This window comes from Stegostoma tigrinum, chromosome 24, assembly GCF_030684315.1.
Source record: "Stegostoma tigrinum isolate sSteTig4 chromosome 24, sSteTig4.hap1, whole genome shotgun sequence".
Classification (NCBI taxonomy): Eukaryota; Metazoa; Chordata; class Chondrichthyes; order Orectolobiformes; family Stegostomatidae; genus Stegostoma; species Stegostoma tigrinum.
The window spans coordinates 16698298-16812572 of record NC_081377.1 but is presented as its reverse complement, the minus strand read 5'-3'; the positions used below and the strand labels follow the sequence as shown (position 1 = coordinate 16812572).

Genomic DNA, 114275 nt, shown 5'->3' with positions numbered 1-114275 from the left:
AAGATGTGGAAACAATAAGATTCTCAACAGCAGTATCTCCAACATCACTTTGGAAAGAGTAAGCTGTATTTGGAAGATCTGCTGACTTTCATCTTTGTCAGAGGGCCCACCCCATTCCCAGAGTGCCAGTGATGTCTCCCTACATAGAGACAGCAAAATTGAATGCTTACCAGTTGTGCTGGTTTACTGCTGCCTCCAAGCCTAAATGTTATTTGCTGCCTGTAGTCCCAAAACATTCATAAAGCACAGATAGAAAAGCTCAACTTTAATGATTTTATGCCTCACATATCATAGCCAAACATTTACAGATAGGAAAGCATAGCAAATGTTCTTCTACAAGGGTCTAATTTTCATCACACAAGCACAAGGTCATACTTTACTCCATCATAACAAACCGATCAAAGTGTTGCAGAGAAGACACATCAGGAGGCAGATAATAGAGGGATATGGACTAAATGCAGGCAGATGGGATTAGGTTTAAAATAGCAACATAGTTGGCAGAGACATGGTGAGCTAAAGGGCCCATTCCTGTGCTGTACTGTTCTATGTTATATGGTCTATAGGTTGGAATCTTCTGTTTTATGTGCCAGCAGGAGCGCCACAACAAAACTGTGCTTCACCTTCTAAAGAAAATCCACTGGATTTCCAATCAATCCAATAGCTCAGAGAGTACCACTGGGCTTTCTGCTGGAATTAGGGGAGGGAACACATTCTGCCCACCAGCAATTGCCAAATAATTAGAGACACCAGCTCCTGTTCTTAGCAGCACCACATACAATTGTTGTAGGAAGACCAACCCCAGAGGCTAAACATCAAGGAGTGGGGTAAGCAATTTGTTGTAGAAGATGGAAGTGGCATTCCCAGGGGTGCAGGTCAAAGGCAGAGGAAAGGGGACAGTTGGGAGTAAAGGCAGCAAGGTGGTTCTCAGTGACGAACAACCTGCCTGATGTTTATGCCCTCAGTCATACACTGAATGTCTATGATTGAGGCCCCCTATTTTTGCCTTCTCACTTCCTATTTCCCCACCTCCAGTATCACAAAATCCCACCTTCAGAAACCAGTGTCACACCTGCACAGATCTGAGAAAGACAAAACATACAGCATTCTCCTATCATGTTTTATTTATCACCCAACATGCTCCCACCTGGTTAGATGTTTGCAAATGTTTTCTTTTCAGTTAAGGTAGAGTAATCAGTAAGATATAATCTGAAACCAGATGCACTGGGTATCGCTCGCCTTAATTGAACACATATAAAGGAGGACAAGAGGATGGCTGATGAACTGAGTCCATGTTACTTTCAACAGAAGGTTGAAGCGGAGGGTTTTCAGACATAGTTTGCTGTTAGGTTGTTTGGAGTGCATCAAGATGAGAAAGAAAGAGAACAGTATGTCATCATAAAATGACAGCTGACATTCATCCTCCTAGCTCTGCACATGAGTGCCATCATTAGTCTTCCAGGATCTGAAGAGGCTCCACTTCATAGATGGTGAGAAAATGTAGTTTCGGACATCGCATCATAAGAATGCAGCATTGAAGTGGCTATCAAGTCTATCAAGCATTTTCAATTCTTTAAAAGAGAAATCCAGTCCCACGTTCAGTTCCATGTTCTTTCCCCATATACCCTAGAGTCTGCTCATAGCGGTAATTGCCTGCATTCCAACAATCCTTCCTTTCAAAAAGTATTTAATTGGCTCTACAATACTTTGAGACATCCAGTAGTCATGAAAAGCATTATATAAATGCAGGCCTTTCTTTCTTTTTAATATCTTATACACACTTCTCCGAGGTAGACAAAGTTATCTTGCCTTGAAAAAAGAATAAAAATGGAGAGTTATTATTAAATAGAACATCCAATTCAAAAAAGGCCATTCAACCCAACCAGTCCATGCTGACATTAACGTTTCAACATGAGTCTCTTCCCATCTTGCTCCGTAAATGCATTTATCCTGTTCACCTCAACCATTCCCTGTGGTAACATGTACAAGATTCTCACCAATCAGATAATAACAGTATCATCTGAATTCCCTGTTTGATTTTGTGGTGGCTCTCTTAGATTAATGGCCTCAAGCTTTGCCTTTCCCCATGAGTAGAAATGGTCAGTGTGTCTACACCATTAAAATCTTTCATAATTATTAAGTGCTTTAATAGGTCACCGAAAGTGTTTTCGAGATATTCTTGAATACCGTGATAAGCAATAAAGTGAAAATATCTGTATGAGCTCATGGTGGATGGAAATGACAGATCACAGGGTGAAACCTGACCTGTTAGATCCTACCATTGTAGTTCTTTTAACAATGGTGGTCAGTAACTGAACACATTAACAAAAGGCTGCCATTGTAAATTTAACATGAAGAATAAAACATGTAGTAAACAGAATGAAATAATAGACTAGACAAAAGAAAAATCCTGAAAAATTTCAATACAGACTGCAGAAAGAGGAATCAAATTCACACTATTCCTTTTAAGCTCCCAATATCCCTTAGCATTCAAACATCCTAGAAGATTCACCACTGTGCCCACACTGAAGCTTCTTGCTCAGGCTGGTATGGCTGTAATCAGTGTCCTCCTAGCAAATTTCTGTGTAATGACAGATGTTTTTATCCGCTGGAATTTCTCAAGACACCTAAAACATTACAAACTAAATGTACCATGCCTTTACATTTAAAACAAATATGAGTTCCTTAAGCTCTGTTTCCAACAGGTTCTTTGCCAGAATGTTCAGCTGTTTTACGCTTCAGCTTCCATTCTCTTGCACCCACAAACTCAGTCTGACTCACTTTTTGGATTCTTCTGTCTCTCTGTCCCTGGACCCTGTCATTTTGCTGTAACAGTGTCTTTTTTTAACCGCTACCTTTTTTTTCATAAAACATTGAACTATTCACCAGAAAGGCTTAAAATATTATCAAAATGCATGTAAGGAAAACAGGCCTCCGGATTCCCAGCCGTAACAAACTCCACGATCTCACATGTTAATTTCCGAAAATGACTAAGCGTGATGTCTGCCTTTTAAGACATGAAATAAAAACTATAAATTAAACTTAAAATTATACATTTCCTTAACATTTGTTTTTCTTTATATCATAATATATTTATTCAGTGTATAATGAGATATGCCATTGAATATGGGCCACTGTTTCTCTATTCATCTAGCTCCTAGCCTGGTATCCCCAGTTCACTTCAGTTAGTTCAGCTTTCATGCCGATTCTTAAGTTTGGTCTCCTAGATTTTCATATTCCCCACATCCAACCTCCTTGCAAGAGCTACACATGTTACATGAATCGATGGAAACTCTGACCCTTGGATTCTCTCTTCCCTAATGTAGCTTCTTCTCCAGCCCAGAGGTGATACCGTGGGCAGTGGGTAGACAACACAGGTATCTGGACTCACCCTCTTTACTTGACAGGAAAATGTCAATCACTCTGTCTCTACAATGCCCTATTCCCACTACATTCCTTTTTTAGCTGCCGCCTCGGATGGCTTCCTGTAAAATAATGCCATGGTCAGCTAGCTAATCCACCCTGCAGACTTCACTCTCATTCAAGCAAGTTGATAAAAACACTGTTGCTCCTGCACTACTGTCTTTTCGCTCTCTTACCTGCTTCACTCCCTCCTGTACATGAGCACTGATCAAATCAGAAGACTCTATTCTAAAGGTAACTTGCCTCCTCCTATCTGTGTCTGCAGCTTTACCTCCTGTTCAATAACTCTGAGCCAAGGTTCTGATGTTTACAAACACTTGCCATAGATAAAAATAAAAGGGTCACAGGACTGGTAATGTCAACTTTGCATTCTCTTCACAGATGCTGCCAGAAGTGCTGAGCTTCCCCAGCAATTTCTGGCTTTGCTTCTTATCACAGACATTTTTGCCATGGATCATGCCTGGGAGCTTTGACATTCTGCAGTCACAGCACATTAACCTGCCTTGCCATCTCTATTATATGTTAATTAATTGATGATTTGAAATTAATTAATTTACAGTTGATAAGCTGTACACCTCCCAATAGGTTTTGGCAATGCCAGTAAACTTGACAATAACAAAGGCTTGCAATTTTTCTACCAAGTGTAGCTAGTTAAAGGTTTAGGAAAAGGATTTTTACAATATCATTCACCTCTTTGACCCTTTTTCCCAGAGTCATTTAAATCAGTAAGTAAATCAGCACTCACCAGCCAGTTCCTCACAGTTTTCATTGCAATGTCACTTTTTATTTATGGCTGAATATGTTTCGGCTGGAGATGTTGTTGACACAGCTAAAGTCTCCCCGGCTCTCTGTCCCCTCTCTTGCAGATTTTCAGCTCCTGTTCTCCTAGAAGAAGGGAAGAAAGAGTACCCATTTCCCTTCTTCAGCTAACTCACTTAGCTAGCAAACTCATGTACAGATCTGCACTCTGTCCCACTGCACAAAGAGGTGACAGTCTCTGTGTTGGGGAATGCTGCAGATCAACACCGTGCCTGTGCATCCTCAGAGGCGCTGGAGGTGGGGAAGCTATTGGGCTTCTCTGTTTTACTGGCTGTTGCAGAATCATGGCTGAGGAAGGGAAGAGAGAAAATTAGTTGATGAAGGAGCATAAAATCTTATGTGGGGGAATGTGAGGGCAGCTGTACTTCAGAGAAGAGCTGACAACAATGTTTCTCATTGGCTTCTGCCATTCCAATCTATGGATTGGCTAAGGACTGGCCTTGGTCCTCACCTACTAGCTGGATCTCATTGGCCTCAAATCTGGTCAGAATGTGGAGATCAGAAAGCATTCCATCAGTCTGGCCCTCTCTTTCCTGAGCAATCTCTCCTGCATTCAGAAAACATGAAAAGTCAAACACAGTAGGATTGTAGGCCTGATCACTTGTTGGGCCGACCTGCAAGGTGGTCCAGGGAGTGCAGTGTCCAGATAGATTGACAGCACGAGATGACTCGAAGCATTTCAATGCACATTACACATGTGATGGTGAGGAGGACATTGCCATGTAACATGACTGTATATTGGCACAGTAAGACTGAATGATGGTCCAAAAGTGTGAGAATGCAGTTAAAATGTGATGGTGCTACTCTTGTAGAGCGTTAGAGAGCAATTGTCAGTTTCCTGTACTGGGTCAAACTGTGTCTATGCCTGCTTGAGATTTTGTACAACCCGGCCACTTTGATCTAGTGGGAGGTCTCCCGCTGCCATCAAAGGGGAAAGGAACTCGCGGGGACGGAGTGTGCAGCGAGGAATCTGTGAAACAGGAAGACATCTCCATGTTGCGAAGAAGGGAAAGTATTGACCATTGCCTGTGATGGACCTCCTGCGTTACAATACATGATTGGAGTATCTCAGTAAGTACTGCACCAAACCCTGGTCAGTGTCATATGCAGCAAGGACATTTACCTGCCAATGCTCTTATGTCACTAGTCACATTACCATAGAACTTGTATACAAATAAGCTGGAGTGGAAGCTTCCACAAAAAAAATCACCCAGGCTGATGGTGGACGTGAGGCTATTGAAAACATCCGGTATAATGTTTCAATTTCAAAATGGAAAATCCCAGCCTATGAGAGAGGGCTGAGTCTAACTTCAGGCTGGGAGTTTATAGCATTAGTTCTTGAGCAATTCAGGCACTTCAGCACAATGTGAAGGGAGGTTGGAGGAGCAAAGATGCAGATGTGCTTTGCATGATGAATTCTTGGAAGATGCAATTGGCTCCTGATATCCTCTCTGTCTGTGTTTGACCATTCATCTCTTGTCGGGCTTCTTCTATGTAAAGCGCACCTTGTAATTCAAGCAATCCTCTCTATTGTTCAAATACGTCTCTCTTTGGAGCTGTGAAAGGACAGCCCTTTCCTGCTAATCTCCTCTCACAGCTACTGAATGATCAGGAACTCCCTATCCTCCTCCTGGATTATGTTTTGTGAAAACTTTTGTTTTTTGTTGAACACCTGCTCCTTTACGTTGCTTCAGGTCTTTAGATGCTCCAACAGTGCATTAGATCTATTGCTTTCAAACCTTAATTTCATTTGTCTGGAACTTATTAAAATGTTTTAAAACTTACGAAGTACATGAGTCAGGAGCAGGATTAGATCATTCATCTCCTTAGACCTGCTCTGCCACTCAATAAAATCACGATTGACCTGATTGTAACCTCAATTCCACATTCCCACCTCCCTCCTATAACCTTTCAACACTTTATTTAACAAGAGTGACCCCAGAAAATAGAGTAATGTCTGCCCCGTCACATTAAATGGGCAAGGAAGGTACCTCTGTTTACGATCTCACGCAATCTAGCTTTACCATAAAATAAAACAAGTTCTACCCAAACTGAATTGCTTCCAAATCTTGCTGCATGTTTACATGACTGTGTCATTCAGATCAAAAACTTATGAAAAGATGTAGATGCTGTGTTTCAATTTACTCTACCAGATATTTTTATGGTCTAACCATGAATCAAAAAAGACTATCTTGAGAAGTATTCACATACATCTACAAATTCAAGCCACAATGTCAATATTTGATATAATTCATTGTTATGAGAAAATATCAGGAACCGAGTAATTCTATTTATGGTCATTATGATACTTACAATTTTGTTTTCCCAACTGCAATGTCTATTTAATCACAAATAATGTAATTTTTCCTCTTCACTTGGAATGTATTATGATCCATGGATATATCTCCATAGAATTATAGAACCCCTGCAATGTGCAAGCAAGCCATTTGGCCCATTGAATTCAATCCCTGTAACTCAACATTTCCCAATGGCTTACCCACACAACCTGCATACCCCTGGATACTGTGGGCAATTTAGCATGGCCAATCCATCTAACTTGCACATCTTTGGACTGTGGAATGAAACCGGAGCAGACACAAGCAGGATATACAAACTCCACATCTGAGGGTGGAATCAAACCTGGGTCCCTGCGCACTCTGAGACAGAAGTGCCAACCACTGAGACACCATGGTATCAATAGGTCGGGTGAACATTCTGAGGCGGCAGTCCGAGGTTAATGTGCTGTTTCTCTAAGTAACAATGTCCCCACATGTCTCCCCTATTCATGGAACCTGTCCCTGAATATCATAACCTTTAATTATTTATCTGGATATATCTGATGTATTTGTGAGATTAACACTTTGGAAAGATGAGTCTGCTATATTAATAAATAATAATAAATATAACACCAGCATCCATGATATTTCCATTATTGTTAATTAAAGCTATTACGACCTAGCACAGAAGGTGCAGTATTGTTGCGGTTGCCATAACTATAATCTGACTGAATGCTGTATGACAAAAAAAACACACAAGATCAATCCTGATAAGAGAGACATATTTATGAAGCTTTTCACCTTGCATTCCTCTGGACAAATGCAAGAAATTTCACAGATCACATTGCAAAAGAAAAAGGTTGCTGATTCATTGGTAAGTCAACTCTGATTGGCTGAGATAGCAAGAACTGCAGATGCAGGAGTCAGAGACAACACAGTGTGGAGCTAGAAGATCACAGCAGGCCAGGCAGCATCAGAGGAGTAGGAATGCTGACGTTTTGGGTCAGGAACCTTCTTCAGAAATGGGGGAGGGGGAGGGAGCTCAGAAGTAAATAGAAAGGAGAGGTGGGGCAGGGAAAGTTAGGTGGGGCAATGATAGGTGAGTGCAGGTAGGAAGTTGTGGCGATTAGTCAGCAGAATGGCGGGGATGATAGGTTTGAGAAAAGATGGGCAGTTTGTGACAGGTCAAGGAGGCGATGATGAGAGGGAGTGTTGGTCATGGAATGAGGCCTAGGTGGGAAGATTTTAAAACTGGTGAATTTGATGTTTTAGCTATCGGGTTGTAGGGTCCTGAGGCAGAATATGAGGTGCTGCTCTTCTAGTTGGCGGATGGTGTCATTGTAACACTGGAGGAGGCCCAGGATGGACATGTCGCTCAGGGAGTGGGAGGGGTAGTTAAAATGTTTTGCAACCGGAAGGTGTTATTGTTTGTTGCATACAGAGCGCAGGTGCTCTACAAAACAGTCTCCAAGTCTCTGCTCGGTCTCACCAATGTAGGGAAGACCACATTGGAGCAGCCAATGCAGTATACCAAGTTGACAGATGTGCAAGTGAACCCATGCCTGATGTCGAGGTTTGATGTTTTTGCCTTGAATGAAGGTGAGGGGGAAGGTGTAAGGGCAGATGTAGCACTTCCTGCGGTTGCAGGGAAAGGTGCCAGGGTGGTGGGGATAGTGGGGAGTGTGGAGCAGACGAGGGAATCGCAGAGAGAGATCCTTATGAAAACTCCCCCTCCCTCTCCCATTCCCTGGGTGGCATGTCCATGCTGACTTCAAGAAGCAAGGAGGAGTACATGCTCCTTTCTACACCAATGGAGCTGAGGTGGAGATGGTCAAGGCATCAAGTTCGTAGGAGCAGCAATCACCAACAATGTGTTCTGGTCCATCCACATTGACATGACGGTCAGGAAAGCACATCAATGCCTCAACTTCCTCAGGAGGCTAAGGAAATTCAGGATGTCTGTAAAAACTTGCCAATTTTTATAGAAGTATTCTATCCAGATGCATCACTGCTTAGTATGGAAACTGCTCTGCCCAGAGCCAGAGGAAACTAGAGTACAGCCCAACTTTCTATCCATTGACTCCATTTATACTTCCTACTGCCTCGGAAAGGCAGCCAAAATAATGAAAGACCTCTCCCACCCAAGTTATAATCCCTTCCAACCTCTTCCATCAGGCAGGCAAAATCTTAAATACATATATCAACAGATTCAAGAACAACTTCCTCCCCACTGTTACTAGACTTTTGAATGGACCTCTCAAATTTCAAATCTAATGTTGATCTCACTTTTTGTGCATCTTCTCTGCAGCCATAGCATTGTATTCCTCGCTCTGTTCTATTCCCTAATGCACTTTGTAGGGTATAATCTGCCAGTACGGCACGCAAAACTTTTCACTGTACCTAGGTACATGTGACAATAATTAATCAAATCAAATTTTAAAAAAGGATGTGCACTTAAAATGCCATCACCTGCAAAAACAAACCAGCTAGAGGCAATAAGGGAAATACCCTCTTCAGTGCTACAGATTTTGATTACTTTATGATTCCACCAAAACGTAAGTTAAGTGAATATAAGGAAAGAATATACTTGCAGTATGTGATTAACAGCTCTGGGATTTTTTGTTATTCCCAGTGCCGTAAACAGAATTGTGTGCCACACTGTCTCTTTATGGTGCTCCCCATGTGATTACAATGAAAATTCTGTGCAGAACCAGCAATGCATGTGGAATATACGTAATTCAGCAGCAGGAGGAGCTTTTCATTCGTGAAAGCCACCAGCAATTAACAATGCAGCAGGTAGAATAAAAGCCTTTTAGTCAAATAAGAAGCTCTTCAATACAGTCACAACTCCCCAGTCTAAACAATGATGTTAAATTAAGACTTGAAAGCAGAAGGTAGCTCAGATGTTTTCCAAAATAAAATTTCACTTATCACAATTTCACATTATGTTGGTTTCACTTTGTTTGTGTGCACAGCATTTTAATTTATTGATATCACCTACGTCAGAGCTAAATGTCCTGGTACAGGGAGTTCAGGACATTTCCTTTACGTATGGATGTTACTAAGGATTGAAACTTGCTTTTGCTTTAGCTAAGTACAGGCTGTGTCAAGTTTTTGAAGGGATTTTTTGCAGCGAGGGCTGGAGAGTTTTCGCACCATATCTTGCTAAATATTCTTCATTGGCTATCTACTCCACCCCAATGCATGCATCTGATTCTAACTCAATCTTAGTGTTGTCTTTCCTGGAACAACTTGCCAGTCAGCAAATATCTGCCAAATGGAAGTATCCTCTTGCTGGATATCTCATCGAATTCTGTCACAAATCCTGCCACAACAAACTTCTCTCAGACCCCTATGTGTGTAGTGCTACCAGAAATGGACGCACACTTTTACAGTACTGACATTCACCCTTGAGGCACCTCATTTTCTCACCTTGACTAATTGTCCCAATCACTACTATGCCTCCCCACCACTTTCGGAACTCCAGGCCTTTGCTACTTTATTTCCCCATCCCTGCAACATCATGCTCTGTCCTTCTCAATCCTTCTTCCACTCCTGCATACCCACTCCACAATTCCCCTCGCCATTGATTGCCACTTGACAATCCCAAATCTCCATGCAATCTGTCATTCTCCTGCTCCCCTCTTTCTGTCAACTAGGGGAAAACGAGGGTCACTGCTGACCTTACACATTACTGCCAATGATCATTCCACTTTTAAGCCACTGTGAATTGGATGCCATTAGATTCGCGTACACTGCTGACTTTGCCTTGAAGGTAAGAAATGTTTTACAGGGATGAGTATTTATGGCACGCAAATGCACAGCCCATACAAACCTACCACAGGCCAGTGGAATTTTTGACATGTTACAAATATGTCCTTGTTTTTACCTGTGCAGCTCAACCCACTTCTTCCTGTCGAATTACGCCACACCATGCACCACATTTGCTGCAGGCTTCAGAAAATCCCCTGGCCCCTCTCTGCTCTCTCAACGTGTCAGAAGGTCACAAAAGGGAATTAGCAGATGGATACATTTGAGGGCACTTGGGGAATGAGTAGTAAAGTGCAATTCGACCTGGTGGTGGATGTGGTGGAAATTACTAGCATTGATTTGACAGGCCAAATGACTCTCTGATTTTGTGATTCTTTCTTCCATAAATAATAAGGTTTATTTTACACTTGGTGCACCAACATTCATTTATATACATTGCCCACATAATCATTAAGACAATACAATTCTCATTAAAAACAGATTCTGGAGTTAATTGCCTCCAGGACTTTTAACTAGGCAAAGTCAAGATCAGAATTACAATGTAAAAAAAATTATGAATACTTTACAAAGTACAAAATTGATACCACAATAAAAGAAAAGTGAAATTCATCACTACAAAAAGAAAATCTATGTCACAAACAAATTTCAAAAGTAAAATAACCAAGATTGATTGCAATGTGAGAAAAGACCAGCGCTATGTATCTGATTCAATTTTCCCGTTGAATATTCTGGGGAATGGAAGAAACGTTCACAACCATTGTCACTAAAAAGAATTCTGACATGGGCTGTAAGTGGCTTTAAGTACAAAGGAAAGGATTCACCTCCCCTTATACTTCCCAATGTATGACTCAGTGATGTACGAATTTATCAACATGCGTCTTTTGCCTTCTTTCCATTTGACTTCACTAAATAAAAATGATAAGACTTTTCCAGCAAATCTCCCTTCATCAACATGTTTCTCATGTATCTGTTTTTAGGGGCAATGCTCCTTTAAAGTCATTAACTTAGAAATTCAAAGTCAATTTTAGACCTTGCTGCTCTAAAACAAGCTTTCTGATGCCAGCAGTAGATGGAGTTTAAGCTGCACACTCTTTAAGGATGAAAATTCACTCTGTGGGAATTTAAAAATTGTAGCAGTCACAAGCTTCTTTTCAGTTGTACCAAGGTTCATTTGGTGCAGGCAGTTGCTGAGAAAAGCCATGGATGCTTTACAGCAGTAAAACTTGTGGGTGATGTCTCCCAAGGATGACATGGCATTCCATTTCTAACTCAGCTGCAAGTATGTAATGGACTGCAGAGTGCTGAGTGCTGATCTGAAGATCAGGCCCCATTTCTTCTCAGCCCCAAGGCTACGAGGTAGTGAGTGATGTCGATCTGATATGGATTTCTGAGGCCTCAAATGTGTGGACCTGAAAGGGCAGGCAGCGCATCAGTTTTCTGAATGTTCTCATCAACTCTCTCTGAAATCTCTTCACGGAGAAGCAGTAAATAATTGGATCAATGCAGCTATTCATGCTCAGCAAAGCCACATTCAGTTGGTGGATAATGTCTATGGCCTTGGGAGGGCCACAGTGAGGCATCTCTTTGGAGTTGGCTCGGCTTAACTCCCAGGGGATTAGGAAAACATGGTAGGGCAAAGCACAGACCAAAAACGCGACAAGCATCCCCAGCACCATCGACTTAGCCAGCCTTCGATGGATGCCTTGAGATGTTTTCCCTTGGGCTGAAAGAGCTTTCATTATTGAAATGTAGCTCAGTAGAACAATCAATAAGGATATGAGGAAGAACGTGAAAGATGCATACACATAAAACTTTCTGCCAGAGTATTCTTCAAAACATTTTACAATGGTCGTCCCGCTCTTGAATGACTGCTGCTGTATCAATGTAGGAATGGCACATGCAATCCAAACTATCCAAATCGCAGCACACGTGCAAAGAGATCCAACCGGCTTATTGAAGGGAAGGTTAAGTTTTCTCATTCGAACTGTGCAGTATCTGTTGATGCTAATGAAGATCATAAAGGTGATGGCGCTGTACGTTGCGATGTAGTAGAATGTTCCAGCTAACCGACACATGACCTCTGAGAAGATCCAGTCTCCGCCCTTGAAATAATAGACCACCCAAAACGGTAAAGTGAGGTTAAACAGGATGTCAGCTAGTGTCAGGTTAATCAGGTACACCCTGATTGCTTTTTTAACCTTCCTGGCGTTCTGCAGAAATGTCAGCAACGCAATGCAGTTCCCGAAGAGTCCAACAAACAGGACCACCAAGTAGACAAGTGGGAGAATAATGTTTTGCGTGGGGTCCCAGTTGGCACAGGATTCAGCTGCTTGGCCTATTGAGCTGGAGTTCTCACTGGAGTTCTCACTGGAGTTCATCACTAACCCTCTGTAACACAGTAAAAAAACACACAAAGGATAAGGTCCAAATAAAATTCTGTCAGTGCACGTTGCTACGACAAAGTGAGGTGGGATAAATTGCACTCCCCTCACCCTACCTTCAAACTCCATGGTTGGTTGCAACCAACATTTAAATTATTTTTGGCACACACAAGGTCACGTTTCACCTAAAATGTAATACTTATCAAAATTACAAAGTCAATTACAGGGTTTCCTTGATTGAAGGGAAGAATTTTATTACTTAAAAACCCTGAGAAAAAATAAGAAAGCGTGATTCAAACTTAGAGTTTAGAAAGGGGAGAGTCTGGTAGAGAAGAAGGTCAGAACTGTTTCTCTAATTTGCTTTCACACTGGGCACTCTGCAGAAGTCTGAGGGAGAGAGTGTTCCAGTTATGCATTACTGATCAATTTACCTTCTTTTCTGTGCCCAAAAGTTCATTTCTTTAAATTCACTTGTGCATCCCCAAATCTCACATCATTGTTTTTCCCAGATAACAAAATGTGAAGCCGGATGAACACAGCAGGCCAAGCAGCATCTCAGGAGCACAAAAGCTAACGTTTCCTCCTGAGATGCTGCTTGGCCTGCTGTGTTCATCCGGCTTCACATTTTGTTATCTTGGATTCTCCAGCATCTGCAGTCCCCATTATCTCTGATCATTGTTTTTCCCATGCTGGATATCCTGCAGGAAACTTTCATCTCGGTATACAGAGCCCATGTTCTTTGTGAGGGATGGGACGCTCCTATGTACTTTCCTATGTACTGTGAATGGCCACACTTGGCTTCTTGAGGCAGACCAGGTGAGACAATGGGGGAAAAAATATAGATGAGGTCAGGGGCTGACCTCACAATCATACAGTTCCACGGGTAGCAAGCCAGTGGATAACGAGTGCATGTGAAATTTCTGGAAATTTGTAAATAGAAAATAGTAGACGAAGGTTCTTTTCATACCTGACTAAGTTTCAATACTTTGTAATTAAAAATATTCATTTTTCCTCAGATTTGTTTATCTCACACTGTCTTCATAAACTTACTTCAACCTATTGAGGCGAGTACTAAAGTCAATTTACAATAATTTGTCCATTTTTTTCAAAAAAAAATTTTAATCCATAAATGTTCGCTGGGACTGAAGTCAGGTATGAAAACTGAAAATTGATAGTCCATTTTTATCACTGTGTTGACAATGTTAGCAATTTTAGAGCATTGCAAAAATTGTCTTCCGCTGATATTTTGAAAATGTAGTAATATGTATTAAAGGCAAAGCTGACAAGTTCTAAAACTAATCTACTCTCATCAGCTTAAAGAACCTTACATCATTTTAGTCCAATTTGGCCTCAGTTTAATAGTGGAATAATTTACGGTCTAAATAATTGGCATTAACAGGAAAAGGATTATTAATATGTTAATTTAAATAAATTAAGAACAAGAACACAAGAGTTATTTTTTCCTTTATCCATTGAAGCTGCCTGTTTGTTTCTGGATAGCAGATTGCAGCATAAAATTTCTGTCCAGCTGCTGCCTGATCCCAGTGCCACAAGCTTTCTACTGGGACCACAACAGATGTAGTACTCCTACCGTTCTGTCTGTCATTTAAGCCGCTCTGGAGAATAAAAAACAGCTAGTTTAAAGATGAAGGAGGCCTTTTTTTAATATTATAAAATAACAAATAGTATGGCCTGAAGTTTCTGCATAATTAGGAATCTGCATGTTTGTTTTCTGAAAGGACTTCTTCACACTTCTGCTGACATTTATTCTCTTCCATTGCAGTTCTTACAGGGGTCTATGAGCAAGGCCAACATTTGTGTTCCATCCTTAACTAACCCTAAGAATTTGGTGGTGAGCCACATTGAAACATTGCAGTTCACCTTGCACAGTTACACCCAAAAGCACTGTTAGGAAGGGATTCCAGGTTTTTGACCGATGACAAGTGAAGGGACAGTGGCATATTCCCAAGCCAGGATGATGTATAGCATGGAGGGGTACATACAGATGGCAGTGTAATGGGCATATGCTGCTCTTTGCCTTCCAAGTGATAAAGGCCTCAGTTCTGAAAAGTTTATCAAATGAGACTTTGCAAATTGCTGCAATGAACCTTGCAGTTCGTAGAGGATGGAGGGAATGAATCTTTGGGGAAGTGTTGCCAATCAAGTGGGTTGCATTGTCTTGGATAGTATGGAACCAGTTGGAGCTGCACTGACTCAAGCAAGTGGAGAGTATTCCATCAGACCCATGAGGCTTCCCGTTCACATTGGCAGCCCATCCTTGGGAAATCTGGAAAGAATCGTAAAGTTGATGTGTTAGCCTGCCTATTTCTTCAGATTTCCTGGTCTATTTGACCGTCATCCCACTTTCTGGTAAAATTCCAGCCAACGTCTTTTCTAAACAAATACTCAAAAAATTATTATATAAAAGATAAATTCATCAATAACACTCTCAGAGCTGCAAACTGCTAATTAAGATGAATTTTGTGAACAGTATTTGGGTGTTAATCGATCCAGTAGTTAGGGCACAATGTGGTTCAGTGGTTCCTGTGGTTCAGTGGTACTGTCCTATAGGCCAGCCGGTTTACATCCTACCTCAGGATGAGTTGGTTATGGGGCTGTGTCATAACAAGTGGACAAGTAGATTAAAATAAAATGACATGGCTGGGGCTTGGGGCAGTATGAAATTAACTGTGTGTCTGTGAATAAATCAACAAGTTTTATTAAGGTTCATCTCTATATTGGTTTCTATATCACCTACAAGCTTGATCCAGTTAACAGAAACTTCTCAAAAGGTAAGGTCACCGGTGAATCTGAGTAATAGTGCCTTTTGTGACCAGTCATATTGCAATTTTTTTTTCTATTTTTGAGGAATCCTCAGGCCAGCGTATGTCATAAAACCACATCTTGTCCACATGGTATTAATTATGGTTTTTAAACGGTTAGCTTCCAGGAATGTGGCCTTGTTCAGAATTTGTCCTGGGAGACTTAATGAGATAATTAACAAGAACACACATCAATTTGACAGTAGGGAGAGCCCTTTTGTATGTTTCTGAGATGCTTGCACTGCCAATGTTGAATTGATTTCACTTGGTTAACAAAGTGGAATGCCAGCCGAAATCCACTTCACTGTGGTTTAAAATGGAACTAACGTTTCTGTCACTCAAAACTGTTAATAAAGAGAAGACCATGCAATAGATCTTGATTTCTCATAAAACACCTGAAAGTAGGTCAGTGGCAAATGGCAATAAAACTCAGGGAAGCTGCAAAACAAGCAACCAACTCACCAATTTTATGCTATATACAAAGTCAGTATTTACCAATGTCTCAATGAATTTGCGGGCTATTTTGTTCTGCTTGACCATAAATCTCCTAACATTGATAAGGTTTGTATGAGACGGATACACAGCATTTAAGTGGGAAGCTATTTCATTGAGAATGCAAACTGTGAAGAATTATCGGCACCTAATTTTCTATCCAAATGTACAATAACCTTACTAAACTCACTTGTCAACAATCTGAAAGGTCACTGTAAATACTTTCCTGAGGGAACTACACCTAAAGTGAAAACTGGTGACTGACTTGCTAAGTTTAGATAATTATTGAAGATGGTGTTAGCAGTCTTTCAACAGTATCAGTTTTATGATGGAGGAAGCATGTTAATAACTCTCTGAGACAGACAATTGCATTTTAATGCCAAATGCAGGCATTCAGGATGGCCACAAAGCAACTGTTTATTTCTAAGTATTAGTATGTTTAAAATCCAATTGCAATGTAACAATGTCCCACAGTCCAAAGATGTGCAATTCAGTGATTGGCCATGCTAAATTGCTCCGAGTATCTGGTGATGTACAGACTAGGTGGGTTATCCATGGGAAATTCGGGGTTACAGGGATAGAGTAGGGGACTAAGCCTGGGTAGGATATTGTTCAGAAAGTCAGCATGAACTCAATGGATCAAATGGCTTGCTTCCACACTGTAGGGATTCTATGATTCTGTAATTTATGTAATAAGTTAATCATATTGGAGTTTTCTGTCTCATCAGGTCCATGAGTCACTTGGTAAATGATGTGTACAATGCTGAAACATAGAAATGTAGAAACATAGAAGATAGGAGTAGGATGAGGCTATTTGGCCCCTCGAGCCTGCTCCGCCATTCTTCATGATTGTAGCTGATTGTCCAACTCAATAGCCTAATCCTGCTTTCTCCCCATAACCTTCGATCTCATTCACCCCAAGTGCTATATCTAGTTGCCTCTTGAATACATTCAATGTTTTGGCATCAACCACCTCCTGTGGTAATGAATTCCACAGGCTCACCACTCTTTGGGTGAAGAAATGTCTCTTTATCTCTGTCCTAAATGGCCTAACCCAAATCCTCATACTGCGACCCCTGGTTCTGTATACACCCACCATTGGGAACATCCTCCTGCATCTACACTGTCTAGTCCTGTCAGAATTTTATAAATCTCTATGTGATCTCCCTTCATTCATCTGAACTCCAGCGGAAACAATCCTAACCTAGTCTATCTATCTTCATACATCAGACCTGCCATCCCCAGAATCAGCCTGGTAAATCTTCACTGTACTTCCTCGAGAGTAAGACCATCCTTCCCTAGAAAAGGAGACCAAAACTGCACCAACCTGCAAAACTGCACAGGCGTGGTCTCATCAAGGACCTGTGTAACTGCAACTACGCATCCCTGCTCCTGTACTCCAAACCTGTCACAATGAAGGCCAACATACGATTTGCCTCCTTTACCGCCTGCTGCACCTGCATGTTCACCTTCAGCAACTGATGCACAAGGACTCCCAGGTCCCACTGCACTCTCCCCTATTCCAATTTAAGCCATTCAGGTAGTAATCTGCCTTCTTGTATTTGCTTCCAAAGCGAATACCCTCATATTTATCCAAATTATACTGCATCTGCCATTGATTTGCCCACTCACCCAACCGGTTGAGATTATGCTGAAAGATCTCTACATTCTCATCATAGTTCACCCTCCCACTCAACTTGGCAATTTCTGTAAACTTGGAGATGGTGCATTTTGTTTCCTCATCCAAATCATTAATACATATAATGAATAGCATGGGGTCCCAGCACCAATCCTTGTGGCACCCCACTAGTTACTGCCTGCCAATTTGAAAATGACCCATCAATTCCTATTCTTAACTTTAACAAAAATCAACAAACAAATAAGTTCTTCCTTGATGAGTGAGCCACAAACAATATAATGGGCTGCTGAGGAATCGTTATCTCATGTATTTTCTCCTTTGTCGATGAAGAGGTCACCAGGAATGTCTTACCAGGGATAATCAATCATTTTAAAAAGTGGCTACAGTGAATTGAGACTGGACAATAATACTGAAATGTAAGCTTACACCAAACGTTTGGGCTCTTCAGTCATGTTCCACAATAGCGACTCCATCTTGATTACGGTTTCTTTCAGATGGTTACCCAGATTCTGTTTCAGTACGCTATCAGTTGTATCTTGTGAGAAATAAACATTGTATGTTAATACAGTAGTATGAACCTTTGTCAGATTCAAAAACTGCCCTCTCCTAGTCCATAGAACAAATTACATTTACATCTAGCTTTCTGCATAGCAGGTTCTTGTTGCTATTTTTGTCAGTGCTGTTGCCTGTTTAGAGCTCTCTTGGGCCACAGTCTAAGTCCTGTTAATAGTCAGCTTAGTACAGTTAATGTGTGGCAGTGCTGGAAAAAATAAATAGGGTGCTTTTGAATGCATCCTAAGAAATTAATGAAAACAGCAGGTTTGATGGGTTAAATTGTAAATTTATTCCACATTTTCTAATTGTAATGTTTTATTCTTCAATATTCAAATACAAGGAGGGGAAACAATATTCATATACAGTAAAGTAGTCTGTTTTATTTGGACATTAAATATTAAGAGATTAACGTTCCACTGCAGACAATATTAGAACAGTACCAGTATTATTTATATAAGGATTAATGTTAAAACTTTAGAAAAAATGTTTTATTAATATTCAGCTTTCATCATTTGACTTTAATACTTAAAATGGCTGTTATTACTTGACAAGTCAAGGCAATCTACATAGAATGTACAAAACTAGCTGTGTGTGAAATACATTTAAATCAAAAGGCTCAGAAACTCAGTGAGCCATCAAGAAATTTATATGTGATAACAAGGTGTAGAGCTGGATGAACACAGCAGGCCAAGCAGCATCTTAGGAGCAGGAAAGTTGATGTTTCGGGCCTAGACCCTTCACGAAGGGTCCTAAGCCCGAAACATCAGCTTTCCTGCTCCTAAGATGCTGCTTAGCCTGCTGTGTTCATCCAGCTCTACACCTTGTTATCTCGGATTCTCTAGCATCTGCAGTTCCCATTATATCTGAAGAAATGTATATGTAATTGTTTTACTTGTTTCACACTTGCATTCTAACTTTGTATATTGAGAGATGTCTACAACTATCCAGCTTTGAATGAAACATTGATGTAGATTGCAGAACATGCAGGAGAACCATTTATGAAAACCATAGTTTGAGCAATAAAGGGGTGAGAAAACAATATAGATTTATAACACCAAGGATACTGAAAACTTTTCACTCAATCTCTATCAAGGTCAGGAGCGAGCAAATGAATTTCAAAGTGGAACAGTAACAGCCAATCTCTAAGATTGCTGGGCTATCTGCAGCTTGGTCATTACAGAGAAAACAAGACACCAACTAAACAATTAAACTCAGGTCATTTCATTCTCGCAATGCAAAGGACTCTTAAGATCTGTACCTCCACTTACTTTTATTTCCTTTTATTCCCAAACACCTTTCTCACAACCACTTTTCCTTTAAAACTTTATTATGTGTATGGTTTTGATGTCATGACATTTTTTGTTTTTCTTGAGCTTATCAGGTGATAAGCTCCGTTCTCTTCAATCAACAAAATGTTGAAATTGGTTCTTCTTTATTTTTGATTTAGTTAACTAAGTTTACCGTGAGAATGACTCAACGTGCAAGAAAGGAAATAAAAATATTTGTTGTGACTGACTGAAAGGCTTTGACAAAGAGAAGAGCAAATCACACCCCCACCCCCATCTGGTCAAAAATATACAGATTAAACGTCAAGCGATGTTTTCTTACTGGAACACAGCTAAATTCAATGTTTTTCTAAATGTTTTTAGGATCTCGCAGTTAATCACATAGCTATGACGAAGGCCATTAGAATGTCATTTTATTTCCTCATCACACCTATGCAATTGTGCCAGTCCAAAGAAATAAAGTAATAAACTTTAAATTTCTCTATTTTTATAAATTACGGAAACCATCAACTGATGCTTTACAATGTTTCAGAATTAATAACAGTGTTTTGTGACAAGACATCTGTCAACAGATTCGGGAGGGGTGGTTACTGCAATACAAAGTAGATGTGAAATTCATGGAGCTGAGAGTGATACTAATTATGAATGAGCTGCAGCTTTGTAAAACGCTTATTTTCAGACAGATCTAAAAAGGGAGGTGGGTGTATTGACTGAATTACTGAAGTAAAAAGTAACAAGTGTTCCCCAGCCCAGATTTCAGATGCTTGCTTTGCAGCAGGTACAATTTCTGCACCAACATGGGGAGGATCTAACAACTGTTGTGAACTCAGAGTAGTTTTCAGAATTGCACCTGCTGTTTTCTCCGTTACTGCGTCAACCTGCTAGCACCCCAGAGAGCCCCCTTTCCTTCCTTCAAACTCAGAGGTGTACGCACTTGTCCCCATTTCATTTTGACTGCTAACAGGCCGGGTTTGCTTCACCCAGGATGCCAACAATAGATAAAGCTTTTTAAAAACTGTTCCCATGGAACAAGGAGGAACAAATGTTCTCCCCAAAACAGACAGCATCCCAATCAAATCACTTCCAACTTATTTGCTCTGCACAGAATTCCAATGGCCTGACATACTGACTCATCACTCTCATTGCCCTTGAAACACATACAGATCTGAACAAATGCCCTTTTAATACTGAAAACACTACTTAAGATGGTTCGATAATTTTTGACCTGAACTATACCTTTGCTCTGTCTGTTCTAAATTAATTACATTATATCCTATTATACCACGAGATTTGTAAAACTACAATGTATTTCCATGGTCAAGACACATTCAGAACCACAGTAACATTTATTGGATAAATGATGCATTTATAGGAAAGTAAATGTACTCAGTTCTACAGCCTCAAGCATCCTGTAGAAACTCCCCACATACGTCTTAGGTGAGTTTAACCACATAGAAGATGCTAATCACTTTCCCCATTTGATTCCCACAGTAAAAAACAGAGAAGGTCAAAACACTGGGTGTTTAGAGTTGATTGTTGCAGAAATACATACTAAATGAGATTCAAAATACAAAAATCTGCAGCTAGAAAATAGTTAATAAATATTCTCAATCTACAAAGAGACCAAAAGTGACAGATGTGATGAGTGAGTGAGCCTTGGTTCTGTTTGTTAACCGCTTAACCATACTGCAGTCATCAGATTCTACCTGTGGTGTTTGAAGGCAGGCAGTTTGGTAACAGCGGTGGTTTCATGCCTCTTTGAAAAGAAAAAATAATCCATCAGCTATTTAGTCATGTTCAATCTCCTAAATACTGGACTTTATCACAGTTTACTAGTTTACTTCTAAGGTCATAGTCTCCATTGTCCCACTCTCAGATTAGTGAGAGATGTCTGGTGATGGGGGTTTAACCTAAAGTTCAACAGACCTCAAGCAAGTAAAGAAAGCAGGATCTTCATGGTGACCTCAGCCAGAACAGGAATTGAACCCTGGCTGTCGATATCACTTTGCATTGGAAACCAACTAACTGAACTACCAAACCCTGCTAACTTCATAGAATCATCATAGAATCCCTACAGTGTGGAAACAGGCCCTTCGGCCCAACAAGTCCACACCGACCATCAGAGCATCCCACCCAGACCCAAGCCCCATAACCCACCTAGTCTACACATCCCTGAACACTATGGACAATTCAGCTTGGCCAATCCATCTAGCTTGCACATCTTTGGGCTGTGGGAGGAAACAGGAGCACCCAGGGGGAAATCTACACAGACACAGGAAGAATGTGCAAACTCCACACAGGCAGTTGTCCAAGGGTGAAATCAGACCTGGATTCCTGGCACTGTGAGGCAGCGGTGTTAACCACTGAGCCACCATGTTGCCATTGAACTTCTAGTAACAGAACTAACGCCAGGACAAAGAGTGTGCGTTATAGCCGCAAGTACCATACCAGTGATGCATCGGTTACATTTCTGACGTGATTGTTACTGTTGTAGATGTCAAGATTTGAATGACTGCGACAAGAGTTGTCTTTGCTAGAGAGGTTCAGAACAAGACAGGGCACCTGTACGACCACCCTCCACCATGGGGTTTCAGTGCAAAACATTGTGGAGAGGCATAAACAATGCAGCAAATATTGAAGAGCTACCGCTCTACAGTGATGAACAGATCACCATAAATTCAGCAAATGGGAAGGGTTTTGTTTGTTTCCTGGTTAAATTATGTATTCATCAAATACATAAAACTAATAATGGCATAGTAAAACATGACTCCATAGCTGCATTCCACCCTCCTTCCCTCTCTCATCACATACGTTCCTGCTTGATTTAAACTGCCTAGTGCGGAAGCTTCGACACATGAAATAAAAGCAGAGTACAGCTGAGTCTCCAAGACCAGTGTACCTCATCACCTTACCCAGTGATACCAGCAGAGGTGTGCAGCAGAGGTATGGGATGCCCGACAACTAGTCACATAGGGCTGAGTGGAGCAGCTAAAGGGCTAAAAGGAACAAACAGGAATTTAGCCACAAGAATGATAAAAACAAACTGCGTGGGTCGCATTTGGTTAACAAAGCAGAAAGACTGCATGACTAGTCTGACATGAAAATTCACAAAAAAAACAAACAAAAGGACTGTTTTAGTCTGAATGTTGCCCATCCAGACACCATCTGCTCTACTTCTCACAAATATAAAAAGGCCAGTGTAGAACCAGCATCCAGTATTGAATTGCGGTTGGTGTGGAGAAAGGAAACATACACTCTCTGAATGTCTGTGGCAGGAACAGCTGCAAAGTCTGTACCACTCTTCAGTACTTACACAGTTAAAATGCACAACTTCCTTGTTTGGCCAGCTATATAAGTTAACAAAATATGTAAATACCTATACCATTGACGCACTTCCTTACAATAAGCACATCTACAACAGCTACAATCACTTCAGAAATGTAACTGGTCTATTGCTTGTACGATACTTGTGGCTATGTGGTTAAAACGAAACAGTCCAGATCCATTTCAGACTCTGCATAACAAGATTGAACTGTGTTACCCTCCAATAGGATTTCCCCTGATGTACAAAGCAGTTACATTGTCTGCCTTAGATAGCAGAGATGGGTGGCAAGCAGATTGGTGCCTTTGTGGGAATATGCTGAGTGGAGACTAATCACTTCCAGACAGGAAGGCAGAGGTTGGAAGGGGAGTTATCTCAAGACACTGCTAAGCACCAGATATTGGCAATGGTTGAGATCTTGAAATAGACTATTCCTCTCTGCCGGGATAGCATGTGGTTCAAAGAAACACTACAAAAACAAGAGAATTTATTCATTGGCAAGTGAATAAATTCAAATGAAATTTATTTTCTCCAGCTTTGCCAGTCGCAGCTATCTAATCAGCTTGTTATTTATTGATTTTTGATCGATTAGCAACATTATTTTAAGATTGAAGATTAATGCAGTGTACACACAATAATCAGTGCTCACAATGGATATCAAGGCAGCTGTCCTTAGTCATCATGAACTTAATAAAGTCACTTGTTAAGTGCGCAGAGATGTAGAGTAGCACTGAGCTTCACTGATTACAGAGCTCCCAGAGTAGATTCGCAATCTGTGCAAGCTAATAGATTGAGCCAAAATGGTCAAGAGGGGGCCATTTTTGTTTCAGTACCATCATAGTGGCGAGGAAGCAAACAAGGATATAAGTGACAAAAATAATCAGATAAGATTTATTACTGCACTGCTTGAAATGTGCATTCATTGAGGAGCAGATAGGACTTGGCTGTGTCAGCTGCCATAGTCAAAAGGCTTAACAACACGCAATATTTAGATTGGCATATAAACAATTCAGTATTGTAGCAGAGGGCTGGCAACACCACCTGTGGAACTGAACCTCAAGAAATTCACCTTTCAACAACAATGGAAACGAGACAAGGCAAGATGTATCCCAGGCAGCCTTTGCAGTTTTGCTAATTTTATATTACTGCCATACATTAAGATGAGAAAAAAACAAAGACTTATACTTATAAGACATAAGGACCCAATAACCTGCAATTTGGATGGTTGAAGAATAAATATTGGCTAGGATTCGGGGAACTGCCTTCCCCTTCCCACACTCTGTTTCAAAATAACACCATGGAAGCTTTTAGATGATCCAAAAGACACCAGCTCTACCACCAAGATGGCATTAAAGCAAATTTATGTTGTTGCAGATGTACCAATATTTACTTAGTAATTTTTAGATTCACTTTACTTATGTTTATTATCACTAAACCTAAGTAGATTTAAATTAACTTAGCTCAAAGCTAAAACACAAATAAAACATCGCAGGCATAACCTTTCCAGATCCTAAACAATGTGGACCATGGTGGGAAAATAGGGGAAATCAAATGAGAAACCTGGTGAGGAGCTTCCTGGTGTCAAGTCCGAAAATTTTAGTTTTCCAACCAAATGTTGAAGGGCAAGAGGAGATTCTCACTGGTGAGCAGAGATATCTATTCATTGAATTAGCATGCTTTAGTACCTTCATTATTAGGGTATCTCACCTCTTAACATGCAGTTTCCTATTCTCCTACTTGCTGGAGACAATTTGTGACATGGGTTTCAGAGCAGGTACTGGGAAAATCCAGTTTACCTCATGCTCCTCCATCCCTCCTCCACCATCATCCCAGGACACATTACGTGGGCAGCAACCACACACACCCCCAACCAGCCGGGTCTCCGGTTTCCCATCAGCAAGGCAGGTGCCAATTACCCTCTGTTCAACACGTCTGGAGCAATTGACAGGAACTGTGCAGAGCAGCCGCAGAATGCCAGCACTTTAACCAGATACACAGCAAACTTTGAAAGTTGGCACTGAAAATGCTAAGAAGAACTGGCAGAGCCAATACTTACAGCTATAGTGTGTGAAGCCGTATGATAGGTGTGGTGCCAACTGGGGCTTGGTGCATAATTATCAGCCACTTTTGGGAAAATGCTGTAAGAAAACTTATTCAGGCTCATGGAGAGAAAATTTCCACAAAACCTCGCCATGATTGACACTTAACTAAAAGTCTGCCCCTTGCTGTTAACATATGGAAAACAATGTATGTTTAAGTATACAATACCTTTTTAAACATTTGACAGAGGAGACAATCAATCAAAACAGCCAGAGTGAAATTTAAATCTGAGTGCACATTATGTACACCCTGAGAAATAAAATACAACACTGCATTGTATTCAGAGATAACAAGGTGTAGAGCTGGATGAACAGGCCAAGCAGCATCAGAGGAGCAGGAAAGATGACGTTTCTGAAGAAAAATGAAGAAGGGTCTAGACCCGAAACGTCAGCCTTCCTGCTCTTCTGATGCTGCTCGGCCTGCTATATTCAACCAGCTCGACACCTTGTTATCTCAGATACTACAGCGTCGGCAGTTCCTACTATCCCTGTACTGTATTCACTTGTGATTTATCTAATAATCAAAAATGGTAACTGCCCACAATTCGTAAGGTGTTGGCAGATTTCTCATTCTGTTTCTTTGAATATTCTGTACATCAGCTCTGCAAAAGTTTCCAGGTATTTACAACAATTGAATTGCAGAATTGATGTGCTGCCCCACAAGGTAGAAGTTGTGGCTTTGCAACAACTCACCCACACAACATTTCCCCAATTTCAGCCAGGCTCTGGGGCATCAGTAAACCAGCAGAACTGAGCTGCTGAACACACTGAGAACAGCAGTGTCGGATGATTTGATCCAATTCACCTTCCCTCTCCCTGCAGTTAACTGTGGAGTGAGTTTAGTAGACACCTAGAGGTAAGTTAACATACCCTCCTCTCCTCCGCGCACAGAAGTGGAGCTGAGCAGAGGCTGCTGTAAAAGTTAGGGTCAATGAATAACTAATAATAGTACAGACAATCCTAAATTCTAAAATGTAATTTAAATGTAAGTGTGCATGTATCAGAATAAACCCACTCACAAACTGTGAAAGAAAATAGTCTTGAAGATCATTTTTGGAAGACACCAAGTAGATAAGATACAAATTTCAACACATTTTGGATTATTTTTGTTCAAAGATACAGAAACTAATACTGAGAAACACTCACCACTCACTCTGAGTCACCACGCAAAAGTAACTAGTCGTCTGTGAATTCAGAAATCCCTGCAAAAACAATCTGGAGGCAGTCTATGCGGTGACATATTCCTAGTGCATCTCACACACTAAGAGACATTGGAGCTGTTTGCTCGAGTACCCTGCCATTCATCTCACTGAATTAACTCATACAGAAAATGCCTGGTTCTTTTGACAGTTGCTGCTCTGGACACACCTCTTCTCATTCATTGGTTAGTGGTTTGTTTTGAAACTCCCCACAGATCGTGTCTGACTTGCTTTATCTTTTTTTTATTATACGTTGCTTTAATCAAAGATCTAACTTCTCATAAATTACACAGAGTAAGCACATCTTCCCCGCCTCACTTCTTTAAGTGGTGTGGTAAGTGGATGGGAATTTTTTAAAAATCATCCATTACCTGTAGGGCATTCTGCTTTATTTTCTTATCTATGCTTCAATCTATTTTACAGATAAAGAGGCCATAAATACAGATTTCACACTGATACTAGTTTAACCTATCAATAACGCTAATATGTTAAGCTTTTATATTCACTCGTGGGAGATGGATGGCCCTGGCTCGGCAAGCATTATCCCCAGATGCCCTTGAGAAAGTGATGGTCTACAACAATTGCTGCAATCCATTTGGTGTACACACAACCAAAATACCCTTAGGAAGGGAAGATGTAGTTAACATGAGCAATATCCTTCTTCCACACCAAGGCGGGACTAATCTGATGGAGAACGGTTGCTTAACATGGGAAAGATTGAGATCGACATTGCATCAGAGGAACCCGTTAAAGAATCTGATTGGTTCACACTCAAATGATAACAGCCAGTTTTCCCAAATCAATATCATCAAACAGAGAACTGCAGGTGCCAGAGATCTGAAACAAACAAAAGACAGAAATTGCTGCAGAAACTCAGCAAGTCAAGCAGTATCTGTGAAGAGAAAACTGAAGTTCAGAAGACAGGTCACTGAACTTGAAACATTTTTTTCTGTTTTCTTTTCGTTTCTGTATCACTGCTTACCTTTTCCAGAATTCCATCTTTCAACTGTACCAATTTTGACCACATACGAACATACTGATCAGGAGCAGGCCAAGGCTACTCTGCTCCACAAGACCATTATACCACTCTATAAGATCAGATTCCCTACAGTGTGGAAACAGGCCATTCAGCCCAACAAGTCCACACTGCCCCTTGAAACATCCCACCCAGACCCATCCCCCTATAAGCCACACACCCCTGAACACTACGGGCAATTTAGCGTGGCCAATCCACCTAGCCTGCACATCTTTGGACTGTGGGAGGAAACTGGAGCACCTGGAGGAAACCCACGCAGACACGGAGAGAATGTGCAAACTCCAGACAGACAGTTACCCGAGGCTGGAATCGAACCCGGGTCCCTGGAGCTGTGAGGCTGCAGTGCTAACCACTGAGCCACCGTGCTGCCCCTTGAGCCACCATGCCGCCCCTGAGCCATCATGCCGCCCCTGAGCCACTATGCCACCCCTACATATAAAATCATGCTGATCTGTTTACTCTGCATTCTCACCCACCGCCATAACATTTCACTTGCCCTCCCTCCTTGCTTTTATGATCATATGAATTAGGGCACATTAAGAGATATAACATTAACTATAATGGTTCATGACTCCTGCCCTATGGTTGACATTATTGACCACTGGGATTCCTCCATCACCTCTCCTCCAAAACTCTTCTTCATGACACTAATTTCTCCTGGTTCCACATCTTTCTCAGACATTTTAAAAGGGTCTCCTACAGCATTTCACATGCACATCAGCCATGTGAAGCTCTCTTTGCCATTGCAATTTTCTCCAAAATGCTCTATACAACAGCTTCAGAGGCCTGCTCAACATCAAGGCTTGGAAGAAATAATCCTTTTCTTCCAGTTAATCATCAGTAAAATTGAACTTTCTTTTGAGTTAACATGACTATGGACCCTGTTTTTTCACTCTTGCTGCTCATTGATACTGAAACAATTGCAAACACATCCTCAGCACATCTTCAACTGGCTGTGCGATGCCATATCCTACCAGGAAGTAAAAGTAAATTCACCATAGCCCCAGAGGATTGTAGGCCACTCTCTCATTAGACAGAGAACACTGACAATAGGTAAATCTGAGGGCCACTACACCTCAGGCAAAGGGTGAGGTTGACAAGGAGGGACTTTCGGGATAGCCCCAGCTAGTGTGGGTCAATTAGTTCAGCTGGCGGGATGGCTGGTTAGCAGTACAGAGTGATGCCAATATCGTGGGTTTAATTCCTGCAGCAGTTGTGGTTATAATGAAGGACTCCCCTTCTTAACCTCTCCCCTTGCCTGACATGTGGTGATCCTCTCTAGTAAGAGAGCAGCACTAAAGTCTGATAGGACTATAGAGACAACAAGGTGTGGAGCTTGATGAACACAGCAGGCCAAGCAGCATCTTAGGAACAGAAAAGCTGACGTTTTGGGCCTAAACCCTTCATCAGAAATGGGGGAGGTGAAGAGCATTCTGAAATAAATAGGGAGAGAGGAGGAGGCGATCGAAGATGGATAGAGGAGAAGATAGATGGAGAGGAGACAGACAAGTTAACGAGTTGGGGATGGAGCCAGTAAAGGTGAGTATAGATGGGGAGGTAGGGAGGAGATATATCAGTCCAGGGAGGACAGACAGGTCAAGAGGGCGGGATGAGGTTAGTAGGTAGAAAATGGGGGTGCGGCTTGAGGTGGGAGGAGGAGATAGGTGAGACGAAGAACAGGTTAGGGAGGCGGGGACGAGCTGGGCTGGTTTTGGGATGCGTTGGGGGGAGGGGAGATTTTGAAGCTTGTGAAATCTAGAACTTCCAATTCCCCGGTCCCCAACACCTCATTTTTACTACGGACATCCAGCCCCTATACACCTGCATTCCCCATACAGATGGCCTAAAGGCCCTCCGCTTCTTCCTTACCTGCAGGCCTGACCAGTCCCCTTCCACTGACACCCTCATCTGCCTAGCCGAATTCGTCCTCATCCTCAACAACTTCTCTTTCTATTCCTCCCACTTCCTACAGACAAAGGGGGTGGCCATGGGTACCCACATGGGCCCAAGCTATGCCTGACTTTTGCAGATTACATGGAACAGTCCCTCTTCCATAACTACACTGCCCCTAAACACCACCTCTTCCTCCGTTACATTGATGACTATATCAGCGCCGCCTCGGGCTCCCACAAGAGGCTCGAACAGTTCATCCACTTCACCAGCACCTTCCACCCCAACCTCAAGTTCGCCTGGACTATCTCTAACACATCCCTCACCTTCCTGGGCCTCTCTGTCTCCATCTCAGGCAAACACCTAGAAACCGATATCCATTTCAAGCCCACCGACTCCCATACCTACCTAGAATACACCGCCCCCCCCTTGCTGCAAAAATTCCATCCCCTATTCCCAATTCCTTTGCCTCTGCTGCATCTGCTTCCAGGATGAGGCATTCCACTTCCGTACATCTCAGATGTCCTCATTTCTCAAGGACTGCAACCTCCCCACCGCAGTGGGCACCCTCAACCATGTCTCCCACATTTCCCGCAACTCATCCCTCACACCCCATCCCCACAATAACAACCAAAAGAGAATCCCCCTCGTCCTCACATACCACCCCACCAACCTCCGGATACAACGCAACATCCTCTGACACTTCCGCCATCTGACCCCACCACCAAAGACATTTTTCCCTCCCCACCCTTGTCTGCTTTCCAGAAGGACCATTCTCTCTGCGACTTTCTTGTTCGCTCCACACTCCCCTCCAACCCCACCACAACCAGCACCTTCCCCTGCAACCGCAGGAATTGATACACCTGCTCCTATACCTCCTGCCTCACCCCCATCCCAGGCCCCAGGAAGACTTTCCACATCACGCAAAGGTTCACTTGCACATCTGCTAATGTGGTATACTGCATCCAATGTTCCCATTGTGGCCTCCTCTACATTGGGGAAACCAAGCGGAGGCTTGGGGACTGCTTTGCAGAACACCTATGCTCGGTTTGCAATAAACGACTGCACCTCCCAGTCACAAACCATTTCAACTCCCCCTCCCATTCCTTAGATGACCTGTCCATCCTGGGCCTCCTGCAGTGCCACAGTGATGCCACCCAAAGGTTGCAGGAACAGCAATTCATATTCCGCTTGGGAACCCTGCAGCCCAAAGGTATCAATGTGTCACAAGCTTCAAAATCTCCCCTCCCCCCAACGCATCCCAAAACCAGCCCAGCTCATCCCCGCCTCCCTAACCTGTACTTCCTCTCACCTATCTCCTCCTCCCACCTCAAGCCGCACCCCCATTTTCTACCTCCTAACCTCATCCCACCCTCTTGACCTGTCTGTCCTCCCTGGACTGACATATCTCCTCCCTACCTCCCCACCTACATTCACCTTTAGTGGCTCCATTCCTGTATCTTTAACTTGACTGTCTCCTCTCCAACTATCTTCTCCTCTATCCATATTTGATTGCTTCCTCCTCTCTCTCTATTTATTTCAGAACGCTCTTCCCCTCCCCCATTTCTGATGAAGGGTTTAGGCCCAAAACGTCAGCTTTTCTGTTCCTAAGATGCTGCTTGTCCTGCTGTGTTCATCCAGCTCTACGCCTTGTTATCTTGGATTCTCCACCATCTGTAGTTCCTATTATCTCTCGTAGGACTATAGTGACCTTATTCTATCAGTATACACCTCCAAAATAATATCTCCCTCTGTACGAGAGCATTAATCTGAATCTTCATCAACTTTAAAATGGATTTCTTGAAAGCGATCCTACTAGCCACCCATTTTGATGCTTCACAACTTCTACAGAATCTCAAACTCTCTAACCCCGGTCACCCCTCACAAAAAAGCTAGGATTCCAATCTATGCAAGCTTTAGTGGCTCTCTATTCTTTGACATGCCAATGTTGCTGTCTTTTATTTTAAAATTCCATCTTATCTCAGTGATTTGCACCAACTCCTCCCGGCAGCCTCCACCCTTCCAACTGGAAATTAAGTTTTGTTTCCATTTACTTCTCCCCGACCATCAGAGAGCAATCTTTTATTCACTACGTCCCTGATATTTGAAAACCTTTTTCGCCACACGTTCCTTCCTTCAATAGCATCTTTGTAAAGTGGCCATCAAAAATTGATGGTGTACTTCTCTACGTTTGAGGCATTTCCCAACCATACCCTTCAATATGGTACATGCTCAATATGAGCCAGCCAATGCATGTATAAGTGCTTACAGTTGGAGCAGGCATTAGACTTTTTATCTTTTCAAATAAGGGCCTTTGTCCACATGAGGTCACCAGGCTAGATTCTTCTGGCTGAGGCAAGTAATACTACTTAACTAAAACCAAGAAGATAGCTTTTTTAGAATGTGCTTTGACCTGAACATAGATCAGGAATGCTCCTCCAAATCTCACATTTAAAGAATACAGGCCTTTCTGCACTGACATCTATTGCCTGTTCCTAAACCAGCCAGACCACGCAAACTATTTTCTGCCAGCCTGCTCTACCAGGATTGTATCTTCCTTCCAGGATTGCCTGGATATTTGAATCCTAATTTTCTCTTGCTTACTCTTGGTTCCTTCCCTCATATTTTCCTACCTCTCTCTTTGTCCAATTGGCTCTATATTAAACTTCAACGAAATAGTCTTCAACATAATGCCACCACTGATGATTGTTGCCTGATAATAATTATCAAGCTATTAATCAGACTTATGCTTACCTGAGTCCAAAGCCAGACTGATGCACCGTCATTGATTTTAACTTCCTTCCCAGCACACCTTGCCCAGCAAGGATGACATAGGGGAGAGAAGGAAGTGGCTACAATTCGACCATTGATGTACCAGCCCGATGTCACTCTGTTGTCATCTTGTGTCATTTTATCTTTGCTGACTTTCAAGAGAGCTGATGTTCCGGTTACATGCAGGTGGGGGCGCCATTCCCACCTGCCAACTTAAGCACCAGACCTGAGGGTTTAGATTAGCAGACAGTGATGGAATCATAAGTCAGTCCCAAGTTTCACGCTGAGCTTCCTGTGTTGGTTTCCTTGCCACCCATACCGTCCTAAAAGCACCTCTGTACACCCCACATTCAGTCAGAAATGAGTACAGTTCAAGACCACTGGCTTGCTGTTAAATTTGGTGGTCAAAAATTATTCCCCACTGTGTACGTGTGTTATAAGCACAGGTGTTTAACAAGGCTCAATTAATTGCAACTTGCTTTTTTTCAATCACTGAGACTGTTTTCAGATTGCAGAAGAATACATTTCCATTACACAATCTTAATGAATCTCACATACCATGTGATTCATTAGTTATATTATAGGAAGTGTTTCAAATTAACATCAGCTAAATTTATCAATATATGAAAGAAGAGGGCAGAGTTCTACACCAATAAAAGATTCTGTGGTCCCATGCATTTCTCAGTGTCTGCTACTTATTATTAACACCAGTACTGGCAGAAAACCACATCAGATGTGCCATACAAGACTGTAGTGTGGCTTGATCATAGAAAACTTCTCCACCATCAATATTATGTTGTGTCATGTCTCACAATTAGTATGTCAACACACTTTTTAGAGCCATGGTCCTGATACCATCACTGCATCATTGCATATGACCTGAGTGTTCAATGATCTCAGACTCCATCTTATTTGGAATCCCTTGAAGCATGTTATGCTACTGGAAGCATAGGCTCCTCAATTGCAATCTAATAGTTAAATAGCAGCACAGACACTTACGTGCATGAGGATTGCCATTTTTCTTTACAATATAAAAATCCAAAGGAATGCAGATGCTGGAAATTAGAAAGAAAAACAGAAGTTGCTGGAAAAGCTCAACAGGTTTTGCTGCACCTGTAAAGAGAATTTAGTATTAACGTTTCAGGTCCAGTGACCCTTTCTCAAAACTCCGCTATGACATGACACTTGAAGTTCTGAGGAAGGGTCACTGGACCCGAAACATTAACTCTGATTTCTCTCCACAGACGTAGCCAAACCCACTGACCTTTTCCAGCAGTTTCTGTTTTTGTTTTCTATACAATTGTTAGCTACAATAAACATTTGTTAGATTCTTCAAACTACAAGTCTGGGTATAGTTTCTTATGTAACATGAGGTAATAGAAACATCAGGTAAAGTTTGATGCTGGAGGCAAAAATGCATATCATGGTTAATTGTACGGGTAGTCTATTAAATAAAAAGACCCCAAGATCTCAGCAGTAGACATTTGGAAAATGAATTGAAGAACAACTGAACAACTGTTTTGGGGACAATTCTATTCAGACAATCAGCAGCGTCAGTTGTGAGAGTATAGGAAGTGTAACTATCTCAGTAGCCACTCACTGCTTTACGATGAAGGCTCAATCACTGCAAAACCCTTGTACCTTCTTGTTAGCCTCTTCTGTATTCTTTGACTCTGAACTGACGATTTCGGGTTGTTCGGCACTCTGTATTTCAGTGGGCAAAGCTCTTGACCATCCTTGTGTAAGTTACTGAATGAAGTTCTTATCTGAGTCCTCTGCAGAAAAACTCATATGTACCTCCAGCAAGCCAGGACCACCACTGTGCCAGTGCACGCCACTCATGTCAATGTCTCATGACATACAAATACCACCTTGACGTGTATTTTCTAAGATCTATACAACATCAGTACATGGGGTGATGGTTACAAGTGTGAAATCAAGCTCTTCATCATCAATCCCTTCTTCATCCTCCTCTACTGCCCAACTACTTTGCATCTCTTGGGTATTTGGAAGAAAAAAAGAAACTTGGGCAAGACTGTGGCATGGGAATTGAGGAAAGGTAAGTGGTGCGTGTTATAAGAAAGCAAAAGAATGAGTGACAAGTTGGATGTGTGATGGAAGATATTATTGTCGATGATTTTAACCTTCTGATAACGTCAGCCATGAGTATCCCAGTTGCAGCCATGACTATTGACTCTATGCACTAGGATATTCATGTGCATTGGTGCTCCTTGTCAGCTCCTGAAGTCTCCAACTGTGTGTCCTGACAGAGTCCTGCAGGAGAAGGGAAGATGTGATTGTTGGTTTCACGGTCCGTAAGGCTGAGGTGCTATCACAGCTGAAAACCTGATAGTGTGTGTGTGAAATGTGGGATTGAGGCTTGCAGCATGCTGAGCGCAAGGTGGAACCCAAGGCCGTATAGAGATTGTTGCTAAGTGAGTGGTGTGGATAGTGATTCTGGGCTAGGGGTACAGATATATTGAAGATGTATCACTGACCTTGGCGATTTGGCTGAGACCATTGATTTTTTTCACTCCATCCACGTCTTTGGAGCTTAACTTCGCTTAGATATTGGCATCCACAACCCATCTGCTCCCACCACCTTCTCACATATCCTCGATTTTCCACCTCTTCCACCAAGGCCTCTAGCACAGCATCTGTAGACCTGGTGTCGCTTTTCCATGTTGTTCCATTCACCTGTCTTTCCCAAGCTGATTTAGCCCCACAGGACTGCCAGCACCTGCTCCCACCAAAATGTACCTCCCCTTTATACCATGTCAGCTAAATCTAACTGGTTCTATCAAGTTACCATCTGGTGATCCTGCCAACATGTGCAGCCAATGACTATCATGGTTAATGCTGGCTCCAGGCTACTATTATTCATGTGAATAGATGACATACAGTTTACATTCCATCAGCGTTAGTCTATTAAATGATTCCAGGTGAGATTGGATGGTCAGCTCCTCTCTTTCTAATATCATCTCTGTTGGTCACAACGTACATATTTTTATTTCAGCTTTAGTCTGCAGCCATCCCGCTGGAATTCAAGCTTAGTAAACTTGATTAAATTCAAGGAGCTAATTCCATTTTTTTGAGTGAAAGGAAGACGGATTTTATTACCTACTGACACAAAAAATCTTACACGAAGTGCAGACTATAAGCTGAAAAATGAGGCAGGGGTTGGGAGAAGGATGTCTTATACAAGCAGCGAGGTAAAGGTAGTTAGAGTCCCCAGTGAGTTAGATTTTAGCCTAACAAGCCCTACCTGCTTAACTCAGACATAGTAAGAACTGCTGATGCTAGAGTCAGAAGATAAAGCAGTGTGAAGAAGGGTCCCGATCCAAAACAGGAGATTTCCTGTGCCTCTGATGCTGTCTGGCCTGTTGTGTTCCTCCAGCTCCACACTGTTGTCTCTGCCTGGTTAGCTATTGTATCTTCAGCTGGGGCAACATTTGCAAACATTGAGTTCTCAGTGAACAGTTTTTGTTTTTCCACTGGTCACTGATTTTTGGGGTTGAGCAAGGGACAGGCATAAAGAGAATGTTATCCAATTCTTGCTTATGGATCTATTTCTCTGTACTTTGATTGACATAAGCAGTTATTGATATAAATCAATTTCTATATTCATGGGTCTGCTCATTGATTTCTTCCAAGCTGGCTGACTGGCAGATGAGTTTTGTATCTCCCAAAATGTGAAATTGTTATATTTCTTTGAATTCAACAAGATGTGAATTTCTTGATGCTGACTCAGTTGCCTGGTTTCATGACTTTGGATGAAATGGCAATTTGACTGACAACAGGTTTTGGATATCTCATATTGGTTTCACAAAGTTTGCCTCAGTCTATGTTTAGTCATCACTGAGCCATTTTAGGTCCTTTTTAAATGTCAATTTATTCCATGAAGCAATCAGATTTAATATCACACCGCTAAATTTTTACTACAATCATAAGACCTCACACTCATTTTTGGAAACTTTCCAGTTTAATCCCTTTGTCTTTTAAGGGTTTATGCATTTTCTACTTTTAATAATCTTTACCAGTTAAAATATAAGTTTTAAGACAAAGATTTAGAAAGAAAAAAGCTGCTTCTGATGATTTTAAAGGGGCAACTCTCGCCAGCCCTTCCATCTGTCTGACAGAAATCAACCAGGTAGCTGGTTAAAAAGAGGACAGTGAGTTATTGTCTGCAATCCCACTGTCTGTCATGTCGTAAAGTTGTCCTGCACTGTTGACCTCTCTGAAGCTGGTGAGGACTTGGTGCAGATCCCGATTATGTCATCAAGCTCCAATATTTGTCAGAGGCCTTAGCAGGAGAGCAATGACAGCTTCCTCGTTTAAGTCAGGCCTACCAGGAAGGGAGCTGTGTGCTAGATCAGGCCCAGGTCTCCAAGTAGCTGTGGAAGGCTTCACCACCAGTCACATCCAAAACTCAACATCATCACATCTACCCTCCCTGGGTGCATCTAGATTTCATGCAGACCTCTCTGTCGTGAGTAAAGCTTCGTTCCTTCTACAACCCCCAGCCCTGATCGTGTGCAGAACCCTCCTCTACCATTTTGTTGACAGCTACTTGGGAATGAACTGGTGGGCCTTCTATCACCCAAATTCCTTACTCCCAACCACAAGCCAGTTGATGGATGTGACCAATTCAGCCGCTGAATCGGTGACAATCTATAGCAAGCAGGCCCAGCCATTAAACTTGCTCTGCTTTCCACTTCCCCAGAGTCAAAGGGTTCACTTTCTGCTTCAGGCTTCATTGCCACCACTACCCCTCCACACTCCAATACTGCTTTAAACCTGACAACAACGAGTCAAAACAGTAACAGATTTTCCGTTACTAGAAAGGTAAACACGCCCAGGGAAAATGAGGGAACAGATCAAAAAGTAAAACACTGTGACATTGATAATACACCAATGTGGTTTACTAGAGATACCAACTCAGTGGTGTGAACCGAGGTTCAGTGTAACACCTGAATTTTAGTTACAGTTTATGATTGATTTTGTTTCACTGCCCTACAATCATAGAACGAAACATGATGAAGGAGATTATTCAGCCCACCATGTCTGTGCTACCCCTTTGAGTTATTCAATAATCTCTCTGCACTGTAAGTTCCCCATATCCCAGAAAAATTTCCCCTTCAAGCATTTGCCTAATTCCCTTTTGAAAATTAGAACAGAACCTGATTTTACCATTCTTTCAAGAAATACATTCCCAATCACAACTACTTGTTCCGTACAAATTCTTTCCCCGTTTTTGCCGATTACTTACACCCCTTACTTCTGCCTTTTTGTCACTGCAAACATTTTCTCCTTACTTAGTCGAACAAAGCCTTTCATGAGGTCAAACACCTCCATGGCATATCTTAACATCCTTTACTCTGAAGTCCCTCAGTCCTGGTACTAATCTATTCAATATGTTTTTGCTCTTAGCCTGAAGTGGGATGGCCACAACTTTTTTTATTTATTTGCCCTTGTTTCATGGGCCAGCCTTTTTTTGCCCATCCTTAACTGCCCATTGGGAAGATGGTAGTGATCTGCCACCTTGAACCACTGTAGTCCACGTTGGTCCACAGTGCTATTAGTGAAAGGGTGTTCCAAGACTTTGATGTTCCAAGCTTTATATGGCATCATATATAAAACTGACAGATCCAGATTTTGATGCTCTGGAAAGTTACAAAAAGAATAAGGTTACTTTTACAAAAACAATAATTGCTGGAAAAATTGCTGGGTTTATTTAAGCTTTGAGGAAAGATCACTGGGTGCAAAATGTTCACTCTGATTCCTGTCCACAGACGCTGCCAGTCCTGCTGAGATTTTCCAGAAAATTCTGTTCTTGTTTCTGATTTCCAGCATCTGCAGTTTTTTTTGTTCTTTAATAATTGTTTATTCCCTTACATTTTTGCTATGAACCCACCTCTCTGCCCTGGAATATGTTGGGATTAGTTCCAAATTTTACATTCTTACAAGCATATTGTTTGCTTGTGCTTCTGAATGCATTCACATGTAACCATTTGTGTCATGAATCTGCTGTCATTGATCCTGTGGGAATTGGGGTCGACATATATATTAACTGTTTTGGCAAAATGAGTCTATGTATCCCCAGCCTATAAAAGTGAGAGTAAGATCACTGCTGGGTGAATGCAGAACTAGCCTGACCTTCCTGGCATGCTTCCACTTGTTCTTCTCACCTTCCTTGAGACAGCTGAAATATTGAAGGAGTTCTGCTGTGAAATCTGTTACAACATTGACTGAGCGAAAGTTGAGTTAGCTAAAGTGTACTGTGATATTAGACTTTGAGGCAGATCAGTAGCAAAGCAGTGACTGACATGTAAAGGGATAGTTCAAATTGCTCAGTATAGGTGCATTACAACTATAAATAATAAAATTCCACGGGGAGGACCCACTTCATTATCAAATTTTGGCCCATTCACCTATTCTGTCCAAACCCATTTTTAAATGTTATATTTCTTCAGCGCAACTTAATTTCCCACCTCTTTGACTGTCATCTGCAAATGTGGCTATAGTATTTTCTATTTCCGCATGCAAGTCATTCATAGTTGGGACTCGATAACCGAACACTATGGCACCACACTTGTAATGTCTTGCCAACTGCAAAAAAGACTAATTTATCGTAACTCTCTGCTTTCTGTGCATTAACTAATCCTCTATCCAAAGTAATAAATTACCCCTTACCCTCTGAGATCTTACCTTGTGTGTTGACTTTTTATGTGGTGCCTTATCAAATACCTTCTGGAATTCCAGGAACACTGCATTTACTGGATCCCAATTATCCACATTGCATGTTGCATCTAGCAAATTTGTTGATCAAGTTTTACCCTTCATAAAACCATGCTGACTCTAATAGTGATAATGGGAACTGCAGATGCTGGAGAATTCCAAGATAATAAAATGTGAGGCTGGATGAACACAGCAGGCCCAGCAGCATCTCAGGAGCACAAAAGCTGACGTTTCGGGCCTAGACCCTTCATCAGAGAGGGGGATGGGGTGAGGGTTCTGGAATAAATAGGGAGAGAGGGGGAGGAGGACCGAAGATGGACAGAAAAGAAGATAGATGGAGAGGAGAGTATAGGTGGGGAGGTAGGGAGGGGATAGGTCAGTCCAGGGAAGACGGACAGGTCAAGGAGGTGGGATGAGGTTAGTAGGTAGGAGATGGAGGTGCGGCTTGGGGTGGGAGGAAGGGATGGGTGAGAGGAAGAACAGGTTAGGGAGGCAGAAACAGGTTGGACTGGTTTTTGGATGCAGTGGGTGGAGGGGAAGAGCTGGGCTGGTTGTGTGGTGCAGTGGGGGGAGGGGACAAACTGGGCTGGTTTTGGGATGCGGTGGGAGAAGGGGAGATTTTGAAGCTGGTGAAGTCCACATTGATACCATTGGGCTGCAGGGTTCCCAAGCGGAATATGAGTTGCTGTTACTGCAAGCTTCGGGTGGCATCATTGTGGCACTGCAGGAGGCCCATGATGGACATGTCATCTAAAGAATGGGAGGGGGAGTGGAAATGGTTTGCGACTGGGAGGTGCAGTTGTTTATTGCGAACCGAGTGGAGGTGTTCTGCAAAGCAGTCCCCAAGCCTCCGCTTGGTTTCCCCAATGTAGAGGAAGCCACACCGGGTACAGTGGATGCAGTATACCACATTGGCAGATGTGCAGGTGAACCTCTGCTTAATATGGAAAGTCATCTTGGGGCCTGAGATAGGGGTGAGGGAGGAGGTGTGGGGGCAAGTGTAGCATTTCCTGCGGTTGCAGGGGAAGGTGCCGGTTGTGGTGGGGTTGGAGGGCAGTGTGGAGCGAACAAGGGAGTCACGGAGAGAGTGGTCTCTCCGGAAAGCAGACAAGGGTGGGGATGGAAAAATGTCTTGGGTGGTGGGGTCGGATTGTAGATGGCAGAAGTGTTGGAGGATGATGTGTTGTATCCGGAGGTTGGTGGGGTGGTGTGTGAGAACGAGGGGGATCCTCTTTGGGCGGTTGTGGCGGGGGCGGGGTGTGAGGGATGTGTTGCGGGAAATGCGGGAGACACAGTCAAGGGCGTTCTCGACCACTGTGGGGGGAAAGTTGCGGTCCTTGAAGAACTTGGACATCTGGGACGTGCGGGAGTGGAATGCCTCATCGTGGGAGCAGATGCGGCGGAGGAATTGGGAATAGGGGATGGAATTTTTGCAGGAGGGTGGGTGGGAGGAGGTGTATTCTAGGTAGCTGTGGGAGTCGGTGGGCTTGAAATGGACATCAGTTGCAAGCTGGTTGCCTGAGATGGAGACTGAGAGGTCCAGGAAGGTGAGGGATGTGCTGGAGATGGCCCAGGTGAACTGAAGGTTGGGGTGGAAGGTGTTGGTGACTCTAATAGATTGCATTTTGATTTTCCAAATGTCCTGTTATTACTGCCTTAATAATGGACTATAACAATTTGCTGCCAACACATCTGACTAACTGGTCTGCAATTACCTGCTTTCTGCCTCCATCCCTTTTTGAATAAGGGTGTTATATTCATATTTTGGAAATCTACTGGAACCTTTCCTGCATCCAGGGAACTTTGGAATATTATAAATAATAAATTCACTATCTCTGCTGCCATTTCCTTTAAGATTCTCAGAAGTAGGCCATCATGGGAACTTGTCTGCCTGCAGACCTAAAAGTTTGCTCAGTACATTTTTCATAGTGATGATGATTGCTGTAAGTTCCACCCTTTATATAACCTCAGCATTATCTGTTACCATTGGGGTGGCTGTAGAGTCCCTTCACCATGTAAACTGAGGCAAAACATTGATTTGGTGACTCCGCTATTTCTGTATCCCTTCTATTAACTCCATAGTCTCATAGGCCATGGAATCAACATTCACTTCAGCTACTCCCTCCCCTTTTATATACCTATAGAAGCTTTTGCTGTCCATTTTTATACTTTGTGCTACATTTCTTTCTTACTCTACCTCGGTTCTTTCTATGACTTTTTAGTAACACTTTGTTGTTATTATCTGGTAGAAATAGTTTATTTCTGAAAAATAATTTCAAATTCTGGTCGGCCAGAGGAAGGATATTATTACATTGGAGAGAGTTCAGAAAAGATTTACCATGATGCCGCCAGGAATGGAGGGTTTGAATGAAAAAATAGGCTGGATAGCCTGGGACTGTTTTCACTGGAGCATAGGAGGTCGAGGGGTGACCTTGTAGAGTTTTATAAAATCATGAAGGATATAGATAAGATGGTTAGAAAAGGTCTTTTCCTTAGAATGCGGGAGTTCAAAACATGGGTCATGTTTTTAAGGTGAGGGGAGAAAGTTTTAAAAAGGACATGAGGTACAACATTTTCACACAGAGTGTGGTTTGAGTGTAAACTGATTTGAGGGAAGCGGTGGATATAGGTATAGTTACAATATTTGGATAAATACATGAATAGAAAAGGATATTGAACGGATATGGGCCAAATGCAGGCAAGTGGGACTAGTTTAGTTTGGGAACATGGTTGGCATGGATTAGTCAGACTGAAGGGTCTGTTTCTGTGTTGTGTAACGATAACTGGGATGCAACACTAGGAGGGCAAAGATGAGTTCTCTCACTGTTGCATCCCTGTTTTTGTGACTTCAACAGCTCCTTTCTCTGACTTGAATGTGAGTGTTTAGCTTTACCAACTCTGTCAAAGTAAGTCTGGTCCTAGATTGTGGAGTACCATTGCACTGAATTGTGAATAGTATGTGTAAGATAAGGGCACTGAAGCTTGAGACACAATAGTGGGAATAGGAGCAAATACTTCATTTGAAATTTTCTTTTTAATGCTACAAGTTTATTTGAGAAGACAAATCAGATCGAAATTTATATGTTTTATTTAGAGACCTTTCTGATTAGTCAGAATAAATTATCATTGTGTTGGAACTTAAAATTGATAAGTCTTGGTCAATAAACTGATGAAGGTAATGATCGTATTGCACTTTTTCATTGATTTGTCTTTGATATCACTGCAGAAGGAATGCTGACTGCAGCATTTAATGAGTGGAAAAGCCTTTGTCAGACTGAGACATAAATTTGTCTTGTCCATTTAGCCACAGTCTCTCCAAATCTGCTGATAGAATGTGGCTTTTACCACATCCTGGAGGCTTTCATTATTGTGCCTTTTTTAATTAGTCCCCATTGGTAAAACAAAGGATAATGTATTGCATGAAGTCCTTCTTTTAATCCAGCACCAAAATAGTGTTCATGTCTTCTGCAAGTACCTCTTTGTGACTTTCAAAAATGCATCTTTTGCTTTTGGAAGTATTTGTGCCAATTCAAGTGAACTTTTCATGTGGAGCCTTTCTTGACCTCAGATGCCCCAAAGCACTGTAATCAACAAAGTGCATCTTTGACTGTCTCATAGTTTTAGTATCGTATGATATTGTTGGTACTAGCCTATTCTATTTCTAACACAGAGGTGGATGTCATGAACTGAAAATGCAAATGTTGTGCTGGTGCAATAGAGAATGCTGTTCTGAGGCGAGGAGGCATATTGTTGGGATGGAGTTGACAAATGATGAGGAGATGGGTCAGGGTGATGGGACTTTTAATTTAAAGTGGTCCTCATTGAAAGAAAGACTTGTTAATGTTTGAACGCAAGAGCATTCTGTGGTAATTGTGACATGGAAGTGAAATCTCAGGAACTTAACAAAAGAATATTAAATCTATGAGTGAATGAAGATGTTGTGATAACTTCAACATCAGTTATCTTTTTTCTGCTTATTATTAATCCAATTCCTTTGTCAAAAGAAAAAGAATCACAGTATGCCTGTCTAAAAAATAGAATGTAATAAAGATCTGACATGACATGAAACTATAAAGCAGTCAGGACATGTCGGTGACGTTATAAATTGTGGGAGCAATGCTTGAATGGTTTATGCAAGTCATTTGGGTCCGGAATTGGTGCTGTATGCTCAACACACTGCAAGCCAGCTCTGCTGATATATAGCTTAGATACTTCAGTGGTAATCAACTGCAGCTCGTGACTCAAGAAACTTGCAGTCATGTTGCAGTAGTTGTTAAGGCTTCAGTGCACATATTAGCAAGCGGCACTGATGCTGACAGCTACTGCCAACAGAGAAACAAATTCAATCAAGAACTACATGAAGCAAATCTTCCTCAAGAATTTATAAAGTATCCAATATGTTCCTGTTTATAATGCTCTCATCATGACAACGTGTTTGCTTATTCTCCAACTAGCCATGTTTAAACAGTCACTCACTAATTTGAGTAACTATGTGCAAAAGCGATGGAGGGAGAAATTGAGCATTAAGATCAGAAGATGTAGAAGTAGGCTAATTGGATCAATGAGACTGCTCCACCACTCAAGGAGATCATAGCTGATCTGATAACTCTCTATTTAAGTTTCATACCTGATTTCCCATGGCCCTTGATCCCCTTACTGGTTAAAAATCTGTCTTTCTCAGACTATAATGCACTTAATAACCCAAAATCAACAGTCCTTGGCAGTAAACAGTTCCACAGATTCACTCCTCTGTCCTAAATGATTAGGATGTGATTATAGGAGGCATTGTTAATAAGTTTGCAGATGGCTCCAAAATTGGAGGTGCAGTAGACAGTGAAGAACATTGTCTCAGAGTACAACAGAACCTTAATCAGATGGGCCAATTGGTTGAGGATTGGCAGATTAAGTTTTATTCAGATAAATGTGAGGTTTTGCATCATGGTAAGGCAAACCAGGGTGGGACTTATACAGTTAATGGTAGGGTCCTAGAAATAATTGCCAAACAAAAAAAATCTAAGGGCACAGGTGCATAGTTCCTTGAGAGTGGAGTTGGAGGTAGACAGGGTGGTGAAGAAAACATTTGGCACCCTTGCCTTCATTGATCAGAACATTGAGGATAGTAGTTGGGACACCATGTTGCAGCTGTACAGAACATTGGTGAGGCCACGTTTAGAATGCTGCATACATTTCTGGTCACCTTTCTGTAAAAAGGATGTTGTTAAACTTGACAGGGTGGAGAAAAGACTTAGAAGGATGTTGCCAGGGTTGGGAGTCTTGAACAAAAGGGATAGGCTGAGTAGGCTGCAGGTCTTTTCCCTGGAGCATCAGAAGCTTAGGAGTGACCTTATGAAATTTTGTAAAACCATGAAAGGCATGGATAGGGTGAATAGCCAAGGTCTTTTTCTGAGTGTGGGGGAGTCCAAAACTAGAGGGCATAGGTTTAAGGTGAGAGGGGAGAGATTTAAAAGGGACCAAAGAGGCAACTTTTTCACGTAGAGGGTGGTGCGTGTAAGACACGAGCTGCCAGAGGAAGTGATGGAGGTGGGTATAACTGTAATATTTAACAGGCACCTGGATAGGTATATGAATGGAAAGGGTTTGGAGGAATATGGGCCAAATGCTGACAAATGGGACGAGGTCAGACTGGATAAAAACCAAAAGAACTGCGGATCCTGTAAATCAGGAATAAAAACAGGAGTTACTGGAAAAGCTTGGCAGGTCTGGCAGCATCTGCGAAGAAAAAGTCAGGGTTAATGTTTTGGATCCAGTGATCCTTCCTCAGAAGTCAGATCGGATGTCTGGGTTGGCATGGGCAAGTTGGTCCGAAGGGTCTGTTTCTGTGCTGTCTGACTCTATGGCTCTATAACTCCCTTGGTTTGCGATAATACCTTCTGGCCCCAGGCTCTCCCACAAGGGGAAACAACCTCCCTGCATCTAACCTGCCAAACCCCCTAAGAACTTTACATGTTTCAATAAGGTCTCCTTTTATTCCTCTAAACTGCAGGATGGTTTTAGGGTTGTCTGCTTCTTCCTGAAGCAAAAACCAAAACCATCCCCAACCACCAGCACCATCCTCCGTTTGGCCAAACCCGTCCTCACCCTCAACAACTTCTCTTTTTAACTCCTCTCATTTTCTTCAGGTCAGAGGAGTGGCTATGGGTACATGCCTGGGCCCTGGTTATGCCTGTCTCTTTATGGGGTACATGGAACACTCCTTGTTCTAGTTCTGGCCCCCACCTGCAAGTTTTTCTCCATTGTGTTGATAATATCATTAGTGCTGCTCCCCTCTCTCATCTGGAATTAGAAAAGTTCATCAATTTTGCTTCTAATTTCCACTCTCCCCTCACTTTCACCTGGTCTATCTCTAACTCCTCCCTTCCCTTCCTCGAGATCTCTGTTTCTATTTCTGGAGATAAACTGCCCACTAATATTCACTATAAACCCACTGACTTCCACAGCTTCCTGAGCTATACATCCTCGCACCCTGCTTTCTGTAAAAACTTCATTCCGTTCTCTCAGTTTCTCCATCTCCACATCATAAGTTCAGTTGAGGCCAGCTTCAACGAAGGAGCCTCTGAAATGTCCAACTTCTTCCTCAGCTGAGGATTCCCCAGCTCCATTGTTGAAAGAGCCCGCAACCGGGTCCAATCCATGTCCCTCACCCCTTCTCTTCCCTTCTGCAACAGCAATAGGGTTCACCTCGTCCTTATGTACCATCCCACCAGCATCCGCATCCAGAAGATCATCAAACATTTTTTGTACCATCTCCAGCAAGATGCCATCATCAGACACATATTCCCCTCCCCTCCCTTGTCAACCATTGCAGGAACCATTTCCTATAGGACACCCTGGTCCACTCTTCATTCACCCTCAACATACCTCACAGCCCCATGGTATCTTCCTCTGTAACCGGCAAAGATCCAAAACCTGCCCATTTACCTTCTCCCTCTCCAGTATCCAAGCGCCAAAACATACCTTCTAGGTGAAGCAACATTTCACCTCCACTTCCCAGAATCTACTGCATTCGCTGCTCACAATGTGGTCTCCTCTACACTGGGGAAATGAAGTGTAGTCTGGGTGACCGCTTCACAGAATATCTAAGTTCTGCTCGCAAAAAAAGACCCTGAACTACCTGTTGCCTGCCACTTTAACACACCACCCTATTCCCTGGCCAACATCCCTGTCTCTGGCTTGCTGCAATGTTCCAGCGAAGGCGGAAGAACAACACCTCATTTTCCACTTGGGTATCCTGCAATCATCCAGGCTCAATATCCAGTTCAACAATTTTAGGGCCTAAACTCTCCCATGTCCTGGACCCTACCCCACACACCAGGCCTTGTTATCACCATTACACACTACATATTGTTAGTCACTAACAATCCCCACTAACAACCACACATCTTCCCAGCCTGATGGTTATAAACTTCTTTGTCTATCTAACTGCTCTTCTCTCTCTTTGGGCTCTATCCCATTGTATACTCCCTACCCCTTCCCTTCCCCATGTTCTGCATATAAACTGACATTTTCCCAGCTACCATCTGTACTGAGGAAGGGACACTGGATCCAAAGCATTAACTCTGTTTTTTTTCTTCACTAATGCAGCCAGACCTGTTGAGTTTTTCCAGCAACTTCTGCTTTTGTTCCTGAGATAGAAGCAGGAATTTACAGGAAAGCATCAATGAGTGTCAGGAGGAGCGAGTCCAGATGCAGTCAGGTTGGAGGGGAGCTGCAGCTGCAATTTGAGATGAGCGGGGTGGTGATGCTGTTTCAAGGAATCGTACATAATGTATCTTGACCTTTCAGTAAGCGTATCCTGTCATGATGCTGCTGGTGGGTTCCACATAGTCGAGACTGGCCCTGGATTAATCTTGCCTCCATGCTAATGAAAAGATTCGCCCGTTACTTCTGAATTTAAAATATGCCAGCTACATACACACAGTGGGGCCCCAGGTGCTTGAAAACCCGCAAAGATAAGAAAACCTGGTCACTATAGTAAGTGGAAGAGGTATAGTCATAGTCGCCATCATCCTCACTAAGTGAGGAAAACTAAAATCAAACTAAAAGTCCTGTCATTAAGACTGAGGTACTTGTACTGTCTAGATCATAGGATCCCTCCAGGGCAGATACAGGCCATTTGGCCCCTCCAGTCTGCACCAACTTTCTGAATAGCATCCCATTGTATCTTGTGACCCCACATTTATCATACTTAACCCACCTAACCTATGCATGCCCAAACACTTCAGGGCAATTTCATAGATCATAGAATTATAGACCATATTATCCCTAAATGTGGAAACAGACCCTTCAGCCCAACAAGTCCATACTGGCCCTCAGAGCATCCCACCCCCCTATAACCCACCCAATCTACACATTCCTGAACACTACGGGCAACTTAGCATGGCCAATCCACCTAGCCTGCACAAATTTGGACTGTGGGAGGAAACTGCTGCACCTGGAGGAAACCCACGCAGGCACCGGGAGGATGTACAAACTCCACACAGACAGTCACCCGAGGGTGGAATTGAACCCAGGTCCCTGGCCCTGGCGAGCAGCAGTGCTAACCACTGAGCCACTGTGCCATGGTATGAAGCTAAATACAGTGGGTAGCCAAAGGGACCTAAAGGTTCAGGTACATAGATCTTTCAATGTCACAAACAGGTGCAGAAAATAATCAAGTAAACTAATGGAATGCTGGTCTTTACATCTAGAGGACTGATGTACAAGTTATACTGCAGTTTTACAAAACCCTGAAGTTAGGCCAGAGATCAGTCATGATCCCACGAAATGGCTCAAAGGGCTGAATGGCCTCCTCCTGGTCCTATCCCTATGCACTTCTTTCATTTGTTTTGAATCAATTATATGAAAAGTAAGAAATTATACAATGGATTTATATTATTTATAAAATATCAGTAATTAATTGTTATGCAAATGTATATCTAGAGGGCCATATTTACTGTTGCTGTGCATTTGTATTGCTGAGCAATAATGTCTAAATAAGAGGCATGTGGGAAAACTCAATGAATTTTGTGCCTAGAAGTGTGATTATCACAAAAGTTCTGAGAACTAGAAGACACAAATCATAATTAGTAATTCATGAAGAATCACAATGCCTTGTGGGTATAGTGACTAAGTTCATGAACCTATACTTCTTATGCAACTCATGTATTAAAGGGGAATCTTACGTGTGTAAAGTATAAACTTTCATATCTTTTCGAAACAGTCTGAAATATTCATGTAGTCTCAATTTTTACTGAACTATGGACAACTTAGTCACTCTCAAAATTAGACAAGACGGTTCCAAACATTTTGTTTGAAAATTTCAAACCTATTAGAGGGATCATGTCCCCTCATTTGACTGAAATAAGACTCCAATTGAGGGGGTAATCGAAGATCAGAGTTAGATTTTAAAGTTGGGATTAGCCCATGAGGCAACAGTAATTGATAGTAACATCTACAGTCGATAAGATCAACAAGGACAAGCAGTTGCCATATTAGGCAGAATAAAATGACTGAAGGAGGAAAAGGAAACAGTTGTCATCTGTGACCACACCAACTTATTTCTGTTACAGTACACTAGCAAATCAGTAAAATCAAACTGACAAATGTGTACAACAGCATGAACAACATGATCGAGACTGATATCAATTATTTTATTACATGTGCACAACCTTGAAGGAAAAGATAAATTGTCTCAAAACTGAGAAGCTATTTTTTGTGTGAGCGATATGCTGCAAACCATTTCCTGTGTCGCCTATATGGAGACCTGTGAGGACAAGGGAAAAAGTAGGTGCCTCCGAGATGGATTCTTAGAACAGTTTGTACTGGAGCCTACCAGGGAGGAGGCAATTCTGGATATGTTGTTGTGCAACAAACAGGATTTGATCAGGGACCTCAAAATAAAGGAGCCATTAGGAGTTAGTGACCATAATATGATAAGTTTTAATCTGCAGTTTGAGAGGGAGAAGGGAGAATCGGAAGTGTCAGTATTGCAGTTGAACAAAGGGAACTATGAGGGAGGAGCTGGCCAAAGTTCAGTGGTACAATACCCTCGCAGGGATGGCAGTGGAAAAGCAATGGCAGGTATTTCTGGATATAATGCAGAAAGTGCAGGATCAGTTCATTCCAAAGAGGAAGAAAGATCCTAAGGGGAGGCAGGGGTGGCCGTGGCTGACGAGGGAAGTTAAGGACTGTATAAAAATAAAAGAGAAGTATAACATAGCAAAGATGAATTGAGGAAAAAACTTTTCACCCAGACAGCGGTGGATATATGGAATGCTCTGCGCCAGAAGGCAGTGGAGGCCAACTCTCTGGATACTTTCAAGAAAGAGATAGATAGAGCTCTTAAAGATAGTGGAATCAATGGTTATGGGGGTAAGGCAGGAACAGGATACTGATTGTGGATGATCAGCCATGATCATAATGCATGATGGTGCTGGTTCGAAGGGCCGAATGGCCTACTCCAGCATCTACTGTCTATAGTTTAGCTGATTGACATGAAGTCAGGACCCCGTATCATTGAGAAACAGAATCATAGAACAGTTACCGTGCAGAACAAGGTCATTCAGCCTGTCATTGCCTATGATGGTTTTCTGCAAAAGTAACTCACGTAGTCTCATGCCACTAACTTTTCCCCACCGTCTTTCTTCTTCAGGAAATGATTCAATTTTACTTTTAAAGTCCCAATTGAATGTGTCTCTTCCCCATCCTCAGGCAGTGCATTCCAGAGCCTAACATTTCACAGTATTAAGAAGTCACATTCTTTTATAGCACTCAATCCAATCAATATGGAAATGGTATTTCTAAAATTCACAAATATCACTCCGTGATTTCAACGAACAGCTGCAAGAGTCTGCAAGCAAAACCCAGCAAAAATCGCAATCAAGGGAGACAGAGGAATAGAAAGGGGTTTGGACAAAACTTTTAGTAGTGCATAAATGTGGTAAGAAGGCTAGTTTGATTGTGCATTTTTTTTTAATCCAGCTGTCCAAATAGCTCAGGTTGTAACCAGGTCCATTTGTGAATATAAAAACTGAAAGCGGATGCTGGAAATCAGAACCAAAAACAGAAATTGCTGGAAATGCTCAGCAAGTCTGGTAACATTTGTGGAGAGAAATCAAAGTTAACATTTCAGGTCCATTTGTTAATATACTGACATAGATGAAATGGTTTAATGTTTAACACAGTACAGACCTGAAACACCAAATGAAGAAGCAGGGGATTCCTCGGAAACTATAAAGCACCTTTGGCACTTTTCATCAATGCAATGTGAGAGTTAAGCGATAATTGGATCCATTTAGCTTTGTAGGTGCAATGGATGTCCTAAGAAACAACTCTAAAGCTGCTTGAAGGATCAGATCTACATCAAACTTACAGATACCTGGGGTAGGGTTTTAAAGCCGCAGGCAACTAGTTGGTTAGCTATTTAGTTGGTTAACAGCCTCAAGTCCAAGTGAGGGAGTGAGATTTTGCAGTTGGTCTCTGGATGCTCACAATTGCTGGGGACCAGCTTAGATGCCTCCTAGCACCTGACTGAGTGATAAGTGCTCCATGGACAGGTCTAAAAGGCCCTGTCTGACAATTGGAAGCTGTTGCTGCCAGGCAAGAATCCCCCTGTTTGCAAAAAAACATTATTCATTAAAATTGAGGTCAGAGTCTCCATCACCCTTTGTTATCTAATCCGCTGCTACTTTCAAGCTGTGAGGCATCTGATTAGAGCTCCAGTTTTGCAAGCCCACCACCAACCTTTACTGGACTGTGGCCAATAATGAGCCACCTTGGGAAGAGCACATCAAGTGACCGTTAACCACATCGGGAGAGCTCCTGTCTCACCGTCAGCCTGACAGCAGAGCTCATGAGGCTGCACAGAAAATCCTAAACTGGTACTGCAAAGAAAACAATACTTATCTATTTTGGACAATTATATCAACATACTCAATATGTTCATTTTATCCCTGACAGAGGAGAGCTGGTGCAACAGGAACTTCTGAAATGTCCTAAGAGAGTAATCCCTTTCTGTTACTTCTCCTTCTCATCCATGTGCAATTGCACCCTTCTTCCCTTTTTGAGAACATGGGTTTAAATTCTAAATTTAAATCTGATTTGATGCATTTTTGTTATGATCTGGTGGGATCTTTCCTTTACTTGTTTATATCTGGTGAAGGGATTTGAGGAGCATTTTCTCACCCAAAGTGCTTGTTTCTTGTAAGTAGGTCATTTTATCCCCTGATATTCCAAGAGTCCAAACCTTTCAAGTACTACATAGGAACTCTGAATTCCCCTAAATTTGTCACTTTCAGGTTCAATTTCCTTCATCCAGTCACTTCAATTCTTTAGGTCCTAAACTCTGGAATTTACAGTCCAGAGTGTCTGTACCTCTCTCTTTCCTTTAAGATGCAGCTTAAAACCTATCACTTTGGCAAAGCTCTCATCATCCAGCCTGAAATACAGGTATATCTATATGAGCCTCAATGACATTTCATTCTTATGGTCTTATTTCACGTAAGAATATGGCCTTGCAAAAAAACACCTTTGGTAAGTTTATTGTGCTAAAGGTGATGTGCAATACTCATAGTTACATGTTTAGAATTCAAACAGATCCTAGACCAGATAATTAATTAATTCAGTTACAATTTTAATAATTAAATGCATTTATGGTGATCTTACAATAGAATGCAAATGGGAAGACTGAGAAAATTGTTCATTTCTTCCCCAGATCAACAGCAGTCTCCCTGTTCTCTGCAGTTAAAACTCATTGTAAACCTGAAGAAAACCACTTTACTTTATCGGCAACAGTTGTTGCATGCTACAACCTATAGCTGATTAGTTACAGGCTTTTTATGAGGGAAGGAACCGTCTTGTGTCTCTTACCAGCCATTGGAAGTAACTGGAGAAACAGAACTGAAATAACATAGCAAAGGAGTCATAAAGATTGTCTCAACAACATATCCAGGAACAAAGACTATTGATAATGAAATGTGAGGCTGGATGAACACAGCAGGCCCAGCAGCATCTCAGGAGCACAAAAGCTGACATTTCGGGCCTAGACCCTTCATTAGAGAGGGGGATGGGGTGAGGGTTCTGGAATAAATAGGGAGAGAGGGGGAGGCAGACTGAAGATGGAGAGAAAAGAGCCTGTGCTCTCCTCTCCGCCGCATCTGCTCCCACGATGAGGCATTCCACTCCCGCACATCCCAGATGTCCAAGTTCTTCAAGGACCGCAACTTTACCCCCAGTGGTCGAGAACGCCCTTGACTGTGTCTCCCGCATTTCCCGCAACACATCCCTCACACCCCGCCCGCGCCACAACCGCCCAAAGAGGATCCCCCTCGTTCTCACACACCACCCCACCAACCTCCAGATACAACGCATCATCTTCCGACACTTCCGCCATCCACAATCCGACCCCACTACCCAAGACATTTTTCCATCCCCACCCTTGTCTGCTTTCTGGAGAGACCACTCTCTCTGTGACTCCCTTGTTCGCTCCACACTGCCCTCCAACCCCACCACAACCAGCACTTTCCCCTGCAACCGCAGGAAATGCTACACTTGCCCCCACACCTCCTCCCTCACCCCTATCCCAGGCCCCAAGATGACTTTCCATATTAAGCAGAGGTTCACCTGCACATCTGCCAATGTGGTATACTGCATCCACTGTACCCGGTGTGGCTTCCTCTACATTGGGGAAACCAAGCGGAGGCTTGGGGACTGCTTTGCAGAACACCTCCACTCGATTCGCAATAAACAACTGCACCTCCCAGTCGCAAACCATTTCCACTCCCCCTCCCATTCTCTAGATGACATGTCCATCATGGGCCTCCTGCAGTGCCACAATGATGCCACCCGAAGACTGCAGAAACAGCAAGTCATATTCCGCTTGGGAACCCTGCAGCCCAATGGTATCAATGTGGACTTCACCAGCTTCAAAATCTCCCCTTCCCCCACCGCATCCCAAAACCAACCCAGTTCGTCCCCTCCCCCCACCGCACCATACAACCAGCCCAGCTCTTCCCCTCCACCCACTGCATCCCAAAACCAGTCCAACCGGTCTCTGCCTCCCTAACCTGTTCTTCCTCTCACCCATCCCTTCCTCCCACCCCAAGCCGCACCTCCATCTCCTACCTACTAACCTCATCCCACCTCCTTGACCTGTCCGTCTTCCCTGGACTGACCTATCCCCTCCCTACCTCCCCACCTATACTCTCCTCTCCACCTATCTTCTTTTCTCTCCATCTTCGGTCCGCCTCCCCCTCTCTCCCTATTTATTCCAGAACCCTCTCCCCATCCCCCTCTCTGATGAAGGGTCTAGGCCCGAAACGTCAGCTTTTGTGCTCCTGAGATGCTGCTTGGCCTGCTGTGTTCATCCAGCCTCACATTTCATTATCTTGGATTCTCCAGCATCTGCAGTTCCCATTATCACTGATACAAAGACTATTGAACTGTCTTTGCAGTCTTCTTCATCTGTCTGTTAAGCTATTGAACCCTGTCTGTTTGTACAGCTGTGTGCGTAAGGAGAAGACTATAAGGGATCAACATTTTAAATTAGTACAGTTATATGCTGACAGTTTATAATTGTTTTCCTGTAGCTGAAATCCAATTAATTGTAATAAATAGTAATTCTCGTTAAATACAGAAACCCGGTTCATGTTTTCTGTATATCTTGGTCTAAATGTCAGGTAAATTGGGGGACTTTGCATACTTTATGAAATTTTTAACTTTTGTGATGACTCCGCAGATTTGGGGTTCAATATCCCGCATGCTGCCTGAGTTTGAGGGTTCATTCAGGATTAAGCTGGATTTGAAACAGAAGCAAAGAGGATTTGAGTATAATATTGGCAAATAAGCTAAGGGAAAACATCAGGTTCTGCACTGTGTTTTAGACATGGCATTGGGTACAACAGTTGCTACTGGCACTCTTAAAGAATAGCGTTAGGGTTAGGTTTTGGAGTTGCCAGGTAAACTGAAAGTAATATTGTTCGTCAAAGCAGAATGACAGATAATTTAAGCAGTAGCACGGTACTTGGGCTTAGAGGGGAACACAAAATAGGCTGAGTACTTCAGGTAGGGACAAGTTAGAATTGGGTAATATTCAGTTACAATGGAAGTGTTTGGAGTAAGAAAAGAGAATGAAAATACTGGAGATGGAATTCCTAAGTGAAGAAAAAGTGCAAAGAAAGAGAAGAAAAGGGGAATAGAATTGGAAAGAATGATAATGAAAAAAAAGAATTAGAATTACAAAGAGAAGCAAAAGCAAGATAATCTGAAAATGTTTAAAACGGGGCGGCTGAAACAGGAGATATCAGATACTGATGCAGGCTGTCATGAGTCATAACTTGAAATCCTGTCAGAAAATGTTTTAAGTTTCCACAAACCTGACCAAAATTGAGGAAAGCAGTGTTGAGGCTTCTTTTAAATGTCACTTGAGAAAATGTCTAAGCAAATGAATTGAAAAGAAGAGGGCTGCACATTGTTATGTAGAATGTATTGACAGGTAAAGTACAGGAAATTCATGCTTCAGTGTAGGAGGAGTGCTGAGAGATCCAACAGGAGGCTTTAAACTGCACAAGAAGGGAAAGTAGGGTATAGAGCCAGTCGCTGACATATCACAGAGATAATGGGAACTGCAGATGCTGGAGAATTCCAAGATAATAAAATGTGAGGCTGGATGAACACAGCAGGCCAAGCAGCATCTCAGGAGCACAAAAGCTGACGTTTCGGGCCTAGACCCTTCATCAGAGAGGGGGATGGGGAGAGGGAACTGGAATAAATAGGGACAGAGGGGGAGGCGGACCGAAGATGGAGAGTAAAGAAGATAGGTGGAGAGAGTATAGGTGGGGAGGTAGGGAGGGGATAGGTCAGTCCAGGGAAGACGGACAGGTCAAGGAGGTGGGATGAGGTTAGTAGGTAGATGGGGGTGCGGCTTGGGGTGGGAGGAAGGGATGGGTGAGAGGAAGAACAGGTTAGGGAGGCAGAGACAGGTTGGACTGGTTTTGGGATGCAGTGGGTGGAGGGGAAGAGCTGGGCTGGTTGTGTGGTGCAGTGGGGGGAGGTGACGAACTGGGCTGGTTTAGGGATGCAGTAGGGGAAGGGGAGATTTTGAAACTGGTGAAGTCCACATTGATACCATATGGCTGCAGGGTTCCCAAGCGGAATATGAGTTGCTGTTACTGCAACCTTCGGGTGGCATCATTGTGGCACTGCAGGAGGCCCATGATGGACATGTCATCTAGAGAATGGGAGGGGGAGTGGAAATGGTTTGCGACTGGGAGGTGCAGTTGTTTGTTGCGAACTGAGCGGAGGTGTTCTGCAAAGCGGCCTCCAAGCCTCCGCTTGGTTTCCCCAATGTAGAGGAAGCCGCACCGGGTACAGTGGATGCAGTATACCACATTGGCAGATGTGCAGGTGAACCTCTGCTTAATGTGGAATGTCATCTTGGGGCCTGGGATAGGGGTGAGGGAGGAGGTGTGGGGACAAGTGTAGCATTTCCTGCGGTTGCAGGGGAAGGTGCCGGGTGTGGTGGGGTTGGAGGGCAGTGTGGAGCGAACAAGGGAGTCACAGAGAGAGTGGTCTCTCCGGAAAGCAGACAGGGGTGGGGACATATCACACTCTGATTAGGTTAGGTGCGGGGAAGTTCAAGGATGCCTTCCCATTCCAAATCAATTGCAGTTTATAATTGACCAATTTAGGGCACCATCCTGAAACCAGTGGGAGCTCCAAACCACATGAGCAGACTATCACATAGCTCAGTAGAGACCTCCAGTTCAGACATATTACACCGCACACAAGGGGTCATCTTGAGGGAAGACCATCACATCATCTACATCAACCTCTCCGTTGTCATGCATCACACTGTCTGAGGCTGCCTCACCTACCTGTACTCCAGGTCCTTCATGTGTGTCTGATTCCATCTGATGGGCCAGCAGCTTTGGGTGGCAGAATCGTTGTCCTGAAGGACCTAGGAAGCCCTGCAGCAGGCAGCGAAATGCCTGATTGGAGCTAAATTCCATTGGGGTTCCGAGAAATGATAGCACCAGTTTTGCAAAAGCTTTCTGGCCTCTCAACAAGACACTGTGGCCAATAAATTCAGCTCAATAATTCAGTCTCTCTTCCCACAGATGCTGTCTCTGACTTGCTAAGTATTTCCAGAATTTTCTGCTTTAATTTCAGAACTCCAACATGCTTTTGTGGAAACTTTTATGGCTAGAATTTACAGTGCTCGATGAGGGGACACACAAATTCAGGAGTGACTAACTCCACACTCCAACCAGCAAGAAAACCCACTGGATTAAACACAAATAAAGTGCTTAAGTTCAATCCAGAAAGGTTCCTGTCCAGTGTGGAACCTCATTACTGAAATCCTGTCATGCCACAAAATGTGGCAGTCTAGACTGTGCAACCATGAAAGCTGCACTGACAAGGAGGAAGGAATTTTTTTTTCCCAGGAAATCATAAGGTTGAGGGGAGAGGTGAATCACACTGGTTGGAAGCAAGGGCAGGCAATGGCTGCCCTTATCCATAACTACACCATGTGCCAACCTAGAAGGTAGGTCACCCAAGTTTTCCTGTTAGAAAGCCAAACACTCCTGGAACCTGTCAGTGGCGGTTTGAAGCTCTGTATGGACTTTCTTGGCTTCAGGTTGAGACCATTAGACATAAGAGCAGAAGTAGGCCATTCAGTCCTTTTGAGTCTGCTCTGCTACCCAATGAGATCGTGGCTAATCTGATAATCCTCAACTCCACTTTCCTGCCTTATCCCCATAACCCTTGATTCCCCGTTACTGATTAAAAATCTTATCTACCCCAGCCTTGAATGTACCAAATGACCCAGCCTCAACAGCTCTCTGCAGTAAAAGATTCCACTGATTCACTAGCTTTTGAGAGAACAAATTCCTCCTCATTTCTGTCTGATATGTGTAACACTTTATCCTGAGACAATGGTCACCCATGGACCTTCTTTCTCAGAATTTGCAGTGGCAGAAACAATACAACTATCCCTCTGGTACCAATCCTTCCAGTTATTTGTCCTCCCTACTATCTTTATCACCATCTCCAGGAAGGGGTAACTGCACCCTATGTTCTTGATTATGCAAATACATTATAACAGAAACTTGAACTGTAACCTTTCCGAACACACTGGGGGCAACAATTGCCCGAATACAGCCAAGTAAACATGTTGTCTTTGAATGTTCTATTGGAACGAATCTTACTCAAATCATAATGAAGTGATTGTGCTCAACTTTTTCACGGGTACTAGATTAAAGATGATACTACAGGCAAATTCATCTTTTGCAGACAGCAATAAACTCTACCAAATTAGGGCTAGTTGGCAACTTGGCACAGACCCATTTTACTATGTTACAATAACACTTGTAAACTCTCTGGTTATATCTTCAATCTTGCACATTTAATTTATCTTCAAAATGTTTTCATTTACCCCACAGCTCAGTGTTAACAATTTTGAACATATTCTCTTGAGTCAAATTGTGACGAGCAAGAAAATTGGACAGGAGTTCATTGATATGCCACAGGATTCTGAAACTGTGTGATTTATGGGCCATTGGAGCCTACTTCATCCAAATCAGTCTCATACCATGATGGCTACCCCTTCTGTCCAAGTATTCTGATGAAGGGCACAAACAATAATGTTAAACTGTCCTTCAATGTGCTCTGCTGACTGCGCTACTGTGTGCTTCTAGCATCTTCCTATATTTAATGTTCTTTTTGTAACTGCCATAAAATAAGCAATTAATTCCTCAAATATGTTCATCATTCAGTCCTGCTGTACAATCCAGTCAAATGACAAGCTAACAATTTGTATAAAGTAAAACAGCATAAGCCTATGAGTTTCTTTCACCAACTGCTGATTCAAATCCACATTTTGTAGGTCATAAAATAAGCCTGTGAGTAACTTCGCTTGTGGAGGAAATCCCCTTTGACAATCACTTCCTGTTCTCAGGGTCTATGATAATCATTATGGTAACCTTCCAGTAACAAGATGTTAAAGAGAGGATCATTACAATGCAAAGCGAGTGAACCATGTGAAGTACAGGATGAGCAAACTCATTGCTGGTTAAGTTACAGATTAGGTTAGCATTCACCTTTCAGTCAATGGCTTCCTGAAACACACAAAAAAAAGCAATAAGCTGGGTTCGGGGGGGAAAGAGATTCATTAATTTTGAAATTGGCTTTTACAGTAAAAGATGTGGCCCCCTTGCCAGTAAAGAAAATTCTGAAAAATGTGGATCATATTAAATGTATAGAACTTCATTTAAAGTAGTCTTTGATCCTGAAACAATAGTGTTGAAAGCTCAGAAGACATGTTCCAAAACTCCGGAGCTGGCTGTGTGGCTATAATAGCAGGAGCATAATGATATAATTGGACATTTCAAATCCGAGATCAATGGGTTTTTGTAGACATAGGTTGCTGAAGGCATGGATCCAAAAGCAAACAGGAAGTGGGAAATCACATTATGGGTCAGCCAACATTGTACCAAGCTGAAGGTTTTGTATGGCCTATTTTAGTTTCCGTAAATCAGAGGACGTCATGTTGATATGATTCAGTGCACTGGTTAGAGTGCCATGGTCAGTAAGTTCCACTACACCCAAGTGGAGTCAGGAAAATGATCTGGAACCTGGGCCATTTATATATCAGTGGGCTCTTGGGAGGTTTCCTGTCAGGAAACCCACCTCAGGGAATGAGGAAAATCTCTACAGCCAGGCTCTGCTAGCATCCTAGCCAATAGCCACCTCTGAAGACGTGTTGGCTGATTGTTTAGTTGTAACTTGGCCCGTGTGATGAACTACTGGGCCTGTAAAACTTCAATGTCCACCAGTACACAGCATAGCAACACTGGACTGCACAAGTGCTGATATTTGCATATGCACAAAGCTCCAGAGCACATGATGCTTCCCTGTTTACATTCCCCTTTGTATACATCCACATATATTTGAGAAGATACCTGTTTGCTCCTCCATTGAGACCAAATAATACCAAAATTTGTCTCTTCTTATTCCAAATCATGAAAACAATATGTTGGCAGAGGTTCCATTCTTATACGTGCCAGCGCACAATTCCCTGGCTATTCACTGGAACATTGGATTGATAAGTTCTAAGGTTACCTGACTGACAACACAACAAAAGAATCACAAGATAATAAAATGTGAGGCTGGATGAACACAGCAGGCCAAGCAGCATCTCAGGAGCACAAAAGCTGACGTTTCAGGCCTAGACCCTTCATCAGAGAGGGGGATGGGGAGAGGGAACTGGAATAAATAGGGACAGAGGGGGAGGCAGACCGAAGATGGAGAGAAAAGAAGATAGGTGGAGAGAGTATAGGTGGGGAGGTAGGGAGGGGATAGGTCAGTCCAGGGAAGACAGACAGGTCAAGGAGGTGGGATGAGGTTAGTAGGTAGATGGGGGTGTGGCTTGGGGTGGGAGGAAGGGATGGGTGAGAGGAAGAACAGTTTAGGGAGGCAGAGACAGGTTGGACTGGTTTTGGGATGCAGTGGGTGGGGGGGAAGAGCTGGGCTGGTTGAGTGGTGCAGTGGGGGGAGGGAACGAACTGGGCTGGTTTAGGGATGCAGTAGGGGAAGGGGAGATTTTGAAACTGGTGAAGTCCACATTGATACCATTAGGCTGCAGGGTTCCCAGGCGGAATATGAGTTGCTGTTCCTGCAACCTTCGGGTGGCATCATCGTGGCACTGCAGGAGGCCCATGATGGACGTGACATCTAGAGAATGGGAGGGGGAGTGGAAATGGTTTGCGACTGGGAGGTGCAGTTGTTTGTTGCGAACTGAGCGGTGTTCTGCAAAGCGGTCTCCAAGCCTCCGCTTGGTTTCCCCAATGTAGAGAAAGCCACACCGGGTACAGTGGATGCAGTATACCACATTGGCAGATGTGCAGGTGAACCTCTGCTTAATGTGGAATGTCATCTTGGGGCCTGGGATAGGGGTGAGGGAGGAGGTGTGGGGGCAAGTGTAGCATTTCCTGCGGTTGCAGGGGAAGATGCCGGGTGTGGTGGGGTTGGAGGGCAGTGTGGAGCGAACAAGGGAGTCACGGAGAGAGTGGTCTCTCCGGAAAGCAGACAGGGGTGGGGATGAGAATCACATACATCTTAATCTTGAGCGTAGGAACATACAATCACTAGAAAATTGAGCTAACATGCACTGTTTCCAGTCAACACCAGGAAACGTCTCTAAAATATGGCTATTGCTACAAAGATTGTGGCTGGATTTTACATTAATACACAAAACCGTCTTTCAAAAACTTTCAGGAATGCACCCCTCTCTACAACATTCCTGTATTGAAGACTCTCAGGAACAGTCTTCATCTAAGTAATCGTATAGTCCAGGGGGTGGTAAAAATTGTACTTCACAATCAACATAAATCCATATAATTGATGGCATAGAAAGGGCTACTCAGTCTGTGCTAGATTTTATGTTGTGGACTCAGTAAGTTGAAGAGCTTTCTTCTGCGCTCTGACGGTTTATTCTACATTTTGCACAGAGCTCCTCCCACTCTGTCACTTAACCACTTCACCATATCCTGCTATTCCTTTCTGCTTCTTGTGCCTGTGTAACCTCCCCTGAAATGCACCAATGCTTGTGGCATCAACTATTGTTGTGATACCAAGCCATACATTCTAATCCCTCTCTGGGTGAAGAGGACTCTCCTCGATTCCCTGCTGGATTTATTTGTGACTCTCTTATGTTTATCTTCGTTTTGGCCCAATGGCCAAACATAAGGAACAATGATTCATGAACGGGAGACACAACTTCATACATAGCTGATCAGTTCCAATATCTGGTACAGTCTACACAGTCTGTACATGACCAACGCCTTCATACTGGAATGCAAACATTTGAAGAACTATGTTTTCAGATTTCCACGGGAAAGCACAACTGCAGGAATTCATAATGTGTATGTCATAATGTGGATGCCACATGAAGCAGTGGCATCCACATTATGACATACAATATCCCGACTGCAACTGATAATGAATTGGACTGTGCTCATATTGGAGAACTCACAAGAGAGGAAAAATGAATGTGGATTACCAGCACTGACGATAAAGCAAAGACAAAGAAGTGAGCTTATAATGATGATCTTCCTGTAAATGGAAACATCCATTCTGTTACAAGTGTTCAAGAGGGCCATTTCGAACAGAATCATTCGAACCTTGTTGGGGAATCAATTCCATTCAGAGGTTTCTCATGTACAACCTTTTTAAAACCATCTTATTTTATTTGAATCTCAAAATACAAATAATATTGCATGCACAGCTTCAACAGGGGAAGATTAAACAGAAATGAAGAACATTACAGAGATACACACTCAGATGACACAAGTCAGTGAATCACATTAAAACAGAATGGGAGGTATTGCTTCCTATTTTAGAACAGAATATTTGAATTTTAACAAGACTTTCTATCTCTTAGCTAAATGAAGTGCCAGAAATTCCGTTCAAAGCACCAGGAATATCAGCACAACAATGAAAACTCCATAACACTGAAGTCTTTGATTTGTAATATTTAAAAGATGCTATAATTTTAACACACAAACCATCATTGTTGCTGTATCTGTATTAGAATTAGCACAGTTTACAATCCTACCTGTGCATAAAGTGAAATACATGTTCAACCCCTACCAAAACTCTCATGAACTTTTCATCACAGGTTAACACATTTCAAAAAGAATGTATGATGAACCAACTACAGAATTTACCTCTCCCCTGCACCGCGCCGCCCTGCCCCCCAGTAGTGAAGCAGAGGCATTTAATCAGGCAGGGGGTGTAGAGTGGAGACCCATGGCCTTCCACCTCCATCTAGGGCTGCAAAGCTCATGGGTGGTATCCCACCTACACACAAATTGAGGCCCTTAAAAAAGGCAATTAGTTGTCTCATTTCTCCATTGGTGGCCGTTTAACAGCAGTGGGAGGGGGAGTCACCATGCAGGGATGCTGAAAAGCAAACTCTTCTGTCAGGTTTATTTGTGGGATGCTGGGGAACATATTCACCAGTTCAAAGGCACTCAATACTTGTGGAATCAATCCACAATCAAGGGACCCAGTATTGGGAAGGAGGGTGCCACAGCAACCCATCTATTACTCTTTCCTTAAATCTCACCTCACCCCCATGTCTCGCAATCTCACCACCCTTGCAACCTCTACCCCATCCTCATTCGCCCATGGCTATAGCCCCGTTTTGGTCCTGCGCCTCTAGTGGGTGCATTACAAACAACTGCCACTGTTTCCAATAGGAAGACTGGCAACTCCCAGATGGTGAGATTTCTACCCCTGGAATCCCTAATTCTGCAGAAAGTTTGCTTCTGGCCATTTCAATGCCTGATGAGTACTTAATACAGCAGGCTTTTCCCACCAGAATCACTAGTGCTGTAGCCAACAGACTAGATCTCTGTCACAAACATTAAATCACACATTTATGCTTTCCTGTGTTAACACTTCCAAATGCGAATGCTGTCCCATTTCTCTTCTGCTAGGTAGCACATATGGTTCTGTTTGATTAAGGCAATGACACTTCAACAAAGTAAAATCTTATCAAAAGTAAACCATTATTTAAAACATTGCACCTTTTTAAAAATACTTTTGGCTGCCAGTTTCCAAAGTTTTATAATGATCACTACATACAGGATAATGCAGAAAATTATTTTGCAAATGTTTTGTGTAGTCAACCTACCTCCGAAAATCTGGAAACATAAAACACAGGCCAGACATGTTTACATCTACTGTCTCCATCTCTGTCAGTCAAACTCCAAAAACTGAAAGAACCGTGGATGCTCCAAATCAGAAATAAAAATGGGAATTGCAGGAAATGCTGAGAAGGTCTGGCCGAATCTGTGGAGTTACCATGAAATGTTAACTTTATGCCCCATCTCAGATGCTGCCAGAGCTGCTAAGTTTTTCCAACAATTTCTGTTTTTGTTTCAGTCAATCTATAAACTTTGACATCGAGCTGTTGTATCTCTCTTCCTCTTCCAGACTCCAACCTCTTGGTCATACATGTTACATGAAACCTGTGTAGCTCTTCATGATTATACTCGATATTCAATTGGCACAATTCCCTGCTTATTGCCATTTAACCTAACCTACTAAATATTGATCAAAACACTGTACTAATCCCCCGCAGTTGCCATGTTGCACATTATTTTCCAAATGCTTTTAAAATACTGTAAGATCATGTTAAGATTCAAACTGGTCCACAGAATCCGAAACTAGAAGCATTGTCTATTCTTCCTTTTCTTTCCCTTTATCTCTTCTCCACACATAAAGGAGAAGCAGCAGTAAGCCAAGGCAGACACAAGCCGGTATGCACATATAAAGGGGTTTCTTCAGCACCAGGAGGGAATGAATGGCACCTGCAGTCATAAACAAACACAGTTAGATACTTTAGTGTCTGTTCTTCACAAAGGTCACAGATTCCCCTGAACAGCTCCAGGTTTTTAAAGGTAGAAATCATTTTGATGGATTCAGGGGGGTAGTTGCTTGTTCAACAGCCCCAAAGCAATGTGTATTAGTTTACCTTTTATCTTTCCTTTCCGTTTGAAGGTGTCGTATCACATGGTCCACAGGCGTAACAACTTTCTCATTACCTCTCACTCATCTTTCATGCCCAAGGTCAAACCATAGCCGCCCAAGTGTGAAAGACAACACAGTGACACATTGACTTTGCTTTTAGATTCACTGGATTGCAATCAGAGGATGGAACCACGCACTGAAATTTTCCTCTTCATTTCAGAGACACAAAGTCCAACAGTAGTCTAGCTGAGGCAAACAACAACAGCAAAAAAACAGCACCTTCAATGTAGCTTCACAATCCCAAATGTGTTGAAGAAGAATTTGAGCAGACAACCCAAAGCGCCAGTAGACAAAGTTCCCTGAAATATGTCATATTGCTTTCACTGCTTTTTCCATTGTGAATGTTTTTGCCTTTGGAAGTCAATTTGGTCTAAGAAATGCATTTTGAAAAACTGCATTCCTTGAACTGAATTTGTCTGACTTCATTCCAAGCAGTCCTTAACTGCAAAATGCACCATTTCTAAATAGAAGACATTTACTGTGGAGTACAGAGCAGAAGATGTTTTGTTAAAATGATGAAGTGCTTTGGTGAGACCACAATCTCAGTCCACGTTGAGTTGGACTAATGATGCACAAGGAGATCCACTGTATGGAGGCAAGCTGACCTGACTGGGATTTTCAAATCAGGCTGAATCCAGTTCTGCCCATCCAAGTGGCTAATCTGATCCTGACCCATTACCTGGGTTCAGCGCCTATCCAATAATGTTAGCAGGATCCCACTAGAGTTCCAACATCCACTGAGAAATCCACCTGAGGTAGTGCCTAAATCACTGCAATGTGTCAACCACGATGTATAGAGCTAATTGCTTTCCCTGAAAAAATAATATTTTCTTTTAAATTGTCGACTGTCCCTATTTGTCCTTTACTCTTTAAATGCCACTTTCACACAGAATATGAACATTGGGCCCCAAGAATGCATCCCAAGTATCCAGAGCTGTTACTGAACCTGAAGTGATATATTCCCAATTTACATTTCATTGAACCTCTGAAGGTGCTCTTCATGTTTAGGCAAATCTATTCAGTCACTTCTAGCCCAAAATAATTGGACGTGGCAAGGCGACTGGGTTGATGGTAAGTCTTTGCAAAGAATTTAAAATTATAGAGGTCTAGAAAAAAAATCGCCTTTGGCCTACCAAGACTATGCCAGTCTAATACAAGCAGCTCATCCTCATCCTCATCCCATTCCCAGGATTTGTACCATAGCCTTGTATGTCTTGGCCTTGCAAGTACACATCCAAATACTTCTTCAATGCTATTAGAACTATTTAAATGTTATGGCAACTTTTCACTTCTGTCTCCTTGAGATACACTTAGCACCGCAAACGTTCTGGCTCATCTGGAGAAACTTAATAATAAAGAAATGCTCAAGAAACTTATCCTCTTTAGCCTTAAGCAAAACAATGGAGTTTTAAAATATTTCAACTTAGTTTAGGAGAAGTCAATCCAAAGAGGAGTTTAAAGTAAACCTTGAAAGTAGGGCAGCGGGCCAGGTAGAAAATTGCAAAAGGCTAAGGTGAAGAAGTCTTCACAGGGAGACAGCAAATTCATGCAATGAACTTGAGATTGGAGAGTAATAGCAAAAAGCAGAAGTAATTAGAGTTGGAGGTGTGAAATGTTAAGTCAGGATGAAGAGCAGTTCTTTGTATTTCTTGGCACCTCGTTTGGAGGAATCTTGTTATGACTCATAGTCCTTAAACCTCAGATGGGAATTCTGCCCCTTGCTGTCTCATGGAACACTGCTTTGTTTTGCAAAATGCACATGCAGCCAAAAAATTGCCCTATATCTAGATATTTCATGAAGGGTGCATGTTTTGAGGGTCGGAACACATAAATTAGTGATGGAGTGCTCTTAAGCCTAGGTAACACATCATTTTAGACTTTAAGTCATTTGTACATTATCACACGAAAAATAGCGCAGACTTGTAGATGTGATTTCCTGATGTAACAACTGTCCATCTAATACATAACTATAAAAGCAGCACCCAATTTCAAATCATTCCCTTGTAATAATGGCAAATCTCAGCTTGGAGGAAACCTTATAACTGACCACAGTATTCCCAGGATGTGGCTTTTAGGAGATCAGGACTTTGAAACTATATAAATCTCTGGCACATTAACTGTCCATCAATGTATCCTCAAAAATGTCAGGAGCCTCATGGCATTCATTTAGTTCCCTTGTCTAGGCTGGGAGACTAATCAGAAGGGAGATGATCAAACTCTTAAAAAGTAAAATGAAATCCACAGGGTGAAGTCTGTACAACCTATCCCTGCCAAAATGATGTTTACAACAGTGGTGTTAAATAGTACAGTGCTGATGGTTTCTGTAGCAGTTTATGGAGCTATCTCTTCCAAAGAACAAAAGCCTGAAAACCAAAATGAGCTGAGATCACTTCTGTCACCACTTTTCTGTAACAAAATAAAAGTTGTGGGTGTCACAAAATTTTAAAAGCCTAATCGTACTTTGCTTATTATTTGCATGTTTTCAGGACCTCATATAGTTTAACTTCAAAAGGAACACCAGAAATGCAGACTAGACTCCAAACCTAAATCACATTTTCCAGTCGGAATCTACAACTAATCAGATCTGTTTACAAATCCATCTCCAAGTTTCAAGGAAATTGGTAGAAATTCTACACTGGCCAGGTCCACCGTATTCAGGTGAAAAGATAGGAGATTGTTTATTGGCAAGCATTTGAGATGAAAATTTTATTTTACAAGCCCACCTCCTGAAACAGGAAAGAGTAAATAACTTCAAAAGATAGCTCTCCAATAGTATGATGGAGAAGACACCCAGTTCCCAATCGCCTGCAGAGTGCAGGCACAGCACTTCCAGGTTACCTGCACCATTACTGACATTGCTGTCAACAGTCTGCAAACATGACATCACTGAATCCGCACATTACTGAGGGATTCCTCCTCAACATAAAAACTAAAACACAACCCCCCCTCTGAGGCACTCTTCTGTTGCCTCACTACCAAGAAAAACTTACTCCACATAAATGTCTTCTAAAACTCAAGGTCACAAGTAGGACTCATCAAAAGGAGTTAATTGCAGAGATTTACAGTGTGTCACTTCTTTTAATACAATAGTTTTATTTGCTTTTCAAGATGCAAAATGACACAGTAAGTACAGCATGCAGCAGTAAGAGGCTTTTACGGAATACGGTCAAACAAAGGTGATTAAACTTAACTCAATCTGCAGCATGGTAAAGCACATTCAGGTGAAAAGTGGGGTGGGGGGGGGTGCGGCTGCTTCTCTGAGCAGACTTACACTATATAATGTCTTAGTGCAAAGAGAATCAGTGCTGGAAACATGGCTGGAAATGCCAGCAAAATCCATAAGAAAATTAAGACACAATAGTCAACTTGAAAAAAAATGGTTTTAACACATGAACCATCATCATTAATTCTACAACTGCATTTAAGTTAACATCATTTGCAAACCCACCCTGCATAAAATGTGATGCTTGGAGTGAAGTATCTGTTCAATTCCCCTGGACACCTCCCAAGGATTTCTCAACACAGGTTCACATTTCAGGTGCTAAAGAGCACACAGTGAAATATAGATTACCTACGTTAATGCTTCAGTAACATGAACTGTTTTTTCCACTCACAGGCTGCCCCAATAATCAGCTGTTTGATAAATGAAAAGATATTTCAACACAATAAAACTTGGTTTCATTTAGCACCCTTTTTTGATCACAGGACTTCCGAAAGTATCTTATGCCCAATGTGATACTTTTCAAAGTGTATTCACTACCAAAATGTAGAGATCAATTGATCCACAGAAAGCTCCTGCAAACAGCATTGTTAGTAACCAGAGACCTTTTATAGTGATGTTGGTTGAGTGGTTAATATTGGCCAGGGCAGCAGACAGAACTCCTCAACCTTTCTTCAAACAGTTCCCTCTGATCTATTAGATCTACTTGTGAGAGCAGATGGAATCTGGCATCTTACATGAAAGATAATGTCTCTAATTGCATGGGGCACCCTGAGTGCTGCTGCAAAAGCATGTCTAGAACTTGGGCTCAGTTCTTCAGTATGGGAAATAAAAGGACAAACATCTGAATCAGTGGCATTACTGTTACCAATTGAGCCATGGCTGACATCAGTAAAATAACAAAGTAAAAACAGATCATACCCCAGAACATGATAACATCTACAAATGCTTTTATCTGTCTCCAGTTTACAAATTCTTACCAAGTTCTTTCAAAGTTAAATAATTCACAGAAAGTTATTTGGAAACATTTCACACAACAACAATAGTGTATACCTACTGAAAGCTGGATATATCATAGACCAAAGGTTTGGTTACTTCAAATCTATCCGTCAAACGATTAATAAAGACACTCAGAACCTGAATGTCCCTCCCTCTTCCAGACTCCTAGCCCATTTATTTCTTCATTTCTATTAACTTATTCTGAACTCACTTTATTAATCCCCTTCAGTAGGCATTACGTACAGATACTCCTTTTACTTTGACAGTCAGCATGACTAAGAGACTAAGCATGGTCCACACTGGTCCCTCATGCCTACAACTAGTTGAATGTTGGTTACTTTTTCTTCTGCTTCTCTTTGTCTCTTTCCCAGATGTAGAGGAGCGTCAGCAATAAAAAAAGGCAGCAGGCAGCTGGAAGGCAAACCTGGAATTCTTCCTTTAGGATCAGGATGGAATACAGCTCACCTGCAGTCATAAACAAAGAAAGTTAACTAGACTACTGGTATGGACCAGACCAGACCGCCTTGAAATATTTTAAGAAGGTAGCCTTTTTCTTGTTTTAAAGGAAAATGTAACATGCTGTGCTCCAGATGCAATTCAACTGGTCAAACCACTCAATGTTAAGTAAAACACCATTTATTCAACGCTATAGATAAAACACACCAGAAGAAAGAAGAGTTTAGAATAACAGCTCCAATGAAAAACTTAACAGAATAATAAGTACAGTAACTATTACTAATTAAATCTTCCAATACGGTAACATTCCATAAACACAGCCCTTGGGCAAAAAGGCAAATTCAAAATTCAGGTTATCTCACAAAAGCTTAAAAAAAGCTCAGAAATCCTGGTCCGTGAGAGTTGGCCACACCCATCCAGGCTGCTTCCATTGTTCCAACTTTAAAAACGAACTAAGGTCTCATAAACCGTTTGTGTTACCACAGCCTGCTCATCACCTCCTGTTCAATTTCTCTTTTAAAAGAAACCAGGACAAAATACACCTCTTAAACCGACAGCATCATCACAACTACTTTATCTGAATAGAACTCTAGGCTTTCAGCATCTACTTTAATGGCCTACTTCAAAAGTATGGCCACTACTTCAAAGAAAACCCCAACATCTAAAACCACACTTAACCAATTTTAGATATTTTCCTTTATTATGGACATGAAAATCAGTTGTGACAACTTTCTTATTACTTTACTTATTCTTTATGCTGAAGACTAGATTGTAAGCATCAGTTCACTATAGGAACATGAAAAACAATGCACTAAAGCCCAAATGCCTCTAGATTGACTGGATGGTGATCAGGGGTGGCAACATCAGCTGGTATGTACAGCCCTGGTTGACATAAAATGTTACAGTGAAACAACTTCACAGTCGGGCATCAAATCCAGATACAAGTAAGAAGGAATGAGTTAGGGCTAACGCAAAGCTTTATTGTAAAGGTAAGTTATAGCATGAACTGAAAATGTAACTTCCCTGGTACCCATGGTTCAGAATTAAACTAAGTAGTAACATCAAATTGTAAGATGTAATTCATTTGTCACAGTCACGTTAATGACAGAAGCAACTTTCTTTTTAAAGAATTGATGTTTGTGTTGAAGAAAAGGCAAGATTTCACAAAATAATATTTTAATGGAAGTTGAAGCAGCAAATTATTCTATGACAATGTCCAACCTGCACGCTAGTGAATCCTTGAAAAGAGCATCATTCTGGTATACAGCATGGAGATTAAAATTACAATCTGGTCACAAACAAAGCACCTAGCCTTCTCTGTAGTGTCATCAGTAATTCAGTCATTCTGACAGTCACTTTTCCTGTGCAGATAAAATTATGAAGAAATTAAGAATCAATGCCTGCAAGATACTGGACCACAACTTGTGGCATAGAGTGTGGAGATCCCCTCCAAAAATTAGTTGGCACCCTGCACACAAAAGAAAATTCACAACTCTTACGTTCTTTCATTGTGACTCTGTAGAAGCAATCAGATTTAGAGAATAGTGAAATATGGTTTTTACTGAGAAAACAACCAACGAGACCACTGTGACTAGTGACAAATCAATTATTAGCTGAAATCAGACAGCAGTTGAGAAATGGAACAGCAGCAAAAAAGCCCTGTAAGATCTCCTGACAATGGGATACCCATATAGGATGATGAAGTGGTATTTTTGTATGATTGCGATAAAACTGTCCTCAGAAGACTTGATTGTGCAGCTTTAGAATTTGAAGTAACTTTCGAGCCAAACTGTGATATATTTTGGATTCTGAAATCATGCCCAAAGCTGCCTTTCATAATTTGAAACGCTAATCCCAATTTACGAAATCATAATGAACAACTTTTTCTGTTTCTTCTCTGCCAGGTATTAAGAGTGACTTTATAAGTAGACGTCTTAGAGATCGATCTTCAGATTTATTCCATAAAGTAGCAAATAACCCACATAATAGCTAATTATTTACAGCTTGATAATAAAATAACTGATGTACAAATTCTTAAAAAGACGCAATTTTACAGAACATAATTCTGTTACTCAAAATGGAAACCATAAAAAAAAAATCAGCCAATCTTGTTATGGCTGTAATAGTGACCCAACAAAATTTTACAAGCAGTTACCCAGCTACTCAAGCTTAACCAACACTAGCAAGCAGATTAAACCTCATTCATCTCATGCTATTTGCAAGACACTGCCTGACTCAGGTTCGCCTGTCTTTGTCTACTAAATTTTAAACTTTTCATCAGCATGATCAATTTTAATTACTGCCAAAAACCTTGACAGCACTAAAATTTAATGGCCCTGATCTTCTGATAGAAAGGTATTTGTCACTGTTGTGTGGACAAGAATTGTACAATGGAACCATGTGGAAGTCTTCATGCAAATAAGTTCACTGAAACTGCTTGGTATGTCCAAACTTCCAATGGGCCATTAGCCAGAGCCTAAAAAAGTCCTTAATTCTGAATTGAAGAATTCAGATGGTTCAGACTCACTTTAATAGTTAGTCAGGGAAGTTAAAATAGATTAAAATCTGCACCAATTTTGGACAACTTAGAAATTGATATGGCCCCCACTTCCCAACTAATGATGCCACAAACCCAACTTCCCATTTGACATTTCCTTTGACTCCCCCAATCCTAGCTCCCATCCCTCCACGAACAACACCTCCCACTTTGATTACCATTTCCAACCCACCCTGACCCAACTCTTGCCCTGCTCCCCAATGGACTCACCCTGACTGCTCCAACTGACCGTAAGACCCAAGCACACGTAATTTATCCTATGCCTTTACCCATTTTCTTGGCACTTTAAAACCCACACATAACCCACCCTGAGCACCTCCCCCTCCAGGCATCTCCAACCATCTTAATTACCATCTCCAACCCACCCTGACCCAACCCTTCCTACCTCCTCAATAAGCTTACACATTCCGCTTATCTCAGTAGCTGTAATAGTCGACGTGCATTTCAAACCTCTAAGCATGAGGTATGGCACCTTCTGCGGCACGTGAGGTGTAGTCTCAGCAGTGATCCACCCCGCTGCAGTCTGTGTTTGAATTCCTAGACTTGGCTGCACTATTTTAACTGTCAATGTTCCTGGTCTGCAGTCTGCCAACAAAACCCCTCCAAAGGTAAGTGGGCAACTTTTTGTCAGATCTGGGATAGAAATAGGGATTCCAATCCAGATCTGTAGATTCAGATCAATGTTTTAAAAATTCCTTTATGTTATTTCACTTTCTATCTTGTATTCTACACAGAAGTCAGGACTGAATCAACAATTCTAAATATCTCAAGAGAAGGTAAAAGGGAGTTGTGCTGAAATTCTCCATCATACCTCCCAGTTTTTGACTTCCTGGCTGACGTTTGTAAAGTCATGACAGTGGGTGCCTGTTTTGAAAGGGACAGGAAGGCATGTGTAGCATGTTGGGCTCAATTCCAAACCCTGCATTCCTGACACTCACGGGAACCGCGAGGGTGTTAACAACTGTCTAGGCCCTTAACCCATGATCCCATCAACATCCCTACTCTGGGAAACAACTTCTTCTTAATTCTTCACATTTCCAGGTTTCCTACATGGCCTCGACCACCCGGAAGACCCCAATGCCTTGTGAAGGTTGGCATGCGTCATACACTCAATATGCCACAGCTAGTACAGCACCAGGTTCTCTTCCAAAATAAGTTATGATGAAAAAGCTGTTGAATTTTAGCCCAATATATCCATAAAACCACCTCAGATTGAAGATGTGGAATTCAATGCCCATGTTAAAGATAAACAAAATGGAATTACCCAATAGTTGGGTTACCCAATATAGGTTGCTAGTTCGTACACCATGACTGGCAGTCATTATATCTGAACAAATTAATGGTAGTAACAGAGAAGCCATCCTTCCCACATCTGACTGCACTACTGTTACTGACTGGGGCAATCAGGGTCAGCGACACAAACACAAAATACTGCAGATGCCAGAGATCTGAAATCAGAACGGAAAGTGCTAGAGAAACCCAGCAGCTCTGGCAGCATCTACAAAGAGAAAAGCAGAATTAAGCTTTCAGGTCATTGATCTTCCATCAGTCTGATGGTAGGTCAACAACCTAAAACAGTGACCCTGTTGCCTTCTCCTGCTGAGTTTCTCCAGCACTTTCTGTTTTGATTTCAGGTCAGAATCTGCTTCCTTTACTAAAATACTGACCACAGTTAGCGAGTTTTGAGAAGATTTGTAGCTCAGGTTGAGTTTCTGGATGAGAGTTTGCTCACTGAGGTGGAAGGTTAGTTTTCAGACATTTCGTCACCATTCTAGGTAACATCATCAGTGAGCCTCCGATGAAACGCTGGTGTTATGTCCCACTTTCTATTTATCTGTTTAGGTTAGGAAACCTAAGGAACCCTAACCAGATAAATAGAAAGCTGGACATAACACCAGCGCTTCGTCGGAGGCTCACTGATGATGTTACCTAGAATGGTGACGAAACATCTGAAAACTAACCTTCCAGCTCAGCGAGAAAACTCACATCCATCCACTGACCACAGTGTAGGCAAAGTACAAAAGGGGACGTCAGTTTGATGGATTAGCTCCTCGACCTTCAAGTGTTCATATTCCTGTCACATAACTTGTGTTCATTTTGCAGCGTAGACTTTTTCAGAATGATATGATCACCTCTGCGAATTTGGTTAGGCAAGTCACATATGTGTCAAAAGTTACAATGTCACGTACTTTCCACTTAAAATGGGCTTTTTTACGTTCGTGGTAAAGACTGGTTAGAAGTTGGCAGCACTTTTCAATAATGAAAACCACGTTAGCATATTTCAAATATTCTTAAAAAAACTCCTTTTCACCCAGCCTCTCAAACTAGCTTGTTACGAGAATGCTTGGAATCTGCGAGGTAAACAGCAATTTCCTTTATACAATAAATGAAACCACAAGCATAAATTTTGTGTACAGTAATAACCATCATGTTGAAATGGGCAATCACACATCAGCTTTCCGCTGCAACTTGACAAACATCAAATCATTTCCCACATAAAATGTATAGTGGACAAAACATTACTTGACGTACATAATGTGATTATATGACTGGTCTCATTTCTTACCTGCTCTTGTTTACAAAATATTTACAGAAGTTACTAAAATCAATGGCTACAGGACATCCTACTTTAATTAACAAGCTTCAATATTGTATTGATAAGCTTTTAAATTTAGTACCTCCAATTTCTCTCACAATAGCAGAAGTGCAAACTCACTAAATTCCTTGTTTGTGATTACAGAACATCTGTAGAAGGATAGAACTAGAATATTAAGCTTCTAAATAAACTTAGCAAAGTTTGTGAAAACTTCATGCATCTTTCAGTACTATTAATTTTCACAAAAAACTATTGAACCAATCTAATAAAATGTGAGGCTGGATGAACACAGCAGGCCAAGCAGCATCTCAGGAGCACAAAAGCTGACGTTTCGGGCCTAGACCCTTCATCAGAGAGGGGGATGGGGGGAGGGAACTGGAATAAATAGGGAGAGAGGGGGAGGCGGACCGAAGATGGAGAGCAAAGAAGATAGGTGGAGAGGGTGTAGGTGGGGAGGTAGGGAGGGGATAGGTCAGTCCAGGGAAGACGGACAGGTCAAGGAGGTGGGATGAGGTTAGTAGGTAGCTGGGGGTGCGGCTGGGGGTGGGAGGAAGGGATGGGTGAGAGGAAGAACCGGTTAGGGAGGCAGAGACAGGTTGGACTGGTTTTGGGATGCAGTGGGTGGGGGGGAAGAGCTGGGCTGGTTGTGTGGTGCAGTGGGGGGAGGGGATGAACTGGGCTGGTTTAGGGATGCAGTGGGGGAAGGGGAGATTTTGAAACTGGTGAAGTCCACATTGATACCATATGGCTGCAGGGTTCCCAGGCGGAATATGAGTTGCTGTTCCTGCAACCTGTTCCTGTATCGGCGCCGCCTCTTGCTCCCCAGAGGAGCTCGAACAGTTCATCCACTTCACCAACACCTTCCACCCCAACCTTCAGTTCACCTGGGCCATCTCCAGCACATCCCTCACCTTCCTGGACCTCTCAGTCTCCATCTCAGGCAACCAGCTTGTAACTGATGTCCATTTCAAGCCCACCGACTCCCACAGCTACCTAGAATACACCTCCTCCCACCCACCCTCCTGCAAAAACTCCATCCCCTATTCCCAATTCCTCCGCCTCCGCCGCATCTGCTCCCACGATAAGACATTCCACTCCCGCACATCCCAGATGTCCAAGTTCTTTAAGGACCGCAACTTCCCCCCCACGGTGATTGAGAACGCCCTTGACCGCGTCTCCCGCATTTCCCGCGACACATCCCTCACACCCCGCCCCCGCCACAACCGCCCCAAGAGGATCCCCCTCGTTCTCACACACCACCCTACCAACCTCCGGATACAACGAATTATCCTCCGACACTTCCGCCATTTACAATCCGACCCCACCACCCAAGACATTTTTCCATCCCCACCCCTGTCTGCTTTCCGGAGAGACCACTCTCTCCGTGACTCCCTTGTTCGCTCCACACTGCCCTCCAACCCCACCACACCCGGCACCTTCCCCTGCAACCGCAGGAAATGCTACACTTGTCCCCACACCTCCTCCCTCACCCCCATCCCAGGCCCCAAGATGACATTCCACATTAAGCAGAGGTTCACCTGCACATCTGCCAATGTGGTATACTGCATCCACTGTACCCGGTGCGGCTTTCTCTACATTGGGGAAACCAAGCGGAGGCTTGGGGACCGCTTTGCAGAACACCTCCGCTCAGTTCGCAAAAAACAACTGCACCTCCCAGTCGCAAACCATTTCCACTCCCCCTCCCATTCTCTTGATGACATGTCCATCATGGGCCTCCTGCACTGCCACAATGATGCCACCCGAAGGTTGCAGGAACAGCAACTCATATTCCGCCTGGGAACCCTGCAGCCATATGGTATCAATGTGGACTTCACCAGTTTCAAAATCTCCCCTTCCCCCACTGCATCCCTAAACCAGCCCAGTTCATCCCCTCCCCCCACTGCACCACACAACCAGCCCAGCTCTTCCCCCCCACCCACTGCATCCCAAAACCAGCCCAACCTGTCTCTGCCTCCCTAACCGGTTCTTCCTCTCACCCATCCCTTCCTCCCACCCCCAGCCGCACCCCCAGCTACCTACTAACCTCATCCCACCTCCTTGACCTGTCCGTCTTCCCTGGACTGACCTATCCCCTCCCTACCTCCCCACCTACACCCTCTCCACCTATCTTCTTTGCTCTCCATCTTCGGTCCACCTCCCCCTCTCTCCCTATTTATTCCAGTTCCCTCCCCCCATCCCCCTCTCTGATGAAGGGTCTAGGCCCGAAACGTCAGCTTTTGTGCTCCTGAGATGCTGCTTGGCCTGCTGTGTTCATCCAGCCTCACATTTTATTATCTTGGAATCTCCAGCATCTGCAGTTCCCATTATCTATTGAACCAATCTGGCAGGATTGGTCGATGACAATCCTGTGATATTCAGTGGGGGCAGGTACAATGGGAAATGATTTAGTTGACTGGATTTACAACTACAACATTTAAGAAGCATCTGGATGGGTGTTGGAATATGAAGGGTTTAGAGGGATTTGGGCTGAAGGCTGGCAAATGGGACTAGGTCAGATTGGGGTGTCTAGTCGGCACGTACGAGTTGGACTGATGGGTCTGTTTCCTTGCTGTATACTTCTATCAATCTATGATTTCTGGGGCAGAACAAGACGAAGTGGAGCAACTCCAATACAGCAATCAGACACTCAAATTTCCTACAGCAACATGTGCAAAACACTGTGGATGCTGGGAATCCGAAATTAAGAACTGAAAATGTTGAAATGCTCCATGGGTCTGACAGCAGCTGTGGAGAGTGATAAAAGATTACTATTTTATTTCTTTCAATTCTAATGCAATGCCATTGAACTGAAAACCACATAACATGATATTTGGACACATGCATGGTCCAAACATCACGAAACAGGGATTCTTTATTCCACTGGCATCAGGTCACTTTATGCATGAAGGGAAGTAAAGGGTAACCTACTATTCACTTGGAATTAAACCTGTGGTTTACATCTGGCTGAGGAATTTGTCTGGATGATCATTTCCCTCATGAGGCCTGCTTCCCTTTCCTCCGGAGAGGGTTGATTCGAACACTCCAGCGACCCTGCTCCGCACCATCCTGCACCATTGCCACTTGCTGCCGGAGGCCCAGGCACAACTGTTTGAGCTACCCTACTTGGTGCTTTCCCTCACTATCATCGGCTGCTGCTGTTTCTGACCCACTCAATTTCTCCAGCCAAAGCTTACACGGCCAAGCAAAGTGTATCTCTTAATCTGGTTGAAGACATGAAACTGCTTGACTACCTTAAGTGTAAAGAACATGGCAACAATCTGACAATCCCAGTCAGTGAACATAAGCTTTACTAGGCTTCTCACACATTACAGAACACGCACTTTGACTCTGATCCAACAAAATCTGATCTGCAGCAAGTTGTGCTGGGTTTTTGTTCAACCTCACCCACCAAACATTTATTTGTTGAAGGTGATTTGAACATCATTTGTGAATAGGGTAAATAGTCAGGGGCAATTGCTGTCGTATTACTCAATGTTTAGATAGGGAACAATCTCAAAGGTAAGCACAACACAGTTGAGAGACAGCGACAGGATGTTTAAGGAACTTGTATGTCAGCTAACGACCGAAGAGGTAAATCTGAGAAAGCCTTCGGGCTGCATTGTGATCAATCCACGAGGCAACAGAGGAAACAGTCACATCCCATGGAGGATTTTGGAACTGCCAAGGGTCTGAGTCACAAGGTAGTCTTCGCCACATAACATCAAGCAACAATAATCAAATATGGGAGTTAGTGCTCAATACAAGACTAAACTTATCAAAAACCTCCATGCACAAACCCAAAATAATACAACAAAAATTCGGGGCCTCCTTCGCACATCTCTGGTCAGTGTTTTAAACATGGGACTGCACACAAACATACAGGCCAGCCTTTCGGCCAAAGGCACAAATCTCAACAAATGCTGTCGCTACACTTAATGCACACAGCAGTTTGAGAAACATGGCCCTGGGCCATGACCCTCAAGGCACACCACCTCCCTCAACAAACACAGTCACCTTCCCACCCATAAACACAGCCGTGATTCCATTCAGTATTTCATTCTGTGGGCCTCTCCCTTGACAAACATGGTCGTGACATCCCCTTGATAAAGAGCCAGCAACCCCACCCTCTATAAATAAGGCATTACGCCTCTCAATAAGCAAGTCTGTGCCTTTACCTAATAAATAATTCTGCACCTCAATGAGCACAATTGTAGCCACTCTCCCCTTGACAAACACAGCCAGGAATCTCAGTCAGCTCCTTTAAAATAGAGAAACAGATGAATTACCATTGAAATAACATCAAGTTGGAAACGTGATTCAACGTTGCAATGGATTTGATCCTAAGCATAGCTGAAATATTTCTGTAGCAAATCAAAAATGTGAGAGGTAACCTTGTTCTTGATTTATTTTATTTCATTTGATTAATGCACACTGAAAATTTACAGATGTTTTGGATATATAAAATGAAAGGGGTTTACATTCTGACAGTTGATAGTTGAAATGGGTCACCTGCAGTTGTAAGGGCAGGGATGGAAGGTTTTGTCACAAAAAGAGACACAGGACAGATTTGACAATTAAATTATGACATTCAAGGGTCAAAGCAGCTGGCCTGTTTGAGAATTTACCTTTGTGCACCATCTGTTAACATGTAATTGAAGCTTTGTGAAGGTTCCCCTGATGGCTCAGTTGTTGAATGCAATACCTTAGCGTGAGAGTAGAAATCTTTCAGGTTTAATCTCTGACTGGGTTGAGTTTCCTGATTTCAGACTGAGCCCTATAAATTGCCATATCTTCTGTTCCTGATTGATTATCAATATTGTAAGGCAGTATTAATATTGATACTGATTATGTCCCCTTGGGAAAAGTCTCACAGGGTTACATGGAAACGTGCATCAGTGCAAGTGTGCATCCTCCTGTGAGTTAGTTTGGGAATACATTGAAGATTTAATACCAAGGAGATCATTACGCTAATGTTGTCAATCACTACAATTTTCACCGGGGCTCATCGAAAGAAAAACGGACTTTTTTTCAGGAGATGTTAAGTGGAAGGATAAATATTAGCCAGTACAGTGTGGAAAACTGCTCTTCTCTTCTTCATATTAAAGCCATGTTATCTTTCATGTCCTCTCAAGAGGGCAGTTGAGCCCTCAGTTTTAACACCTAATTTGAAAGGCAGCACTTCCAACAGTGCAACACTCCCACAGCACTGCATTGAAATGTCAAACTGGATGTCATTTTCCAGCCTCTTGGGCCAGGAAATGTGTGTCAGGGGTGAGAATGTTTTGGCACTGTGGCATGCTGACACTGCAGAAACAGGGTTGTAACAGTGGAGCAAATTACAGCCACTGTGGTTTTGCTATCGATCTCCTCTCCAACAGACAGGCTGTTTTCATAGTAGATGGCACCAAGCAGGCTTGGTTAAGTGAGGTGGGATCTCTAATTTCAAGATGTATACGATATATTTCAGGACTATTGTTGTTACAGGTCAACTATAGGGCAGTGCAGGTTTACTGCAATATAGTGAGTGTGGGTAGATGCCTGTGTGCTCTTTCAGTCCTGAACTGTGCACAGTGTGCAAATGCAGCATCAGTAGCTTCTCAGCGTACAGCTTTTTCACAGGAAGCACAGCACACAGCGAATTGGGCTAACTGTTATCCTGTGGTCCAACCGAAAACCGTCACACAAATTGTTGTCAAACATTTGCACGCACAGTCTGCAGTCCCGGTTCAACATCCATCACAGCTTTCTCTTCAAGAGCGAGAAATAATTATTTTGCACTCATCTACGTATAACATTTGTGTATTACAGTTTACTCAGGGAGCCTGAGTCATCGTGACACTTTTTGAATGCATGTTGCAGTCTGGAGCCATGGATGGTGAGGGCAGAGACTCTAACATTCCTGCTACTAAGCTGTCGAATGGGAATTTGTCCCACACTAACTGCCTGCAATCAACAAGTTCATAAGGGTTGTCAGATTCATACTCAACCGTTCTGACCATGTTATTTTATGAAACAGTCCTGGGGTGATTCTCAAATCTGAGTCTCTGGGCTGAGGAACACCACAAATCTCTTCCTCTACAAATGGGAAGCTGGTATAGGAAAAAGGACCATTTTCCCACTTTTTTCAGATGATGTTCCACTTTTTGGGGATCCTCTTAGTATCGGTTATTTGATTCCAGTATCCTTGTACACTCACACAGACAACGCAACCACAGCCCCTGAACTTTCTATAACCCAGGTTGTGCCTTTATCCTGCTGAAGATCTCAGTAATACACTGGCACATGTGAAAATCCTTCACTGTATGGCAGCTTCCCAGTGTTTGGCTACAGAAGGTAACAGAATCAACAGTGCAAGCAGGCTGTGAGATAGGCGAAGAGTTGCTTAATTGATTCACTAGTCAGTAAATGGATTAATGAACAGAAACAATAACACACTGGGCCACATTTTCCAGGAACAGGCAATCTCATGCAATCTCCAGCTCTTCTTTACAAAAACAGGGAGCATCTAATTTCAGAGAAGAGGTTCCACTCAGAGTTCCCTCAGAGGTACGGAAACGTCCTTCCATTCTAACAGTTCTTTTGTAGCACGTAACTGTCAGGGGGAAGGGAAACCATGGTCACCCTCCACTTTCACAATAGTCAGCTGTTATATTCAGACATTTCAGGTCCTGATGGTCACTTTCACAACTACTGTCCCTTTCTTTGGGCCAGAAGGATAAGGTTCAAATCCCACCTGCCCCATATGTGTGTTTTAACATGTGTGAACAGGTTGATATAAAATATCCAGGAAATTAATGACTTCTTAGGGCTTTTGTGGTGCATTAATAGTGTCCCTACCTATGGGCCAGAAGGGTTCAGTTCCAGTCCCATCTGCTTCGGAAGTATGACATTACAGATCTGAACAGGTTGATTAATAAAAAAAATCTACAAACTCAATATGATGTTTGGTGCTGGGAGAGTAGGGGCAAGGATGCCAGGTTAGGGATCTAGCTGGGAGGGGTAGGATACCACATGACAAGACAGAGAGAAGCAGGTAAGAGATGCAGCGTTTAGACCCCCAGGAATTGGGTTTTCCCGGGGTTGGAAAGTGCTGTCGATTCTGGCAGGGTGAGAGTCTAGATGTTAGATCTAGCAGGGGGAATGAAGGGGGTTCAGACTGGGTCAGGTCTGGGGAGTTAACTTCTCTGGAGGTGGCCATCTTAGGTGTGCGTGAGGTAAGCATGAGATCGGTTCACTAGTTACTGAGAAGTTAGACTCTGTATTATGTCTAGCATTTACTGAGAAATTATTTAATCTCATTGCAACAATGCAAACTTGCCGAATTAAATTGAGATTTTAGGGGGATATCAACATAGCTGAAATTCCCAGTGGATTACTCAAATTCCTGTGCAATTGCTTTGGAGTCTGCTAAGAATGGGATTCCATGGGGGCCCAATTCACAACTCCCACCTCCACTACCTGGCCATCAGAAAATCTGTCGCATTATATTTACAGTACTTGCACTTTTTACCTTCTGATCTCTGGCTATGGATAATTTGTAAAATACACCAGATACAAAGGTCCCAATTTAAACCTTTGTGCCCAATGATGACAGAATGTCAATGATACTGGGATTAAAGATTAGGATTCCTCAATTCAGACCCCATATGAAGCTTATGCTATAAACAGGCAGAGCTTACTTAATATTGAAAAGTGGCAACTCAATAATACCCTGGGTGCAATGACTTACTTTCAACTCCATCACAGGGCAATCCACTGTGAAGCAGCATCATCATCTTGGCAGGAGAAGTCAACCGGCCAGAATAGGCCTAAAATAGTACATGTTTTTCCAAGTCCTGGTTGGCCAGGATATGCAGGGGTGTTAAGCTGATCTCAAATGCCCACATCCTTCCTGACAATTGTGCCAACCTCTCATTTCTCCAGATCCCATCTCATCCCTCTCCCTGACTGCTGGCAGTGTTCCTGCTGACACTAGCTGTAACCTCACATCACTAATCTGTACTCCTGCTCTCTAGCTAGACTCTCAATCTGGCCAGCTGTACAAGGGAGTCTGCACTGATTCACCTAAATGAGGACTTGCCATTGAGGTCAGCCTTGTTTCCATGTCCTCGGCACTGCCGGATGTGGAGTTCTCCCCAAATCTCCCACTCCACATATTGCCACCAGGGAGGCGATGGCCTGGTGGTATTATCACTGGGAGATTTTCTAAGGACCTTGGTTCGAATCCTGCCACAGCAGCTGGTGGAGTTTGAGTTCAATTTAAAAAACGTGGAATTAAGTTCCAATGATGACCGTGAATTCATTGCCGACTATCGGGGAAAACCCATCTGGTTCACTATGTCCTTTAGGGAGGGGAACTGCCATCCTTACCTGGTCAGGCCTACATGTGACTCCAGGCCCACTGCAAAGTGGTTGACCCTTAACTGAATTAGGGATGGGCAATAAACGCTGGTCCAGCAGGAACGCGCTCATTCCGTTAATGAATAAAGGAAAAGAAATTGCCCATTAGTACATGCCATCCGAGTTATTAAAGCAAAAATCAACATGTTGCTTGAAGCTGAATTGAAACGCTAGTTCCTTCTCTCTGACACACAGGCTAATATCAAACAAAGCCAAGATAGCAGTAAAAGCGACTGATTTCTGATTCACCAATCAATCAACCACATGTAACATTAAATGTCAGTAACCTGAAGTAAACTGGCCAAGTAGGATGTCTGACAACTACCCCTCACATTTCATCATTTGCTAACACTATAACCAGTGGGGAATGAGTAATCCTTATTAAGCACACGAGGTTAGGTACACGCATTCTCAGAGTGATAGGTTTTAGGACACTGGCTCAGACCTATGCTTTTTAATGTCACACACTACAGGAGATTGTGCTCATCCTCTGCTGAGTTGAAAGAGACTAGAGGGACAGGATTTTTTTTGCAACAGAGTACAAGCTTTTACAAACACATCAATTACATTTCACTAAGGTGTCCACACCAGCAACATCACAGGTTTGAAACATGATGTCAGCTCAGTTAGCCTATCTAAATATCTTCAAAGAAGGTGGTTTTGCAAAGACCAAGATAGTAATAGGCACTGTTAGGACAAAGCTGCAGTTCTCACTGTGGCATCTCATTTTTTTTTAACTAGTTCATTGCCAATTCGACACAAACCCAGTGTCCTATGAGCTTTTATGTCTTTCAACTTGTCAACAATTCATTGTCAGTGCGCAATGCTTGCCCATCAATCAATCAAGTAACATTAAATGGAGAGTTTCATCCTGGCAGAATACTATAGCCTACAACATGTGTGACATTATTTCCCTATTTAAACATCAAACACAAACAATGTCAGGAAAGTACAATACAATAGATATCTGTGTAATATAAACTCGTATTATGCTATGTCCCAGGACTGGATCTGACTTATTTCGTATTTTCACCTTTATGGATGATTCCTGGCCAGATATCAAGGGCCACAGGGCGGGACCTGGTCCCCTTGGAACTGAACTATCAGTTCTGAGAGGTGATTTTTTTTGTCCAGTTTGGAGATGGCATTCTGTGTGTGCACTGGTCTCAGCATTATACATATGGCAATATACTACAATAGGTCATATAACAAATGGAGAGGCAATAACACAGTAGCATTATCACTGGACTGCTAATCCAGAGACCCAGGTAAGGCCCTCGGCATCCAGGTTCGAACCCTGCCATGACAGATGGTAGAGCTTGGATTCATTAAGAGTCTAATGATGATCATCAATCCATTATTGATTGTCGGAAAAACCTACCTGGTTCACTAATGTCCTTTAGGGTAGGAACAGCCATCCGGAACCAATCTGGCTTACTTGTGATTCCAGAGCTGAGTCCATGAAAAAAATCAGTCATGCTCTTACTGAATGGTGCAGCAGGTTCGAGGGGCCAAATGGCCCACTCCCACTCCTATTTCTTACGTACAATTACTGAGCCTGAGCCTGTTCACTTTAGGGACCTTGCCACTAGCTTGTGGATTTGGCGGATGAAGGGACACTCCTGAAGAGGGAGAAAAGGCAGTCACGCTGAAGTCACTGAAGTGACTAAAGCCCTCTGTTATCTGGGCAAGCCAACGGGGACCAGCCCTTGCCATCAAGAAGGAAGCAATGACAGAGTTACACCATCTGCTGGTGTCTGAACATCAAAGACAAGGACAGTCTGCCCATGGACCCAGATTCAACAGCTCCCTGCAGTGAAGAATTCTACAGATTTACCACCCTCTGAGATAAGAAATTCCTCCTCCTCTCTGTCTTAAAAATGGATGACTCCTCACTCTGAGATTACGTCCTCTGGTCTTAGATTGTCCAACAGGGGAATGAACCTTTTCGTAGCCAGCATGTCAAGCTCCCTAAAAAGCTTGTAATGGTCCTGGAACTCTTCTGTCTCTTTAACCCCATTCAAGCTTTCCACGATTATGGGTGAAACTATAACCTTTACTCCAGCTAAATCATTCCCCAGGAATAAGTCAATTCCAACCATGGGTAATTTCTAAATAAGTCCTGTTTCCAGTGATCCAATTAACAAGTCATGCTCTTATAATTTATTTTATTCAACAGAACTGGGATACGCTCTCCACTTATCCCATTAATTAGCATTTTGGCATTCATTTCACCCTCTTGTGGGAATATAATTCCTTCTGTTGCAAAGCAGTGTTGAGTAACTCCAGTCCTTCCTGAATATCGTTAGGATTTTAATGGCATCATATGAAGAAAACTGAGCTATCTTCTCTTTTGACATAAACTCGTTCCACCTTTAATCTACCCTATTCACCTCTCCTGCACTTAACAATGTTTACCTCTGTTTTCCTGATTGTAGTTCAAACTGCAAATTATCTGCGGTGTTTACGTTTTGAGTTGCTTTTTCTATAGACTCACTCTTACAAACCCCAGTAGGTCCCATCGGCTTTCATTGCCATGTCCAGTATTCTGAACAAGGGTTTTCCACTTCTTTACAATGGAAATATCTAAACATTTGATTTTTACCTCTACTATCAGCACCTCCTGTGTCTCCATATTTGCTTCTTGATGCTTGATCTAGTGACAGTGCAGGATATTTATCTTTTGCTTTTTGCATGAGCGTTTTCAGTGGAAGGAGCAAGTGCAACGTGCCACATTTCTGCTGGATATGAAAGGTTATAGGTGTCAGCAGCTCAGTGTCTGCCCTGGTCAGCTACTGCCGTTCCCTACCTGACACAAGTGAGACCTACTGACAAGGTCCTGGCTAATTGAGGGCCCTTTGAAACTCACTGTACTGTACAGCCCCTTGCTCCTCCACATCAAAACTCAAAGCTGCTTCAGGGACTTTAAGCCATTCAATTACCAACAGAAAATGAACGACTCATACTTTGCTTCCCCCTCTTGGTTACTCTTCATTTCTTTTAGTCTTCACATTGTAATTTGTTTCAAGCACTGAGCTGGGGACACTTCATTTTGGTCATGATCTGCTTTTGCTTTTGCAGCCACCTAGTGGTCTTTCCTCAAACATCAAGACCCAGCTTCATGTGTCTATTCTCAGTGGAAGTTCATTAATCAAGTTGCGATGAGTCTATGCAACCTTGAGAGAAGAAGTATGCACCTGCTATGGATTTAATCATTTTTCAAATGATGTAAAGCCACAATCTAACCCCAGGTTTGACAGGGCTAAGGGAATAACTTTAAATGTTAACCAGCATGCTTCCACAGAGCAGATCATGGAATCCCTACTGTGTGGAAGCTGGCCATTCAGTCTGTGGTGTCCACACCAACCCATCAAAACACATCTCACTCAGATCCCCACACTCCCTAACCTATCCCTGTAACCCTGCATTTCCCATGGCTAAACCACCTAGGCCTGCATATCCCTGGACACTATGGGCAATTTAGCATGGCCAATCCACCTAACCTGCACATCTTTGGACTATGGGAGGAAACTGCAGCACCTGGAGGAAGCCCACGCAGACACAGGGAGATTGTGCAAATTGCACGGAGAGAGTTGCCTGAGGGTGTAACTGAACCCAGGTCCCTGGTGCTGTGAGGTAGCAGTACTAACCACTGAGCCACTGTGCTGCCGCTAGATCCTAGTGAAATATGGCCATTTGGAATCAAGCAGACATGGACTGATGCTTGGGATCGGCATCTCCAAAGCAGTATTTGGCGAGCAGAGTAATCTGCACTGTCGGTCTTTCTGTTGCCATATGTCAGATTTGTCAGATTTTCACTGCTTCCTGCTAGGTTATATCACTACAGCCACTTATACGTCGTCTGCAGCCAGATTCTGTTTCTGTATCATTCTCATATTGATTATCATCATCACCATTTTGGTCATTTGCTCACACCCCTCCTCTACCCAACACAGATAAGAAGCCTTATGCAAACAGAACAAAAATGGCACTTCCTTACTCTTATAGTCTAACCGCTGAGATGGTGTAGTGTGTATGTATGCACTACCTTATTCAAAACTGAATCAAGGAGGCCAGAAAGGTCCCTATTCTCATCCTTCTCTGTGCTAAGTTAACGGGTCTGAACCAGAGTGGCAGTAAGACCTCTACACTGAACCCATTGCCCAGATAGGGGAGGGATGCCATATCACCATTGACGATACAGTAATAGATTGTTCACTATGCTCATTTAACTTTTGCTTAAATATCTACCCTGAACAAAAAGAGCATCCCAAGGTGGGTTACAAAAATAAACTAAGAAAACTGACATTGTTCCAGGATGTGGGAGATGCAGAATATTACATAAAAGTCAGAGCTGAAGAGGTAATGGGAATTGAAGATGCTGGAGAATCCAAGATAACAAAGTGTGGGGCTGGATGAACACAGCAGGCCAAGCAGCATCTCAGGAGCACAAAAGCTGACACTTCAAGCCTAGGCCCTTCATCAGAAAAGGGGAATGGGGAGAGGATTCTGAAATAAATAGGGAGAGAGGGGGAGGCGGATTGAAGATGGATAGAGAAGATAGGTGGAGACGAGAGTTTGGGTGGGGAGGTAGGGAGGGGATAGATCAGTCCGGGGAGGATGGACAGGTCAAGGGGGCGGGATGAGGATGGTAGGTGGGAAATGGAGGTGCGGCTTGAGGTGGGAGAAGGGGATAGGTGAGAGGAAGAACAGGTTAGGGAGGCGGGGACGAGCTGGGCTGGTTTTGGGATGCAGTGTGGGGAGGGGAGATTTTGAAGCTGGTGAAGTCCACATTGATACCATTGGGCTGCAGGGTTCCCAAGCGGAATGTGAGTAGCTGTTCCTGAAACCTTCGGGTGGCATCATTATGGCACTGCAGGAGGCCCAGGCTAGACATGTTGTCTAAGGAATGGGAGGGGGAGTTGAAATGGTTCGCGGCTGGGAGGTGCAGTTGTTTACTGCGAACCGAGCGTAGGTGTTCTGCAAAGCAGTCCCCAAGTCTCCGCCTGGTTTCCCCAGTGGAGATGTAGCCACACCGGGTACAGCGGATGCAGTTGCTCTTTTTTAATATATTCACAGAACATGGGCTTTGCTTGCCAGGTTATCATTTGATGGGCAGCTAAGAGCCAACCTAATTGCTGTGGGTTCGGCGTCATATGTAGGCCAGAACATGTAATAACAAGAGATTTCCTCCCTTCAAGCAGATCAATGAAATTAAGGGATTTGTTTTACCAACAGTTTTAATTCCAGATTTTTCACTGAATACAGATTTCACCATCTGTCATGGTAGGTTCTGAAATCATGGTCCAAGACCATTAGCGTGGGGTTCTGGTTTAGGAGTCCTGTGATATTACAACTACATTACTGCCTCCTCCATGGGGTATCTCTTCAATTAAACTGCAAATGAAATAGAGCATGTAATGCAATTAACCAACTGGCTGATTACATGTAAAGACAATGAGTGAATGGCATTATTATCCTACAGTTTTGGGCTTTCCTACACTGGCCGTCAGCATTTTCTCCAGGCATGTTTATGTGTTGTCACATTGTGTCATATTCTGACCTTTATAAGCAACTGTGATTTAGCCTATAATCAGTGAAACTTTTACGTACTGATGCATTTTTTAGCAAGCAACACGAGATAATGGTCAGAAGGTGGAATGCTGCTTGATTCCGTCCCTAGACTCTCCTCTAGACAGTAATGCAATGGGATACTGAAGTCTGGAAGCAGATATAGAGCGAAGCCAGGAGGCTTATTGTCATCTGGATGTTCCTGCAACAACTTGTTTGTTTTCAAAACCACTGGTCCTGACGTTCAGTTTCCTGTTCTGTCCAATAGTACAGAATATTCTGTGTTCAGGTCAGTTGTGAACTTGTTATAAGGCAGAGCAGGCTTGAAAGGCCAAATGGTCTATCTCAGTTCCTATTTCATACATTCGTAGGTTAGTTAACATTTCAGGTCGATTATTTGCAGCAGGGTTGTGTGTGCATCAAGCCTGTATAGATCAAGTAATGAACACATTATTCTTCCACATCCTCACGATTGTCAACAATGGCCTAATGCCCCATCTCACTCATGTCCTCTCCTGTTGAAACCTTCATTTCTAAGCTCCTGTGATCATTACTCTACACATCAAATACTCCACACCTTTCCTCTCAATATCCTCCAAACCCAACTGACCTGAAGTATCAACTCTATTCATCCTTCACAGAAGTTGCTCATAGTGCTGATTTCTGTTTCAATTTCAGATTTACAGCTATACTTCGTTTTTGTTGTAGAGAACGTCCTGCCCTGTCTGCGAGACTGATTAGTTCACATTTTGAAAGCAAACTAATAAAGGCACTGTGACACTCCTTTTGACTGGGTGGTTGCAACATGAAAATGATGTTTGTACTGGGTCAGATCATCAGCCTTCTGTTCATCAGAGAAATTGAGGACTGCAGCATAGGTTGTGAGAAATAGAGAGGAGAAGTCAATGAGTGTGAGAGAGACTGATTAGTGTCATGGTTGAGAGTTTCAAAAGAAGTTTTGATTGAGAGCAGGCACAGGGAAAGGCAAGCAGTAACAGTTGTCAGAAAGTGGTTGATTTCATTGATGTACTGAAAATAAACAGGGTACAATACTGGACATAATTGGTGCTGATTTCAACCAAATAGTTCACACGTTCAGTTCAATGGAAACTTTTAACTGACACAGAGCTAGCAGTATAGGAGGTTATAAGCATACAAAGTCAAGGTTACAGGCTATCAAAACCATCAATAAATATCACAATTAGTAAAAACTGCAATTAAATAGAACATAATATAGTGCAACTAGATGAGTTCACTGACACACTGTCCTCCCACTCCAGGAGTTGAAGGGCAGCTCCATCCCAAACTGCTGGATTGAAAGAGAGCTCCTTTGCTAGTTCTGGGAAAAAGAGGCTCCTTTCGATCCAGTTTCCCAAAGTAGAAACTCCACTTCACTTCGAAGTTGCAATATACATGAAACCAAACTGGGTGTGATTTTCCCCTCTCAGTGGAGGTGGCGACAAAATTGTCAAGCAAGTGAAATATTACGGCAAGTTAACCCTGGACACAAACGCACCCAGTTCTTGACGCTTCACTAGCTAAGGTCTCGACAACAAGATCCATAGATGACCTGCTTGATCCACCAATTAATGCCCTTAAGTGGTCATGTGGGCAATCAGAGGCACAGATAAATGGCAAGAGGGTGGCCTGTGGAAGCCACCTTCTCCCCACCAACTTCCTTGTGCCCCATCTCCCCATGTCACCAACACAGGAATTATATAAAAAGTAGTTGGTTTCTCGCAGTTGGATGTGCCAAGGTCTAGGCCTCAACTGACTGACTTTTGGGCTGAGAAGCTGCTGGTCTTTGACTGGTTGGGAACTCAGTATGCCAGTGTTAAGGCCTGTGATTCTCTGAGCTGATTGGTGGGTTAGTCAGATGGTCTTCTCAGTGGTTGGGGTGGCTCACCAACTCTGCACCGCCCACCCCGAATCTCACTACGCACAAGAAAAACGTGAGTAAATTCCATCCAATGACACATGTTAAAGGTAGAGAGGAGAAACAGAGGTTGTATTTTCTGTGCTGTTTAATATCATTTGACAAGGACACCATCATTCACCTTTATTTGAGGATGAAGAGCCTTGTTTCTTCATTCAATCCTCATGCTTCACTGATTATTTTTTCCTGTGAAGTTAGATGCACTGCCAGTGCTTGAACAACCTTATTTGTCAGTGAAGTGAAGGAATAGCAGAATTTCTGATTGATCAGCATGCTCAGAACAAAGCTCGTGATTATCATGAGTGAGTCTGGCTGAAGTATATTTTACTGGACTTTGTCATTTCTTACCCATCATAACGATTGCAAGGACAATATCACTGACTTCCTGCATGAACTTCAATCCAAATGCCAGCAGAAATCCTCCAATCAATTCGATCCAGCCCACCGTCTTTAGATAATTCATTGGATCCACCTCAATACCCGTGTCAATTAAAGGGAACACTTCAGCGAACTTCACAAACTCATCAATCTATGAAGAAACAACAAATAAAGGGAATGAAAATCAACAACATCTTGCAACAAGGCAATACGATATACTGGGGAAGCTAAGTAAGCAAATAAGGTCCAATCCCATCAGCCCAGCTTTACAATGAAATCTCTCTCAAGTACTACTATCCTTTTAACCCATCTGTACCGTGAACATAATTAGCATCAACTAATCATTTATTCAAAACATAGAGGTTGGTATTGCAGAACAAAGTGGGTGTTGCCCTGTCAGAAATGCCAACTTTTGGATGCAACATTAAACAGAGGTCCCATTAGCCCTTCAGTTCATCTGAAATAATGCATTGTTATCTTTTACGAGAAAAGCAAGGGAGTTTACCCTATTGTGCTGAACCATATTTATCCGTCATCCAGTGGCTAAAACAAATGATCTGATCATTTTCTTTTTGTTGTCTAAGAGATTTTGCCATGCACAAATTGGCTGCAATATTTCCAATATTACAACAAATGGTCTTGTCGCACAATGGATAGCATTCCCACCCCCGAGCTCAATTCTCCAGGTTCCATCCCTATTCCAGGACTCAACAGCTACAGAAGACGTGGGTATAATGTGGTCAAACAAACTTATTGATAATCTGCAAATCTTTCCAAATAGGCTCTGGCAGAGGTAGAGTAAGAGAGACTCCTGTTTCCCCATGTTTAATGCAGAGTGTTGCCCTCAAACCACAGTCCCTTGTAAAAAAGTTGCTAGCACCTTGTTCAAGGAAAACCCAGCAATGGAAACATATATTAGCATATGCCTTCACTGCTTCATAAGCCAGGAGGCATGGGAAGAGGAATTTTCTTCAAATGCATTGTAATGAATTCTCACATAAACAACAGAAAGATTAAGACTAAGAGTTATCACTTGACCAATGGTACCTATCTTCTTGCAGCCAGCATGGCTGTCTGGTGCTAGTTGGTAGCTTCCTCCCTAGAGCATATAAGACCGTAAGATACCAGAGTGGAAGTAAGGCCATTCGGCACATTGAGTCCACGCCGCCATTTAATCATGGCTGATGGGCATTTCAACTCCACTTCACTGCACTCTCCCTATAGCCCTTAATTCCTTGCCAGATTAAGAAATTATAGTCTATAAGAATGGGGAGAATCAAATGCTCAACAAGGAGATGGCTTTGAATGTGACAGAATGCGCTTCTTTTCCATCTTGTGCTTGCAGTAACCCCTGGACTCAGTATAATGTAGTCAGCAATAGATACTCTGCCTCAATCCAGAAAAGCTTCCATTGTACAAATGTATGAAGTAATAATGCCACAGTAGCCATCCAAACAAACTTTTCAATAAGCTTCCTAGTATGGTAACCACTGGCCAGTGGAAATTGGGTGCAGGTTTGTACTGCGAGCCAATTCACAAGTCAACCTGGGCTGCCACTGACAAGGCTCAGGTCATATACAGCCAGTGTGCTTTGAGCTTGGTCTGAATTCAGACAGACAATAGAGATGCAAATGCAATATCTGAACAGAGTGCACCACCTAGACTCCAGCCATGCAGACATACAACATATTTGAATGAGACCATTATCACTCGTATTATGATTCCAGCTGATGCTAATACTGACAAATGAGCTTCAGGAATGGAACTTGACTTGATAGATCATGTTCAGCCTTTACATATGGTTACTGTGGTGGTTAGTTCACTAAAACATATTCACATGAGGCTTCAAATGTTCTTGAATAAAAGAAGATTAGACTATTACATAGAAGAAAGAAAAATAAAAACTATATATCCTGCTATATGAGACAGTTACAAAGATCTTAACATAAACAACAAAAGTTTCAACGTTTCCCTGCACCATCCTTTTACAGAGAATCAAACCCAGAGAAATCTCACTCCTATCTCAATTCTTTCTCATGCCTTCCTTAACTGACTCTTCCCAGTTATTTCCCTCGGATTGCTGAGAATTTTATGGCTGCTTTCATATTCTGTTGGGATGAGCCTTTTTCAATTCTGACGGCCTAAGCTCCTTTTCAGTTCAGATAGTGGAGCTCTCTATACACCCTCACAACCTGGATTCTTCACAAACTTCCACCGTGGTGACCAGTTCTTCTCATTTCAAAACTTCAACCTTCTGATTTAAAGTCAAAACGAAACTAGTGGCACTACATTATTTACCCCGCAGATCATAAACTCAGCAGTTAAAACATTTTGTCCAATCCCTGCACAAGTGTATGATTAGGCACTTAACAAAAGTGACAGGGCGCAACTGGGTGACCCATTTCAACTCACCGTCCCATTCCTCAGATGACATGTCCATCCTGAGCCTCCTGCAGTGTCACTACGATGACACCCAAAGATTGCAGGAACAGCAACTCATATTCCGCTTGGGAACCCTGCAGCCCAATGGTATCAATGTGGATTTCACAAGCTTCAAAATCTCCCCTCCCCCTACTGCATCCCAAAACCAGCCCAGCTCGTCCCCACATCCCTAACCTGTTCTTCCTCTCACCTATCCCCTCCTCCCACCTCAATCTCCTACCTACTAACCTCATCCCACCCTCTTGACCTGTCAGTCCTCCCTGGACTGACCTATCTCCTCCCTACCTCCCCACCTACACTCATCTCTACTGGCTCCATCCCTGCCTCTTTAACTTGTCTGTCTCCTCTCCACCTATCTTCTCCTCTTCCCATCTTCGATCCACCTCCCCCTCTCTCCCTACTCATTTCAGAGCCTTCTTCCCCTCCCCCATTTCATATGAAGGGTCTAGGCCCAAAACATCAGCTTTCCTGCTCCTAAGATGCTGCTTGGCCTGCTGTGTTCATCCAGCTCTATACCTTGTTATCTCGGATTCTCCAGCATCTGCAGTTCCTATTATCTCTTACTTTTAAATAAGATCCCTTCTTATTCTTTGCGATTATCCCATCTTCTCCTGACAAAGGAGTAGAAATCCGAGCTGGAACTGCAGCTAGCCCAATAGTAACTCATTAAGTGGCAATTCACTATGCAAATGCTTGCTTCTTAAGAGCTACAAATCTTTGTGTACTGTTTCTAGTGCCATGGTTAATACATTCATTGTGAAATAGTTGCCAACTGATGCACACAAGCATTTGGCTCAAGCACAGTGCAAAAAATAGCACATGAAGAAATATCAACTCAAAATACTTACAGATAACAAAGTGTGGAGCTGGATGAACACAGCAGCCAAGCGGCATCTTAGGAGCGCAAAAGCTGACGTTTCGGGCCTAAACCCTTCATCAGACCTGATGAAGGGTTTAGGCCCGAAACGTCAGCTTTTGCGCTCCTAAGATGCCGCTTGGCTGCTGTGTTCATCCAGCTCCACACTTTGTTATCTCGGATTCTCCAGCATCTGCAGTTCCCATTATCTCTAATTCAAAATACTTATGCATTTTCTGATGCTGAAGGTGGTAGCAGATACCACTGTCCAGCACAGATTACCAAGGAGAAAGCGTAGGGCCGAGAATGCAATCCGCATTGCAAGGAGTTAAGGTGTCTGCACACTGAATGCAGGTCACGTCCTTCAGGATAAACTGCTTTATAACATGAAGAGAGCACACTGAAATAAATTCAATCTGCTCCCAATACCTAGTGCCTGACCTCACTTTGAAACCATTACGGAAGGAGACAGAGTAAAGATGCAACCTGGCAGCCCACTGGGAAATGTTGGAGCTTTTATAGATACAGTGGTTGCACAAGCAGCAGTTTTGGAGCAGTACTTCTGCTCCTCGATTTTCTAATATCTTTTAGGGCTTGATAGCTTTTTCAAATTATACAATATCAAGGCACAAAGCAAGGGATGTGGACGAGTGATGGAACAATACAGACTTCAAGCCTAGTTGCTGACTGGGGTTATAGTAGATATGAGGCTGCAGACGGAATTGCAAAGAAGGCACCTGTGAACATGCATGTAAACATACTATTTAGGAATAGGAATGGACCTCTCAAGCCTGCTGCACCACTCAGTAAGATCATGGCTAACATATTACTCCACATTCTACCTCCTTTTACTTTTCATGCACTTGTTTATTAAGAATCTAACTGTGCCTTAAAAATAGCCAGAAACGCTGCCTTTAAAAAAAAGTTTCAAAGACTTACTGCCCTGAGAAAAAAACTGTCCACATCTCTGTCTTAAATGGATGACCCCTTCCTTATTTTTAAACATTGACCCCGAGCTCAAGATTCTCACACCTGTCAAGACTATTTAGGATCTTGTACGATGCAATCAAACCATTCCTTCCTCTCCTAAATTCTACAGAATACGCATCTAACCTGTGCAACTTTCGTCATTGGAAAACACAGGTATTAAGCCAAGTAAATCCCTATTAAACAGCCTCGATGCATTTCAACCACAAAGAGTTTCAGTTACAGCTTTAAAAACAGAGAAGCTTGCACTGGAGAGAGAGATTGCAAGGAGTCATGGCCTATTACGAAAGAGGTTTCTTTCCTTTTTTTCCTCATGGAATGTTTAAGGGAAGAATGTCCTCTTTTTCTCCTATTTTAAGGTTTTGCTAAAATAGAGCATGCAAAGGTGTAGTTCTCAATGGCTAAGTCAAGGCGATACCCTTTCCCACATACCTACACGGTCAATCCATCCCTAGCAGGATTCCTTTGATGAGAAAATCTTCAAATCAAATCTTTAAATAAGGAGGCCAAAAATTGCACACAATATGCAAATGTGGTCTCACCAAAAACTGAATCTTACACTCCTTACTTTTTTTCAGTCCATTTCCCTCGCAATAAAAACAATCTTTTAGCTTACCAAATTGCCTACTCTATTTCCATACTAACGTTTTGTGAACCACACAATAGGACACCCAGATTCCTCTGCTCCTCAGAGTTTGGCAATCCCTCACCATATAGACTTTTTTTTTACATTATTTCCAACAAAATACGCAATTGTACATTTTCCCACATAATAACCAATTTGGCAGATCTTTTCTCAATCACCTAACCGCAGTCTTTTGTAGCCTGTTTATTTCCTCTTCACAACCTACTTTCCAAACTACCTTTGTGTCATCAGTAAATTTAATCATCATACCTTCCATCAAAATCACTTGTTTAAAATAAGGTGGCAGTGCTGATCCTGTGATAGATTTTTTGTTACATCCTGCCAACAACAAGATGACCCATTTATGTCTAGGCAGCCAGTCTTCTATCCATGCCAAGAGGCTTCCTCTGTACGATGAGCTTTTATTTTCCACAATAACCTTTGATGTGACACCTTATCAAATACCTTCTGTAAATCTAATACAGTATATCCACCAATTCCTCTTTATCCACATATTACTTCTTTAAAACACAAATGACAGATTAAGAAAAGGCTTAATAAGGAGTGGCATGGTGGCTCAGTGGTTAGCACAGGTGCTCACAGTGCCAGTGACCTAGTTCAATTCCATTCTTGGGTGACTGTCTGTTCAGAGTTTGCACATTCTCCCTGCGTCTGTGGGGGTTTCCTCCGGGTGCTGTGTTTTCCTCCCCCAGTCCAAAGATGTGCAGGTTAGGTGGACCGGCCATGCTAAATTGCTCTTAGTGTCCAAGGATGTTCAGGCTGGGTGGATTAGCCATGGGAATTGTAGGGTAAGGGATGAATCTGTGTAGAATGCTCTTCAGATGCTCAGTGTAAACTCAATGGGCCAAAAGGCCTGCTTTCACAGTCTAGAGATTCTATGATGTAGATTGGTGAAACATGAGTTTCCTTTCACAAAACCATAATGACTCTGCCTGATTACCTTTATCTTCTTTAAGTGCCTTGCTTTAACATCTTTAATAACAGCTTCTAACATCTCCACGATGATAGATGTTGAGCTGACTGGCCTGTAGTTCTCTACTTCCTGATTCCTTTTCGAATACAGGAGTTACATTTGCTATTTTCCAATCTAATGGGACCTTCCATGAACAGAGGGAATTTTGGACAGTTAAAAGCAGTAAATCAATTATTTCAGTGGTCATTTCCTTTAAGACCCTAGTGTGAAGTCCATCAGGAATCAGAATCAGGATTGGAATATCCTTTTTTTAGTCACATATACTCCAGTACAGGAGTACAGTGAAAAGTTTCTACAATGGCTATCCTAAATGGCGCCATCTTTGGAAAAAATACCTAGGTACAAATCTTACACAGTAAAACAATAGTGTTGTTAGAGAGTAAAACAATAGTGTTGTTACAGAGTAAAAGAAGAATACAGATTTGCACGGAACAGTGAAAAAGTCCAGAATGAATATAAGTGCCCATAAGTACGTAAGTTCCAGTCCATATCTGCAGGCCCTACAGCACGAGGCCATGGTGCTTCAATGTGCTGGTCTCCATCAAGGGCTCACTCAACTGCCATTCCAGGAATCGCTCGTGCACTTCCCCACTGCCAAGGGACTTGCCACGTGTGTGCTCTGCCGCCGGGACCGGCCCGCGCGCAGTCATACCTCCAATAAGACATCACCTTTTCTTCTTTCCTTCCCCTAGGTGGTCTCTTGCCTGTCCCTGTGCAATCAGTTCTCAAATCATTACAGCTCCCGTAGCTTATATAAGAAAGATTCCCTTGGCTGCACCAACGCGGCTTTCCCGAATTTCTTGCCTGCGGCCTCAGTGTGTATATGATCTACTCTATCTTTGGTCCCAGCATGGTTAGTCCTGTGACCTTGCTGCAGGGCAACATGTCCGGTGCAGATTTGGCCTGGCCTCCACCAGCTTTCCTCTGCAGCTCCTGACCTGAGCACTCAGTGTTCAACCAGACTGCTCCCAGGCTTACTGCACTAACTATGGGTTTTAAACAAAATATACTCACCCCTTTGCAGTGTCTTTCTGATGACCTGATACAAGAATCCTGTTTGTGATGCAAATTGTTATGCAGATTATTTTACAAAATCATCTCAGAAGCCTTGAGGTACCAGTCAACAATCATTTACTGAGCCAGCGCCAGGAGAGTCCACCTCAGAAAGGATTCCAAGGTAGCACTCTAACACAATAAGGATTCATCAGAAAGTTATACGTTGTAAGTCATGTAGACAGTATATTGTATAGATTCCAAAATGGTCTGTTTGAGACAAACATCTTAGTTATCACACATTCCAAGAGTGGCAAGGTAGCTGTTCCCCCTGGTCTTACAACACTCTGTCATTCACGGTGCCATTCCACCTCCTCTCCTTGGCCTGTGCTACTGTTGCTAGATATTAGTGATACTATCGAGATCTAGGTAATGTTCTAGGGGCTGGTGTTGAACCTCACTACGGCAGCTGGTAGATTTTGACTTCAACCAAATCTGGCATGACAAGTCTAATGATGACCATGGAACCAATGTTGGATGTTGTGAAAACCTATCTGGTTCATTTTAGAGAAGGAAATTTGTCATACTTACCTGGTTGGGTCTGCTTGTGACTCTCGACCCACAGCAGTGTAGGCGACACTGAACTGCCCTCTAAAATGGCAGCTGTATCAAACCACTGAAAAGTTTCAAACATAAGGAATGGAACCAGAAGTAATGGCAAACTCAGTCTTGTTGGCACTGCAAAGTCCTCCTTACCAACATCTAGGAGCTAATGACAAATTTGGCAGACCAGACTCACAGACCAGTCAACAAACAGCCTGAAATAGTCATATGCACAGAATCAGGCCTACAGATATTGTCATTCCAGCAGAGTGCCATAAACTTGAGCAGTTTTTTTTGGGAGTATTTCGAATTGACTCTAAAACCCATGAAATCTCATGGCATCAGGTTACATACGGGCAAAGAAACCTCCTGCTAATTACCACATACCATTACCCCCATAATTGGAGAAAGTACCGAGTGTGGCAATTCACAAAAAGAACTCTTGGTGGGTAATGTCAACGCTTTAAATGCATTAACAGTATTGATTGAGCTGGTCGGCTCCTGAAAGACATCACTGCTGAACTAGGTCTGCAGCAGATAGTGAGGTAACCATCTGCTGCAGACCTAGAGGGAAAAACATACTCAAACTCAACCTCATCATTCAGCCTGCCACAGACCTAGTGTCCATGTCCAAAGCAGCAGGAGTATGAACCATACAGTCATTCAGGAGACAAAGTTCCAACTTCAAACTGAGGATATTCTCCAATGTGTTGTGTGGCGCTATAATTATACCAAATGGGATAGATTTTGACCAGATCTAGCAACTCAAGCCAAACTGTACTCAAACACAATCTGCAACCTCATGGCCTGGCATATTGCCCACTTTATCATTACTATCAAGCCAAAACTGGTATAAAAAAGGGTGCAGATGAGCATGCCAGAAGCAGCACCAAGTCTACTTTAAAATGAGGTGTTAACCTGGTAATGTTACAATGTGAATGGGCTACTTGTATGTCAAACAACTTGAGCAGCAAGAGATAGACAGAACTAAATGATTCCATAACCCATAGATCAGATCTGTGTTTTGCAGTCTTACCACATCCAGTCACGGATGGTGTGAGATGGTTAAACAATAGTGGCAGAGGAGGCTCTACAGATATCTCACCTCAAATGGGTTTAAAAGAGACAGTGCATTCGTCGGAGACTAGCAGCCTTTAGAGCATTTCTTACAGGATTAAGAAAGCAGGAATGCTTCCTCCGAACCTCAGGACAGACTTTCACCTTCAACTTGTCAAATAGAGACAATGTCTCGAAGATTATAATTCAGTTTGTAATGCGTTCCTCCCTTTTAAACCTCTCCCTTTGATAATTCCTTTACACCTGTTACATTTCAAAGTCCCACTCTCTCTCTAGGCAGCAAGCGAATTTACATCATTTTGACTGTATCACTCCTCTTTTAAAGATATTGGAATGAAAATTCAAGATGTCCATAGGTGATCTGTGGTTATGATAAATGGTCATGATAGCAAGGCCACGTCAATAATGATGCTTGCTCAATGATGTTGAATGGCAGCAACCAATAGCGGGATATGCAAACTTTAACACAAGTGTTTATTTCCCCAGATGGGCAAATGTTTACCAGACTAGGGCAACTTGTCAAATATTCAGAGAATTACATTTGCACTTGAAATGCCAATTTTGTAAACTATTTTACCTGTTCGCATAATTATGAATTGGCAACAAGTGGCTATGTACAACTACGTACCTTTGCTTGAGACAAACTTTTATTTTTGAAAAAAGGGGATGTTGTATCACAATGTAAGGTCAACGTGCAACTACGTCATTAAGAGATATTTTCATGATATCGTCACTCCATTGTGGTAAGCAACTTGAGAATACAGACATCTCATACTAAATCTTAGTGCAGGCCAGGAGAAACATGAAATTCTACTGGAAGTAGCTCCTCTGTTATAACCTGATAGTGTAATATTTACGAGTCTGAAAATGCAATGGTTGGACATAAGTTAATTGCAATAATGATTTGATGGATTCTTCAATACCATGATATCCACACCCAGTTTCCTATGTTACCGAAGATAACATAAGCATTGTCTCATCAGGTAAAACTATCCTGATGGAGATAAACTCGCACTCAAGCTGTGTTTTAAATGGAAAGCACTGAGACATTCAAATCTTCTAAGAGCTTCAACCTTCAAACCAGCATGACACAAACATAGTTACCTAGTGTGGGTGGTATGCAGACTTCCCAGATTTCGCACCTTGGGAAATGCAGTTCAGCTCCAACAGGCAATCATGCCAAGCTGTTTGGTGTGAAAACAGACTGATGAGTTAGAGGCAGATGAGCAATTGGGCAGTTCTAAAGAAGGCTCACCAACCTGAAACAGTAACTCTGATCTTTTCTTCACAGGTGCTGCCAGACTTGCTGAGCTTTGCCAGCAACTTGATGAGTTAGGTACCTGACCATGCTGTGGCAGCACTTCAACTGATTTTGTAGAGTTTGCCATAATATGGCACAGATCAAGGCACAATTTGCCTGCAGGCTAGCTTACTCCAAATGACAACAGTTCTTGCAATTGACAGCCTTGTGAAATTCACAAGATGGAGTCAGTATTCTCATTATGGGCCGGTAGCAGACCCAATGTCTTCCTGTATGATTAGGACCTGCTGACTCATCCAGAATCCTTTTTAGTCTAGCACCATAAAAACATTTAATATAAACAAATTTATTACAAAGGTGAAAAGAAATGGCTATTTCATCTGGACATTTAGTAAGATCATAATTTCAAGGGGAAATTCAACATTTATACTTAATGGGGGGGATGGAGAGTGCTGATTGGTTGGCAATTTTTGCTTTCTTCTGGAACTTACATGCATGAATGCACAGCACCCTGCTCTTTGCAAACAGAAACAACATGTCCATGCACTCCACATGTTTCAACTCAATTAAATATTGAAAGCCATTCACTGGTTCATTAGGGAAGTGCCCCGACCAATCAGATATGACCTGTCCGGTTTAAAAAATTAAGAAAGTATGTCTGTTAACTGTCAACCAGCATTACTGGATGCATTATCCATGCCAACATTTTTAACAGATTCCACATGACAACCAATCGCACTCTTCCCTCATGCAATTTATGTGTTGGTTTTCCCCTCGAATTTATTCCTGCAAGATGTCCCAAAGAGTACAAGATTAAAAGCTTCAACAAAAGTGTATTTTTTCAACAGTACTGAAATTCTATAAACGAGTATTAATACAGCAAAAGCAGTAATCAATTCAGAGAAAGCATTTACGTTAAAGAAGTTCCTTCTCCCAATCCAACTGAGCAATAAATCATACCCTAAAGTCTCCTTGTTTCAGAGCCAACGAACTCTGTTAATCTGTCAGAAATGAAGTTCAAAAGCAAAATTGTAATCAATAGTCACATCTCAGCTGCCAAGGCCTCTATCAGCCCTCTTCAGCGCAAACTGCTGGCAGAGAGAGCTACATGCAATCAAACCCTGAACCCATCATGACAGGCTTATACCCTTGCTGGTCATTAATTGAGACTCAAGCTCTAAATTATGCCATATGAACATATTGGTCGATCAATGCTGAGAACATTGAGATAAAACACTGCCTTCTCTTTTAACGAAGAAAGAAATTTCATTCAATTATGATAAATGCATGAACAATAGTCAACATCATTTTAAGGCCCTAGGCTTTAATAAACAACTCTCTGCACAGTGGCTACTTCCATCACACTTGGGCACATCTACATTTACTCCACAAGTGCAGAAATCGTGACTCGTAAATCATTAGTCAGTTTTCTTCATAATTCTGTAAACACCAGAATGAGGGGGTTATTTCAAAATTAGCAACCCAAATTATGATTAACGCAATCTGAAGTACACAACATTTTTTAATGAAAATGAACATTCTGATATGTAATAGCTTTAATTGGTGAAATATTCACCAAAGTCTAGTTTTCATCCAGTTTAAATATATTTTGGACCAAACAACCTTTAACAGCTATTTAACACAATGGGGAAAGCAGCACAAGAGCTATGTTACATCCCCAGGCAATGCCTCTCATGGCTGATGAAATTGTTTTTGTTCACTTGCAATACAGTGAGAGATATAATTGCAAACAGGATCAAAACCACGAACTGCTGTTCAAATAGGAGTCAAGTTCGCTTTTCTAGAGATAACCAAATTAAAAGGCTTTGCAGCTGTCTCAGGCTTACAAAAGAACTCATAGTTGAAAATGCAGTGGCAATGCATTGCACACGACATACAGATGGTGTAGCTGTAATGGAAAATCACAACTGATACAATATACTTGTTTGCTCAGAATTTACAACTGACGGTGATTGGGTCCTGGAGGGACCCAATTTTGTAGGGTCAAATGTTACTTTTTCGTTAAAGAAAATATAACCTGTATAAACCAAATACAGATCAAAACTGTGCCTCTGCCACAAGGCTGATAGGAGAAGTATTTCCCAATTGCCATACGATCTTACATCAGTTTCCAATGATATAAATGTCCACATTAATCCTTTACATTACTTGAAATAGATTGAAACCACTGCCCATTAATCGACATAGAATTCAACAATCTGGTGGCAAGGCCAGATGAAGCTCCCACTGAAGACTTAGATGGCGAAGTTTGGGGTTAAGTAACGACAAAGAGCAAATAATGGACGACAGGGGAACACATTGCTGGTTACATATGAAAGAGCAAACAGCCACCACTTAGTGCTGAAAAACTAAGAAGAGAAGCAAAGAAAACGTCCAACTAGATGGACTAAAATCCCGCTCAGGATGTGTACCCAAGCGGTTCTTTTCAGGTTCGAGTGAATATAATTGAGAAGGCTCGACCACATCAATTTACTTAAATATGAATGTTTATTAAGTCATAATTAATGAGTATAATGTTAATAATAAATGGAAAAGGAAAAAAAGTCTCAAGGCCCTTCTAGAGAAAGCAACAAATCTCACACCCTCCTGCCTGTCTGGGGCCCTTCGATCGAAGGCTGGTCCAGAGGAATAGGTTAGCTTGTGGCACCATTTACAATCTCGAGCCGAGGCGAAGTCCTGCGCTTTGGAACAAAACTCTCTCTCTCTTATACAGTGTAATAAACAGCCAGCACAAAGAAAACGATACAGAAAACAAGACACAGCTACAGAAAAACAAGTTGCAGGTGCTGTATTCGACCGCTAAAGGAATGTTAACAAGACTTATCCAAGGTCATGCAGTTTGTTGAGTATCATCACCAATTTTAGCCATTCAGCCCATCCTATACAATCTATCTATTCGTGCAGCTGTCAAATATCATCATTAAATTTTAGTCCTTCAGCCCATCGTTTAAAGATGTGCACCGCAGTGAAGACCTAACAAACATTTGAAAAGCCAGCCCAAAAATCAATAGATCATGCAGGTTACCTGCCTTCCTTCTTTTCCAGACAAAGTCACAAACATTTGGGTTTTAAGTTTACCTTACACGAAAGTAAATATGACATGGTGACATAACCAGGGAATGAAGGTCACATCAGAGTTTATATTGGCCAATCATTTATTTGATTGTTGATGTTTGCAGAAAACATGTCTCAGCACTAAGTCTCAAAAGGAATAATAACTGCAGTTCACTGACATTTTATAAATGCAAGGCTAATATAAAAGATTTGGGACCAGATGTCAATAAGCATTGCTTAGGATTGAAGGGCCCAAAAGCTCTAGATCACGTGGGTAGAATCATACTGGAAATAGGTGCTGAAAATTTGAACGTGTAATATTAGGTTATACTGACTTTGATAGTTAAACCTCTGGCAAATGTGTCAATTTAAGTCCACAGGTGCAGCTCAACTAAATTGCATGGGAAGCATTTTGTTGTAAGTATGAGAAAGAATAAGTGGCCCAGGAGCTGCTCACCTGCTAAGCAGCATCTGAAAGTGCAGCTTTAATTTATCTGAGCCAGCTTTTCAAACAAAAACATGAGAATACACAGCAGAGGACAGCATTGCTACAAAAGCTTAGGAACAAAATCAGGTAAGATATCCTGATTCTTAAAACATATATTTTAAAAGGCACCAACTGTATCCTTTAAGAAATGTGGAATTTGTGGGGCAGGAATTAATCCCTAGATAGTGCATTGTGGAATGAAAATAAATGTCTGAATGGACAGGCTATGATGTTAATTCTACAAAATGCATCATCCTCTCCAGAAGGCGATTCTAATGTTGGAATAAGACAAGAATACCTTAAAGTAAGAAGTGATACAAAATCAGGAAATTTAGGAATAGAAATTACAAGACTGATCCACTCTAGTATATAGTCCTCACATTTTGAAAGCTCACAAAACTGCAAAGAAATATTTCAAAATCAATGTTTAAGCTCCTGAAAAATGAATTTATTAATACAAGTGACCATCTATAGATTCAATGTGAACACACAAGGAAATTCTGCTAGTCAATAGCCCAAGCTGAGCAGTTCTCACACAGCCTGTTATAAGACCCTACTTATATCACAGATTGCTGCACAGGGGCTTCCCAAACTATGAGTCATAAACCCACTAAGATTTTGGGATCGCATGCTCTAAGGCTGCTGTGGGGGTCAGATTGAACATAAACAGCTGCAAACCCCTTTTATCCTCACATCTTTTTCAAATAAGACCGAGATAAATGCACTCCATCCTGCACTCAGAGCCTAACCATCTGAAGCTCAGGAATTAACCCTTGACCAACAACCTCAAGAGTTAAACAAACACCTCTGCACACACAAGGTTCCACAAAGGCACATCAGGGAAAGGTTTGGGAAGTATGGTTTCAGGATACTAACCTAACCTGCCCAAGTTGACATCTCAATTTGATATTTCAAGTGACTGCTGGTCTTCCTATTGGAGACTTGTAGTAACTAGAATGATGGCCAAGTGGACCCATTGACTATAAGATCCTTGATTGGGGCTTTTGACCTGGGCCAATCAGGGAGCCCTGGATGACATATATAAACAAGGGATTCAGAATCTCCTCAGTCTAGGGACTAGCTGGTCAGAGGCAGTGTAATGTGAATATTTAAATAAAGGGTGACTAAGTGATGAGATGCCAGCCTCTGTGCAGTTATTTCAAGACTGATTAGCCAGATGAAGACTGTATTCCGAATGTCCAGCAACTGATAAAACAAAAAGAGAATCATTCCTTTGCTGTTGAAGATCTTTTAATGTAATTATAAAATTTCTTATTGATTTTGTTGTCCCTTGCAAGTTTCTTTTCTGATCCCTTTCTGTATTTCATCTAAGCTGCTTTGTGGCCCTTTTCTGGTCTATGTTGAGGGTCTGTGACCTTAATGGTACATTAGAAATACGGAGAAGGGCACAGTGCGATTATCAGTTCTGATGGTAAACAGGACTCAATAATCCTATGGTATATTACATGGATGAATCAGTGACATTCACTGTCTGTTCCAGCACTCAATCAACAACAGCTTGCATTTTATAGTGCCTTTAACACAAAAAGTACAAAGAAAACTTATCTTTGTTGAGTCATGAAAGGTAAAATTTGGATGTTTTGACCAAGGCCTTACCCATGGGATAGGCTTTAAAGAGGGTCTTAAAAGGTGAAAGAGGAATTTATGAATTTTAGATTATTGGGCCCGGACATGAATTATGCAGCACAAAGACGTTTTGGGGGTGGGGGGGGTACGCAGATTGAAATTATTCAAACAGTATTTGATAATTGTGGGAGGGAGAGAGAAATGATGAGGTCGTTTGGGGGTGACAGAGATTCAGACAGTAACCCTTTGTATTAACATAGCGCCTTTACCTCAGCAAAACGCCCCAAGACACTTAACCATTTCAACTCATCGTTTTAAATTTGCAGTCAATTCAAAAAAGTCTTCAAAAACTCTCAAATATGATTTGACAAGTATGTGCGCTAATGAGAAATATTTCAAAAGCTGAAGGACCCGCTTCTTTATAAGACAAGGCATTTTGCATAGCCCACAAAAATGATTAAACGTTTCTTGCCCAGGATTTCTATTTTTTGCTCTGCCCTTGCCAAGAATTTTACTTCGGTGGGTAGACAGCTAATGGTGAATTTAATCACATCTGCAAATGTGAAAGGTCTCTGATACACGGTCTCAGTCACAAATAAATCCCGTTTTGTTCAAAGTGTGTAGCCCCTTTTTAATTCCTCATGTGAAAGTCACTAGTGGAATTTAAGCAGCTGCTCCCAATCAAAATCAACTAATTACATCTCATTTGCGAAGCACATACTCTTTTTGTGAAAAACTGTGACCAGAAGACTGAGATAAGAATTTATACATACTCTTACCGAGGATAAGCTTCTTCAGGCTAATGGTTCCACTCGACCTTTTCTTTTCTAGTCTTGTGTTAATTTAATAACTTTAAAAAATTCCACTTCATTGACTGAAACCATCATTGATTGGCAAAGTCGTAACAAAAACAGGAACACAGCTGTTGGAGCAAGTGTGCCTTTTTGATAATAATGTACAGGTGCTCCCACAGGAAGGAAAATGTTTATATGCAGGCTCAGTTCCTAAACCAGGCTCTGCTGTTTCACTGCCACTGTCAGTGATCTTTCAGTCACATAGTCGCACCAGAACAAACACTATCCCGCTCTGGTACAGAATTGCAAGAGTAACCAATGTGTTGTTCTCTCCAATTTTCCATGTTTTCTTGTCAAACATTTTTTCATAACATTCTATCCTAGGATGGCATTGGCTTAGCGTATGTCTGTCAGAATGTCAGATGGGCCGCTACAATTGCTACTTGTTCTTTTATGCCAATAAATTTCCTACTCCTTATTAGTGTCCAATAACCTTGCTGAATTTACAGATGTCCAATGAAAACAAGATTGAGTTCATCTGTAGTCTACACCACTATCAAATTGCCACTGGCACTCATTTCAGTGCACACATGAGAACTGGGCACAAATTGATTACTGCCCTAAAGGACCCATCATCCTCATATCCAAAAGGTAAATCCTTAATCTGCTTTGTGCCTGTGCTGAGACAAGTAGCTCACCGTTCCAGCCTGTGCAACATCAGACCGAGGGCATTGCAAGCTGATGTAACAAATCAGTTCAGAGATGGATAAACGCCATAGCATGGACATGTTCACCAACGTGTACGGTAACTCCTGCCTCACAGTCAGCATGAAGAAAACTGAAACAATGTATCAACCTGTTTCAAGATAGCCATAGCTCCAGACCATGACCAAAACCAATCGCAGCAGCTAAGTTAACACCTCAGTGGCAGGCCAATTCAAACTGTCCACATCAAAAAGGTACGTGCAGGAATGGCCAATTTTGGCAACTTCAAACATCAGTCTGGGAATGAAGAGAAGTAAGTCTGCCTGCCAAACAAAGTCTACAGAGCAACAGCTCTCTCCACTCTGCTCTACTTGGACTGTGTCTACGAGCATCATGCCAAGAAGATCGATCACTTTCACTTGAGCTACCCTCAGAAACTGTTAAAGGCCAGGTGATCGGTCAAAATACCAGAAACTGAGGTGCCCACCTAAGCTGGCATCCAAAGCATTGACACTACAATGAAAGAGTCAGGACTGAGTTGTGTTGGCGACGTAGCCAGAATGCCTGACACTCACTCAGCAAATCAACCAAAACAGTGCTGTCTGGGGTGCACTTTCATGGCAGTCTAGGGGAAGAGTTGAAAGATCACTGTGAAGGCTTTACTTCAGGAGTTTTGATATCGACACCAAGCCCTACAAGAAGCAGCTGTGGATCGCTGGACCTCATGCTACCAAATTAAATAGAAATGGTGGCACATCCTCTGAAAATAGACACAGGATAAAGAGAAATGGTTCATTGCACTACCGCCACACCATGAAAACTCCAGATACTGAGGACGAAACACTGCAACCCTAGTGACACTGGTGTCAAGTTGGGCCTACCTACACTTTGGACCTTTCCCCTGCACCCTTTTTCAGTGACGAGACCTGATCTTGTCCACCAGACCCACTGCTTGTTTGTTAAATCCCTGCCAACACCTTTTACTGTCATTCACATCCCCGTAAGAGTGGGCACGGTAAATGCTCCCCCAATTCTGTCAGTCACCTCCCTTTCATCACCCCATTTCCATCATAAAAACATTCTTAATCTCTCTTTATTAACAATCTTCCACTTTCCTTTTCTCTCACAGTGTTTGAATGGGATACTGCCTCCCAAATCTGTATTTATCTTCTCTACAACTGAAAGCTCGAACTTCTCCAATCCCCACATGTATCTCCCCGTGTGATATCATTTGAGTCTCTTGGCAGGTTTGCGACAAAATTTTCGACAACGTGAATCGCAGTAACACTTGCTGGGGGGGGGGGCGGGTTATCCATATTTAATTACACATTTCATTGTTGCATGTTTTTTTAAGAAAGAACGACTTCTCAATGCTAGAAGAGCGAGTAAAATCCCTGTTTATCGAAGTGGATCGCTTTCCAGCCCATGTTAAAGTTTGGGTCAGTCGGTAAACAAGGTGCGAACCGAAAGAGAGCGCAAATTCAACGCCGCAACACGTCTGGAAATATTTAGTTACATTGACAGCAAAGTGCAGCTCGTTTACTGCACGTTGATTTTAAAATGCTGCACAAGCCTCGAACTTCTTAAATTCCTGGAACCTTCTCTCGGTTAGCAGAGACTCATTTAGAAATGTGTGTGTTTAAGCGGCTAGATCTCCCCAAAATGTAACAACTCTTTCTAACCTCACCCCTCCCCACCTTCCCCAACCAGCCGCCCTGGTAAATTCAGCGCCAACGTGGATGGCTGTGCTCCTGATATTCCCTGGGTTTGTAGGAGAAGCCCTGCAGCGGCGCTAAGCCTGCTCATACCCACCGCCTCCGCATGCAATTCCGGGGAGATCCGATCCGTCAGCTTGATCGCTCCCGTCAGCATAAAGAACAGCCCCAACAAGACGCGAATAGCCACGAACACAAGCGCCATGCTCGGCACTTCATCCGAATGAAAGTGGCAACAAACTGCAATTGACTTCTTAAAGGGCCACACACTTCTCTTTGGTAAGCAAACAAAAAAAAAGCTGCCTCAAGTGGCACCTACGCCTCGGTCACTCATCTCATTCTTTATAACTTTTCAAAAATCTACTTTATTCATGAAATAAGTTTATATACATGCAGAGCCACTCCAGCAGTTCCGTTCTTTTAAAGCGGCCTGCGAAGAAACTAACAGAAACATTGGAATGAAAACCGAAACAACTGCGGATGCTGGAAATCAGAAACAAAACCAGAAGTTGCTGGAAAAGCTCATCAGGTCTGGCAGCATCAGCGGAGCGAGATCAGAGTCAACATTTCGGGTCCAGTGACTTTTTCTCAAGACAAACTCTTTAAACAAACATTGGAGTTTGATTCTATTTAACAACAAACCATAAGCATTTCTTCCTTATACAATATTTACATACATATGAGGCACCAGGCGGTAACTGATAACAGCACTGACGTCCCACTTAACTTTGACAGAAAGAGCTCAGATGGTGGTTTTTTCTCACTGCTCCTTGCCGGCAGCTGCCCCAGCTTTTAATGAATCCCTCAACACGCAGTCCCTTGGTCGAGGCCAACTCCTTGCTGTGGAAAACTAACAAGTTTCGGGCAGACCAAAGGCAGTCTTTCACCGAGTTGATGACCGTCCATGACTCAGTTGATGTTTCTCCCTGTGTGTGTCTCAGCGGACAGCCTGTGGGGAGACACTCTCCTGCTGTTAGTTTCCAAGGCGTATCACAATCCCTTACTCCAACCATCAACTGCAGACCATATATTGGTGACAACGAGAGGCTCCCTAGGTTTGCAGCTCTTTGTTTTCTGTGCTCTGATATGGACTGCCTATTTTTATTGATGTGTGTTATCCAAAATATTAATCTTCAATATAATCGTCTGGACTTAAGTTTCAAAAGAACATTTTGTAAAGCCAAAAACACTGCCAAAGCAGCAACAATGTTGCATTTGCAAGGACCAGCTGCTTGGATGGAGACACCAAGTCTGCAACTCTTGCTGAGAGAGTTAAATGATCCAGATTGGATTTGAACAGAGTCTGAGAAAACTTGCCTCAGGAGCAGACCTCGCTCTCCAATTCCCCTGTAATCCCTCTCAGAAGTTGGTAATGGGTAAACCCACTGGAAAATCTCATCACAGGTGGAAATTGCCAAAAGGAGAATTCAAAATGTATGTCACTGTCAGTTCACTGCTCCTAACTAGATTATAACACTAATGTCAGCTGTGCTCAACTGCATCCCTTGACAATAACAGCATTTTTTAAAGAAATGGACAGAGATTAGTAACAAACGATGCAAACCCATCACCAGCCTCTCACATCTTAGCTTTAAACAGGAATACTTTAACTCCTCAGAAAGAATTCAAAGTTGGAAATAAGTCAAAGGGACATGCTTTTTGCATGGTATTTGAGAACACTAGGCCTCATATTAACTGTCAGCAAAGTCAGTCATACAACTCTGACATGATGTATTTTCCACTTTACAACAGCCCATTCTGACCAAGTCCACTTTTTAATGTGTTCAGGGGAAAAAAAAGCAAAGAAAGAAAATGAACTAGATCCTTCTGCTTTTAATCCCACCAGCACTGCATCATGTGTCATTACTCAGTCAGTCTTTCTACTTTGTGCACTAACTCTTGAGACATTCACTCAAGGGGAATTAAAGAAGAGCCAAAGGGGAATGCATGCAGAGCTGTACAGGTTAGGAGAAGCAGTTGTGGGACAGAATGCATTGCTGATGGCAATGTCAACAGTCATTGTTTCGGTGCTCAGATCTCATGAGCCTTGCTTTTAACAGAAAGACGCTTACACATCATTCAGCATATTTACAGGTACAGGAAAAGGTTCTGCATATTGTGCAGCAGATGCCAGGTTACTGAGAGAATCCATCACCTGCAACCCTAGCATCATTGGTTCACAGCAGTGAGGTCCATTAGATCAGTTTCATTCTACTGCATAAGCCATAAAAACATTCTTCTGCCCTCAGTGCTGACTTCCGCTGTAGAGAGTTTGGACCCAGACTGGAAATGGAGGTGTGTTTTATCTTCAATATGCTCACTAAACCAACCCTGAAAACTTCTCTGAACTTATTGGTGCCTCTCGGTTTTCTTTCCAATTATTCAGGGACATGCACTGTCACAAAACGCAGTCAGTTGCAGATCTGTCTCAGGAGATAATTTCCTTCCCAATCAGAAATAATTCAATCTAACTACACAGAGGCTACCTTGTGTATTCCTACTACACAGGTAGCATTTGGGCATTGGGTTTAAGGGGTCACATATCACACACTTGCACCAAAGGAAGCTTAGTGGAAAAGTACAGTGTGCACACACAATATGGGCAGTGACTGAAATTGTAGTTACTCTGAATTTGTATTCATGGAAGCATTACCACCAGACTCGTGATCAGTAGCAAAGTGAAGGCATATGCATTTAAAACTATATTCATATTTTTCTCATAGGCTGCAGCAGGAACTAGCTTTCCCGATTGTAGCATAGGTCCATGGGTGGAGTTAAATAGGAAAGTTGACTGGTGACATGCAATTCCAACAAAATCATGCTTGATGTCATAAGGTATAGATGAGCCCTTTGACGTCTGCCTTAAGCTCAATGACAGTTAAGTGTTTTAATGATTTCTTTATTCCACTTTTAATTCTAGCACCTGGTTCAACTCTGCCAGTGACACAGAAACAGAGAAGGGTGAGGCATCTAAACACGACAAAGATCACTCTAAATTGGAGAACCGAGGGTCTTTGTAAGTCTGGGACAGGAACAATAAGTGAGTGAGACTTAGTGTGGAATAGAAAATAAACAGCACAGTTTTCAATCAGCTAAAGTTTAAAGATTATGAAGATTGAGTGACCAGCCAAAACTGAATTAAAATAATTGAATTCTGTGAGCAAAGCTGGTTTACTCATTCTAGATTTAATGTGCTTAACTTGACCACTTTTAGTGGAGCTTCAAAAAATATGTATATTGTTAGCCTAAGAAAGATGTTGACGTGCCAATGTTGGACTGGGGTGGACAAGGTCAAAAATCACACAACATCAGGTTATAATCCAACAGGTTTATTTGAAAACACAAGCTTTCTGAACCTCAGTCCTTCTTCAGGTGTTAGTGAGAGAGGTGGAATCAGACACAGAATTTATAAGTAAAAGGTCAAAGGTTCACACCACCGATGAGGATGTATTAAACAAATCTACAATGCTGTTAAATTTTAATCAGTTAGAAGGTTTTAATTGATTATTATATGTAAATCCCTGAATGAAAGAAATTTGGGGATTTGCTTATATAGACTAATCAATTAAAACCTGCTAACTGATTAAAGATTTAACAGCATCATAGGTTTGTTTAATACATTCTCATCAGTGGTGTGACACTTTGACCTTTTACTTGTAAATTCTGTGTCTGATTCCACCTCTCTCACTAACACCCAAAGGAGTGAGGCTCCAAAAGCTTGTGTTTTCAAATAAACCTGTCGGACTATAGCCTGGTGTTGTATGATTTCTAAGCTAGTCTAACAAAGCACAGAGGCTAACTTGTGTGGTCACCCTCTGCCACTCGAACATAATAATCACTAATATTATACGTAGCAACTGTGCACTACAGATGATTGATTAGAAGTACTTCAAAATATGCTGCAGTTGAAGAGTAAGTCATTCATAATCAGCTATTAATAAATGCTTTGTTTTATTTGTTTCTACTAATTACATTCACTGTACTTTTAAAAGTATTGTTAGAACGGAAAGTGTTGATCAAGGCACCTCCAGAATCTTATCAGTAGTACTGTCCTTGAGTCTCAAACCATAATGACATTGATGGATAGAAGATTGTTCACTTTTAAAATAAAAGAAACACTCTAAAACTTAATTATCTTCAAACTTAAAGCAATCTGCACAGACAAATAAATCCAATCAAACTTACTATTACCACATTATTAAAAGATATTGTTGAAATATGTTGATAAAGGTAGAGGGGAGGTTAATTCCACACCAGGTATAAAAAGAGGATTGTAAGATATTGTTGAAATATGTTGATAAAGGTAGAGGGGAGGTTAATTCCACACCAGGTATAAAAAGAGGATTGTGAGAGGACTTACTTTTGAGTATTTCATTAGTCCTGTAACATTTTGAATGCATTCCTGCCCCATTTCGATTGAGGTCAGCTAATTTAGTTTTCAAGATACATTTCTCAAGGCAGAGGACCGCTCTCTGTGAGTTGCATTCCTGTCACTGTAAAAACAGGAGGTGCTTTGCCTAAAGGAAGGAGGAGATTTCCCGTTTGTGAGCTGGATGTTGGCTATCCAGTTTAAATTCCATTTTGTGTTTCTGATAGGCATATTTTGTTGTATCTTGTCATGTGTCAATTAAGTAGCCCTTAGATTCTAGATGAGTATTATTCTGATTGATTATACTTAATAAAATGTGATATTATTCATTAATACATTAATTTCCACATCTTGCCTGATGGTATATCTCTACTGAATTTGAAGCATCTAAATTAAACAATTTAAAAGGGCTCAATGCGGACATCTAATTAGATGAGATTAGCCAAACTGAATTTATCCAAGTTATTTAAACAGCCTTTCCAAATTTACAACTTGCAGTTGACAATGTATGAGAGACTCAGAAGCTTACATTTCAATTGTGTCGGTATCACAGGCTATTATCCATATTTTGCCGACATTTCTATAGGTAGTCCTAAACCAAAAATGACCTGATAAAGTGGTAGGTGTGGTAATGCAAACATTTAAATGGGGATAACACAAAGATTGGTTTTAAAGATTTCAAATGATGAGGCTGTGACTATTTCTGATGGGAATTTCATCCATTGTTGAAAGTTCTTTGGCCGGGTAAAAGTATTGTATCTTTAAAACAAATTATGTTCATAGTTTGAATGATGAGGCAGAGGTAGGAACTGAGGCAGGAGATTTTCCAGATGTGAAAGTAAGTAGATAATGTGTTAGTAAGGTTACAGGGTTTAAGCTGAGCTCAGAGCCTGATAGGGTTCTCAGGTTGGGAGCTGTCTTGAGTCAACCTGAAACAGTGTTTGGAGAAAGGAATGCAATCAGTGAAAAGAATAAAGGTGTTTTTTTCAGAGCATTGAAATTCACGGATGGAATATTCAAACTCTTCAGTGAATTGAGTTCATCCAAGATGGGATGTTGGCAAACAGTCTGAAAACACAGAGACAGTGGAGTGATTGTCTGAGATAAGGAGAGGTACAGCCAGCAGATCTTCTGATAATGTGGTCAAAGGAGACAAGTGTATGATAAAGAGAATGGAATGAAGAGTAGAATCTTGGAAATGCAGAGAAGGGAATCATCGCTTCAGATTATTTAGCTACAATTGTAACAAACAAGGCAGTCTACTGAGCTGGAGAACATGGAAGATGCATTAGAGAAGGATAGTGTGGTCAATCATGTCAAATCCTGCTGAGAGATCAGAGTGATTGTAGAGTGAAGGATATTATGCCAGAAGAGCACCTAAAAATGAGGTGACAATCTGGTGCATTACAGGGTTATTTGAATCTCAAAAGCCAAAGCAGAAGGCAAAAAGGAGGGCTAAGTAATGCCATGACCGACAAGTCACATCTAATGTCTACAGTCCTACCATATCCACTTGAGAATGCCAGTAAGCAATCAAACAATGAATTGAAGGGTGAAGTGTGCAAATATCCTCATCCTCAATGAGGGTGGAGGCCAGGACATCAGTGCAAAAGACAAAGCTAAAATATTCACGTCCATCTTCAGATCAGAAGCACCAAGTGAAAAAACTACCTCCCCTCTACCTTTATCAACATATTTCTTCGACCCAGTCAATCAATTCCCCACTGTATAAACAGTTGCAATTGTAAAGGCTTTGGGCCCTGAGAAAATTCTGGCAATCGTACTTAAGATTTCAGAACGTCTGAGCTCTGAGCTAAACTGTTATTGTATACATTCAACACTGATAACTATACAACAATGTGGAAAATTGCTCAGGTATTTTGTGTTCTCAAACGGGTCAAAATCCAATCCAGCCAGTTACTGCACCACTAAATCTCTTCTTGATTCTCAGAGACATGATAGAAGGGTTTCATGACAGTGCTGTCAAGTGGCATTTGCTAAGCAATAACCAGCTTGCTGATGCCAAGTTTATTTTCTGCAAGGCCACTCAACTCCTGACCTTTTGCAGCCTAGTCCAAATAGTGACCAAGAGCTGGACTCCTGAAATTGAAGTGATTTCTCTTGAAATCAAATAATATTTGACAGAATATGGAGTCACAGAGACCAGCAAAACTGGAGTTAATGAACATTGCTCCGTCGGTTGGAGTCAGAACTAGTACAAAGAATGATGATTGTGGTTCGTAAGGTCAACCATTTCAGTCCCAGGATTCAATCATGAGTTTCTCAGGGTAGTATCTTAGGGTCAAATATCTCTGGGCCAACCATCTTCAGCTGATCCATCAATGACCTTCCCCCCCCCCCAATCATATGGTCAGAAATGGGGATGTTCTTGGATGATTATACAATTGTGAGTACCATTGATGACTTCTCACACATCATATGCAGGAAAACATGGATAATAGCAAAGACTTGGACTGATAA

The 114275-nt window shown here is 42.2% G+C and overlaps 1 protein-coding gene across 1 annotated transcript; it reads right to left on the bottom strand.

Annotated features, from left to right (window-relative positions):
* Positions 1 to 10723: 10723 nt before the first annotated feature.
* LOC125465163 (platelet-activating factor receptor-like) lies at positions 10724 to 107709 on the bottom strand. The gene is made up of 4 exons (XM_048558369.2): positions 107523 to 107709; positions 89195 to 89375; positions 18047 to 18155; positions 10724 to 12674 (listed from the first exon to the last, which is right to left on the bottom strand). Exons 1-4 carry the CDS (start codon positions 107628 to 107630, stop codon positions 11636 to 11638), a joined length of 1437 nt encoding a protein of 478 aa, XP_048414326.1. The 5' UTR covers positions 107631 to 107709; the 3' UTR covers positions 10724 to 11635.
* Between the last annotated feature and the right edge of the window lie 6566 nt (positions 107710 to 114275).

What these genes read in the sequence shown, in the direction of transcription:
- LOC125465163 (XM_048558369.2), bottom strand. Translation starts at nt 107,630, where the DNA reads ATGGCGCTTGTGTTCGTGGCTATTCGCGTCTTGTTGGGGCTGTTCTTT. An exon ending in CGGAATTGCATGCGGAGGCG is followed by an intron (nt 89,376 to 107,522) that starts GTGGGTATGAGC and finishes GTTTCTTCATAG; the next exon opens with ATTGATGAGTTTGTGAAGTT. An exon ending in CCTTGCAATCGTTATGATGG is followed by an intron (nt 18,156 to 89,194) that starts GTAAGAAATGAC and finishes ATTTCTCACAAG; the next exon opens with ATACAACTGATAGCGTACTG.